This window comes from Octopus sinensis, linkage group LG8 (assembly GCF_006345805.1).
Source record: "Octopus sinensis linkage group LG8, ASM634580v1, whole genome shotgun sequence".
NCBI lineage: Eukaryota > Metazoa > Mollusca > Cephalopoda > Octopoda > Octopodidae > Octopus > Octopus sinensis.
The window spans coordinates 37,747,660-37,872,659 of record NC_043004.1 but is presented as its reverse complement, the minus strand read 5'-3'; the positions used below and the strand labels follow the sequence as shown (position 1 = coordinate 37,872,659).

Sequence of the window (125,000 nt, the reverse complement as noted above, 5' to 3'; positions counted from 1 at the left end):
CCGGACATTTAGTTTGTCTTTTTATTATTACATCTCAAACTACATAATATTTACGTGTGTTTCACTAGCAAATACAAATATGTTGTGTATAGTAGATAATTGCATAATCACATTGAACACGTGCACTTTAAAAGTTCTTAAATTCTTGCCTTCATGCTTCGAACTTTGAAGAGTGCTGAAAGACGTCTAGTATTCCATTGGTTTTTACCATCATTATTTTAAATCCAATTCCCATGTGGATATGGGTTAGACAAATTGCCATGGTCCAAGCCATTTTGTATTGTGAACTACTGCTTCTAAAGACTGATATGTTGCTAGTAGTCGTCATTTGGTTTGGTTTCTAAGCCTTAATGCCCTTCCTATTGAACACCACTTCACAAAGTGCACTAGATACATTTCTTGTGGCAACATCTCTAGAGAGGGTGAATAGACTTCAAAAGATGTTAAACGAGGATGTTGGTACTCTACCTTTTAAAAAAAAAAAAAGAAAGGTCATTGGGTAACGAAGTCCTTGCTATGCTCTTTGAAAAAGTACAAAAATCATTTAACCATGGATTTGTTTTTGATTAAGAGTTCACCTTGAGGTAAACAATAACTCTCAACCTAGTAAAATGTGTAGCTCTATACTAAGTATTCATTTTGATATGTGTGTTTATATATATTTATAGATGATGATGGTATAGACTCTATGCCATTATTAATCTTGTAGTTGCCATAAAGTGATTGCTAAACAAAACAGCATTTTACAGGCTTTCTTATAGCAGCATAGAGATCATATCATTGATTTAAAGTTTTCTGCTGCATATTAAAATCTGTTGATGTTGCAAAATTATGAAAGGTTTTGATTGAAAACCTAACACATTAAGTTTAGTACATGTGAATGTCATATACAGGTCTTGCTGTGTTAAATAGAAATGAAGTGGTGTTTTTTTTTCTGTTATAATTTACAGTTATAATTCTATTAGTTATGAATTTAAGACTGTTACTGAAATTTGCTTAACCCTTTGTTTAGCAAGTACTTTTCCACTTACCCTAGCAGCCGAAAAATAGTCCCCCATTTCCTTCTATAAGACCTTAGTTTATAAACATTTCAGGCTTTTTTATTGGCTACCTTACCCTGTTATTGTCAGTTTTGTATCATCAGTGTAGGGTGAACGTCAATGTGCTGAGTAAATTGTATGCATCTCACAAATACGTTTTTCCCATTTTGGTATCATCCCAGATTTAGAATTATACCTGATACTCTTGCTTGTAATTAACAATAGAAAAGTGTGTTGCTTCTTGTGACTCTAGTTCAGACACAAGCACAGGCTCATCATCAGGGAGGCTACACTACTAAAAAAAATGCAAGGTAATTTTTTTTTGTTAGGTATGTTATTCACCAAGTTTTTCATGCTACATTTGCATTCTGTTTACTTTGATTTCAACATTTTTTTCTCTTGTTTTTAAATGTATCATTTTATAACATTTTCTAATACCCCTTTTTTTTTTTTTTTAAATCTTGTTTTCAGGTGAGGCAGTTTGCAACATCTTCCTTGAGACTCAAACTTGTAAAGGTATTTATTTCATTATTACTATTTCTGGTTACAGTTTTTCTTCCTTCTAGACTCTGTGAAATAGTTATCGGTTCTTCTGGACTGGCTCCATGTCATCTCTTATCAACAAAACCTATGACCATCCTGCCTTTCTTTTTAATCCCTTGTAAAAAGCGTTCATGCCAGCACCACATAAAGGGAGCACTCATACCAACAGTATGTGAAAGAGCAGTGTCAGTATCATATAAAAAGCACCCATGCTGGCACTTTGTAAAAAACACCCAGTACTTTCTATAAAGTGATTGGCATTAGGAAGGGCATCCAACTATAGAAACTGTGCCAAACCAGATGACTGAAGCCTGGTGCAGCCCTCTGGCTTGTCAGCTCCTAGCAAACTGTCCAACCCATGCCAGCATGGAAAACAGATATTCAATGATGGTGATGTAGTATATCTAAACATACTTTATCTAATATAAATGTCATGACCTGCAATTTCTTTTCTGAGTAGAGTGATTGCATTTGAGGTAAATGGAGCACAAAAGCGAGGTAGACCGAGAAAAAGGTGGAGGGGGAGATTGGGAGGGTTGGTTTGAAAAAGGAGGACGCCCAAAACTGGGTGGGATGATGTGAGGGCAGTTGTTACGGCATTGAGGCAGATCTGGCCACCCTTGTTAACGGGGACAAAAATCCCGATTTAAAACACTGGATGATGATAATGATTTAAGTTACCAGTGGCAAAGCAGTGCACTTGACCTCTTCTGGCTATCCCCTATTGAAGAGATATGTTGACCAAAGCCCTGCCTAAATGTTTACAATGAAGACACATAGCTTAGTGATTAGAGTATTCAGCACACAATCACAAGGTCATGAGTTGAATTCCCAGCAGCACATTGTATCCTTGAGCAAGGCATTTTATTTCACATTGCTCCATCCACTCAGCTGGCTAAAATGAGTTGTGCCTGTATTTCAAAGGGCCACATACTGAATCTCCCTAAGAACTATGTTAAGTGTATGCTGTTAGGGATAAGATGACCAATAGTTTTTTAGCATATGGCATTCGATCTATCATATCCCTGAGTAGTTAGTCTCTTCCATGTGTGCATTTTTTGCTTGCCTTTGTTGTTTAACAGGTGATTTTCGTTTTGCAGATTGTTATAACTCTTATACAAGTAAAACCAGTTACAAGTTCTTTCTTTCTTTGCTGGAATTTAGTGGATTATAATTTATTAGTCTTGTACTCAAGGCCTAAATCACAATTATAGTTACAACGTACACCTGTCTGTGGTGTGCTCAGCCACTTGCATGTTAATTTCATGAGCAGGCTGTTGCATTGATCCGATCAACTGGAACCTTCACCATTGTAACCAACAAAGTGCCAGTTAGCCTAAATGCTTGCAGGAAAAGATGGTAAACTTTGCTAGTGGTTATAATATTGAACTGGACAGCCTTTTAGGCCTACAATCTTCCTTCAACTATTTCTGATTCTTAAGAACTGTGACTGAAGGGAATCAATCACTGGATAATATGTATTATTTCAATGAGCCCTTGCACAAATGATTATTAAAGTACTGGCACCATCTGAGCGTGATCGTTGCCAGAGCAGCCAACTGGCTTCTGTGCCAGTGGCACCTAAAAAGCACCATTCAAGCATGATCATTACCAGCGTCGCCTTACTGGCACTTGTCTCTGTGGCATGTGAAAAAACATTCGATCAAGGTTGTTGCCAGTGCAGGTGGCACGTAAAAAACACCATTTGAGCTTGGCCGTTGCCAGTACTGCCTGACTGGCCCTCATGCCGGTGGCACGTAAAAGCACCCACTACACTCTGGGAGTGGTTGATGAAGGGCATCCAGCTGTAGAAACTCTGCCACATCAGATTGGACCCTGGTGCAGCTATCTGGTTCGTCAGTCAAATCGTCCAACCCATGCTAGCATAGAAAGTGGACGTTAAATGATGATGATGATCTCTCAATGTGTTGTTACAATTTAATGATTTTGATTTTTCTGTTTTATGTTCTTTTTACTCCGAATTTGTAATCTTAATTTATACCGCTTTATGACTTTGCAGCCCCCTGTGCAAGTATTTGGCATTGCAGGCCGATATGCCACAGCTCTCTACTCTGCTGCAACAAAAGAGAACAAGCTTGATCTTGTACAGAAAGATCTTACTGCCCTCAAGGTGAGTTTTTAATAACATGAAATTTATATTAAAATAACATTTGTTAGATTTTCATAGTTAGATCCTTTTATTATATCTGTCTCTAAAGGCAACAAAGTGGCAGAATCTTTAAAGCATCAAACAAAATGCTTAGAAGCATTTCTTCACATTCTTAGTTGTCATTCCAATAAGATCACTGTTGCCTCTTATCATTTTGGGGTTGATAAAATAAGTATATGTTGGACACTATCTCTTCTCCCCTAAAACTGCTGGACTTGTGTCCAAACTTGAAACTTATATTAGTCGGTTTTTGCTAAACTGTTTGATTACAGAGGACATAAACAAAACGGTGCTGGTTGTCAAGCATTGAAACCAAACACAAAGACACTTATGTACGTAAAAGAGGGCCTGTGTAGTTCTGGCACATCCCCAACAGTGCAAACACTTGGTTGGTGTCTTCCCCTATGGATGCAGATTGACCAGTACCATGTGACTGGAATTTGGTTGATAGAAATTGAAAGAAATCTATTGTATACATATACATGTATTAATTACTTGTAGGGACACTGTATGTACCAGCTGCCAGGAATGCGTTAAATATGGAAAATTAGTATATCCAAGTGTTACACTGCTATATTTTGTAGCTATTTAAGCAATGAGTTCATGGACGGTCGATGGGTTGGATAGGGTACTGAATAAGGAGGAGCAACAACTCTTGAAATATGCATATACACTCATCATCTATTTTTCCAGCTTCAATCAAATTGTTTACATTAGATGTATTTGAAGCACTGTAACAAATTAGTGCCAGCTATAATTTCTATAGAAAATTTGTAGAGAAATCTTAAAATATATATGTGTGTATATCTGGCATTAGGAAGGGCATCTAGCCATAGAAACCTTGCCAAGCAGACAATAAAGACCAACATAGACCTCAGACCAGTAAAATCAGCTAACTCATGCTAGTGTAGGACACAAATATTGATTAATTGGTGATGTGTTCCTCTTGTCCTTACACAAGTGTACTATTTGTAATTAAAAACAAAAAAAAAAGGCCATCATACAAAGTGTGAAGAATTACTGGAAATATTACCTTACTTGGAAGCAAAGTGGGTTTGCATAAAAAAAAAACAAAGACATGGCATGTGGGAAGAAGCTTGGTTCCCAACGGCACAGTTCCAGGTTCAGTCCCACTGTGTGCTGCCTTGAGCCAACCAAAGCCTTGTGAGTGGATTTGGTAGACAGAAATTTTTGTCATTTATGTATTTCACCATTGAAATAATGTTTGTAATTTTTGCTATCGTTTAGTAATTTCTGTCCTTTTGAAGGGTTTGATGGCAAAGGATGTGTCCTTCGCTCAATTTATTGAAAACCCATCATTGAAGCGCAAGGATAAAGAGAGTAAGTAAACATAATCATTATTTCTGATGTTGTTCAGTTTAGTAGTTCTTTGATCTTAATCTTAAAACCATATTTGAAGGGTAGATTAATCCATCACCCAGTTATAACACTACCACTTTGCCTTTGATTGCCTTTAGTGGACTCCACTTTGATGCAAACATTTGAGCAAGATCTGAGGGTGACTTCCTTCCTACCAGCTCTGCAAGCCTTGCATTAAGATCATGTTGTTTTATTATTACTCTTAACCATAAATAAATATGCATAAAGAAAATTTGTGTGTGTGTGTATATATATGTATGAGGTAGCACTGTGCGGCCTAATTTTAAAGAGATATATTGTGTAAGGGTGGAACAATGCGAGAAGGTACAAAATAAACTGCAAGAGGAAAAGAAAGTTGCAGTCTTATTTTGCATTTCTATATTTTGAGGTTATGACCCATGTAGAAGAACATTTTCTTTTTGTAATTTATTTTGTACCTTCTTGCTTTGTTCCAGTCTTACACAAGTCTCTAAAATAAATTAGCGTCGTCATCATTTATTGTCCACTTTCTATGCTAACATGGGTTGGACGGTTTGACTGAGGACTGGCAAGCTGAGAAGCTGCACCAGGCACCAATCTGATTTGGCATGGTTTCTACAGCTGGATGCCCTTCCTAATACCAACCACTGCAAGTGTAGTGGATGCTTTTTGCATGCCACCAGCATGGGAGCCAGTCAGGCAGCACTGGCTTCAACCATGCTCGAATGGCGCTTTTTACGTGCCACCAGCACAGGTGCCTGTCAGGCAGCACTGGCATCAGTTTTGCTCGAATGCTGCTTTTTATGTGCTACCAGCACTGGTATTGGCCACACTCAAATGGTACTTTTTACATGCCACTCGTACGGTGCCAGTCAAGCAGCACTGGCATCATCCACACTCGAATGGTCCTATCAAAATCGTAATCGATCAACATCAATGGAATTTGCAGCTGTGATACCAGTGCCGGTGGCACGTAAGAGAACCATCCGAACGTGGCAGTAGCCAGCGCCGCCCTGACTGGCCTCTGTGCCGGTGGCACGTAAAAAGCACCATCCGATCGTGGCCGTTGCCAACCTCCTCTGGCATGTAAAAAGCACCCACCACACTCACAGAGTGGTTGGCATTAGGAAGGGCATCCAGCTGTAGAAACACTGCCAGATCAGACTGGAGCCTGGTGCAGCCTCCTGGCTTCTCAGACTCCAATCGAACCGTCCAACCCATGCTAGCATGGAAAAAGGACGTTAAACGATGATGATGATATATATATATATATATATATATATATATATATATGTCACCTAAAGTCAGTAAGTAATCTACTTTATAGGTGCTATTCATCGGAAACTTATTTTTTAAAATAGGTCAAGACAAACCTAGTTATTATTTTATATTAATCCCAACAATAATGTGTGTGTGTGTCTCCTCATCTCTTGGCATCACGTGATGGTTTTAAGCATGTGTTGCTGCAATACAGATGATGTCGTTTGTTTAGAATCTTCCCTGAAGAACGTGATGTTATGATACTGGACTTTTTACTACAGAATTACAAACTCAAACCATTCTATAGATATTGTGGGATTTCTCAATTGAACACATTTTAATTTATTTGCTTCAACTTACTGTATTTAAATATTTGTCATTATCATTTTAACCGCAAAAATTTTATTCGGATGTTGGTTCCAAATTTTGGCACAAGGTCAACAATTTTGTGGGAGGGGATAAGTCGAATACATTGATCCCGGTACTCGACTTCTTATTTTACTGACCCTGAAAGGTTGAAAGGCGAAGTTGACCCTGGTGGAATTTGAACTCAAAACGTAAAGATGGACAAAATACTACTGAGCTTGCTGCCTTAATAATGTGCTGGAGTCATTGTGACCTTCAAGATGGTGCCCCAACACAGGCTGAAATAAGTAAAAGATGTGATCAGATATAGAGAGGGAAGGCAAATCTATCCATACATTACCTCATGTTTGTGGACTAAGTAAATAATCCACCTTAAACGCATGACCATAAATAATGTTAACTTAATTGTGGGTGTTGTTTTCTATGTAGTCCACATATAGAGAACTTGCTTTATTGAACATGTATTTTAAATATTAAGTTTGCAAAGTGTGTTTCAAAGTGAAAAATATCATTTAACCGGCATGTAAGAAAAAAATAATAATTTACTTTCTACCCTGCCATTTTCCAGCTGCCTTGGTTGGTGTTGCTCAGAAGATGAAATACAACAATCTTGTAGTGAACCTCCTTGGTGAGTAAATCAATAATATTTGATATCTTTGGATTTCCAATTTCTGTAATACCTCAGATTTAACAGAGGCATAATTACTCTTCCCAATAACTACTCATTTGAACATTGTTGTCTATTTTACAAAAGATAAGTTTTGTCTAAAATTTGTAATAAAAAATTTAAAAAAAAACACTGTTGGTATTTGAATGTAAATGGTATTTTAGATTGTTTGATAATTAATAAAAGTAGACATTTTGAGGTAAAATGAACATTGTTCTTATTTGTGTATTCTTTATTAATAATACTATGAAGAATCAATTCTCTCTATCATTCACTTCGATATAACAAGAAAATCTGTATTTAGATCCTTGAAGGGATTTTAACTCATTATGTAGGTGAACTTTAGCAGGAAGGAGTGATGGTTAGCAGTGGTAAGCATGTGTGAGTGTTAGGGGAAAAAAAGTGATGAAAGTAAGTAACGAAGAATAATGGCATAGACAGAGCCAATGAAATGCCATCTCTTGTTAAACAGGTAATATCTTGGAGGAATGATAGTGATAATAGGGAGGCACATTGGTAGGTCATCAACGTCCGCTTTCCATGCTAGCATGGGTTGGACGGTTCGACTGGGGTCTGGGAAGCCAGGAGGCTGCACCAGGCCCAGTCTGATCTGGTAGTGTTTCTACAACTGGGTGCCCTTCCTAACGCCAACCACTCCGTGAGTGTAGTGGGTGCTTTTTACATGCCACCGGCACAGGTGCCAGACGAGGCTGGCAATGGCCACGATCAGATGGTGCTTTTTACATGCCACCGGCACGGAGGCCAGTCGGGGCGGCGCTGGCAACGGCCACATTCGGATGGTTCTTTTTATGAATGATATATGAGAGAGTAACAAAGAATGGAGGAGTACAGCACATGGGAACTTGATATGAGCTCTGTACATCATGTTCAGGAGAGTCCTATGTGGAGATATTATACATGCCAATCACTACCACCTTCATCATTATGTCTGTTTCATATTTGCATAAGTCTGGGTTTTAAGAATTAATGCATATATGTGTAGATCTGTTTATACACATCTGCATTTTAGTGTGTGTGTGCATATATACACTAAAATTAAGATGTATGCACACAAATATACACAGGTTTACATATCTACATGTATCTGTTTACCTCCTCTTATGTGTGAGTGTGTGCATGTGTTTATAACAAAGAGGAAGAAAGTTATACTCTTTTACTTGTTTCAGTCATTTGACTGCAGCCATGCTGGAGCATCGCCTTTCGTCAAGCAAATCAACCCCAAGACTTATTCTTCGTAAGCCTAGTACTTATTCTATCGGTCTCTTTTTGCCAAACCACTTGTTTACAGGGACATAAACACACCAGCATCGGTTGTCAAGCGATGGTGAGGAGACAAACATATACACACACACATATGTACGACAGGCTTCTTTCAGTTTCTGTCTGCCAAATCCACTCACAAGGCTTTGGTCGGCCAGAGGGTATAGTAGAAGACACTTGCCCAAGGTGCCATGCAGTGGGCCTGAACCCGGAACCATATGGTTGGTAAGCAAGCTACTTACCACAGAGCCACTCCTGCATTATACTAAATAAAAGATAAATTCTTGGTTTATTGAAATAATCTTTGTTTCAAAAGAAGGCAAAAGAAATGCCTGGGGGCAATTGTGACCAACTGTAAATGAAGAGCGATAATCTTGGGAATTCTCCAAAACAGAGACAATATTAAGGAAATGGCCATCTGTTTTCTTTTATTAGACATGAGATCTACTGGTGAATACATGCTTCTACCTCAGTTGGCATCGTTATCACAGTTGTTGTCCTACATTGACTTCAGCTGGACATATAAAATTTGAACACCTATAACACTTGCAGACAACCTTTTTGGCCAACGGCAATTTGAAATTGCCATTAGGTACTTGCTTACTTTCTCTCAAAGAAATGTTCATTAAATTAATTCATCTTGTATGGCTTTCATGGTGCTTATTGTCCCTATTCAAAACACTGGCTTCTCTGAATTATTTCTGTCTGTGTATATAAGGTGTAGACATGGCTATGTGATTTAGAAGCTTGCTTCCCTACCATGTTGTCTTGGGTTCAGTTCGACTGTGAAGCACCTTAATTTAGGCCTGTAAAACTAGGCCCTCAATTGACAAATCTAGCTATTGAATACTATTAGTACACAATATCCAACCCAACCAAATGAACTTGAATCCTTAAATAATCTGTGATCTGATACACTTCTTCCCTGACTAAGATCTTCTATGGCTGAATTTTTGAGTAAAAGAAAAAATAATTGTCAATTTTTTATCTTTAGATTTCATTATCATAGTTCATTTTATTCAATAGGGTGGACATCTGTCCGTAGAAAATTTGTCTCAATGAATTCTGTCTGACCCATGCCAGCATGAAGTAATGGAAGTTATAACACTGATGATGATTTCTATATTATAGTATGATATCATTATTATTATTATTAATTTTAATTTCAGGAGCTCTCTCTGAAAATGGACGTATCCAGAAGATCTCTGGTGTCATTGATGCATTTGAAACCATTATGAGTTCTCACAGAGGTGAAGTGCCCTGCACCGTTACCACAGCTAAGGTATGTAAATAGTTACAGAATTGATATATGCTGTGGTCACTTCAGAAATGCCACCTTAGTAACTACCTCAAAGTCAGTAGTGAGCACCTCACCTATTCCACAAGTTGCTCACATCTAAACAGTCATTCAAGAGATTGGCAATGATTCATTCACCAACATGTTGCAGTCACTGTGTCACAGATATGCTGTTTCCCATTTTCTATTTCAGTCACTACTGCAACAGCCCCTATGCTCTTTTAAACTAGCTAGCTGTGTCTTCCTTCTTGCACTAAACTTTCCTTCCATCTTCAACCCTCTTGAACTCTTCCCCTACTCCTGTCTACTTTTTCCTGTAAACATTAACATCAGTCTTACTATTCAAGAAGATCATGATCTCTCTTTACTCATAACTTTTAAAAAAATGTGTTTATGCTGACACTTAATATATATACAACCCTGCTGGCGGAGAGTGGTAAGGATCTGGAGGATCTTGTCCTGCTGGCCACGAAAGAGAGTGAGAAATTTGGGCTGTACCTCAATATTAAGCAAATGAAGATCATGTCAACAGCAGCCACAACAAACATCAGCATCAAGATCGATAATGAAGAGATTGAAGTGATTGATCATTTCGTCTTCCTTGGCTCTAAAATAAATCGAGATGGTGACTGCACTCCAGAAATAAGACGGCGGATAGTACTAGGCAGAGAGGCAATGGTCAGCATGAGCAGGGTCTGGAAGAGTAGAGACATCAGACTCGCTACCAAATGCAGATTGGTGAATGCAATTGTCTTCCCAATAGCAACATATGGATGCGAAACCTGGACACTAAAGAAAGCTGACCAGAACAGAATTAATGCATTCAAGCTTTGGTGTTGGAGAAGACTTTTGTGGATTCCATGGACAGCGAGACTCACCAATGGAGAAGTTCTTAAGCAGATCAGGCCGAAAATGTCGCTAGAAGCTAGGATCACCAAGCATAGATTGGCATATTTCGGTCATATTATGCGAAGAAAATCCCTGGAAAAGGACATCATGCTCGGAATGGTCAGTGGCAAGAGAGGAAGAGGCCGACCAAGAACCTGCTGGCTTGACACCATCAGGAGTGATACCGGAATGGACATGGCCAATCTGAAGGAAGCGGCCCAGGATAGAACTGACTGGAGGACACTGATCCAACGAGTGACCGAGAGTCGACTTCGACTGAGCGGATAGAGAGAGAGAATATATATTGACATTACTGAAGTATAAGTAAAGCTACATGTGATAGCATAACCATTCTGCCACAGTGACTTCTGTCTCTGATCTTATTCTAGAAGCAAGCGTTATTTTTCTGAATTCACAGGATTTTATGGAAGATGTTGCGGAAGAGAGACATAAAGATAGGCTGACATGAGCAGTGTTTGACCTCAAAGTTTACTTTGGCAAATAGATATGCAGCTTTCCAGCTAATGATTGAGCTTCTGTATCAGTAATTCATGACCCCCCCACCCCCACCCCCTGCAAAAAAAAATAACTATCAACTGGCCATGAACAGACAATGTTAGTATATTGCATTGGATTGGATGCCTACGTTCAATCCACTGGAGGACAAAGGCTTCAGCATGTTCTCTCCACCAACTATGGTCTGATGTAGGGGCCATGAATTTAACCATCAGATCATACTGGTTTGGTAAGCCTAGTCTGCCACTCGAGCTCAAAGTGGCATGGCAGAAGGGTGCAGTTTTTTTTAAAACTCATACCCAGGTGTAATTAAGTTGGTTACTTATTTATTCCCCATTTTGAGAAACACTGCTTTATGTGGTTGCTCGGCTTACTATAAGTTGTAGTTGTAGTACTTTTCTAATTGTCTAGGAAAAAAAAGACACTGGATAATATAGTGATACACAGTAATCCCTCGACTATTTTGGGTGTTACATTCCAAAAACCCCTGCGATAGGTGAAAATCCACAAAGTAGAAACAGTACTGTACTCTTTTACTCTTTTACTTGTTTCAGTCATTTGACTGCAGCCATGCTGGAGCACCACCTTTAGTCGAGCAACTCGACCCCGGACTTATTCTTTTTGTAAGCCCAGTACTTATTCTATTGGTCTCTTTTGCCGAACCGCTAAGTTACGGGGACATAAATACACCAGCATCGGTTGTCAAGCAATACTAGGGGGACAAACACAAACACAAACACACACGCACATATATATACGACGGGCTTCTTTCAGTTTCCGTCTACCAAATCCACTCACAAGGCTTTGGTCGGCCCGAGGCTATAGTAGAAGACACTTACCCAAGGTGCCACGCAGTGGGACTGAACCCGGAACCATGCGGTTGGTAAGCAAGCTACTTACCACACAGCCACTCCTACACCTGTATATTTTTTATATTTATAATTTATATATATTTATCTCTTATTATAAAAGGCAGATTTTATCTGCCTCCCTTTGTCAGTTATAGAAATCTACAATATAGGATTTCTTCAATTACAATTTACCTAGCATTTTTAAGAGTAGAATGCATCGGGTTTTGCCAGGTCCGGTTTTTAAAATTTCAACCCCAATTAAGCAAAATTTTGAGAAAACTCACATTCTGGTGTATATGTCAAATGCTTTTCTTAGTTTGGGTTACAGCACACGCAAATGCACACACACAGTGTGCAACGAATAAACTGAAACTAATTCACTGTGTGTTGACAGGTAGACAATAGAATGCGATGGCGATGTAATATTTGTTTCTGTCTATGACGCTGTTAGATACATGAGTAAAATGTATGGGAAGCTAACAGATAAGAGTGAGTGAAAATGTTCTTGGAAGAGAGTAAATAGCGAGAGCGTGATTTGAGGAAGACTTTACATTAAATAACCGTAGTAGCTTGTATATATATATATATATATATATATATATACATACATACATAAGACAGTAAGGTGTGATTTGAGGGAGATTTGGCTGTTATTTCTACCATGTCTAGCTGCCATGTAGGGGTCTCCCTCATAGGCTCATACATACATATATACATAGATAAGACAGTAAGGTGTGATTTGGGGGAAATTTGGCTGCTATTTCTACCAGGTCTAGCTACCATGTAGAGGTCCCCCTCATTGGCTCATATATATATACATACATAAGACAATGAGGTGTGATTTGAGGGAGATTTGGCTGCTGTTTCTACCAGGTCTGTTAAGCCTTCTCATGTAAACTCAAGCTTTCTCATGCCTTGAACATAAGACCAAAGCAGAGAATGTATTCTTTTATTCTTCTGCTTTTTCAAGCCATTGGTCTGTGGCCATGCTGGGGCAATGCCTTGAAGAATTGTAGTTTAATGAATCAACTCCAGTTTTATTTTTGTAAGCATTGTACTTATTCCATCTGTTTCCTTTGTCAAACCACTAGGTGACAGGGATGTAAACAAACCAACATTCGTTGTCAAGCAGTGGTGGAGGACAAGCACAGACACGCACACACACACATACATGCATACACATATACACACATACATACATACATACATACATATATATATTTGTGTGTATATATATATTGCAGCGTGGAAGGTGTTTGTAAGCCATTTAAGAAACACACAAAAACCGTTAGATTCACTTCAACATTTAAATTTAATTTGCCAAAATATTTTCCTCGCTTTGAGACCGCGACCTGTTCACTGACAAAAATATCGTGCTAACAGGTCGCGGTCTCAAAGCGACGAAAATATTTTGACAAATTAAATTTAAATGTTGAAGTGAATCTGATGGTTTTTGTGTGTTTCTTAAATGGCTTATAAACACCTTCAACGCTGCAACTGTTTTCGTTCCAGCACACGATCTCAGATCAAGTCACTTGCTATGCAAGTACATCTCTGTAACTATATATATATTTATATATATATATGTATATTGGTAAAAACAGTAAGATAACAAAAGAAAGAAAGAGACCTCAATATTATGTAAATAGAGGAAATCTTTATATATAAAAGTGAGGTTGTGTGTCTGTCTCCTACGATTTAGATTCCTAACTACTCCCACATTTTGCAGTGCAGTTTAACCAAAACCGGGTATCTTATAGTCGTGATTCATATCGAGCCCGTCTGGGTATTAGCGCGCGTCTACGATGAGTCTACGATTTAAAAAAAAATTTACCATCAATTTTTCCCATTTTTAATCCATTTTTGACATATATAAGGGAAGTAACTCTCTAAAATTTATTATTAAATCTCAGAACGTAAAAAGCTACAGTAACACCCCGCCCCCTTTGTGGTTAGCCATATTGAGATGGCTATTATACTTTACATCTCTAAAAATGCTTATATAATTATTTCCCTTACAAACCCGAGCAACGCCGGCCGATACTGCTAGTTTTATTATAAATGCAAAACACCACCACAGAAGAATCAGTGTAAGCTTAAATAATAAACCGTGATGTGACGAGGGATTACTATAATATCTTAATAAAAAGTGAGATGGTCATGGCTGGAATGCTTTTGGTCAGACTTCTCTTGACTCAAGACCAAAGTGGAATTGATAAAAAAAAAATAACAAAATAGTTTTTTTTAAATATCTTTAATTTTGTTTGAACACTTAATTTTTCTTCACCCAGTCAATTGATCTGAATCTAAATGTTTTGCATGCTTTGAATTGATAATCATTCAGTTTCTTTACCTCTGGTTTAACCTAATAAATTTTATTTCTATTGTTACCAGGCACTTGATGCTGCAACTCTGAAGGAACTTCAAGCAGCTCTACAGCTGTTTCTTAACAAAAAGGAGAAACTTATTCTGGAAACAAAGGTTTGTTCCATCTTGTTTCTTCAACCAGTTCTGTTTGTTCATATCACCTTCTTCTCTGTCCCCTTTACGCTCCCTTCCGATGTTAACAAGGGATTTCTAATAAATATTGGCATTAGGAAGGGCATCCAGTCATAGAAACCAAACCAAATCAGGTTGGAACCTAGTGCAGATTTCTGGCTTACCAGCTCTGGTCAAACCGTCCAAGCCATGCTAATGTGGAAAATGGACATTGAACAACAATGATGATGATGACGACCTCGTTTAGTAATAGGTTTAACCTATCACTTTGTTTAACACTACCATGTGACTCCTGGGTACTTTTAGCTATGTCCACTGTTGTGAGCATCCTGTCAAGATCCCCAGTCTGAGGACCACCTTTGCATTGTGGTTCTTTTGACCTTCTGCTAAGGTCCCAACCATCCATTTCCCACATAATTCTTTGCATATATTTTAAGATGTTTTTTTAACGATTTCTTTTCCTCTTTGCAGGTGGATCCAACAATCATTGGAGGAATGTTGGTAAACATCGGTGACAGATTTGTTGACATGTCTATGGCCACCAAAATTAGGACTTACACAAACTTAATCAAGCAAGCAGTATAATCTTGGGATACAAACTTTAGTCCTGTCAAAATATGTTGCTATGTCTCAGCAATTTGTCATTTCGTAGGGTTTTTATTCTTACGAACCTGTAAAACAACTCATTAGAATTAAAAGTTTTAACCTGGAAATCCTTTTTTTTTTTTTTTTTGTTATGAAAAAATTGTAATGAATATTGAAGTCTGTTTGCAAAAGTCAAAGGCCACAAACTGTAACAATAAATTGAATCTGTTACTTAGCTCTCAGCAAATGTTCTACAAGAATCATCAGGCATGGCTCTGTGGTTAAAAAACTTGCTTGGGAACGAAGTGGTTTCAGGTTCAATCCCACTGTGCAGTAGCTTGGGCAGTTGTCTTCTACTATACCCCAAGTCAACTAATTCCTTGTGAGTGAATTTGGAAGATGGAAACTGTGTAGAAGCCTATTGTGGATCTTTATCTTTTACTTCTTTCAGTCGTTAGACTGCAGCCATGCTGGGGCACTGCCTTGAAGAATTTTTAGTTGAATGAATCAGCCCCAGTAATTTTTTTTTAAGTCTGGTACTTATTCTATCGATCCCTTTTGCCAAACTGCTAAGTTACAAGGACATAAAGACACCAACACAGCAGTGGTTGGGTACAGACATAGACATGATGAGCCTTGTTCAGTTTCCATCTACCAGATCTGTTTCCAAGGCTTTGGTCAGCCTGACGCTATATTAGAAAGCACTAGCTTAAGGTCCCACGCAGAGCAACTGAACCTGAAACTATGTAGCTGGGAACCAAACTTCTTACCACACAGCCACGTGTGTGTGTTTATGCTTGTTCCTCATCACCATTTGATAACTGGTGTTGGTTTGCTTATGTCCCTGTAACTTAGCAGTTTTGCACAAGTGAGATGGAAAAAGTACCAGGGTCAATTTGTTCGACTATACTTTTTAAGGTAGTGCTTCAGCATGGCCACAGTCCAATGACTGATACAAGTAAAAGATATTTTTTATCTCAGCATTACTTACACATGTTATTCTACCATTTCAATTATTTGAACCCTTTTGATATCAGCCTATTTGAAACTGCTTCTTGTTTTGTTTTATGCAATAAAAAGCTAATTTTAAAATATTCGTCATTTTAATGTTGGCATGGTTCAGATAGAATTAGTCAAGGCAGATTTTCTACTAACCATATGTCCTTCCTGTCACCAATTCTCACCTGTTTCCAAACAAGGTAACCTTTCTGCATCAACTGACATAGCTTCAAAAACTTGAAAAAGGGAGACTACTTGTATAACAAAGGGATGGGTGCATTGTGTAATCCCATTCTAGAAACAGTGTTCTTGAGAGTCACAAGAAAAAACCTTGGATCATAGGTCTACTCAACCAGCTAATCTTGGGTTTGGCAGCAGAGTCTAGGTAACATTAACATGGTTTCAACATAAAATAGATATATAATTTTAAGTAAAACAGGTTAACCTATTAATGCTGTGTTTCGCATAGTTGTGTGACTTGAGGAGGCAGTCAAATTGCCATGTTTGATTAGAATTAAGATGATTTCAAAAAGTTTTTTATTTATCCTTTACTTGTTTCAGTCATTGGACTGTGGCTTGAAGGCTTTAGTCAAATCAACCCCAATATTTATTATTATTTTTCTTTTATATTTGGTCCTTATTCTGTCATCTTTTCTACAAAAGGCACAAGGCCTGAAATCTGAGGAGAGAGGACTAGTCGATGACATCGACCCCAGTGTTTCACTGGCACTTAATTTATCAACCCCAAAGGGATGAAAGGCAAAGTCAACCACACCAGAATTTGAACTCAGAACATGAAGACAGGTGAAATACCACTAAGCATTTTGCCTGGCATACTAATGATTCTGCCAGCTCCCACCTTAACAACAACAATTATAATCCTTTCTACTGTAGGCACAGAGCCTGAAAATTTGAGGGAGGGGTTAGTCAATTACATTAACCCCAAATGTGTAACTGGTACATATTTCATCGACCCTGAAAGGATGAAAGGCAAAGTCAACCTCAGCAGAATTTGAACTCAGAAAGTAGTAGCAGATGAAATGCCACTAAGCATTTCACCCAGGGTGCTAACAATTCTGCCAGCTTGCCACCTTAATTATAATAATAATTTTTTCTACTCTAGGTACAAGGCCTGAAATTATGGGGGAGGGTGCCAGTCGATTAGATCGACCTCAATATGCAACTGGTACTTAATTCATCAAATTGGTGAACTGACAAAAACGTTAGCACGCCGGGCGAAATGCTTCACGGTATTTCGTCTGTCGTTACGTTCGGAGTTCAAATTCTGCTGAGATCAACTTTGCCTTTCATCCTTTCGGGGTCGATAAATTAAGTACCAGTTATGCACTGGGGTCAATGTAATCAACTTAATCCCTTTGTCTGTCCTTGTTTGTCCCCTCTGTGTTTAGCCCCTTGTGGGTAGTAAAGAAATAGGTACTTAATTCATCGACCCTGAAAGGATAAAAGACGAAGTCGACCTTGGCAGAATTAGAACTCGGAATGTAATGACATGAAATACCACTAAGCATTTCACCTGGCATGCTAACGATTCTTATTTCTTTATTGCCTACAAGAGGCTAAACATAGAGGGGACAAACAAGGACAGACAAAGGGATTAAGTCAATTACATTGACACCAGTGCATAACTGGTACTTAATTTATTGACCCCGAAAGGATAAAAGGTAAAGTCGACCTAGTCAGAAGTAGAAGTCAGAACGTAAAGACAGACGGAATACCTATTTCTTTACTACCCATAAGGGGCTAAACACAGAAAGGACAGACAAACGGATTAAGTCGATTATATCAACCCCAATGCGTAATTGGTACTTATTTAATCGACCCCGAAAGGATGAAAGGCAAAGTCGACCTTGGTGGAATTTGAACTCTGAACATAGCGTCTGACGAAATACCGCTAGGCATTTTGCCCAGCGCGCTAACGTTTCTGCCAGCTCGCCACCTTCTTAATTATTCATGCATGCATACATACATACATACATACATACATACATACATATGAAGTAGAAGCAGCAGGAGAGTTGTAAACATTGAATATACATACTCAATGTATGTGCTTTGCTTGGTCACACATACAGCATTCAGTATGTGTGGTCAATAATATATATATATATATATATATATATATATATCTTCTGTAGAAGAGCGTAGGCTCGAAACGTAAAAGACTTTTTCTATTCCTGAGCGTTATACTAATACATCTGTTTGTTTTGTACACCACCTGTCTTCGTCGTTTGTTTTTTTCGTTATATATCATCATCATTATCATTTAGCGTCCGCTTTCCATGCTAGCATGGGTTGGACGGGTCAACTGGGGTCTGTGAAGCTGGAAGGCTTCGTCAGGCCCAGTCAGATCTGGCAGTGTTTCTATGGCTGGATGCCCTTCCTAACGCCAATTTATATATATATATATATATATATACATATATACATATATATAAATAAATAATATTCAAGGCAGTGAGCTGGCAGAAACATTAGCACACCAGGTGAAATGCTTAGCAGTATTTCATCTGTCTTTACGTTCTGAGTTCAAATTGCACCAAGGTCGACTTTGCCTTTCATCCTTTCAGGGTCGATCTAATCAACTGGCCTCGTCTCCAAATATTTCAGGCCTTGTGCCTAGAGTAGAAAAGAATATATGGCACACATCCTGCTTCTGCTTTCCATTGCATGTATCATTTGTAACACTGAGGTTTTTATATTAGTATATTAGTATTTCAATTTATAATACCTTCAAGGAATGTGTTCAACTATTATAACCTAAAAATTTTGTTTAATGAAATATAAATGATTGATTAAATAAGATAATAAAAAACATAATCATAAAATGAAACAGGTAATGTAAAAGCCTACTTCAAGTAATTTATCCCTAAGTGGAAAGTTGAGAAATTCAAGTGTTGAGCAGACAAGGTATTGTTGACATTGTTGCTTCATAAATGTGACCTTTGTATTATCACAGCACTGGAGAATACAAGCACACACACACATGCATAAATATATAGTAAGCTGTTGATAAGAGGATAAATCTTTGGCCTGGACTCTTGTGAGAAGTTGCATTATGTTATAGGAATACTGGTTTCATATTTTGGCACAATGCCAGCAATTTGGTGGAGGGGCTAAATCAATTACCTCGACTCCGGTGTCCAACTGGTACTTATTTTATCAACCCTGAAAGGATGAAAGGTAAAATCGACTTTGGTGGAATTTGAACTCAGACCATAAATACAGACAAAATACCACTATGCATTTTGCCCAGCATGCTTACAATTCTTATTTCTTTATTGCCCACAAGGAGCTAAACATAGAGGGGACAGACAAAGGGATTAAGTTGATTACATCGACCCCCAGTGCGTAACTGGAACTTAATTTATCGACCCCGAAAGGATGAAAGGCAAAGTCGACCTCGGGGGAATTTGAACTCAGAACGTAACAGCAAATGAAATACGGCTACGCATTTCGCTCGGCGTGCTAACGATTCTGCCACCTCGCCGCCTTTTTGTCATAGCGATATTACACTTGGGAAAGGCATCAGGGTCCAAATTTACATTTTTTTGTAAATTGCAACACTTGCTTTTCGCAAGCATAATATTCCGCTAACATAATGCAACTTCACACAGGAATCTAGGTCTAAGACTTATCCTTCCATCAACAGCTTGCTATATATTTAATTATTTGTTAAGTCTATTTCAGCTTCCATCTACCAATCTACTCACCAGGCTGTGATCAACCTAAGGCTATAGTCGAAGACATTTACCCAAGGTGCCATACAGTGAGACTGAACCCCAATCTATGAGGTAAACTTCTTAACCACATAACTTCACCTGCATTAGTATGTGTGTGTGTGTGTTGACTCACACACATGTATCTTCATCGTCATTTAACGTCCACTTTCCATGCTAGCATGGGTTGGACGATTTGACTGAGGTTTGGCAAACCAGATGGCTGCACCAGACACCAATCTGATCAGGCAGAGTTTCTACAGCTGGATGCCCTTCCTAACGCCAACCACTCTGAGAGTGTAGTGGGTGCTTTTACGTGCCACCTGCACGAGGACCAGTCAGGTGGTACTCGCAATGGCCATGCTCAAATATACATATATACGACGGGCTTCTTTCAGTTTCCGTCCACCAAATCCACCCACAAGGCTTTGGTTGGCCCGAGGCTATAGTAGAAGACACTTACCCAAGGTGTCACGCAGTGCGACTGAACCAGTAACCATGTGGTTCGTAAGCAAGCTACTTACCACACAGCTACTTCTACGCCTCTTACGTATTGTGTCTAACATGAGAAAATTTTTGTTGTATATATATTTTACGCACTGGGGTCAATGTAATCAACTTAATCCCTTTGTCTGTTCTTGTTTGTCCCCTCTATGTTTAGCCCCTTGTGGGCAATAAAGAAATAAGAATTGTAAGCATGCTGGGCAAAATGCATAGTGGTATTTTGTCTGTATTTATGGTCCGAGTTCAAATTCCACCAAAGTCGATTTTACCTTTCATCCTTTCAGGGTTGATAAAATAAGTACCAGTTGGACACCGGAGTCGAGGTAATTGATTTAGCCCCTCCACCAAATTGCTGGCATTGTGCCAAAATATGAAACCAGTATTCCTATAACATAATGCAACTTCTCACAAGAGTCCAGGCCAAAGATTTGTCGTCTTATCAACAGCTTACTATATATTTATGCATGTGTGTGTGTGCTTGTATTCTCCAGTGCTGTGATAATACAAAGGTCACATTTATGAAGCAACAATGTCAACAATACCTTGTCTGCTCAACACTTGAATTTCTCAACTTTCCACTTAGGGATAAATTGCTTGAAGTAGGCTTTTACATTACCTGTCTCATTTCATGATTATTTTTTTTATTATCTTATTATTTAATCAATCATTTATATTTCATTAAACAAAATTTTTAGGTTATAATAGTGTAACTGGTTATAATAGTGTAACTGGAACAGCATTTTATGACACAGCAATTTTATAATAGTGTAACTGGAACAGCATTTTATGACAGCAATTTTCAAATAGCTACTTAACACGGTTCATGTAATGGATCGTGCAACAAGGCTTTAAGTCTGTTGTTTTTTTATTCTAGAATAAACATTTGTCACGAATACATTTGGTGTACTTAATCAATATTTAAAATAATATTAAGAAAATTAACAAGAACATTTGCGTCCGTACTCTGGTGCCCTTGACCCATTCAAGACAAGACTGGCGAAACTTTGTTATCAGCAAAGCAAGCCATAAACGAGGCCACAACCGTAAACTGAGTAGTAACTAGGTTTATATTAATTCAGCATTAACTAAACTAGATCGACGCAAGATACAACATTGTTTAAAGCACTGAGAATGGTAAAAGTAGCGGTGGTAAGTCGACCAAACATCCTGACTTCTCATATACATATAAGTATATTTTAGTGCGTTTGACTACATACACATTTAGTCATAACTAGATTCCTGCCCCAACCCCACCGATAAAACACATATTCGTAGAAAATTTCTTTAAAAATATCCATTTTTCTGAAAGTTATGATCATCCAAAGTCGGTGGGGCAGGAATCTGTAGTTATGCCCAAATTTATTCGTTAAAATCCAGACACCTATTGAACAGCCTTAATTTATGTTTAATAATCATACAAGATATATGAGCGGTAATTTTTTTTTTTTAAGTGTACGGTAAATTAAGAGCTTGACTTTTGTGTATTTACACATAATTTGGAGTATACACTGGCTTAATGTTATAATTAAGGTTAATAATCAATACTTCTAAATATGTTATAGTTTTGTGCTGCGACAAATTTGTCACTGACTCTCTTCTAAATATTCTCAGTTGTTGTTTATATGCATTAACCGCTAAAGTCGAATTTCACGAAATTCTCCTGAGCGGCGATCATCGAGCTTCTGTTGTTTTAGGTTCGATGTGTATACGTGTGTGTGCATGTATGTGTATGTATTTATGTATGTATGGATGGATGGATGTTATTCTACCTCTGGTATTTGAGTACTCTTTTTTACCACCTTGTTTCACATTTATGTGCTTACTCCGGTATATATATATATATATATATATATAATATATATATATTTATATTATACACACACACAAATAATTTTTTATAATTTTCCTTATACCTTATAGATGAATATTTTATTCCTTTATTAACTATAAATTTACCTTATTTATATTTATCTTTCAGTCATCTCTATTTACTTTATTTATTGTTCCAGTTCTATTTGTTCACTTCACTTCATCCCTAGTCGTATTCTAATCAACCTGTAAACCCTTCACCAGAGCATATAATAATACTGTACGAATCATAAACCATAACATTTAGTCTGCTGAAATGGGATCTTTTCGGTTTGAACGGCAGTTTTTTAACATAATTTCTAGGTAACTAAAAGATTTTAAACTTCGTATACTGGTAGAATGTGTTTATAAAACATCTTTTTCTCTTGGCTTTATTGAGAAAATTCTATAGTTTGTAAGATATTTGTTGTTTTTTTTCTTCAATTTCTACAATTTCAACCAATCAGTGACGTGGGTTTATTTACATTTGTGAAGAAAAAAAAAGATACCCTTCCCCCCACCCCTAACCTAACTAACCCTAACCCTAATACAGATTGAAATGCAATAGATCGATTCTACGGTCATAATTATGGGTGACAATTTCATACGACACCACTAGAAAAAACTGCCGTTCAAACTGAAAATATCTCTGAAATGAATTGATAGGTCCACATCCTCTTCTCTCCAACAGGGACCAGTTCCAACAGGGAGTTGGATGAAGCTCTGCAACACTGGAGAGAATTGGGCTTGTCTGCTCCTGAGAAGGTGGAGGACTGTCGGAGCCAGAGAGCTTGGGACCACATAACATTTAAGGATACCTTTGATTCCCTCTTCATCCAGTCGGACCAGTTTTCAAGGTTCCACTTATGTCTGCTAGTGCCAAATACTCAGGTGACTGGATTGATGCCATTCCTGTGGCTAATGTTGGTGGCCTGCTCAGCTTGGACGAACTTCATGTCTCCATTGCCCTCAATGGGAGCTGACATATGCACAGGTTTGATCTGTTATTGTGGCAGGCTCCTTGACTCCACGGGCCTCCATGGCCTTTCTGGGCGCCTGAAAGCTGGTTGCTTCTCACATCATACGGAGTTGAACCTAATATTCAAGAAGAGCGTGGCTCAGGCAAACATCCCTTCCATCTTGGAACCATCTGGATTGTCCAGATGTGATAGGAAGAGACCTGACTGCCTCACCCTGTGCCCTTGGTCGCGAGGCAGATATCTTGCCTGGGATGTCACAGTTAGCGACTCCTTTGCTTCTTCTCACATCCTGGATGCTGCAGTCAGGGCGAGATCCACAGCTTCTGCGGCCAAGCAGAACAAAATCCTGAAATACCATGGTCTGTTAGCCAATGTCATTTTCCATCCTGTCGTGTTTGAGATATTTGGGGGTGTCGGACCACTAACTGCAAGATTCTTCTCTTCACTGGCAATTCACCTTGCAGAGGTAACTGGTGAGGCTCTTGAGGGTGCTTGGTTGTTGCAGTACATCAGCCTCGCCATCACCTGCGGCAATGCTGCAAGTGTGCTGGTGTGCCTCAATAGCCATTAGAGAGGTTTCCCAGTGCCCTCAACTTTTCAACCCAAGGTGGTGAATTGTTTTGTTTTTTGGGGGGTTTTTTTCTGTTTTCTTTCTTGTTTTTTTGCTTTTTCCTTTTTATTTTTTTCAATTACATTGATCCCCAGTATTTCACTGGTACTTAATTTGTTGACCCTGAAAGGATGAAAGGCAAAATCGACCCCGGTTTAATTTGAACTCAGCATGTACTGGCACTCTGTTGCTTACAATGACGAAGGTTCCATTTGATCCGATCAACAGAACAGCTTGCTCATGAGATTAACGTGCAAGTGGCTGAGCACTCTATAGACACACGTACCTCTTCACATACTTCTCAGAGAGATTCAATGTGACACAGTGTGTGACAAGGCTGGCTCCTTGAAATACAGGTATAACTCATTTTTGCCAGCTGAATGGACTGGAGCAACGTGAAATAAAGTGTCTTGCTCAAGGTCACAACCTGCTGCCGAGAATCAAACTTGTGACCCTACGATTGTGAGCCAAATGCCCTAACCCACTAAGCCATGTGCCTTCACTCTCAGAATGTAGTGATGGGCAAAATACTGCTAAGCATTTCGTCTAGTGTGCTAACAATTCTGTCAGTTCGCCACCTTAACAACAATGATAATAACCACAACAACAACAATGACAGCTAGAAAGGTTTTAAATCTTAAATTTGCCCAATTAGGACTGATTTGCATCTCAACAACATCACCGACAAAACCAGCAAAGGAGTGCAGACTTAAAAAGAATCTAAAAACAGAATTATCAGCAAACAGCCTGAATTGGAAACTCTGTTTCCAGATATAGAACTTGTTAAATACAATGACATGTCTAAATAGCACCAATTGATGTGTTAGCTTCTGCCCTGAATATAATAAAAGCAGTGTCACATGAATGGAAATCTCATTCAAATCAAGTAACTCTGGCCTGCTCATATTTCACTTAGTAACACCACCAGAAAGATATAAATAAAAATATGTGCATGGCTGTGTGGTAAGTAGCTTGCTAACCAACCACATGGTTCTGGGTTCAGTCCCACTGCGTGGCATCTTGGGCAAGTATCTTCTACTATAGCCCCGGGCCGACCAATGCCTTGTGAGTGGATTTGGTAGGCGAAAACTGAAAGAAGCCTGTCGTATATATGTATATATATACGTGTATGTTTGTGTGTCTGTGTTTGTCCTCCTTGCATTGCTTGACAACCGATGCTGGTGTGTTTATGTCCCCGTTACTTAGCGGTTCAGCAAAAGAGACCGATAGAATAAGTACTGGGCTTACAAAGAATAAGTCCCGGGATCGATTTGCTCGACTAAAGATGGTGCTCCAGCATGGCCACAGTCAAATGACTGAAACAAGTAAAAGAGTAATAATGTTAACCCTTTAGCATTCAGGTTACTCTGTCAAATGCAATGTTTTTAGTTAATATTGTTTTGAATTAATCATATATTATCTCTTAGCTTCAAGATTTCGGCGAGGTGTTTGTTTATTTTTAGAATGACTTCGTAGGATTGGTGTAAGAGGCCAGATCTAGCTTGTTGGAATATAAAGCAGGTAGAATATTTGGACCAGATATAGTCTGTTTAAAAGGTAAAGGGTTAAACATAAGTTGACATAAGCACATTGGACATCATTTAAATGACAAACTCTTTTTTTCTGTCTAAATAAACCCCAACAAATGCACCTAAAAATAAAAGGAAAAATAGTAAACTACCCAATAACTATATTGACGTATATATATATATATATATATATATATATATATATATATATATATATAGTGGTTTTATCTCTAATTTAATTTATTTATATATATCTCTCTCTCTTTTACTCTTTTACTTCTTTCAGTCATTTTGACTGTGGCCATGCTGGAGCACCGCCTTTAGTCGAGCAAATCGACCCAAGGACTTATTTTTTGTAAGCCTAGTACTTATTCTATCGGTCTCTTTGCCGAACCGCTAAGTTACGGGGGACATAAACACACCAGCATCGGTTGTCCAGCAATGTTGGGGGGACAAACACAGACACATAAACACACACACACACATATATATATATATATATACATATATACGATGGGCTTCTTTCAGTTTCCATCTACCAAATCCACTCACAAGGCTTTGGTCGGCCCGAGGCTATAGTAGAAGACACTTGCCCTAGGTGCCACGCAGTGGGATTGAATCCGGAACCATGTGGTTGGTAAGCAAGCTACTTACCACACAGCCACTCCTGCGCCTATTATATATATATATATATATATATATATATATATATATATATATATGGGGGGATGCTGAAAAGTTCTTGGCTTTAAGGGTATCATGAAAGGCCTGGTTGGAGGCCCAATCCTCCGAGTTCTTTTTACAGGGCTTACAAAGACTGAAGGATAGCTACAATAAGTGTGTGAATCTGAGAGGGGAATTTTTTTACTTGTTTCAGTCATTTGACTGTGACCACACTGGAGCACCGCCTTCAGTTGAACAAATCGACCCCAGAGCTTATTCTTTGTAAGCCTTGATCAGGACCAACTTGTGGCTAAAAAAGAATATCAACAATGAGACTGTAAAATGGAGGGACATCAATATTTGTAACAATTCCTGACAGAAATCGCAACTAAAGTTCCTTCAAACAATGCTTTGTTGTCTTATTTATGTTTATATTTCTGCATGAACTTACAAATGAGACTTCAACATATTAACTAGACATGCCATATATAGCAACCGATTCTCCCTCAAACCACATCCTTCAGTTCCTCTCCTACTTTGATACAATACTTAGGCATTACTGGGTGTATTACATGATATAACTAATTTTATTTGCAAGAATTCATCACTGAGATATGTGATGATATTTCAATTTGCCTCCTCACCAGGTAACAGGAAGTAACAAAGGGATTGGTTTTGCCATTGTCAGAGCTCTGTGTAAAAAGTTTGAAGGAGATGTGATAGCAACAGGTAAGTTTATTGTTATTATTATTGCAGTGGGGTATGTGTACACATAGGGGTATGCCAGGAGAATTGTGGTAGGTGTGTAAGTTTGTTAAAAAAGGTTTAGCCACTACAATCTTAATGCAACTCATATGTCTAGAAAATATGAGGAAAGGTATTTGCTCTTCCCATTCACTTATTGTCAACAAGTGTTTTCAGTAAAGTGCAGAACAAAAACACGAATTTTGTGTAAGACTGCCAATTGGGAATTTGAGAATAATATGCAAGTGCGTCTCTCTGAAATTGTCTACAATTGAGTTCCTTGTTGGAAAGAGCCAAGTTGATCCATCTTATTAAAAATGTATGGCTAAGTTTAATGAAAATGTTTTTTTATATAGGCACAAAATTTGGAAATTTGTGAGTAGTGGGAGGACAGTTGATTATGTCAAATCTTGTATTTGATTGGCATTTTATTTTATTGACCCCAGATGGTTGAAAGGCAAAGCTGAATGCAGCAGGATTTGAACTCTTCAAATTAATTATAAACAATACATGTCTGTTGACTATTCAATGGTCACCAACCATTTTGCAGTATGTTATTGATAATGGGTTACACTAATACTACTGGACATGATGAAGAGTTATGTTGGAAGGAAAACTTTGAGTACCCCTGAAAGACAAACCAAATATGAATGACAAACACAACAGAAACAGCAGCAAAAACCACAACATAAGTCATCACCAGGTTGGTCTCACTGTAAACTAGAAATCAGGGTGGCCAGTACAATAATGAAAGAGAATCAGGTGACAAGAACATACATTAACCAGGGTTCATAGTTGGTTTTGGTCTAGATCACCAGGTAAATAAAAACCGAGAAAAGGTTACTTGTTGTGACTTTAAAGCACTACTGGACACTTTTTATTGCCTAAACCTGTCAAGTTCAAAGATCACATTTAATATTGACATTTTGTTTTGTTTTGAAATTTTATGCAGCAATTATGAAAAATCTCTATAAATTCTTTTTATTTTTCTAATTCTAAAGAAGAACCAGTTTGTATGAGTGGATGATAGGTATTATATATAATTGCTTGAATCTCTTTAATAATCTCACAATAATGACTTTTATTACTTCTATTCCTACCTCAGTTCATCTAATTATATATATATCTTTCATTACTTTTCATAAACAGCCTTTACTTTTTTTATTTACAATGTGCATTTTCGTTGATTTTTCTTACTTTCCCCTTACATTACCATGTGTAGTTTCTATTTTCTTTTTGTAACATATTTCTATTATATATATATATATATATGAATTAACTATAGAATAAGTTAAGTTTTCTTCTATATTATGAAGTTTTCATCAATTCTCTGATATTACAACTGCTTTTTTTCATTTTTACAAGCTCGTGATGTTGGACGTGGGGAAGCAGCTATTGCAGAACTTGGCAAGGAAGGATGTCAGGCCAAATTCCATCAACTTGACATCACAGACACTAAAAGTATTTCTGCTTTTGCAAACTATTTGAAAGAAACCTATGGAGGCCTTGATATCCTTGTCAACAATGCTGGTATAGCTTATAAGGTACTTTCCACCCTTCTGTACAAGTTGTTATTTTTATTTCTTCTACATGTTGATATTAGTTATTCATAACACCACACAGCTTGTGATGTACAATACTGATATGTCTTGGAACAATTCTGGCTTAGTCAAAAAATGTTCTAAATAATAATGACAATGCTTAATATTATCAGAGGCCCACAATTTCTGGCGGACTTACACTTAATTTCTGTGGAAGAATTAAAGGCAAGAAACATCCTCATTAAGGTAGAGTGATTGCTTAGAATGTAGAGTGATTGTTAGAGGCTACACCTGTTTTTGTAATTTACTGCCATCTTAATTATAATAGTAATTGTTTCAAATTTTGGTGCAAGCCCAATAATTTTAGAGAGAAGATGTTAGTTATTTACATTGTCCCCAGTACTTGACTGGTGCTTTATTTTATCAAACCCAAAAGAATGAAAAGCAAAATAGGCCTCAGCAGTATTTGACACCAGAATGGAAAGAATAGGAACAAATACTGCAAAGAATTTTTTTACAACACTCTTACAATTCTGCGACTTCACTGCCTTCCTCTTAATTATAATAATCCTTTCTGTTGTATGCACAAGGCCTGAAATTTGTGGGGAGGGGCTAAGTCTATTACATTGATGCCAATGTTCGACTGGTTCTTAGTCTACCAATCCTGAAATGATGAAATGCAAAGTTGACCTTGATAGAATTTGAACTCAGAATGTGAAGATGGATGAAATGCTGCTAAGCATTTTACTTGGTGTGCTAATGGTTCTGCTCACTTACTGCTTTGTATCATCATCATCATCGTTTAGCGTCCGCTTTCCATGCTAGCATGGGTTGGACGGTTCAACTGGGGTCTGGGAAGCCAGAAGGCTACACCAGGCCCAGTCTGATCTGGCAATGTTTCTATGGCTGGATGTCCTTCCTAACGCCAACCACTCCATGAGTGTAGTGGGTGCTTTTTATGTACCACCGGCACAGGTGCCAGATGAGGCTGGCAAACGGCCACGATCGGATGGTGCTTTTTACTTGCCACCGACACGAGGCCAGTCGGGGTGGCACTGGCAATGGCCACATTCGGATGGTTCTCTTACATACCATCGGCACTGGTATCACAGCTACAATTTCCATTGATGTTGATCAGTTTCAATTTTGGTTTGTATAATAGTAATAATAATAAATTAACTTCAAATTAATTTCGTATTTTTTATATTTTAGCAAGCATCAACAGCTCCTTTCAGTGAACAAGCAGAAGTGACATTGAGATGTAACTTCACTGGAACTTTGGATGTTTGTCGACAAATTTTTCCACTCTTGCATCCTCATGCCAGGTATGTATATATGTGTGTGTGTGTGTGTGTGTTTGTGTGTGTTTGTGTCAATTGTATCTATATGGTGGGGAAGTGTCTTTATTCTAGTCTTTATATTGTTTTTCTTCTGGATCTCTTTGATTCATCTGTGTGTAGATGATTAATATTTTTGGCACTTCACAGCATGTGGCATAAAACTTAGACTTGTTGTGATGATTGTCTTAGGGTGGAAATCAAGTTAATGAGATCATATAATAAAGAACAATCACATGATCAAGAATCTATTTTGTTCCTCTTTAACCCCTTCAGTCATTTTGTCCAATGCATTGGACAATTTTTCAGCATAAATTACAAAAGAAATATAAATCATAATTAATTTGAGTCACAGTTACCAATTCATTGGACATCTCTAAAATGAATATATAACCAAGACCATATAATTCTGACTCAGTGTTTTCTCACGAGTCATAGAGAATGGCTGTGTCTCTTCTAGTAAATCTCACAGAGGTAAGTAAATTGGTGTTTCTTTTACCTAGCATTAGCAAAATTTTTATTTATCCATGCCAAATATTAAGAATATTGAATTCTTTAAAAATTTACTTAATGTGTGTTATTTACCTGTATTTTGGAATAAATAAAAAATAAAAATTAAAAAATAGTTTTACTTTTTCATCCATAACTGAAGAGGTTAAATAAAATCTCATTAGTAAAAGTAATTATATAAAAATACTACCTAGTCTTGCTGCAAAAGCTGTTTTGGGTTAACGACCTACATTAATAAAAGTATACAACCTGGAATTGGACTATTGTAAAATGTAATTTTCTGAAATACACATAAGCCCCCCACCTCCCTCCCACTGTCAATATCACATCTGTTTCATTTACATGTAGACACCTCATAAATATTTCTACATATAGGATGTGTGGTACATTTAATGAAAAGTGAATGATGTTAATAAAACATTGAGCAACTTATCAGCCTCATCATCATCATCATCATTACACCTTTAGTTTTCCAAATTGTCAGTGATTGGACAGATCCATATCAACATAGTATTTTATCCATTTATTACATTCCTTTGTAATTTCCTTTTGAGCAGTCCACTGTCTTACTTCTACCACCTTTTCTTTAGCTCAACCCTCCTGAAAACTACCTCTACTGACATATTTGACATTTTTACATTCAGTTGATGTTCTTCCTATATATTGATTGTCCATACCAGCACAATATTTTCTGTACACTGTGGTTGATATTCTAATGCCAAGTTTTCTTTTAACATACTTGTATTCTCTCATTCATAACATGCTGACGTTACTTATCTAACAGAATATGCTTACCTCGCCTCTTTACAAGTTTCATATTTATTTTGAGATTTAAGCCCATGTCTTACTACCATATACACAGGTCTTAACATACAATCTGTCCTCCATTCAAGGTGAGAAGCTTTTTGTTGCCAACAGCTGAACCTTTTCCACTCCACTCTACTCTGGCTGCTAAACTTTCACAATACTCATCTCTGTAGCTGAGTAGGTCTTTCAGGTAGCAGGAGCTCTCAACTATTTTTGCCTTGGCTTCTGAGCAATTGAAATATCTTGAAATAATTACTAATAACAACTCCTATACATCTATTATATATGCAGTCTTCCATTTTTTCCAGCCTGCCTTTGATCCCACTGTACACATAGCTTGAACTATGCAGACAGTATAGAATTCCTGTCAAGGCAGTGAGCTGGCAGAAGCATTAGTACGCTGGGCAAAATGCTTAGTGGTATTTCGTCTGCTGCTACATTCTGAGTTCAAATTCCGCCGAGGTCGACTTTGCCTTCCATCCTTTCGGGGTCGAATTAAATAAGTACCAGTTACGCAATGGGGGTCGATATAATCGATTTGATCCGTTTGTCTGTCCTTGTTTGTCCCCTTGTGGGCAGTAAACAAATAAGTATAGAATTCTTGTCTGTTCCCTTTCGCTATACTGAGTATATCTATATTTATTTCCATCTTCTCTGTTAGTAGTTGTGATCTATTTTATTTTCTTGTACCTTAGACCTATCTTTGATAAATTGACCTTAGACCTCTGCTTCCATGTTTGGAATTTTCCCCTTTAATTCTTTGACTAATTTGACTATGAAAGTTTGAGCAGGAGTTCTGACAAACATCTTGTCTTCATTTCTGAAAAATTTTTAATTCTTTTATGTGTGTATACTTGTGGTATTTAGTTGCAGTCCTTTATATTTTGAGTTAAAGCCCCACCCAGGTATATACATTTGCTCCAGTATGGAGCCAGTAAAGTAATAATATGAAATAGTTTAATTTTGGTGTGAAGATTGTTTTGTGTTAAAATCTAAGTAAATAGATTAGTAGTCAGAGACCTTTAAAACTCAATGTCAGCTAGCCAATAATTCCTTAACCTTGTTTTATCTCTACTTTTTATACAAAAGTCAAACTTATATGTTTATGTTTTATGTTCTAGAGTGGTTAATGTTTCCAGTATGTCCTCCGTAAGAGCACTTAATAAATGTTCAACAGATCTGAGAGAGAAATTCATTGATAAAAATTTAACTATACCTCAGCTGGAAAATTTGATGGCTCAGTTTGTAACGTATGTATTATTTCATCTTGGATATGTCATGTGATTTCATCATAAATTTTATAAGACAAAATTTAAGTTACATTATTGTTGTGTTTAGGCTGCATTGATTTACTACCACTAATGACTAATGACAAGAAAAGAGTGGAACTCTGTATGTGTGTGTGTTTGTATGTGGATTGACTGACTATGAAGGAATGATAATGGAACTGTGAAATCTTTCGTGCATTAATTCTAACTCTACTTATTAATAACTGCATTGTTTCCTTCCAGGTAAACTGACATCCGATTGTCCAAAGAAGATTTCAAAGATAATTTCAAAGTAGTGACTTCTCTTGAAAATGGACCAATTTGGCCACATGGTGTTTTCAAGTACCTGCAGAAAAACGGTTTAGCCCCCAAAAGACATTCATGTTAACATGCTTGCTACATTAGGGGATGATGGTCCAACTTTATTGACAGTAAGAAAGTGAGCAGGTGTATTTAGGAGGGTAGGGAGAGTCTTGAAGATGACTCAACTTCTGGACGTCCTGCAACTGCCACCACTGAGGAAAGCATTGATTCATTGATTGTGTTCACCATATGGTGATGGATGACAGGTGATGGATAACTATAAATCAAAAAACCACTGCTGTTAGTATACCCTGTGAGAAAGTTGAGAATATTCTGCACAATGATCTTGATATGATCAAAAGTGCACCAGCAGATTACATTACAGGAGAAATTGATATTGATTGAGGCAGATCTTCCTTGAACATTTCCTAACCCAAGATGAGCGTTAGCTTTATAACTTTGAACCAGAGACAAATAGACAATCCATGTGGTGGAAAAGCCCTTCCTCACCTGCTCAAAGAAGGTTAAAGTCGTTTCACCTGCAGGGAAGGTGATGACCTCAGTTTTTCGGGATGAAAAAGACATTGTGTTTATTTACAATCTTCAAAAGGGCCACATCATCAATGAAGAGTACTATGCCAACTTCCTGGGGCAGTTATGAAAGGTTGTCGAGACCAAATGCTCACAAAAACTGATGAAAAGGTTATGGCTGGAATGACTTGGATCATAGTTTTTATTCAATCAAATTGACCACAGTTATTAAATATTTAATTTATCTTTTATTTTTAACTTGTTTCAATCATTAGACTGCGGCCATGCTGGGGCACTACTTTGAAGAACACTTTGTTGAATGAATTGACCCCCAGCACTTATTTTCTTTTAAGCCTGGGACTTATACTAGAGATCATTTTTGCAAACTGCTTAGCAACAGGGATGTAAGCACACCAACATCAGTCGTCAAGTGGTGGTGTAAGACAAACACACATATGATGGGCTTCTTTCAGTTTCCGTCTGTCAAATCAACTCACAAGGCTTTGGTTGTTCCAAAGCTATAATGGGAAACACTTTACCAAAGTGTCACACCGTGGGACTAAATCTAGAACCATGTGGTTAGGAAGCAAGCTTCTGACTATATAGCCACTCTTGTGCCAGTGTTTAATTTGTAGGCTTAATTTTTTTATTTATCTCTATACATATATATATATTTATATATAATTTTTACAATTTTTACATCAGTGATGTGAAAAATGGTGACCATGAAGCAAAAGGTTGGCCTTCAACAGCATATGGTGTCTCTAAGTTGGGAAAAACTGCTATGACCATAATTCAACAGAAAGTTCTTGATAGTGAAGGAAAAGAAGATATTGTTGTTAATGCGGTAATTATCAATTTCATTTTTTATATTTCATTTAATGCATTTTCATTTATTATTCATGTGTGCTTAAGTGAAAGCAGGATATTGTAGTCACTCATATTGTCTGTGTTAGCACACCAAATTTAGCAGAAATACTCATTTGGTGAGTGGCTTAAACTGATGAAAATTTGGTTTGATTATTATCAAAACTGGCAGACAGGTGAATCAAAACGTTTTGACTGGGCAGATTTTTTGTGAAAGAATTTATGTACACAGGATATGCATCGTTTTGGCATGTTCTCGGCACAAGAATCTATTATTAGCACATAAAAACATATATTATGTCTATTAAATACTTTTTCTTTCTCCATAGGGAGTACTTTTTTGTTGATCTTCATCATGGAATAGTACGCAATATATATATATCATTTGATTTGACCCTCATCTGCATGTGTATAGATCAAAGCATACCTATGCATGTAGACACATGTTTATACATATATACAAAAATATATATATAGATATGCAACTCTTTATGTGTGTACAGTGATGGATTTGAGGGTTTCGTTTATTTATGAGTTGATTTTTTAATTTCACCAGAGTATAATACCTATTTAAAGAAAAAAAAATTTAAATTTAAAAAAATCAAACTTACAAATTTTCTGTTAAGTAGTCATATTATTTATATCCCACAACAAACTACAGTATGTTTGATTCGCCTGCCATCATTGAAAGACATTGAAAACACTTCTCAAATTCTATGCAATATTTTCTATAAGTATTTCATTTTCTTCACTTTCTATTTCATAATCATGATTATTATTTGAATAATCATTTATTTAGTCATATGCAAATTTTACTCATTTGTGTTTGGTGTAGACATCGATCAAGTCTATTTTCAGCTGTCATCTACTTAGGCTTCTAATCTGATTTAATTTAAACACTTACAAAATTTAATTCACTTCAATTAAAAAGCATGGATAAGCAATGCAGTGTAAGCCACACTGTAATTTGCAAAAAACTTTATCTGCGCACAGGATATGCATCGACCCTATGATGCCTATTATTTTTCATTCATTTTTCGGTTGTTGGTTCTAGTTGAAGGCTTATGATCTTCACAAGTTATCCAAGACCAAGGAAATCAATGTCATTAATCTTCTGCTTAAGCTGTTGAAAGCCAACACCTCCAGGAAAGACATTCCAGGGAAAGAAGAACTAGATGTAATGGTTTGTGTGGGGCCTTAGCATTGGATGAAAGAAAGCATGAGAGATGAGAGGAGGAGAGATAAGTCGGGTGGATTTGAGTGGTTTGTGTATGAGATCAGCTACTACTGAGGATGAGAGTCATTTTAGTAGCAATATAAAAAGGTAGAGATAGGAAAATGTACTCTTGTGGGTTAGGGGCTGGTGCATATCTGTCAGTGATATTTTATACCTGTCAACAGTGGCCCAGGAATAAAATTTTCTTAGGGAGTGCAAACTCAGTTCCAAAATTTGGCACTACTGTAGAAGTGTGGATCCAAGTTCTGGGAGTGTGCATGTCACAAATTTGCGCATGCGAGCGCGTTAGTCGTAAGTAGTCGATTTTAGCACACAGGTAAACAACGAGACGTACGCTACTTGCTGTAAATGGAGGGTGGGTTATCCATCTAATACAAGAAGAAAATTGCAGATAAATTGAATAAAAACATGAAAAATAACAAAATGATATTTCATTGAAAAGTAAACCATTCTGAAAAATAGTTCAGAATGTTTTCAAAACATTCATCTCCAGCTTTTCCCATATTTTATTATGGGTTAGGGGTTAGGGTTTAGGGTTAGGGGAGATGAATGTTTTTTTCAGTATTCAATGATTATTTTTCACTTTTATATTTATTCTATCTACAATTTTCTTTTTGTATTACATGGTTAACCCCGCTCCATTTACAGCAAGTAGCGCTCGTCCGTGTGTCTCATTGTTTATCTCTGTGTTAAAATCAACTAGTAGCGCGCATCCGCGTACCTCGTCGTTTGCCTGGTGAGCTAAAATTGACTACTTGTAGGATCGACTAGTTATGACTAGCTAGCACGAGTGCGCGTACCAGGACCACTCTTCTTAAATAGTACCTATATTTTGTAGGTTAAAATATACTTTATTTCAGAGATATACAAGTTAAGCAAACGTAAGCAGTAAAAATACAAATTGCAAATATAAGATATTCCATGACAAAAAAAAAAAAAAAGAAAAAGAAGGAAAAATCTTGGTGCATGTATTCCAGAGGTACTAGGATAGGAGGAAAAAAACAATCAAAAGTGAAATGATAAGGTAAACAGCTGATTGAAAAAAAAAAACGTCTTGGCTAACCAAATTTAAGGAGTGTTAAAAATATTGGATAGTCATGTGGCAGAGAAAATTGGTGAAGAAAGAACAATTATGAAGAAAGAGGGAGTGTGGAGACAAGGAAATAAAGGTAGACAGGATATAGTTGACAGTGATAATAAGAGGAAGAAATGAAGATGAGTAAAGAGAGAAAAGAAGCAGATATGTGAAGAGAAAGACAAGTAGAAATAGATAGGGAATGTTTTGCAAACAAGAGGGGAAAGAAACCGAGAGGAACAGGATAGAAAATTAAGACAATATCGGCCAAATGTTGACCGCTGAGTATATATAAAATAGTATCTGCATCATATTTGTTTCCGATACTGTCCTGCTTTTTCGTTTTATATAGAAAACACTGATTTAATTAGTTTGATAAGTGCCTCTGCATGAAACTCTCGAACCTTCAGTCACTGTGTAACTTTCGCCGATCAATAAATCTATACTTATTATTTGAGTCTGACTCAACATGAGTTCTATTTTTCATGTTTGAACCACTACACCTCTGATGAGAACCCAATAAAATTCGAAAATCGATTAAAGTTGTTCATCTTTTTTTCAATCTACGGAGAAATAGCTAAATTGGTGCTACTTTATGTTTGGAGTTCAAATTCCACAAAGGTTGACTTTGCCTTTCATCCTTTCAGGGTCAATAAAATGAATACTAGTTGAGCACTGGGGTCAATGTAATCGACTTACCCCAATCTTGCTGGCCTCGTGCCAAAAGTTGAAGTCGATATTGATTTTTTTAAAAAGCCCATGCCAAAACTGACTTCACCTGTGCTGGTGCCATGTAAAAAGCACTCAGCCTGCTCTGCGGGGTGGTTGGTGTTAGGAAGGGCATCCAACCGTAAAAACAATGCCAAAACAGACACAGAAGTGTGGTGCAGACTCCTGCCTGGCCAGCTCCTGTCAAACTGTCCAACCCATACCAGATTAGAAGGAAGACATTAAACGATGATGATGATCATTGGTATCATTGTCATCAGCATTAACTTGTATCCAAATATTTAATCTGTAGTGACGGATTGAGCCTCTTCATCCTGATGGGTGCCGGTGCCTGAGGCGGCTGTTCAGGCCAAGGGCTTTATAGAAGAGCTGGGGAGCATCTATCCTAGGAAAAGGTTGGCAGGGGAAAAGGAAGTGAGAGCCACTCTTGGTGTCTTTAATATCTGATCTCTGCCTTTTGATGTTTATTTTCCATCTAGTCCATTCCTTTGGCGATGACATGGGCAGTCGTTAGTGAATGTTTCTTAGGTAGTTGGGTCAATGGAACAGCAGAGGAGAGTGGCTTTGAGCACAAAGCCACACATATTGCAAGTTGAATGTACTTAACCCCTGTACTTAATGAATGTTTTATTAATCCCAGAGGGATGAAAGGCAAAGTGTCTTTCATTAAGGTGTAAACATGGGACATAACTAAACACTACTAAAGCTCTTGACCAGTGTTTTACAGAATCTGCCTTTCACCTTGATAAATAGAAACATAAATAATTTCTAAAAGATACAGTTGATATTATTGATCCAATACTTAATAGATGCTTTATTTTATTGACCTCAAAATGATGATGAACAAAGTCAAACTAGGCAAATTTGAACAGTAGATATACAGGAACATAACTAACTGCCAGAATATTTATTTCCTGCATTCTGTCATTTATGCCATCCCGAACAATAATGATATTAATATGTCTTCTCTCTTTCAGTGCTGTCCTGGTTATGTTGACACTGATATGTCAAGTCACAAAGGCCCTAAAACTATAGATGAAGGTAAGAGAACCTCCATCTAACTACTTGTTAATTTTGTTTGTTTTGAGAAAAATATAGGCATAGCTGTGTATGTAAGAAGTCTGCTTGAGAACCACATAATTCTGGAGACCCTTTCACTGTTTGTCTCAAGGGGCACATGCCTGGGGGTTATAGGCATGGTAGTAGAAATCATTTGCAACATCAACTTTAAGAAATCAGCTGGCTCCTGATCGTTTACCAATGTGGTTAACACAAAAGCTGGATAGACTTCATTCTTATCAAGAAAATGGGGAAGACAGATGACTGTGAAAGCTAAAACTTTTCCTGTTGAAGAATACACCACCCAACATGAAGTAAGGATCTAGAATAAGAAATAGATGGCACCTGAGTCTCAAGGCAACTCCGAGAAAGAAGATATAGAGGCTTAAAGAACTACTGAGCAGTCTCTAGAAGGAATGATAGGCAAAGTTGGTCTTTGTAGTGTTTAGATTCAGGATGCAAAGAACTGGAACAAATACCACTAGACATTTTTTTTCTGCCAGCTTGCTTCCTTTAATAATAAAATAAATAAATGCACCCTTTTAAAGCATAGCCAGGCTTATGGACCCAGTTTCCTGGTTTCAATGGTGTATGTGTTCCCCAGCTGAACGGAACACCAGTCCATCGCAGCGTTACTCATTTTTGCCAGCTGGAGCAATGTGAAATGAAGTCTTTTGCTCAAGAACACAACGCGTCGCTCGGTCCAGGAACTGAAACCACAATCTTACGATCATGATGCTGACACCCTAACCACTAAGCCACATGCCTCCGCCCTTTAATAATAAGTAATAATATAAATCTTTAAGCAATATGGAATGAGTTTTATGTTCAGTAGTACTTATGACTGAAACATGGAGAACAGCAGCAAAAGTAGTTTTGGTTTATGAAGGTAAGCAGTTAGTTTTAGATGATAACTTTGAGTAAAGTGTGCATTATAAACTGAGTAATACCGTATTCATTCAAAGCTGATGGTTTACTCTGTTGCAACTCCATTTTCTCATTATGTACATTTATTTAGGTTTAAATGACAAAATGTCGCCTCAGTCTATGCACAAAACAAGAAACTTGGAATGGTGATAGAGTGAATCATCCCTGTTGAATAGATTTATAAATTATATTACATATACAGAGTTCTCTTTCTCCAAAACGAATATAGATGTATATATTTTTTAACATGGATTTTTTCTAACCTGATTAAGCTAGCTTAATGTCTGCATTAATTTAAAGATTGTTTATATTAATCTAGACATATAAGTAATTTACTTATTATAAAATATGATAAAATAAATGATCTATACATGCTCTATGAAGTTGCAAAACAATTGTTATAAAAGAATTTTCCAATGGTTAAATAAATTTTATCATACTATATTTTCCTAATTATTTATAACTTTATACACTCCTTATAGTTTTCTATTGTATCATACTATATATTCTATAGGTTTTGTAGAATGATACATTAAGGAGCTTTTTTCAATAGTACTATTGAATTAGTTGAATCCACAGTGACTTAAATTTATATGTATAAGTAAATATTTTTTCTCTCCCTCTTTATTAGGTGCTGACACTCCAGTCTATCTTGCATTACTGCCTCCAAACGTTAAAGAACCACGTGGTAATTTTGTATCAGAACGTCAAATTCATAAATGGATATAAATATGACATACATAAATGGATGATAAATATTTTTTTTAATTGTAACTACAAAACTATTATTGTCTTTGAATGAGATAAACAAATGAAGGTTTAATTATCTGTTGTTACTAAATAAATAATTTCACTATAATTGAATCTGTATCAGCTTTTGAATAATTATTCCTGAATTGAATTTAACCCTTTCTTTACTGTATTTATTTGAGATGTTCTGTGTTTCTTTCAATTACTTTAAATATAACAAAAAATTTAGTAAAATAACTTGGTTATCATTAAGCTGGTGTTAGGAACATAAATTGTGACTAAGGTTTGGTGGAAGATTTTAATTCAAAACTTATGAAAACAAGACATTTGTACTCAGAGCCAAAGCCGGTTTCAGCCAGGTTGGTAACAAAAGGGTTAAAACATATTTTTGTATTTAAAACTTCTAGATGTGAAACTTGAAGTCTTCATCTTTAGATGATGGCTCAAGATGTTGAGCAGAATGTAGACCGATTGACTTTCACTGGATCTTCACTTTTAGACTCTCTTCTTAATACTGTTTAACACTTTGCATGTAATTCACATATTTCTTTCAATAGAACTTATGTAGTTAGTACAGATTTATGTGGTGTAAGAATGGAAGACAGAAATTTCAGACAATTCAACTTTTATTGGAATATATATTTTAGGCTCAGTTGATGATAAATTTCACACCATTAATAGAAACATTTATGGAGATGATGGTCTATTAATCTTCAGAAATGTAAAAAGACAGCAAGCAGATAAATTCAAGACTAAATTAACCAAAATTTTCCAAAATTTAAACGTAAAGATTATTCTCAATAGCAATCTAGACTTAGATAAGTTCTTAGATGAAACATTCAAGCAAATTTATAAAATATTTGTATAAATTCCACAATTATTTTCTGAGTTATATGAAGTTTAAAAATTATTGAGAATTATAAAATGCATAATCTCCTTTGAAATTTTATCTTTTTCTGGTTCATGGAATGATGCAGAATCCACATAGATATTAATAAAGGTGAAGACTACATAGAGAACTTCTTTGAAAACTACATTCTTCATTATACATTTGTCATCTCTTAAACCTTGAAAGATATTAAGCTATTTTTATCATTACATCAAAAAATATACAAACTTAACTGTGGAATGACATCAAAAACATAGCTTACCTAAAATATTATTCAGTTACTATACAACATCGAAATAAATATCAAATGGAAATAGTAGTTGTGATACCTGCGCCGGTGGCACATAAAAAGCACCATCTGAACGTGGCCGATGCCAGCGCTGCCTTGACTGGCTTCTGTGCTGGTGGCACATAAAAAGCACCCACTACATTCACAGAGTGGTTGGTGTTAGGAAGGGCATCCAGCTGTAGAAACACTGCCAGATCAGACTGGAGCCTGGTGCAGCCTCCTGGCTTCCCAGACCCCGGTCGAACCGTCCAACTTGTGCTAGCACGGAAAACAGACGTTAAATGATGATGATGATGATGATATTGGTAAAACTGCAACAAATTTCAACACCGTACAATATATTTTCGGTTATAACTAAAGGTACATGCAGTCAGACTTGAACCCATAGCCTTCAGTAAGTGAAGTACAGCACATGTCACGATATACTGTGATATGTATGTACCCATTATTCATCTGACAACACTTATTCATTTGGTAATCAAATTTAGAATAATGGCACACACTCAGCGATAGTGTTAAAATTTATGAAGAAATCAATTAATGTGTTGACATCACCGAACAATCAATCAGTTAGTCACAGGAGATTTCATTACTTTGCATGACTGTGAACTGAAATTCTCTTTTACTTGTTTCAGACATTTGACTGTGGCCATGCTGGAGCACCGCCTTTAATCGAGCAACTCGACCCTGGGACTTATTCTTTTGTAAGCCCAGTACTTATTCTATCGGTCTCTTTTGCGGAACCGCTAAGTAACGGGGACATAAACACACCAGCATCGGTTGTCAAGCAATGCTAGGGAGACAAACACAGACACACAAACACAGACACACAAACACGCATATATATATATACACATATATATATCAATAATAAAGGGTGAAATTAATTAATTTAGAAATAATCATTAATTTCACCAAGTAGGGTTCGGCATGTAAAAGAACCATTCAAGGAAGGTTTAAGTAGTACTAAGTAAATAAGGGTTCAGCAACGATTTGGCTATTCTTTCTACTTAAAAGTAGAAAGAATAGCCAAAACTTTTTGACTGCTATTTCTAAATTCGGTGTGCGGTGAGGCAAATCGTTGCTAAACCCTTAATTACTTATATATATATATATATATATATACATATATACGACAGGCTTCTTTTCAGTTTCCGTCTACCAAATCCACTTACAAGGCTTTGGTCGGCCTGAGGCTATAGTAGAAGACACTTGCCCAAGGTGCCATACAGTGGGACTGAACCCGGAACCATGTGGTTGGTAAACAAGATACTTACCACGCATATCTAGTATGTAAAAGTCATTGAAAAATTTACAGGCGGACCAGACTTTTCTGTCAATATATATATTTGTACATTCTTGTATTAATTACCTATATAAATACATAATTACAGATCTACAGAGGAGGGGAAATGATTTTTTTATTTTTTTATTCCTGTTCATCATATGAACTAAGATAACATGATCAGTGATCTCAGCGAAGGAATTACCTATCAAAAGTTTTCTATTTCTTCAACAACACCCAACAAATGGGAAAGGATACTGGAATCAACATTAATTTGACTGATAAAAGGCAGTGAGCTGGCGGAAACGTTAGCTGCCGTTACGTTCTGAGTTCAAATTCTGCAAAGGTCGACTTTGCTTTCATCCTTTCGGGGTCGATTGAATAAGTACCAGCTATACACTAGGGACAATGTAATCGACTTAATCCCTTTGTCTGTCCTTGTTTGCCCCTTCTATGTTTAGCCCCCTGTGGGCAATAAAGACATAATTTGACTGATAATGAATTAAACTTATAACTTGGAGAAAAAATATTTTTAATGATATGTCTGTAGAAAGTAATCTTATGGCGCATGAGAGAGAGAGAGAGGGAGAGAAGACAGATAGTGAACGTTATATTGCTGTGTTATAAAATGCTGTTTGGCAGTAAATTAAAATTAGCTTTCTGTAGTTGCATTTTTCAATAATAAAAGTTCTTTGAAAACCACATTCTGATATAAAAAACACACACACATTAGAATTTTCTTAACAGTGTACACTTTAACAACTGCTTTCTTTTAGTAAAAGTTACATACTCTTTACTCTTTTACTTGTTTCAGTCATTTGACTGCGGCCATGCTGGAGCACCACCTTTAATCGAGCAACTCGACCCCAGGACTTATTCTTTGTAAGCCCAGTACTTATTCTATCGGTCTCTTTTGCCGAACCACTTAGTGACGGGGACATAAACACACCAGCATTGGTTGTCAAGCAAAGCTAGGGGGACAAACACAGACACACAATCACACGCACATATATATATATACTAGCAGAATTGCCCGGCGTTGCTCGGGGCTGAATTGCTTGAAAGTACTGTTAATGATTGCACTGAATTATGATGATTATTCAGGCAAATATTGATATAAGCTTACGGTGGGAGATAAGGACTTAACGATCAAACGCGTGCCATTGCATTGTTTTGGGGGAACCAAATTTCTGATGAGCATTATAGGGGCACCAACTTTAAGTTTGAGAAAGTGTGGTGGTAGTCCGGGGTGCTCAAAGGAATTGAGTACCTCTATTGGATAGTTGATGACGTCCTCTGGGTCAGGAGTTGTATCGATAGACTGATATACATAGACTTCCCCAGGAATGAGTTTTAGCATTTCATCATTAATATGGTGAACAGTTTTATTCCTCGGGGCCAGTATAGCCTTTTTGCCAATCCAATCCATATTCTGATAATTAGCTTGTAGATCTGGGAACACTGCATCTCTGAGATCAGAAGGCGTCTTAACAATGGTACAAATGGAATCGATGGCAATATTACCATTTTCATCCCCTGGTATTTTGCCTTCGCCAAGTGCAAGGAGGGTGTGAGGAAATGCTGCTGATGTGATATTACGTCGCATATGAGCATGCATATTGGTGTGAAGTTTGAGAGTTACTTCCGTTTATTTTTAAAAATATGCATTAAAATGGAAAAAAATGATGGTAAATTATTTGTAAAATCATAGACTCATCGTAGACGCGCGCTAATACCCAGAAGAGCTCAATATGAATCACGACTATAAGATACCTGGTTTTGGTTAAACTGCATCGCAAAATGTGGGAGTAGTTAGGAATCTAAATCGGAGTAGACAGACACAAAACCTTTCTTTTATATATAAATATTTTCGTCCTAAAAAACTTTGTATGGATTGAATGGTTACCTCTATGGAAATATATACACGCACATTATACATACATGTGTGTATAGATGAATATATAAATACATTTAAATATCTATATACACTTTTGGGCGATCTTTCTGTTTCTTAGAGATAACTTTAGATCTTATTTTCATGCTAAAAAACTTTGTATGGAGTGAATGGTTACCTCTATGGAAATATATACACACACGTTATACATACATGTGTGCATAGATGAATATATAAATACATTTATATATCTATATACACTTTTGGGCGATCTCTGTGCTACTTAGAGATAACTTTATTTTTGTCCTAAAAAACTTTGTGCGGAGTGAATGGTTACGTGTATGGAAATATATACACACACATTATACATACATCTGTGTATAGATGAATATATAAATACATTTAAATATCTATCTACACTTTTGGGCGATCTTTCTGCTACTTGGATATAGGGGCGATGTTTCGCTTGTCGTAGCACACATTTCCGTCGATTTCCGTAAAAAATGTAAACACTGAATCGGCCATACATACATACATACATACATACACATACATGCATACATACATATACACATAAACCGAGTAAAAAATTTCAGTTATCTCTCTCTTTCACACATTACTCTCTCTGTCTCTTCACACACACTAACAGAAGCACTTCACTTACACAACATACTGTCTGTCTCCCACACTCCATCAAACACACACACACACACACATGTACATCAATGCGTCCCATGCACGGTAACTTCAAAAGAACTTCCCTCGTCATACAATCGCTTTCTCTTAGTCTCTTTCGCTCTCATTACTTATGTAATAAAATATAAGTTTTTTATGGAAATCGACGGAAACCTGTGCTACGACAAGCGAAACATCGCCGATATAGGTCTTATATTCGTCCTAAAATACTTTCCTGTCACACACTCACGCACGCACACACACACACACACACACTCACACACACGCACATTAGCTTACAATTTTATTTATATATTTGCGTGTCTATGTGTGTAAAGAGGAAGTGGCAGACTGAAAGAGTCACTCACTACAAAAGGTGAATTAGTTTCATTTTATTCGTTGCACACTGTGTGTGTGCGTGTGCGTGTGGTGTAAAACACATTAAGAAAAGCATTTGACATACACACCAGAATGTGAGTTTTCTGTAAATTTTGCTTAATTGGAGTTTAAATTTTAAAAAGTGGACCTGGCAAAACCCGATGCATTCTACTCTTAAAAATGCTAAGTAAATTGTAATTGAAGAAATCCTATATTGTAGATTTCTATAACTGACAAAGGGAGGCAGATAAAATCTGCCTTTTATAATAAGAGATATACGACGGGCTTCTTTCAGTTTCCATCTACTAAATCCACTCACAAGGCTTTGGTCAGCCCGAGGCTATGGTAGAAGACACTTGCCCAAGGTGCCACACAGTGGGACTGAACCCAGAACCATGTGGTTGGTAAGCAAGCTACTTACCACACAGCCACTCCTGCGCCTATAAATTAATAAATAAGCAGCTTTCTTTTATTGTTTCTGATATGTCAATTCACAAAGCCCATTTAACACCCTTAGTTTCCTCTTTGATCACTTTTGCACTATTTCTGTAATTAACATATTTAGTGTTAAGCCCCTACTTCCTCTCAATAAATTGTAACCACTGTTATTCATTCTACCATTACTTCTTCTAACCATTTGGTTCCTATTTTGAATAATGTCCCTCAACCTTAGGTAGCTTCAATGGTACTTGTGTGTCCAATTACCACCTTTCAATTTACAGTTTAAGTAAGTCACCACTACTGACCCTTTGAACTTCCTATCAACATTCTGATGATTTTTGACAGGTATGTTTTGAGTTCTTTGTTCAATCAATCTTGTTTTTGTATAATTAAAAGTAATTATTTTCAAATTATATATATACACAATTTCAAAATTGTTTCTTTCCTTGTGTATTTATGTATACATACATACATACATATATACAGTAATAAGATAATCTCACCCACTTCCTGTAACAGGGTAGCATTCACCCAGGAGCATAACTGCTGTAAGACCACTATCTGGTATGTAAAGGCTACCTTTCTGTATTACATGACTCTCAGGTTTTCTCAAATCCAAAACTGCATCTGATCCCCTGTTAAATCAACTTCTACCATTTTAAAGGATTTCTTTCTTCTTCTAAACAGTGATGGCTCTGTAAAAAAACGCTCCCATGGAGAAAATCTCTATCTTTGCTACCTGCTTTGTCTCCAACTCCACATCATGCACCCTCTGCCAGTCCCCTACAAATATCCCATTTTTCATAGTAATAGATTCCTCACATGCCAAGTGCAGAAATACATCCAGCTGCTTCAAACAAATAAATCAGCCATGATATCCCATCCATTCTACGCAAATGCAGTGCCACAGAACTTGCTCAAAAATCGTTAAACACTTAAATCTTTCACTCTCTGTGAAGATATACTCTGATATTTAGAAGCATGTGTGTCCCATTCTAAAGACAAGCAATCAAACTGACTCATCCATTCTTGAGTCTCTCATTTCCTCCTCAGTGACCACTAGTGTGGCTTCTGTAGAGTCAGAGATACTGGAGACCTATTTTCTAATATCACCAGTGGCTTTAGAGAAGTTTAAAAAAAGAAATATTGTTGCGCTAGGCATCACCAACGCTTTCAATTGTGTCTGGCATGCAATCCTCCAATCAAAACTTCCCACCTATGAGCCTCACCCATCTCTTGCTCCATTTTCTATTAAATCTGGTAGGGAGTCACGGATACTGAACGTAGATTTTTAGAGATTTGACAGAAATAAGGTATGATCCAGGGATATTTTATATAAATTTGCATGATGTTGCAGAATGCAGATGAGTTGAAAAAGTCACTGTTTTGTCATGGTATCAAGTGTAGGTTATGACACAAACATTCTCTTGTGAGCTCCAGGAAGATAACTTCCTAGGAGATCATTCAATTGTAGCATGTGTTGATGGTACTCTTTCTGCTCCATTCTTCATCAACGCTGGTGTTTCTCTGGGTTCTGTATTGCCCCATCACCACCATCACTCTTTCTTCTGAATATTAATGATGCTAGCATGGGTTGGATGGTTCAACTGGGGTCTGGGAAGCCAGAAGGCTGCGCCAGGCCCAGTCTGATCTGGCAGTGTTTCTACAGTTGGATGCCCTTCCTAATGCCAACCACCCACTACACTCTCGGAGTGGTTGGCGCTAGGAAGGGCATCCAGCTGTAGAAACACTGCCAGATCAGACTGGGCCTGGTGCAGCCTTCTGGCTTCCCAGACCCCATTTGAACCGTCCAACCCATGCTAGACTGGAAAACGGACGTTAAACGATGATGATGATGATGATGATGATGATGTACTTCATCTCATCCAACAATGCCAACTCTCATGCAGATGACACAACCCTTCTCTAACCTTGGGTAGGGTAGAGGAGACACAATTGCACTAACAGGGAGAATAAGGCAAATGGAGACAATACAGAGAGAAAATGTGACTGCTGCCAGATAGAATGGAAGACCTGGGAAGACATGAGAAGTGATAAAGTTATATTATTGAAACAGAAAAGAGACCTCTGTAGTCCTGTTGTAGACATTTTCTTTAATGCTGGTGGCATGATAAAATGCATCCAGTCAAGACTGTGAAGTGATTGGTGATAAGAACGGCATCCAGATGGAGAAACCTGTCAAAAACGGATCATATGAATAAGATATGAACTCTGCAAACTGCATTGCAAGCTATCCATTTTTGAAAGTAGTAACACCAATAACAAGTGGAACAAAATGGAGGTTATTTAATTTCACATCAGACAACTTCATCAGTATTGGTGACACAATAAAATCCACTCAATACATGCTTTAAAGTAGTTGGCAATAGGAAGAATATTCAGTCACAGAAATAAAAGGTAAGATGTTGTGAGACCCATCCAACGCATTCTAGCATTTAAAAAAATAAATATAGATTGACAATAATAACTATGAGGATTCAGATGCTAAGAGTACATTCAAAACAGGAAATCCAAAATTGAACATCCATTAGAAATCATAACCCTTTTCTCTGGTTAATGCCATGAAGCATTGGCTAAGAATCAACAGTTTGATTCTTATATCATCAATTATTTTAAAATATAGAAATGTATTCTTCATTTAATCTTAGAATAATCTTACAAAAATAAATAAATAAATAAACAAACAAACATTCAATTACAATTAAAATTGTTTATTTTGTAAATATAAATGATTAAATTTCTTTTTTCATGCAGGTATGATTATTTTTCTGTAGATTCAGAAGGAAAACATTTATCTTCTGTTTATTTCCATTCATGAATTTGACGTTCTGATACATAATTACCACGTGGTTCTTTAACATTCGGCGGCAGTAAGGCAAGATACACTGGAGTATCAGCACCTTTATTAAAGAGAAGTGAAAAGAGAGAGGGAGAGAAAAAAATATTTATGACAAAGTTGATATGTTTTAGGAAAAACATAATATATATAATAGAGTTTATATATCTGTTCAATGGGAATGATTCACTCTACTACCATTTTCCAAATTCCTTGCTTTCGGCATTAACTGAGGTGACATCTTGTCACCTAAACAAGTGTATAGAGTGAGAAATATGGAGTAGCAACAGACTAAACCATCAACTTTGTATGAACACTATTACTCAGTTTATAATGCACATTGTACTGAGGAGGAATTACAACTGTGTTTCGTGGTCTGCTACCACAACAGATCCTTTATAGGATCCAGTTAGCTCAAGACATCATCAGGAGGAACCACGTCCGGTTTCGGACCCTACTCTTCTACCGTTTTGACGTGGTGGGGCCCCGCCTCTCTCGGAGGTGTCTTCAGCTCTGGTGTTGGGTGCATGTCTTCTTTCTTCTTCGTTCTTCTGTTCCCTGGCCTCATTTAAATCTAATTGCTTACTCCCATCAACTAAGTCTATGTTTTGCTGCTATTTTCCATATTTCAGTCTTAAGTACCATCGAATTATTACTGATTCCTCATTCCTTAAAGACTTTTATTATTTCTTCACTCCTAAAGATGGTAAGATACCAGAATCATTAGAATAGCAGAAAAAATGTCTAATGGTATTTGTTCCAGTTCTTTGCATTCTAAGTCTAAATACTACAAAGATCAGCTTTGCTTTTCATCCTTCTAGAGAGTGCTTGATAACTCTGATTTATCACCTCTTCCTTTGAGTTGCCTTGAGATTCTAGTTCTATTTATCTCTTACTTTTAATCCCTAATCCATGTTGACTGATGCATTCAGCTAAAAATGAAGCTTTTGTGTAAGCCACATTAGTAGGTTATCTGGTGGTTGGCTGATTTTTTAAAGTTAATGTTGCAAATGATTAAGGTCATTTGCCTCACATTACCTCAGGCAGGATTCTTGACCCCTCTTTATTCTTAGTACCATATCCACAGCCTCCAGGCACATGTCCAATGTGACACACAGCAAAAGGGGTCTCCAGAATCATGTGGTTCTAAAGCAAACTTGTCAACAACACAGCTATGCCCTGTATTTTATACAAACACACTGATCCTCAAAACAAACAAAATTATCAAATAGTTAGATGGAGACTCTTACCTTCGTCTATAGTTTTATGGCCTTTGTGACTTGTCATATCAGTGTCAACATAACCAGGACAGCACTGAAAAAGAGAAGACATATTATTACCATTATTGTGACAGAGACAAAAATGGTAGAATGCAGGAAAATAAATATTGTGGAAGTCAGTTCTATTCCTTTATGTTCACTGTTCAAATACTGCCCATATCAACTTTATTTATTATCCTTCTGGGGTCAACAAAATAAGATATCTGCCTAGTACTGGATAGATAATATTAGCTACACCTCTCTTTTCGAAAACATGCTATCTTACGTCTAATTTAGAAATTATTAATGTTAGTGTTTATTATGGTGGAAGCAGATTCTGTAAAAACACTGGTTGAAATACTTTCTAGCTTTTAGTTAAAATAACCTTACTAAACTGGCCTCAGTCTTCAGAGATATCTTATCTCATACTCTAACCACTCAAACACACTTGACTTGTCTCTCCTCCTCTCATCCAATGCTTAGGCCCTGCCCAAGCCACTTTATCAAATTCTTCTTTTTCAGAATGTCTTTCCTGGAGATGTTAACTTGTAACAGTGTTAGTAAAGTATTAATGGCATCAATTTCATTGGTTTGGAGGCAAAAGCCTTAAGAACTGCCTCTTCAACCAAAACCAGCAAGTAACAAATAGATAAATAAAAATACTTTAAATGAATTATAAAAAATGAAATTGATAATTACCGCATTAACAACAATATCTTCCTTTCCTTCACTGTCAAGAACTTTCTGTTGGATTATAGACATAGCAGTTACTCCCATCTTGGAAACACCATATGCTGTTGAAGGCCAACCTTTTGCAGCATGATCACCATTTTTCACATCACTGATGTAAAAATTTAAAATAAATGAAGTTATGTTGACAAATTAAACATTTAATAATTAACTGTAGTATTGTTGTTTAAACCAAAGTCAATCTGATTGAGTATAACTATGATCAAAGGCATTCTAGCCAATGTGTATTTGTTAAGAAGGTTTGATATGAGAAAGACTCTTAGGTTATCTCTGTGGGGTCACACACAAAATCTAGACAGCATCTAGACAGGCTAAATGACTGGGGATCTCAGAATAGTAGGTTTCAGAGATGAGGTGCAAAGCTCCATCACTGTGTGGACATATCCTGGTGTCCATCAATCACTGACGTAGCTATGGGAAAATAACCCAGCCACTTTGTGATCAAGTCTATTGAGATAGAAGCTAAGGCAATTCACTTTGACAGAAAAGTAATGTGCTATAGGTGGGCTCAACAGTCAAAGGACCAGGTAGCTTTTTACAGCTAGGATATAGGACTTGTTGTCCAGGAACCATCCTTGCCATGCAGTGAGACCATGTGGTTGGGAAGCAAACCTCTTACCACACAGTCAGGTTTGTGCCAATAGTATATACAAAACAAGACAAAACATGAGATTTTTAAGGTTACACATCTCTACAGACTGTGGCACTTAAACCTCTTCATATAGATTTTCATTGCTGAAAATAGTGAACAATTCTTGTTTCTTACAGGTTGAAGACTGACGATGATAGGACATCATCTGATATGATAGCAAGTTTTAGTCAAATGAATCAACCCCAATAGTTGTTTCTTTAAAGCATAGTACTTATTCTATCAGTGCCTTTTGCAGAACTTAGTTACAAGAGTATAAACAAACCAACACCAGTTGTCAGTCGAGCTGAGGAACAAACAAAAAGACACACACACAAGCTTCCATCTGTCTACTAAATTCACTCACAAGGCTTTGATCAGCTTGGGCTACAGTACAAGACACTTGCTCAAGATGCCATGCAGTGAGACTGAACCCAAGACCCTGTGGTTGGGAAGCAAACTTCTTACCACACAGTCAGGTCTGTGCCAATAGTATATATAAAACAAGACAAAACACGAGAGATTGTTAAGGTTACACATCTCTATTGACATTACAATACATTTTGATTATATAATTTACATAGTGTAATTTATATTTTTTTTGTAAATGCAACATAATTAAGATGGTGTAATTAAATATCATAATCAATCCCAGTATATCTATCACAGAGTACATGTCGAAAATGTACTCAGTGGCATATTTAACCCTTTCGATACCAACCTGGCTGAAACTGGCTCTGTAGCACAAATGTTTTGTTTTCATAAGTTTTGCATTAAAATCTTCCACTAAACCTTAGTAACAATTTATGTTCCTAACTAGTTTAAGGATAACTAAGTTATTTTGTTGTATTTAAAATTAACTGAAAGAAACACAGAGCATCTCAAAATAAATACAGTAACGAAAGGGTTAAACTATGGACTCATACCAAATAATACGAGGACAACAACATGAAGAAGAATTCACATGGATAATACAGTTCTATATTTAAGGAATGAGGAATTATGAACATTATTTACATTCGACGTTGTGTTAACAACTATTGAGATGAGGACAAATATCCATCGAATGTAAATAAAGTAAATAAAATATACTTGGAGTTCTAAATACTGGTTAGCTGTTGTGCAATTTAAGTAATAATTTGCACTATATATTTATGTAGGTTTGTGTGTGTGTGTGTGTGTGTGTGTGTGTGTACACACACACACACACATCAACAGTATTGGAAACAATATCAAATGTACAATGAGAATAAACTATAGCTATATATCTCACAGATTTGTTGACAGAGACACATATAGAGACCCACTCTTTCCTTGTTAGCAGTTTTAGTAAAACAATTTAGATGCAGCACGGATTTTTGTCAGTGAACAGGTCGCGGTTTTAAAGCGATGAAAATATTTTGACAAATTAAACTTAAATGTTGAAGTGAATCGAACGGCTTTTGTGGGTTTCTTAAATGGCTTACAAACACCTTCCACGCTGCAATTTAGACTGAACACTACAATAATGTAACTTGAATGTTGTCTTATAAGATTTATGATGGAACTGCATAATATCTCCAAGATGAAATTAATACATACGTGACAAACTGAGCCAGCAAATTTTCTAATTGAGGAATAGTCAGGTCTGCAGAAGTCAATTTCTCTCTCAGTTCTTTTGAGCATTTCTGAAGTGCCATTATGGAGACCATACTGGAAACATTAACCACTCTAAAACATAAAACATAAACATATAAGTTTGACTTTTTTATAAAAGGTAGAGATAGAACAAGGTCAAGGTATTATTGGTTTGCTGACATTGAGTTTTATATGTCTGATTACTAATCTACTTAATTAGATTTTAACACAAAACAATCTTCACTTTAAGACTAAACTACTTCATTTTATTATTTTACTGGTTTCAGTTATTCACCTATGACCATACTGGACCAAAGCTCTCAACAATATAGTTGATTAACATCAACCCCAAAACTTATTGTATAATGCTTATTTTATCAAACCTAGAAGATATATGTATATGCCTGGGTATATATAAATATGAATATATTTGATTAATATCACCTGTAAAACTTATAGCTTGATACTTAGAAGATGTATGTATACAACAGAGTGGTGCTTGTACTCAGAATCTAAAGGAATGCAACTAAATACCACAAGAATACACACATGAAAGATTTTAGATTTTCCAGAAATGAAGACAAGATGTTTGTGGCAACTCCTGCATGGTGAAGCCCTAACTTTCGTAGTCAAAGCAATCAAAGAATTAGGAGAAAGGTCTAATGTGAAAGACAAGCTTAGTAAAGATAAGTTTAAGGCACCGGAAAATAAAATAGATCACAACTGCTGACAGAGATATTGGAAGTAGATACAAATATACTTAGTATACTGAAAGGGAATCAATAGGAACTCTACACAGTCTACGTAGTTCAGGCTATGGGTACAGTGGGATTAAAGGCAGTGGGATTGAAGGTGGCGAGCTGGCAGAAACGTTAGCACGCTGGGCAAAATGCTTAGCGGTATTTCGTCTGTCATTACGTTCTGAGTTCAAATTCCGCCGAGGTTAACTTTGCCTTTCATACTTTCGGGGTCGATAAATAAAGTACCAGTTACGCAATGGGGGTCAATGTAATCGACTTAATCCCTTTGTCTGTCCTTGTTTGTCCCCTCTATGTTCAGCCCCTTGTGGGCAGCAAAGAAATATATAAGGCAGACTGACAGAAAAGAAAGACTTCATATTTAATAGATGTATAGGAGTTGTTGTAAGTAAATACTTCAATTGCTCAGAAAGGAAGGTAGAAGTAGTTGAGAGCTCCAGCTACCTTTGAGATCCATTCAGCCACAGAAGTAAGTGTTGTGAAAGTTTAGCAGCAAGAGTAGAGTGGGAAAAGTTCAGCTGTTGGCAACAAAAAGCTTCTCTTCCTGAATAGAGCATGGATTGTATGTTAAGATTTATGTATATGGTAGTTAAACATGGGCATTAATCCCCTAATATATACTCTTTTACTTGTTTCAGTCATTTGACTGTGGCCATGCTGGAGCACTGCCTTTAGTCGAGCAAATCGACCACAGGACTTATTCTTTGTTAGCCTAGTACTTATTCTATCGGTCTCTTTTGCCGAACCGCTAAGTTACAGGGACGTAAACACACCAGCATCGGTTATCAAGAGATGTTGGAGGGGACAAACACAGGCACACAAACATACATACATATATATATATATATCTTGCCAGAAAAAGGGAAAGATGGCTGCTTATAAATGCCAAAACCTTCCCAAGTGAAGAATGCACCCCACAACATAGACTGGTAGTTAGTGACTTTAGGATCAGGACTAAGAGGGCGACTAGAAGACGACCAACATGGAGAAGAAGGGTCTGGAAGCTTAAAGACCCTGCGAATGGACAGAGATTTAGAGATATGTTATTTGAAGCTTTAGACGAAATGGAAGGGAGTATAGCTACGCATGGGGTAGAAGACAACTGGACGCTTCTGAGGGACAACCTGCTGAAAGCGCTGACCAGATCTGTGGCTGGTGCAAAGTCCCCTTAAGACCCAAAATAACGTGGTGGTGGAACAATATTGTTGACAGGGCTATTAGACAAAAGAAAAGGCTTGGAAGGCCTGGAAGAACGGTGGTGGGCTAGCAGGAAGTGTATCAGTCTGCCAGAAGGGAAGCCAGGAGACAGGTCTATCTAGCCAGAGGGGAGCAGAGAAGGAAAAATTTGCCAATGTCTGCGTCGTGAGGATGAAGACTTGAGGTATTCGTGTGTTGCAAGACAGTGTGTGAGAGAGAATCGTGACGTGGTAGGAGAGAAATGTGTTCGCAAGGAGGACGGTTCACTTGCACTTAATGAGGGTGCAAAGAGAGAGACTTGGAGACGCCACTATGATAGGTTGCTGAATGAAGAAAATGAATGGGATAAAGAGAGTCTGCCGAATGTCGACCCAACAGAGGGACCAGCAATCCGAGTTAACAGTCCTTAGTAGATAAGGCAATTAGAAGCATGAAAAAAGGGAAAAGCCCCAGGCCCATCAGGAATTACTGCAGAGATGCTCAAAATATCTGGTGGTGTCGGCTATAGCTTAGTCACCCGTATAGTTAACCAGGTGATACACGAGGGGGTCATACCCAATGACTGGTGTAGCAGCATAATAGTCAACTGCTACAAAGGTAAAGGCGACGCCCTAGAGACAAATAACTACAGGGGCATCAAGCTGCTGGATCAGGTAATGAAGGTTACGGAGAGGGTTGTAGCCCAACTAATTAGAGAGAGAGTTACCTTAGATGATATGCAGTTTGGGTTCGTGCCAGGGAAAAGTACTACTGATGCTATATCCTGGTAAGACAGCTGCAGGAGAAATACCTAGCCAAAGATAAGCCCTTGTACCTGGCTTTTGTGTTGACTTGGAGAAAGCCTTTGACAGGGTCCCCGGTCCCTTATCTGGTGGTCAATGAGGAAACTAGGGATAGAAGAATGGTTGGTGAGAGCTGTGCAAGCCATGTACAGAGACGCTGCTAGTAAGGTGAGGTGTGGGAACGAGTACAGTGAAGAATTCCAGGTAGAGGTTGGGGTCCACCAAGGTTCAGTCCTCAGTCCCCTCCTATTTATCATAGTCCTCCAGGCAATAACGGAGGAATTCAAGACAGGTTGCCCCTGGGAGCTCCTCTATGCTGATGACCTTGCTCTAATTGCTGAGTCATATCAGAACTGGAGGAGAAGTTCCAGGTGTGGAAACAAGGATTAGAATCGAAGGGCCTTAGAATCAACCTAGCCAAAACCAAAGTTCTAATAAGTAGGAAGGTAGATCAATCACAAACGCCTTCAGGTAGATGGCCCTGCTCGATCTGTAAAAAGGTTGTAGGTAGAAACTCTATAAGATGCACCAAGTGTAAGCTATGGACACATAAGAGGTGCAGCAATGTCAAAGGAAGGCTAACTAGGAAAATAGTTTTTGTCTGTGGCAAATGCTCAGGAGCAATAAACACTGGAAATATGCAGAGACCAACTTCTGCCACGTTCCAGGGAGACAAACTAGAAGTAGTTGATAGCTTCCGCTACCTAGGAGACCAAGTCAGTAGCGGGGGTGGGTGTGCTGAAAGTGTAACTGCTAGAGTAAGAATAGCCTGGGCAAAGTTTAGAGAGCTCTTACCCTGCTGGTGACAAAAGGCCTCTCGCTCAGAGTAAAAGGCAGACTGTATGATGCATGTGTAGTACAGCCATGCTACATGGTAGTGAAACATGGGCCGTGACTGCTGAGGATATGCGTAAGCTCGCAAGAAATGAAGCCAGTATGCTCCGATGGATGTTGTAATGTCAGTGTTCATAATCGTCAGAGTGTAAGTTCCTTGAGAGAAAAGCTGAACCTAAGAAGCGTCAGTTGTGGCGTGCAAGAGAGACGGCTGCGCTGGTATGGTCATGTGACAAGAAAGATGAAGATAGTTGTGTGCAAAAGTGCTACACCCTAGCAGTGGAGGGAACCTGTGGAAGAGGTAGACCCAGGAAAACCTGGGACGAGGTGGTGAAGCACGACCTTCGAACTTTAGGTCTCACTAAGGAAATGTCTAGAGACCGAGACCTATGGAAGTATGCTGTGAATGAGAAGACCGGCAAGACTAGTCAGGCCATAACCCGTGGCCCCGACCTGGGACGTAGTCAGTCCTGTGCATACCTTCCTTCTTGTGACACTTATGAAGACCGTTGAGGCAAGTGAAAATCAAAATCAAATCAAAACAAATCAAAATAGATGAACATCAGTGGAATTGTATTCTTTGTGGTACCAGTGCCGGTGGCACACAAGAAAACCACCCAAACGTGGCCGTAACCAGTACCGCATCGACTGGCCTCCGTGCTGTGGGCACAACAAACACCATCCGATCGTGGCCGTTCGCCAGCCTCATCTGGCACCTGTGCCGGTGGCACATAAAGACACCATCCGAAGACCCGGCGACGTAGTCAGTCCACCTGTGCATACCTTCCCTCTTATGACACTTGTGAAGACCTGTTGAGGCAAGTGTGTGACACTTGTGAAGACCTGTTGAGGCAAGTGAAAATCAAATCAAAATCAAATCAAACCAAATCAAAATAGATGAATATCAATGGAATTTGTATCTTTGTGGTTCCAGTACCGGTGGCACACAAGAAAACCATCCGAAGGGGCACAACAAACACCATCCGATCGTGGCCGTTCGCCAGCCTCATCTGGCACCTGTGCCGGTGGCACATAAAGACACCATCCGAAGACCCGGCGACGTAGTCAGTCCACCTGTGCATACCTTCCCTCTTATGACACTTGTGAAGACCTGTTGAGGCAAGTGTGTGACACTTGTGAAGACCTGTTGAGGCAAGTGAAAATCAAATCAAAATCAAATCAAACCAAATCAAAATAGATGAATATCAATGGAATTGGTATCTTTGTGGTTCCAGTACGGTGGCAAACAAGAAAACCATCCGAAGTGGCCGTAGCTGGTACCGCATCGACTGGCCTCCGTGCTGGGGCACAACAAACACCATCTGATCGTGGCCGTTCGCCAGCCTCACTGGCACCTGTGTCGGTGGCACATAAAAACACCATCCAAAGACCCGGCGACGTAGTCAGTCCACCTGTGCATACCTTCCCTCTTATGACACTTGTGAAGACCTGTTGAGGCAGAGAGGCAAGTGTGGACACTTGTGAAGACCTGTTGAGGCAGAGGCAAGTGTGTGACACTTGTGGAGACCTGTTGAGGCAAGTGTGTGACACGCGTGACACTTGTGAAGACCTGTTGAGGCAAGTGAAAATCAAACCAAATCAAAATAGATGAACATCAATGGAATTTGTATTTTGTGGTGAAGACCTGTTGAGGCAGAGGCAAGTGTGTGACACTTTGTGAAGACCTGTGAGGCAGAGGCAAGTGTGTGACACTTGTGGAGACCTGTTGAGGCAAGTGTGTGACACGCGTGACACTTGTGAAGACCTGTTGAGGCAAGTGAAAATCAAACCAAATCAATAGATGAACATCAATGGAATTTGTATCTTGTGGTTCCAGTACCGGTGGCACACAAGAAAACCATCCGATCGTGGCCGTTCGCCAGCCACATCTGGCACCTGTGTCGGTGGCACATAAAGACACCATCCGAAGACCCGGTGACGTAGACAGTCCACTGTGCATACCTTCCTTCTTGTGACACTTGTGAAGACCTGTTGAGGCAAGTGACACTTGTGAAGACCTGTTGAGGCAAGTGAAAATCAAATCAAAATCAAATCAAACCAAATCAAAATAGATGATATCAATGGAATTGTATCTTTGTGGTTCCAGTACCGGTGGCACACAAGAAAACCATCCGAAGGGGCAAACAAACACCACGATCGTGGCCGTTCGCCAGCCTCATCTGGCACCTGTGCCGGTGGCACACATAGACACCATCCGAAGACCGGCGACGTAGTCAGTCCACCTGTGCATACCTTCCCTCTTATGACACTTGTGAAGACCTGTTGAGGCAAGTGTGTGACACTTGTGAAGACCTGTTGAGGCAGTGAAAATCAAATCAAAATCAAATCAAACCAATCAAAATAGATGAATATCAATGGAATTTGTATCTTTGTGGTTCCAAGTACCGGTGGCACACAAGAAAACCATCGAAGTGGCCGTAGCTGGTACCGCATCGACTGGCCTCCGTGCTGTGGGCACAACAAACACCATCTGATCGTGGCCGTTCGCCAGCCTCACCTGGCACCTGTGTCGGTGGCACATAAAAACACCATCCAAAGACCGGCGACGTAGTCAGTCCACCTGTGCATACCTTCCTCTTATGACACTTGTGAAGACCTGTTGAGGCAGAGGCAAGTGTGTGACACTTTGTGAAGACCTGTTGAGGCAGAGGCAAGTGTGTGACACTTGTGGAGACCTGTTGAGGCAAGTGTGTGACACGCGTGACACTTGTGAAGACCTGTTGAGGCAAGTGAAAATCAAACCAAATCAAAATAGATGAACATCAATGGAATTTGTATCTTTGTGGTGAAGACCTGTTGAGGCAGAGGCAAGTGTGTGACACTTTGTGAAGACCTGTTGAGGCAGAGGCAAGTGTGTGACACTTGTGGAGACCTGTTGAGGCAAGTGTGTGACACGCGTGACACTTGTGAAGACCTGTTGAGGCAAGTGAAAATCAAACCAAATCAAAATAGATGAACATCAATGGAATTTGTATCTTTGTGGTTCCAGTACCGGTGGCACACAAGAAAACCATCCGATCGTGGCCGTTCGCCAGCCACATCTGGCACCTGTGTCGGTGGCACATAAAGACACCATCCGAAGACCCGGTGACGTAGACAGTCCACCGTGCATACCTTCCTTCTTGTGACACTTGTGAAGACCTGTTGAGGCAAGTGACACTTGTGAAGACCTGTTGAGGCAAGTGAAAATCAAAATCAAATCAAAACAAATCAAAATAGATGAACATAAATGGAATTTGTATCTTGTGGGTACCAGTGCCGGTGGACAGGCACACAGAAAATCATCCGAACGTGGCCGTAGCCAGTACCGCATAGACTGGCCTCCGTGCTTTGGGGACGTAACAAACACCATCCGATCGTGGCCGTCCGCCAGCCTCATCTGGCACCTGTGTCGGTGGCACATAAAAACACCATCCGAGCGTGGCCGTCTGCCAGCCTCGTCTGGCACCTGCCAGCCTCATCTGGCACCTGTGTCGGTGGCACATAAAAAAAACCATCCGAGCGTGGCCGTCTGCCAGCTCGTCTGGCACCTGTGTCGGTGGCAATAAAAAACACCATCCGAGCGTGGCCGTTCGCCAGCCTCGTCTGGCACCTGTGTCGGTGGCACATAAAATCACCCACTACACTCTCGGAGTGGTTGGCGTTAGGAAGGGCATCCAGCTGTAGAAACACTGCCAGATCTGACTGGCCTGGTGCAGCCTTCGGGCTCCCCAGACCCCAGTTGAACCGTCCAACCCATGCTAGCATGGAAAACGGACGCTAAATGATGATGATGATGATGATGATATATATATATATACGACAGGCTTCTTTCAGTTTCCATCTACCAAATCCATTCACAAGGCTATGGTCAGCCCAAGACTACAGTAGAAGACACTTGCCCAAGGTGCCATGCAGTGGGACTGAACCCGGAACCATGTGGTTGGTAAACAAGCTACTTACCACACAGCCACTCCTACGCCTATATATATGAAGTTTGAAAAGAAGTGAGGTAAGCATATTCTACTAGATGAGTAATATCAGCATATCATGAACGACTGTTTGTAGAGAGAAAACTTGGCATTAGAATATCAGCCATAATGTACAGAAAAGATAGTTCTGGTATGGGCATGCCATACACAAGGACACTAACTGGATGTAAAAATGCCAAATATGCCAGTGGAGGGAGTTTTCAGAAGACTAAAGAACAGGTGAGTAAAAGTAAGAAAGTGGACTGCACAAAAGGAAATTACAGAGGAATGTAATAAATGGATAAAACACTATGTTGATATGGATCTGTCCAATCACTGACAATTTGGAAAACTAAAGGTGTAATGATGATGATGATGATGAGGCTGATGAGTTGCTCAATGTTTTATTAACATCATTCACTTTTCATTAAATGAACCACACATCCTGTATGTAGAAATATTTATGAGGTGTCTATATGTAAGTGAAAGAGATGTGACATTGACAGTGGGATGGGGACTTTATTTCAGAAAATTAAATATTGCAACAGTCCAATTCCTGGTTATATATTCTTATTAATGTATGTTGTTAACCCAAAACAACCTTTGCTGCAAGACTAGGTACTATTTTTATATAATTACTTTTACTTGTTTCAGTCTTTTGACTGTGGCCATGCTGGAGCACCGCCTTTAGTCGAGCAAATCGACCCCAGGACTTATTCTTTGGAAGCCTAGTACTTATTCTGTCGGTCACTTTTGCTGAACCACTAAGTTAGGGGACGTAAACACACCAGCATCAATTGTCAAGCGATGTTGAGGGGGGTGGACAAACACAGACACAAAAACATATACACATACATACATATATATATATATATATATATATATATATATATATACGACGGGCTTCTTTCAGTTTTCATCTACCAAATCCACTCACAAGGCTTTGGTTGGCCCGAGTCTATAGTAGAAGACACTTGCCCAAGGTGCCACACAGTGGGACTGAACCCAGAACCATGTAGTTCGTAAGCAAGCAACTACTTACCACACAGCCACTCCTACACCTATGAGATTTTATTTAAAGAGTAACAAAATAGATTCTTGATCATGTGCTAGTTCTTTATTATATGATCTCATTAATTTGGTTTCCAACCTGAGATAATCCTCACAGAAAGTCTAAATTTTTTTTTAATATTATGTGTAAAAGGTTACACCACATGCTGTGAGGTGCCAAAAAATAATAATCTACACATAGATGAAACAGAAAGATTCACAGGGAAAGCAGTATAAAGACTAGAATAAAGACACCCCCACATACACACCTTCTGCGTATATACATGTGTAAACATACCTAGCATGAGGACGCAACAGGGGAAAGATTTGTTGACAAACATCCAAAGTTCCAGCGAAGTTACATTTCAATGACACCTCTGCTTGTTCAGTGAAAGGAGCAGTTGATGCTTGCTAGAATATAAAAAATACAAAATTTATTTGAAGTTAATTTATTATTACATGGAAAAATGCAAGCAAGAGAAATAATATTCTTAAAATTATAAACATAGAAAAGTACAGGACAAGTTATTACACCTGGAAAAGTTCAGGACAAGTTATTACATCTGGTAAAGTACAGAACAAGAACATTTTTACTTAAAATACTGTAGCTAAGGATAAAATTTCAAATAAAATACTAAGATTTAGAAAATATTAGCTTTTATTAAAACTAAAAAATTTATTACAAGTTATTACTTGTTACTTCTATTAAAAATAAAAAAATAACTAAGTTAAAATATATTTTGCACTTTTAAATTTTAAAAATTCATTTTTTAAAATTATTAATTGATAATTAGAAATTCGAAAATAAGTTATAAAAAATAATAGTGCTACATAATTAGTACAATAAATAGAATATATTACAGTAAAATCTACCTATAACAACAAATTCACAGTAAAATTTGCTTGAGTTATTGCCTAAATTACTGTCAAGTCTTCACATTTTTAGTCTTCACCCAATGCCTATTTTTTACATAATGAATTTGCCTACCATATATATTATTCTATTTTGCATAAAACTTTAGCTATATTGGTACATCTGGCTCTCAATTTTAAAGCTTGGAAGAGGATTGACCTAGAGCTAAAACACAAAAGCAACTAGTACAGAAAGGTGGATACTACCTTGTAAGCTATACCAGCATTGTTGACAAGGATATCAAGGCCTCCATAAGTTTCTTTCAAATAGTTTGCTAAAGCAGAAATACTTTTAGTGTCTGTGATGTCAAGTTGATGGAATTTGGCCTGACATCCTTCTTTGCCAAGTTCTGCAATAGCTGCTTCCCCACGTCCAACATCACGAGCTTGAGAAAATGAGAGAAAGACAGTGGAAAGTTTTGGAGAATTGACAAAATCTACATAATACACAGTCTGGAGGTAAAGATTAATTTATTCTATAGTTAATTCACATATAATATTCACTCATGTATAATTCTCACTACTAATTATAGACAATGAAACCTCAGTGAAAATATAAATTGTATATAATACAGATTGGTTCTTCTTTAGAAATAGAAAAATAAAAAGAATTTAGTCAGATTTAATATTATTGTTGTATAAAATCTGAAGACAAAGCAAAAAGTAATTTTGAAAGTGATATTTAAATTTGATTGGTTTAGGCAATAAAAGGTGTCCAGGAGTGCCTTAAATCACAACCAGTAACTTTTTTTTGCAATTTTTATCCACCTGAAGATCTAAATCAAAGTTGATGCGTCCCAGTTGATGTGTGCTCTTGTTAACTTTTGATTCTCCTTCAGTACAGTACTTGCCACTCTGACACAAGCCTGGTAACATCTTAGATTGTGGTTTTAGCTATTGTTTCTGTTCTTCATATTTAGCTTGTTTTTCATTGTCTTGTACAAGGGTATTCAAACTTTTCTGTTACCATACCCTGTCATCATGTCAAGAGATGTTAGTGTAACCCAATGGGAAGAATATAGTGTAAAATGGTTGGAGACCACTGAACAGGCAACAGAAATGTAATATTTATTACCAATTCAATTTAAACAGTTCAGATCCTGCTGCAATCAACTTTGTCTTTCAACCTTCTAGGGTCAGCAAAATAAAATGCCTGTCAAGTACTGGGTTTAATATAATCAATTGCCCCCATCTCTCCAAACACAAATTCTCAGCCTTGCACTTTTATTACTTTTAAAAGATATAAATTTCATTAAACTTAGTATTACATTTTTAATAAGACAGATTAACTAGTCAGTAATGGTTCCACTGTTTTTACAAACTTCACTCACCAGCCACAATTTTTGTGGCATACTCTTTGGAGTGCACGTACTCCAACTTGAGAACAATAATAATAATAAGCTTACCTGTTGCTATCACATCTCCTTTGAACTTTTTACACAGAGCTCTGACAATGGCATAGCCAATCCCTTTATTACTTCCTGTTACCTGGTGAGGAGGCAAATTAAAAAATCATTACATATCTTTGAGATGAGTTCTTGCAAATAAAATTACATCAAGTAATACTAAAGTACCTGAGCCATCAATAATGACAGAGTTATTGTTGAGAAACATTTCTTAAGTGAGCGTGAGGAGGTACTAACACACCTTGGCTTTCTGAATTTTCTGTGTTCCTAACTCTAATCCAGATTAGGTCATGTCAGTGTAGCATACACATGATAGAGCAACATCAAAACTTCTTTTGATAGTTGCGATGCCGGGTGAATCATCTGAACTTATAAACATTAAAACACTAAGACACATTGAAGATAAGAGAATGAACTTTTGAATACAAAAAAATAAACAAGACAACTCCAGCAAGTAAGTGGAGGCCTTGTTTGAAAATTTAGAGTGATATTGTTCTAAAGTAAGACAGCAACTTACCTCAAAAGAACTTTTCAGATTACAGTAATGATGAAGAAATCTCACAAATGTTGTGATGCATGACAAATTATGAAAATTTATGATTAAAACACAAGTTAAGCATTAAGAAAGCAGAATAAATTTTCAAATACAGACAACAAACAGAACTAAAAAGAGACACTATTGCAGTAAGAAAATAGAAATGCTGTTGGGTAATTTAGAAAAGTTCAGACTGTTTCATTAAGCATTATGAGATCCTTGAAGGGTTTTAAGTTCAACCCCAGGACTTATTAAACACATCAACACTGGTTGTCAAGCAGTGGTGGAGGATAAGGGCATTGGTGCAAACAGGAAAAAACAGAACTCTAGATATGAGTATAGGTATATATATCAATTATTGTGTGTTGTTAGCGATTGTGCTGGTATATATATTACTTTCATTATTCAAAAATTACATTTGCTCTTCTTTTAACATAATTGTATTTCACAAAAGTAATTTAATATCATCATCATCATCATCATTTAACGTCCGCTTTCCATGCTAGCATGGGTTGGACGGTTCAACTGGGGTCTGGGGAGCCCAAAGGCTGCACCAGGCCAGTCAGATCTGGCAGTGTTTCTACAGCTGGATGCCCTTCCTAACGCCAACCACTCCGAGAGTGTAGTGGGTGATTTTATGTGCCACCGACACAGGTGCCAGACGAGGCTGGCGAACGGCCACGCTCGGATGGTGTTTTTATGTGCCACCGACACAGGTGCCAGACGAGGCTGGCGAACGGCCACGCTCGGATGGTGTTTTTATGTGCCACCGACACAGGTGCCAGACGAGGCTGACGAACGGCCACGATCGGATGGTGTTTCTTACGTGCCCACAGCACGGAGGCCAGTCGATGCGGTACTGGCTACGGCCACGTTCGGATGGTTTTCTTGTGTGCCACCGGCACTGGTACCACAAAGATACAAATTCCATTGATGTTCATCTATTTTGATTTGATTTGATTTGATCACTTGTCTCAACAGGTCTTCACAAGTGTCACAAGAAGGAAGGCATGCACAGGTGAACTGACTACGTCCCAGGTAGAGGCCACGGGTTATGGCCTGACTAGTCTTGCCGGGTCTTCGGATGGTGTTTTTATGTGCCTCCGACACAGGTGCCAGATGGATGGTGTTTGTTACGTGCCCACAGCACAGAGGCCAGTCGATGCAGTACTGGCTACGGCCACGTTCGGATGGTTTTCTTGTGTGCCACCGGCACTGGTACCACAAAGATACAAATTCCATTGATGTTCATCTATTTTGATTTGATTTGATCTGATTTGATCACTTGTCTCAACAGGTCTTCACAAGTGTCACAAGAAGGAAGGCATGCACAGGTGAACTGACTACGTCCCAGGTAGAGGCCACGGGTTATGGCCTGACTAGTCTTGCCGGGTCTTCGGATGGTGTTTTTATGTGCCACCGACACAGGTGCCAGATGAGGCTGGCGAACGGCCACGATCGGATGGTGTTTGTTATGAGCCCACAGCACAGAGGCCAGTCGATGTTCGGATACAAATTCATAAAAACCATGTTCGGATGGTTATCTTGTGTGCCACCGGCCCTGGTACCACAAAGATACAAATTCCATTGATGTTCATCTATTTTGATTTGTTTTGATTTGATCACTTGCCTCAACAGGTCTTCACAAGTGTCACAAGAAGGTAGGTATGCACAGGCGGACTGACTACGTCCCAGGTAGGGGCCACGGGTTATGGCCTGACTAGTCTTGCCGGGTCTTCAGATGGTGTTTTTATGTGCCACCGACACAGGTGCCTGATGAGGCTGGCGAACGGACATGATCGGATGGTGTTTGTTACGTGCCCACAGCACGGAGGCCAGTCGATGCGGTACTGGCTACAGCCACGTTCGGATGGTTTTCTTGTGTGCCACCGGCACTGGTACCATAAAGATACAAATTCCATTGATGTTCATCTATTTTATTTTGATTTTCACTTTCACTTGCCTCAAAAGGTCTTCACAAGTGTCACAAGAAGGAAGGTATGCACAGGTGGACTGACTACGTCCCAGGTTGGGGCCACGGATTATGGCCTGACTAGTCTTGCCGGGTCTTCGGATGGTGTTTTTATGTGCCACCGACATAGGTGCCTAGTCTTGCCGGGTCTTCGGATGGTGTTTTTATGTGCCACCGACACAGGTGCCGGATGTTTATCAAGAGGAAATGGCCAAGTTTTAACAAAAAGAAAATCAGTACGGAAAAGATAAGCAACAGAAAGAGATAAGCAGGAAGAAATCAAAAAAACATGAGCTTAACATTGAGGAAGGAGCATTAAATAAACAGATCAATACAGAAAAGAAAGTGAAAATCCTCCATAGGATACACTATTTAAATAGGGTGATTAGTCAAAACAAGAAGAAAGTAGCTGGTCCACTGCTGTACCTTTGCTTTAAACACATAAACATCTCCTTTTAATAGGTGTGTATGTGTGAGGGAGAGAGGAGGGGAAGGAGAGTTTAAAAAGATAGAGAGAGGGTATCCAATACACATAGGAAAGTATATTAAAAAAAACAAGTCATCTTGTTCTTGCTAAAAGAATTACACAAGGTGAGAGACTTCGGAGTTTCCATATGAAATCACTGTGATACAGGTCTATATTTTTAAATGTCTTACTTTGAAAAATTGCATTCGGTGGGATTAGTAATATTTTTGGTAGAAATGACTGATTGTCCCTCTTAGCGTTTGGCATGTATGTATAATGCCTTCTGGCATGTATGTATAATGCCCTCTATATATAAATTAATATGTTCAATAAGAAATAATTATTTTCGAAATTTTTTTCTCTTATGAGGTTTTTACGCTATCTACCTGACAATTTCTTGTTAAGTTTTCCTTATTAAGTAGTTGTCCTTAATTGCTAAATTTTTATTCCGAAAAAACTTTTCCTCTCCCGAAATGTAATTCGTAAAAGTTTGCCATTTACCCGGATGTAATATATGTAAACTCACCCATGTGCTTCGTTGATGTTGATCAGTTAGCTGGTCGGCTTAAGCGGGGCAGGGTCGTTGTTTATTTATAATACATTCAGGCCTGCTGATGATTACGTAAGTATGAAATCACTGTGATACAGGTCTATATTTTTAAATGTCTTACTTTGAAAAATTGCATTCGGTGGGATTAGTAATATTTTTGGTAGAAATGACTGATTGTCCCTCTTAGCGTTTGGCATGTATGTATAATGCCTTCTGGCATGTATGTATAATGCCCTCTATATATAATTATATATATATATATATATATATTATATATATATATATATATATATAGTTAATCCAAACATGAAAACACAACAACACGAGACCGTGGAACAAGTATAGTGTTATTGGATGCTCAGGAAAGGAAAGAAAGAAGGATATATATATATATATATAATATATATATATATATATATATATATATATGTGTGTGTGTGTGTGTGTGTGACCGCGTGTGTACCGTTGGCGATTTTTTTCCCTCTGTCTTCCCTTCTCTGGATCTTTCCAACAAAGAACTCCGCTTGAAACGTTAAATCCTCCTTCTTCTTTTCCTTCCTGAGCAACCAATAATACTATATTTGTTCCACGTCCTCGCGTGGTTGTGTTTTCATGTTTGGATTAACTTTATATATATATAAGTATATAGTTTAACTTATAAAATAAAGTTCAACAAATTCAATCCTATTTTTTGTAAACAGAGGAGATTAGATATTAATATGGATTGAAATTATTTTTATTCATGTAGCTATATGATCGTTTCATACAGAAAGACAATGAATTCATTTTAAGAATCTGGGTTGTCAAAAAGTATTCATCAGTAGCAAAAATTAAGGAAACGGTAAAAAAAAGCTAAGACACTTGCCCAAAGTGCATGTAGTGGGACTGAACCCATAACCATGTGGTTGGAAAGCAAGTTTCTTACCACACAGCCACCTTCTGTGCCTACATCAACTTTTGCTTAATATAATGTGCATACTTTACTTATACATTAAGGGTGGTGTTGCTAAATAAAATGAGCAGGCTAGTGTTTATTAAAAAGAGATTTCCATTCATGTGACACTGTTCTGGATACATTCAGGACAAAAGCTAACACATCAATTGTTGCTATTTATACATGTCATTGTATTTAACAGGTTCTCTATTTGAAAACAGAATTCCCAATTCAGGTCACTGCTAATTCTGTATTTAGATTTTTTTAAAGTTTGTACGCTTTCACTGGTTTTGCTGTTGAGTCTCAACTCAGTCCTAATCAGGCAAACTTAGCGGTTAAAAGAAACTTGTTTACCCGTAAAATCCCCACAACATACACATTCTGTTTTGTCCTGTACTGTCCATACTGTTTTTCTTAATATAAACTCTTTGTGACCAATAAAAAAAAGAATCATTATGGTTATTATTATCATTATTATGGTTATTATTATCATTATTATTATTAATATTAGAAATTGTGTTGCATTACTCTCTCTTTTTACTCTTTTACTTGTTTCAGTCATGTGACTGTGGCCATGCTGGAGCACCGCCTTTAGTCGATCAAATCGACCCCAGGACTTATTCTTTGTAAGCCTAGTACTTATTTTATCGGTCTCTTTTTTGCCGAACCGCTAAGTTACGGGGACGTAAACACACCAGCATTGTCAAGGTTGTCAAGCGATGTTGGGGGGACAAACACAGACACACAAACACGCACATACATATATATATACATATATATGAAGGGCTTCTTTCAGTTTCCATCTACCAAATCCACTCACAAGGCTTTGGTCGGCCCGAGGCTATAGTAGAAGACACTTACCCAAGGTGCCCCGCAGTGGGACTGAACCCGGAACCATGTGGTTGGTAAGCAAGCTACTTACTACACAGCCACTCCTATGCCTATTTGTCTACTAATAACTAGTATCTTCAAATTGGTAGGGTTTGATTTGAGGATTCAATCAAGAAAGGACTTTCAAAGACCTGTTTGCCTGAATGGGTGTTTATTCAGTTTTTAAACTATCATCATCATTTTGATCAACATCATTATCACTTTCCTTCCTCTTTCATTCTGTATCCCTATTCAACTATGAAAGAGAGATGTATCTTTGAATAAAGACTTGATTTGTTATAACCCATCCCAGCTCGGTAAGCAGATGTCCAACAAAATTGATAATGCTGATAGTAACAGAGAAGTATCAAGCTAAAAGGATTTTCAAAACATGAATATCTTGCAGATAGAAATCAAAAGTGAAAGACCAAAGATGTTCAGCAGCACTTTTATCTGTATCTGGAGAATGAGGCACTAACCATGATATTTACAGGCTCCACAAGATAAGTGAGCTTGAAGCTCTTAATGTTATGTTTAACCCTTTCATTACTGTATTTATTTTGAGATGCTCTGTATTTCTTTCAATTACTTTAAATATAACAAAGAATTTAGTAAAATAACTTAGTTATCATTCAGCTAGTGTTAGGAATATAAATTGTGACTAAGGTTTGCTGGGAGATTTTAATTCAAAACTTATGAAAACAAGACATTTGTACTCAGACCCAGAGCCGGTTTCAGCCAGGTTGGTAACGAAAGGGTTAAATAGTTGCAGGTCCACACTTGTAAGAAAGACAATTGAGCAAGATTTCAGTGGGTTGATATTCTGGGTAGAAAAGACTGGACTTGTTGGTGCAAAGCTGAGGGTGTGGATACACCAAAAGTGATGAGAGGTGGAAAGACAAACGGATTAGGGGTAACTGAGTGGTAAAGTTACAAGCCCACCCGGCTCTGAAGAAAAGGGACCATTACAGAAGTGACAGGTAAAATAAAAATTAAAAAAAAACAAGACAGTACACCAGCAGGTCAAAGGCTGGAGTATCTCTGTTAATGAGTGAATGCCAATTAGCCAAGTGGTCCTTTTCTGAATGCAGTGGAAGTTGTTTGTGTTTAGCAGCACCATCTCTGGACTGAGGAATGCATTGTGTTCTTGAGCAAAACATTTCATTTCAAATTGCTCCAGTCTACTCAAACAGCAATACTGAGTAATTCTGTGAGAGACTGGCATCCCAACCATGGGGAAATATATACACCATGGAAACCAGTACTATGTCAGTCTGTATGATTCAGGAAGGAGCTTGTAGAATGGCAGTAGTTGCTGGGGGTTGAAATATTTTCAGACCCTAATTGGATATTATTTCATATTTTAGTAGTTACAGAAGCAGAAGTAAATTTTAAAGAAATATACATTTTTGTAGCTGCACCTGAGCACTGTATACAATAATTTCATTATTATTATTATTATAAACAGAAATTAAATTTTGTCATATCTGTTTTTGTTTCACAATCATTTTGATGTATCTATTAAATAAGAAACAATTGTCAAAATCATAAGAACCCGACAACTTTAATTTCTGTAAGTAAAATATTTTTAATCATTTCACGATTTTACTACCTTCATCTGGTGATGGTGTAATATTGCAAAGAACAATAGAATTGTTAAATCGTAATCTCCCATATTGAAAACATGAATCTGTAAAAAAATTTTTTTTTTAAATTACTGGTTCAAACGTTATAGAGCGGGAGTAATTCCGAAGAAGTTGTAGTGGATGCGTGGATGTATTAATAAATACATAAGTGCTTTGTAATAAATTAAAGATTTATTATCACTACATCAATTTGTAAGCAATGTTACACATCGCTTGTACAAAATGCATATTAAATAGTGGTTGCAAATAATACATATTAAAGGAATGCATAATACAGGATACACATTAAAGCAGAATATGTTTGATGGTGAGTGTGTGTGCGTGTGTGTAAATCATGCATGACAGAGTCACCTTTCTGATTATTCTTTCGTCGTCCTCATAAATGCGTGGCGTTCTCTTAAACGTTGGTTCGGGTTCCTTTTAGATACCTATTTCTCCGTTCTATTTATAACATCTCAAATAGCCAGAAAAATAGATATACCGCAAGAGTGTTATTGCGTACAGTAGGTCGCTGGTCGTCCTGTTAAACTTCGCCTGACCTGCTCGGGTCAGAGGTCGAAGGGAGACGATCCATCATTTTTTGTCAGAACAAAGAGATTCTGATTTCGCGCCTTTTTGTGCATTGGTATTTTACGACCAATGATTCTTGGGTCTGATTTCGAATCCAAGCTTTGAGAAGGAAGTGCTAATTCTTACACTACCCCCCTTCTAGTGAGAAAGCCACAGAGATCGAACGATATTGGAAATGTATTATTATTATTATTTTTATTATTTTTTTTTTTTTGATTGTGTGCATGTAGAAAAAAAATTTTTTTTACACATTGAACGATAAAAATATGGATGAAAGGTTTACAATTTGTATGTGCTATATGGTGGGCAATATGTATATGTGCCCAGGCAGAATTATGTTGGCGCGTTGAAAGAGATGTGCGTCTATTGATTACTCGACCTACTAGAGGTCTAATAGAGACAAGGTATCTTTCAGTGGCGAAAAAAAAAATCGAGTGATAGCACGCATGAGAACAAGATTTGTAAATGTGTGTGGATATACAGTTAGCAAAAAAATATATTTATGAGAAAGCAAACATTTTGAAGAGAAAACAAAAAATATGTACATGCAAAAATGAAAGAAATGTTCATCGGCAAAGTTCGATTTTGAAATGTTCCGTAAAAGTTCATACAGACAGTTTTTGTTTTCATTTTTTTTTTCTTTACGTACACAAATGTTCTTTGATTTCTCTGGGTGGGTGATGCAGTTATGTGTTCATTAGGAAGATGGATACGTTAGGAGTTCAGAACTTACCCGAAAAACTTGCACAAACCTTGCTGGCCATCGAACTGTTCTTCCTGATTTGGTGTGTCGGGGTTGTGCAGCTCTGTGGTGTTCGCTGGAGTTGCCGAGTCTGTTTGAGGAAAAAAGGGGACTGAATGTAAGTCCTCCTCGATGAAAGCTTTTTTTAAACGATCAATCGAGACCGTATTTCGTTTACCTCCAATATCGAGGACGAAATACTTGGGTTCTCTTTTGATGACCTTGTAGGGCCCGGAATATGGTGGTCGAAGTTGAGAGGGTATCCCATCATTCCTCACGAAGACATGAGTCCATGTGTTGATATCTTTTGGGACACGTGAAACGACGTTCTGTTGTCTGGGGCCTGAGGGTGATACTTGCGACATGGATGTTCGTAATCGGTGCACATATTGTTGTGGGTCAGGGAAGTTTTGTGAAACAGGTTCGATCATCTGCCCAGGTAAGGTGAGTGTTGTGCCATAAACGAGTTCGGCCGGAGTATATCCCAGTTCTCCTTAATCGTGGATCGAATTCCAAGGAGGATGAGAGGGAGATGTTCCAACCAGTGAGAACTGTCTGGAGCTGCTTTTATAGATGCCTTGAGTTGGCGGTGAAAGCGTTCCACCATGCCATTTGCTGCAGGGTGGTAAGCTGTAGTGCGGGTGTGTTTACACCCGAGGAGATGAGTCAGCTCGGTGAAAAGGTGGGAATTGAACTGACGTCCTCTGTCGGTGGTAATTGTTGCGGGTGTGCCAAAACGCGAAACCCATTGTGATATCAGCGTTTTAGCAACCGTTTCTGCTGATATATCAGATAGGGGCCAGGCTTCGGGCCATCGCGAGAACCTATCTACGCAAGTTAGCAAATATGAATAGTTCTGCGAAGGTGGCAGGGGTCCAACGATATCAATGTGAACGTGCTGAAATCGTGCATCGGGCTGCGAAAATGAACCGATTGGTGATTTTATGTGCCGGTGGATTTTCGCTTTTTGGCACGCAACACAGCACTTGGTCCATTCTCTGATATCCTTGTTGATACTGGTCCACACAAAACGGGTCGATATTAGCTTTTGAGTGGAGCGAATACCAGGATGTGACAGAGAATGTAGAGCGGAGAGAAAAACTTCTCGACGATATTTCTGTGGTACATAAGGGCGTTGGTAACCAGTGGAAATATCACACCAAATATGGGCTGTGGATGATGGTAGTGGAACATGCTGAAATTTCAGAGATGACGAATTCCGGAGCTTTAGAAGATCTTCGTCATTCTCCTGGTCAGCTGCTATACGTGCCAGATCAATTGTAGACGTGGTGTGGATAGCATTGATCTGCGCACGTGAAAGTGCATCGGCTGCCACGTTGGTCGTCCCTTTGATGTGGCGTATATCCGTCGTGTACTGCGATATGAAGTCAAGGTGACGAATTTCTCTCGGCGAATGGCGATCCGGTTTGGTGTTAAATGCGTATACTAATGGCTTGTGGTCGGTATATATGGCAAAATTGGTACCTTCTAGCATATGACGGAAATGCTTAACGGCCAGGTATGCCGCCAATAATTCCCGACTGAATGTGCTGTATTGGTTTCCGCGGGTTTTAACCGCTTAGAAAAGAAAGACAACGGTTGCCATATACCGTCAACAAGCTGTTGTAGCACACCTCCGATTCCGGAATCGGATGCATCAACGAGTAAACATCGTGGGGCGTCTGGTTTTGGATAAACCAACATGGTAGCGCTAGATAACGCTTTTTTCAGGGCAGTGAAAGAAACGAGTTGATCTTCGGTCAGAGCTATATCTGCGTTTTTGCAGGTTCGCTGACGTAGCAAATCCGTGAGCGGTTGCGCTATTTCAGCGAGGTGGGGCACGAACCGTCGATAGAAATTCGCTAGACGAGATATTCCCTTAATTTGCGGAGAGATGTGGGTGGTGGAAAATCCACGATGGCCTTGACTTTCTCGGGAAGGGGATGAATTCCATTTTTATCGACTATATGGCCGAGAAAATGAAGGGAAGCAACTCCGAACAAACATTTGGTAGGGTTGATAACAATTCCAAATTGACGTAGTCGTCCGAATAGCAGGTGAAGGTGTTGATTATGCTCTTCGTCCGAGTTACTGGCCACGAGTATGTCGTCTATGTAGGCATAGACGAAAGGCAAACCTCTAGTCACCATGTCGATAAACCTTTGGAATGTCTGTGCCGCGTTTCGTAAACCGAAAGGCATACGCAGGAATTCAAACATTCCGAAAGGTGTAGTCACTGCTGTCTTTGAGATGTCTGCAGGTTCGACTGGGATTTGGTTGTATGCTCGCACCAGGTCGATTTTTGAAAAGATGCGAGCTTCATGCAGCGAGCTCGAAAAGTCCTGAAGAAAAGGCACCGGATAGGCATCACTGATAGTGCTTTTATTCAGTGATCGATAATCGCCGCAAACCCGCCAATCGGTCGATGATTTTTTTGGGACGCAGTGTATCGGCGAGGACCAGTTGCTGCTGGAAACGCGGATGATTCCGAGGTCGAGCATGTGCTGGAATTCCCGCTTGACGGCCTGGAGACGATCAGGTGGTAACCTTCTGGGCCTTGCAGCAACAGGTGGACCGCTGGTTTTGATGTGGTGGGTAACGTCGTGCTTTATCGGCTGGTTTGAAAAAACTGGCCGGGCGACATCTGGATAATCATTCAGGATGGAACTGTGACGAGTCGTTGTCGTAAGCATTACAGTTGGGCTGACTGTGTCCATTCGAGCGGCTATACCGCGCACAGTAAGCTTGGTGGTGGTGTCGACAAGTCGTCTGTTCTTTATGTCTACCAGGAGACCGAAATGATGCAGGAAATCGGCTCCTAAGAGAGGGGTCGGCAGTTTAGCGACGACGAATACCCACTGAAATGTGCGGCGTAGTCCTATGTTTAATGTTAGGGACTGTTCACCGTAGGTTGGAATGGGTGAATGGTTGACTGCCTGAAGACAGACTGATGTCTCTTTTCTTTTTCCAGAAGTGTTGGAGACTGGGATGATGCTGACTTCCGCACCTGTGTCAACCAGGAAACGCGTGCCTGTTACACGATCGCAAACGAAAAACAGGCGACTGTGTGGTGCGAACCAGGAACTTCCGTCGCGTTCAATTCCTGGCTGTGCCGTTTCCCGAACTGGGTGAGGAATACGAGCACGGGGTACCGTACATTTTTGTGCCCGTGTTCCGAATGTTCGGTGGTACCAACACGTGTCATGTGAGTTCGGGTAGCCTGGGGCTTCGAGACCGTCTGCCATCTCGTCGAGATCGGCTGGTGCTTCGACGCTGGGGACTAAACTTTAGGGCTTGTATTTGGGCTGTGAGAATTTGTATTTGCGCAGCTTGCTGCGTCATTAATGCACGCAAATCCGAAATCTCTGAAGAACTGGTTTGTGCACGGAAAGGATTGGTACTGGGAGCGGCTGGCGTCACCGTCGATACCGTTGGATATCTGTGCGGTACTTCGGCTATTTTGTCAGCTAGCTCCGCCAGTTCTTCAAGGGATGTGTTTTCTCTGGTGGACGCGAGAACAACTGGGTATTGGAGGGCAGACGCTGGAGAAAAAGTTGCTTGAAGATTTTTTCTGGGAGCGTCTCATCTCCGAGAAGCTGTTTCATTCTCCGAAGAAGCTGGGACGGCGTTTTGTCACCCAATTCTTCCGATATCAGAAGCTGGTGAAGTCTTTTTTGTTGGGATTCTGAGGTTCTGTTTATTAACGTGGTTTTAAAAACTTCATATGAAACAGAACCGGGTGGTGCCATGATAAGGTCGCGTATCACGTTCGTTATTTCTGGTGACAGAGAACTGATAACGTGAGAAAGTCGAGCCGCATCGCTCGATATTCTGTGAGAGGCAAACTGTGCCTCTATATGGTGAAACCACAATGTCGGGTCGTGGGTCCAGAATGGTGGAATTTTTAACGAGATCGCCGCTTGGAATGCCATGTCGATGTGGCCGCTGGGTTTGTTCCGGGAGATTCATTGTTTTCGTCGGAATTTTCAGTTGCTTCGTTGCTGGTGATGTGCAAACTGTAATTCTTCGACGCGGTTGATGAAGCTGGTTCCAGGGAAGGCGCGATTCGTTTTACGGGGTCACCAAATGTAGTGGATGCGTGGATGTATTAATAAATACATAAGTGCTTTGTAATAAATTAAAGATTTATTATCACTACATCAATTTGTAAGCAATGTTACACATCGCTTGTACAAAATGCATATTAAATAGTGGTTGCAAATAATACATATTAAAGGAATGCATAATACAGGATACACATTAAAGCAGAATATGTTTGATGGTGTGTGTGTGTGCGGTGTGTAAATCATGCATGACAGAGTCACCTTTCTGATTATTCTTTCGTCGTCCTCATAAATGCGTGGCGTTCTCTTAAACGTTGGTCCGGGTTCCTTTTAGATACCTATTCTCCGTTCTATTATAACATCTCAAATAGCCAGAAAAATAGATATACCGCAAGAGTGTTATTGCGTACAGTAGGTCGCTGGTCGTCCTGTTAAACTTCGCCTGACCTGCTCGGGTCAGAGGTCGAAGGGAGACGATCCATCATTTTTTGTCAGAACAAAGAGATTCTGATTTCGCGCCTTTTTGTGCATTGGTATTTTACGACCAATGATTCTTGGGTCTGATTTCGAATCCAAGCTTTGAGAAGGAAGTGCTAATTCTTACAAAGTACCCATTTTGCCATCAATGGCATTACCACATGTAGTGAGGCCACATAGTGATTTACGATTTGCGAAATCATGATTAGTCGACGCCGTGCCAACCACTGAAAAATATTGTCTCGTGATTCAGCTAATAGAGTAAAATTCCAAAACTGACTCATCGTTGAGAACGTCAAGTTCAGGAACAATGAATATCGGTGCCGCTGGTCTCCCGCATGTCATTTCGACCAATTCGAAAATAAAATGGATTTTGGTGTAAATAAACAATGAGAATCTATTATGTCCCCTAGTTGTTAATTTCCCCCTCTCATTTTTATTTACTTTTTTTTATACACACTAAACTGAAAGATTACGAACTATTTTTAAAATACAATCTTTAAATAAATTCAATTCAAAGTGCACTAATTAGAAATATGGTAACAAACTTGGTCAAATGACTTGGTAAAATGATTGTCAGTATATCACACATTTATATTTCCTGGCTAATAAAGTTTATTATAGAGACAAAACAACTTGTTTTAAATCTCTGAGTGACTGTTACAGTTTATTATATTTAGTACATAAAGCCTCACTGAATATTGATTGTAAACTTGATTTTAAACAGATTCTAACAATTCAGTGATTACCCACCGATTCGTAGAGGAAACCTTTATGTTCAGTAAAGGAATACAAAATCAATGATGAGGATTTCTAACCAAATACACAAATTTGCGGATATGATTCGGTAGTTTAAATTGACCCCGGTAATGTTTCCTTGATAAATATTGTCGTTGTTGAAGGTAAAAATGGTAAAATTGTTTGTTTGTTTTTGTTGTGGGGTGGGGTTCTAGAAGATTCATTTAAATCATTGTGTTATCGAAACGCGAGACCTTCTGATCAACCGACTGACCTAGGACGAAAATGTGTCATTGTTAACGCCTAATCTTTCTGTTATAGCAGGTGAAAGGCCGTGAAGGTGCTTGGCTGTTCCACCGATACTGCCTCTGTTATGACCCACATCAACACCCCGAGTACTTGGGGTTACCCACACATTTTTTAACGGGTAAAACCAGTATTCTTTATTGTAGTCTGCAATTGTGTGTATACACCTTTTTGACCCACCCTTTTTTTTTCTAACGTTATTGCTAAACTACTTCCCTGAAATACAATTAAGTTAAAAGTAAATATAATTGGCATAGTTTCGGTTCGCCTATAGGCATACGAAACTTCGCCATATAGCCATATAATTTTTGAATAATTAAGGCAATGTGTAATACTAGCACAATCGCTAACAATACACAGTAACTGATATATATTCAAAACAACAACAATAATAATAATAATAAAGGATTATAAATCCTTAACAGGAAACAAAAACGAAAAAACGCGAATAGCAAATTTTGATAAAGTTTACGCCAACTATTACCACTTCAAGAAGTGAGGAAAAATTCCTTTTAGAATCGTAACTTCCCTTGTATGAAGCCACAACAAATATATTTATAATGATGCAATATTCTTATTTTTATATATAACATATAAACATATACATCTTTTAGAATATTGCATTTTATAAGATTTTGCTGGCAAATTTTTCAATTAACATAAACATTTATTTATTGGGTTGGTGCATAATTACTGCGGCATTTTTTCAACAAATTTTATTCAACAAAAACAATAACATGTAACAAAAACATCTTTAAATGAAGATTCCGGAGTATATTCACCATCTATTTCAATTACTGCTTCTCATTTGCTTGGCAGACGGTCAGACCATCATTTAAAGATGTTTTTGTTAAATATTGTCATTATTTTTGTTAAAAAAAAAGTGTGTTGAAAAAAGCCGCAATAATTATGCACCAAGAAAGAAAATTACCAGAGAACTTTCATCTAATTCTTCCAAATCTTTTTTTAAAATCTGTATTGAAACTATTTGTGGGGATTTTTTTTTTTTTATCACAGCAACTGGTCGCACACCACAAAGTTTAGTGGAACCGACTGAAGCAAGCTAGCACGTTCGCAGTATTACCACGGGCGATGGCGTTAAGAAAGCCAAGCACCCTCACGGGTACCTTGGTGAGGCGAGCTGCCAACATTAACAAGAACTTCGTGGCTAGTGGCCCAGTCCCTCCGAACGTCTCAAACCCTACACGTTGGAAGAGATAGTTTACTGTCAGGTCCCGATACTTCAGGGTTTTCTTCCGTTCGACTACAAAAGCAGTGACCCTCACATTAACTGCAGTATTCAGGATAGGGGCGGGAGCAAATGAATCGCAAACTGTGGCGTCCCAAATGAGACACCTACCTCTAACCCAGGGACAGAGGGTAAAACCATCTGGTCTCCTTCCATTACTTCTGGATAACCCCGACGGCTCCAGAACTGAGGGGATATTAATCCGAGCCAGGGTCCGCTTAATGATTAGTGACGAGTGAAGCGACCAGCATTTTGTGGGGCGTGCTGACGATTCTTCCAGCTTGCCGCTTTTATATTTAAAATACCATTTGTTAGAATGGGAATAATAATTCGGAAATACCCGAAGTCAAATGTTGTCAGATGTTTTGATTGTGTCGAATTATATTGAAAGAATGCCAACCCCACCTAAAAATTTCATTTTTTAGAAATTTGAGCTCTTTTCTTTCTCACGAGGCAGTGACAGCTATCGCTTCACCTTAATTAGGTGAAACTAGAGAGCCTGTATATAGTAACTCAATGTAGTAGAAATAACACATCATATACTGTGATACAACACTAACTTTCTGGGCATTAATTGTCTGGAACATCTTATAATCCGCACCAATTTACAAGCAGGGACTTCAAATTCCTGCGGTTACCCAATTAGTTTACTGTTACATTCCACAGTATCATATTAATAAGCTTGTATCATTTATATTAAAGTGGTGGTTCCTTTGTTTAATTTACAATGTGCTGACCAAGGTGACTACCCTTAGTTTGGAAAAAGCAGAAATCCGGAAAAGCCTTGTAGCCAAAGTTTCAAGAAAACCGATGTTGTATCTGTACTAAAATGCAAACCTGTATAGATAACACTACCGACATTACTTGGTTTTGTCTGGTTTTTAAAAAGTATTTTTTAAAAAGTCACGTAACGCGTGACCTTCTTCTCGACGGTTAAGGAATAGAGATTGTTTGAATAATAGACGGAATGGTCACGGTTGGCTGGATCAAGATTCATTTGGTACCTAATGGCAACGATAACAAATCGGTAGTACAGATTTAAAGCTCTTATAAAAGCACGAGTCCTTAACGAAAACATTAAGCCTGCATAAGCACATCAAAGGCAAGCGCATTTAACTGGTCGGTTATTACTTTTCTTTATGTTTTTCGAGTACAAAATTACTATTAAACAAATTTAATAACTATTTGGATTCGAATAAATGTATGCGTATGAAGTTAACAATTTTAAGAGACTTACCACAGCTACTTGAACCATTCTGCCTAGTGTGAACAACGTTGTATCAGTGTATGTCTGATTTTGTTTAGGTCATTGGTTTATTATATAAACCAATGACTGTGTAGGACAGTAGTGGCCTCTTTATACTCCTACTGGAGGGCGGCGAGAGGGCAGAAACATTAGCGCGCCGGGCGAAATGCATAGCCGTATTTCGTCTGCCGCTACGTTCTGGGTTCAAATTCCGCCGAGGTCGACTTTGCCTTTCATCCTTTCGGGGTCGATAAATTAAGTACCAGTTACGCAATGGAGTCGATATAATCGACTTAATCCGTTTGTCTGTCCTTGTTTGTCCCCTCTATGTTTAGCCCCTTGTGGGTAGTAAAGAGATATATAACATGGTCTACTGATTATGAAGTTTCACCGGTCTTAATTTGTTTACATTGTTGCGAGGGATCCTATGTATAGACTCTCTCTGCGTCCCTTTATAAACGTGAAACCCAAGGTAATCCCATAAACCGGCCTTACCTATCTTTAATATATACTGCTCTATATCTTACAATATGCTTCTTTTTTTTTTCGGACGGTATCTCTTACTTGTTTCAGTCATTTGACTATAGCCATGATGTAGCACTGCCTTGAAGGGTGTAAGTCGAACGAATCGACCTTAGTACTTATTTTTTAAAGCCTGGCACTGGGGGCTTCTTTTTTTTTTTTTTCCATCTAACTGTTTGGTTACAGGGATGCAAACAAACCAACTGCATATATATATATATATATATATATATATATGTATTTATATATGTGTATATATATATGTGTGTGTATATATATATATATATATATATATATATATATATATTATATATATATATACGACGGGTTTCTTTCAGTTTCTGTCTACCAAATCCACTCAAGGCTTTGGTCGGCCCCAGGCTATACTAGAAGACACTTGCCCAAAGTGCCACGCAGTGGGACTGAACCCGGAGCCATGTGGCTGGGAAGCAATATCCACACTAGTGTGCACCCACCCCGATTGTGTCCTCATAACTCGCAGAAAAATGCATATTTTTTAATGAAATCTTTTACGAATAGGCTTCAGATAATGTAGATTCCAGTTATATCAGAATGAGTTGTGAAAACATTTTTCTGTGGTTGGTGAGAGGAATTTCGGAAAATTCACATGAGTCGGTTTTGTTTCCTAAGAAGCTTAAGAAAAATGTTTTGGTGCATTGTGGTTTTTTACAAATTTTTACACTCTGATGAGTGTGTAGATTACAATTATATTGGAATTTGATATGAAAAATAAAAAATTTGAAAACATGGAAAGAGTCAACTACCATCCTGCTTCATAAGAAAGGTGATAAAGGAGATTTAAGAAACTATCACCCCATGTACCTCTTGTCTCACTTCTATCAGCTGTTTACGAAGCTGATAATCAGCAAACACTTCGACCACCAACAGCTGAGAGAGCAAGCTGGCTTCTGTAAGAACTGTAGAATGATAGATCAAGTGTTCACTCTAGCATAGTTCATAGAATGAGTGAACAAATATTTTTTGTTGTAAGAAACCCACAAATAATCTAATCTCAGTTATAGTCAATATCTAATTACATAAATATTTTACAAAACAAAAAACAAAAAATTAACTATTCATATTGATAATTAATTTGTAAGTTTAAATTAATAATTTAAATAATTTTTTTTTAAATTTCAACTTTAAATTTAAATAGTTTCAATTTTGAATTTTATATTTTACATATTTTATATATTATATTAATTAATTTTATTTCTATGTATTGGTTTATCTTTTTCACTGTTTGATTTGCCTAATAGTGGTTTTATCTCTAATTATATATATATGTATATATATAAACCGATAAGGGTGAGAAAATTGGGTACTAATTTAATAGCACATCCATTTACCACCAAGTGGCTTAGTGCATAAAAAACCCGGATTACAACACGTTTTATACATAAATATAAGAGAGTGACCACCATGTGGTCTACTCTAGCACTAAAAATAGATCCGCAAGGTTTCAGCCACAAAAGAAATTGTTTCCGTTGAAAGTTAGCACTACTACCAGCGCAAATAAACATAACAAAATGTAGATTAGTTCAAGACAATTGTTTCGCTATTAATAAATTATGTGGTTTTACTTACATAAATTTATCTGTAGCTTCTCAGCCGAACCCGTCCAGAATACAATTTACCCGATCGCACGCTAGACTTCACCATAACGATAAACGTACGTGTGGTCGAGTCGATTGTACTCGCTGTTATAATTCAAGTGCCCCTGTCATCGCCCGCCAAAATTCACGGAAACAAATACTACATCCAAAATTAAATGCAGTGTAATTACAATCAACAGATAAGGGTGAGAAAATTGGGTACTAATTTAATAGCACATCCATTTACCACCAAGTAGCTTAAGCATAAAAAACCCGGATTACGACACATTTTATACATAAATATAAGAGAGTGACCATATATAAATAGTGTGGAATTTATTGTTAACTGAGCTGAAAGTATATATTCCAAACAATGTTGAAAATCCTGTGAAATCTCTCATTCTTATTCTTAGATCAAAGAAATCTGTATTAACTACATAAGTCCTAAATTTTGTAAAATGCTGATTTACATCACACAAAGGAGTGTGTGAACAAAGCTCAAGCCACCATCATGCTGCCGACCTGAATCTTCACATTTACCACTGCGGTCGGTCTCTGTCCATCTGTTCGTACGAGGTCATCCTGTTTCTGCTGACATGGTGCTCACCTCTCTTCACTACTTCTCACCTGATCACAGGTGACAGGACCCTGTACAAGTGTGTGCGTGTGTAATTATATGCTGCACAACTTCAATGTCTGCCATTAGGCTTGCAGCACTCTTCAGGATGTCCACCACTTCGAGCTTGATTAGACCGACAAAAGCGCAGATCATTGTTTGTTTTAACCACTTGCCCAAAATGGAGGACAAGGCAAAGATGACAGCTTGGTTGCATGGGATACATTTTTAATGGCAAAGCCCCAACATGGTGACTGTCTCTGGCTGAAACTAATTGAAGAATAAAAGGATATAAAAAAAAAACTAAACATGAACATCCAGTGAAAGTGAACCTCCTATGTCATGTTTGACCCCTTGAGACATCATTTAACCCTTTTGTTACTGTATTTATTTTGAGATGCTCTGTTTCTCACAATTATTTCAGATATAACAAAGAATTTAGTAAAATAACTTAGTTATCATTAAGCTAGTGTTAGGAACATTAATTATGACTAAGGTTTGGTGGAAGATTTTAATTCAAAACTTATGAAAACAAGACATTTGTACTACAGAGCCAGAGCCACTTTCAGCCGGGTTGGTAACAAAAGGGTTAAGGATGAAGAGTTGAATTCCTATATCTGGTATTAGTTCGAAATGCAAAAAAAAAAAAAGAATCAATCCTCAAATATAGATTCAATTTTATTGAAATTATTTATTTAGTTACAGCAGTTTTCTCATTTAAAGATAATTGTTTTTCTTTAGTTTCAACAGAACAAAATATCTTTATTCATTTATGTATGTCGTGTTTATTTCCATTCACGGATTTGACGATCCACTACAAACTGACCACGAGGCTCTTTAACATTTGGAGGCAGTAAAGCAAGATAGACTGGTGTGTCAGAGCCTAACAGAAAGATGCGTAAAAAAGATAAAAATAATGACACAATAACACACAGAAAAAGATAAAATAACACAGGTAATAAGTATGTGATTAAGATATCAGCTTTGTGAGTTCAATTCCAGTGTATAGCAGTCAGTGCAAATGTATTCTGCTTTAGGCCGTCCGTCCATCCATCCGTCTGTCCGTCCGTCTGTCCGTCCATCCATCCATCCATCCAAGGACAAAAGACTTGAGGTATTTCGGTTGCAAGACAGTGTGTGAGAGAGAATCATGATGTGGTAGGAGAGAAATGTGTTCGCATGGATGATGGTTCACTTGTGCTAAATGAGGATGCAAAGAGAGAGGTCTGGCAATGCCACTATGAAAGGTTACTGAATAAAGAATGGAAGAAAGAGAGTCTGCCGAATGTCGACCCAACAGAGGGACCAGCTATCCGAGTTGACATACCTTGGTAGATAAGGCAATTAGAAGAATGAAATCAGGGAAAGCCTCAGGCCCATTAGGAACTACTGCAGAGATGCACAAAATATCTGGCAGTGTCGGTTATAGCCTAGTCATATAGTTAACCAGGTGATACACGAAGGAGTCATACCTAATGACTGGTGTAGCAGCATAATAGTCAACTGCTACAAAGGTAAAGGTGATGCTTTATATACAAATAATTACAGAGGTATTAAGCTGTTGGATCAGGTAACGATGGTTACGGAGAGGGTCATAACCCAACTGATTAGGGAGAGAGTCAGCTTGGATGAGATGCAATTTGGTTTCGTGCCAGGGAAAAGCACCACTCATGCCATATTTCTGGTAAGACAGCTGCAGGAGAAGTACATAGCCAAAGATAATCCCCTGTACCTGGCTTTTGTTGACATGGAGAAAGCCTTTGACAGGGTCCCCCGATCCCTTATCTGGTAGTCAATGAGGAAACTAGAGATAGATGAATGGCTAGTGAGAGTGGTGCAACCCATGTACAGAGACACTGTCTGTAAGTAAGGTGAGGGTTGGCAACGAGTACACTGAAGAATTCAGGGTAGAGGTAGGGGTCCACCAAAGGTCAGTTCTCTGCTCCCTCCTATTTATCATAGTCTTCCTGGCAATAACGGAGGAATTCAAGACAGGATGCCCTTGGGAGCTCCTCTATGCTGAGGACTTTGCTCTAATTGCTGAGTCACTATCAGAACTAGAGGAGAAGTTTCAAGTGTGGAAAGAAGGATTAGAATCGAAGGGCCTTAGAGTTAACCTAGCTAAAACCAAAGTCCTAATAAGTAGGCAGGCAGGCAAACCACAAATCCTTACAGGTAGATGGCCCTGCTCGATCTGTAGTAGAGACATAGGTAGAAACTCTATAAGATGTACCAAATGTAAGCTATGGACACATAAGCAGTGCAGTAATATCAAAGGAAGGCTAACTGGGAAGATAGTTTTTGTGCAGATGCTCGGGAGCAATAAACACTGAAAATGCGCAGAGAACAACTTCCACCACATTCCAGAGAGAAAAACTAGTAGTTGATAGCTTCCTTTACCTAGTTGACCAAGTCAGTAGCAGGGAAGCGTGCGCTGAAAGTGTAGCTGCTAGAATAAGAATAGCTTGGGCAAAGTTCAGAGAGCTCCTACCTCTGCTGGTGACAAAGGGCCTCTTGCTTAGAGTAAAAGGTAGACTGTATGACACGTGTACAAACAGCCATGCTACATGGCAGTGAAACATGGGCTGTGACTGTTGAAGACATGCGTAAGCTCACAAGGAATGAAGCCAGTATGCTCCGATGGATGTGTAATGTCAGTGTGCATACTCGACAGAGTGTAAGTACCTTGAGAGAAATGTTGGACCTACAAAGCATCAGATGTGGTGTGCAAGAGAGACGACTGCGCTGGTATGGTCATGTGGCGAGAATGGATGAGGACAGCTGTGTGAAAAAGTGCCACACACTAGCGGTTGAAGGAACCTGTGGAAGAGGTAGACCCAGGAAGACTTGGGATGAAGTGGTGAAACACGACCTTCGAACTTTGGGCCTCACCGAGGAAATGACTAGTGACCGAGACCTTTGGAAATATGCTGTGCTTGAGAAGACCCGGCAAGCCAAATGAGACCATAATCTCGTGGCCTATGCCAGGGGTGTTACCAGCCCACTTATGTGTACCTTTTCCTTCTTTGGACACTAACACTCTGCTTGCGAAGACCTGTTGAGGCAAGTGAAATCAAAAATCAAAATCAAAATCAAATTCGAAGACTGGCGTTCATGCTAGCAGGGTGCAAAGAGCACCATATGAGTGTGACCATTGACAGAGCGGCTAACCAGCTTCCATGCCAGTGGCACTTAAAAGGCTCCACTCAAGCGTGATCGTTACCAGCGTCGCCTTAAAGAGCACCATCCGAGCGTGATCGTTGCCGGAGCGGCTATCTGGTCTCCGTGCCGGTGGCACGTAAAAGACACCATTCGAACGTGATTGTTACCAGCATCGCCTTACTGGCACCTGTGCCAGTGGCATGTGTAAAAGATTCGAGCGAGGTCATTACCAGTACCGCCTGACTGGCCCCATGCCGGTGGCACGTAAAAGCACCCACTACATTCTCGGAGTGGTTGGCCTTAGGAAGGGCATCTAGCTGTAGAAACTCTGCCAGATCAAGATTGAAGCCTGGTGCAGCCATCTGGTTTGCCAGCTCTCAGTCAGACTGACCAACCCATGCTAGCATGGAAAGCAGATGTTAAACGACAATGATGATGATGATGAAGCCAAAATTGTGAGGATGATCCGGTTCTTGACTGAGGATAGAAAGCTTGAAATGACCTGTCCTTGTTTGTTTTTTTGTATCGTCTTTCTGGATGTTTTGTTGTCCCTTTTTGTATCACCTAGTTTTGCGGATGTTTTGCGTCCTTGTCCCATTTTGTATTTTATATATATATATATATATATATATATATATATATATATGTGTGTGTGTGTGTGTGTGTCTGTGTGTGTGTGCACATGCACGTGAGTATGTATGATGTATGAGTGTGCGTGTGTGTGTAGTAGTAGTAGTAGTAGAATTGATAGAAAAAAATATGGAGTGAACTAGCTGTGCAGAGTGGAAAATCAAACGTTTCTCAGACAGTCCTTCTTCAGAGGAAAAGTTGAAAAGAGAGAAATTAATGAGAGATGGCAGACTTTTAAATATACAATTGGAAAAAACTCTGCTGTCTTTCATTCATTTCTCTCCTTTCAGCTTTTCCTCTGAAGAAGAACTGTGTCCGAAACGTTAGATTTTCCTCTCCTCACGGCAAGTTCATTATACTCTTTTCATTGACTTTATTACATAATATAAGTCTTGCTAGCACAGAAAAACACCAGCCTCATTGGAGTCTGATTGAATATATGTATGAATACCATCGTATTTGATGGTGTGTAAGATATGAAGAAATGAAGTCCAGTGCAGGGCACTCTTGTCTAGGTAAGCTATATATACAATCACCATTGTATGTGCTCATGTATGTGTGTGTTTTAGTTTGATGTTTATGCAGACAGTTAATGTGTATGTAGGGAGGCTTGTGTGTATAGTGGTATATGTACGTATGAGCTTACTTGTATTGACAGCAAGTACATGTGTGTGTGTGAGCATATGTGTGTGTGTTGAATTATGGAGGCTTTCATATTTGGTTTGTGTGGCAGAGGTGTGGGGTTAGAAAATCTAAATTGTTTAATTTTAAATGATCAAAGACTTAGATGGAGATTTTTACCTTCCTCAATAGTTCTGGGTCCTAGGTAACAAGTCATATCAGTGGCAACATAACCAGGACAGCACTAAAAAAAGAGAAGATAAATTATTAATGACAAATCATTATCATCATCGTTATCATTATATTTCATGTGAGGGCGCATGGCTTAGTGGTTAGGGTGTTACACTCACAATTGCTAGGTTGTGATTTCAATTCCTAGACTGGGTTGTGCATTGTGTTCTTAAACAAAAACATTTCATCTCACTTTGCTCTGCAATCACTTCGACACCTGATGCATGGTACACTGTGCACTTGTTCAGATAATGTCGATTTGATGAAGAGTGTGAGCTTATGTATGGCACATACATTTTATCACTATAAACAAACTATTTGTGTAGGTTGTTCTGTAAAAGCTGAACACTTATACATCGTCTTCGGCAGGAAAGTCTGTTATTATTATCAACATCACTGAGGCGGCGTGCTGGAAGAATAGTTAGCATGCTACTCAGGTGCATGTCATGTTTTTACATAGAGTTCAAATCTGCCAAGGTCAACTTTGCCTTTCATCCTTTCAGGGTTGATAAGTACTGGTTGTGCACTACTGTTGACGTAACTGACTAACCCCAACCCTAAAAATTTCAAGCCTTATGTTTATGGTAGAAAAGATTATCATTATCATTAAAATTGAGAATTGAAAGGATCGTTAGCACACCTGACACAACTTCCACCAGAAGTAGTTTTGTTTTGCTGGGCCCAATAATGCAGGCACATTTGTCTGGAGTTGTGTTGTGCACTTACTAACATGCTCAGAATAAGTCATTAAAGTAATGCCATCTCATTCCTGTATTAAACATTACAAGATTGAGTCATGAGTATATTCATCTATAACATGTTCTAGCAGGTTTGAATGTGAATATGCAAATTACTGTTGTATTTTGCTTTCAGAGGACTTCATATTTGAAATAATGTGTTGACATCACACAATTCCATGACCTAGGGGGACTTTGAGATACCTGTATCTCAATCTGGTTGTATCTCTTCAGTCAAAGTTGACACAGCATCACTGAATCTAAATAAGAATTGTCATCTTTGTTCATACAGTTCAGCTAAGAAATAATTTGCTGATGTGTGTTGATGTCTGCCAAATCAACATGAAATTAACACAAATACATAAAACAGCAAAAATTAAAAGAAATATATATACATATATATATATATATATATATATAGTTAATCCAAACAAGAAGACACAAAAACAAAAAAAACGCGAGGACGTGGAACAAATAAAGTATTATTGGACGCTCAGGAAAGAAGGGAAGAAGGAGGGTTTAACGTTTCGAGTGGAGCTCTTCGCCAGAAACATAGGAGAAGGAAAGATCCCAAGAAGGGAAGACAGAGGAAAAAAATCGCCAGTGGTACTCACGAGGTCACATACATATATATGTATATATATATACATATATATACATACATACATATATATATATATATAATACAAAGTAAGATATGGGTTATGGGTGTAACCCGCTATGGGATAGTATTTATCCAATATACTGTTGGTAAAGTACCCAGATTCTTAATACATAATTGTTTTTATTGCAATGCAATTAACTCATTTATTGTATTAAATGGGTGAAGATAAATAAAGATTTTTACCATAAATTTATAATACAAATAAGAAAATGGAGAAACAAATTTAGTTTGTTCATCAACTTTCGGATATTAGAATGTTGGATCATTTATTCATTTAACAAAATGAATGAGCAAAAAAAAAAAATCATTTAAAACTGCCGTTCAAACCGAAAAGATACTAAAAAAATAATTTAGACTAATGAAAATAAAAACTTAGAACTCTTTGTATCGATTTGTGTTGTCTTTTATTTTTTGTTCTGTGTGCGCCTAAGAAATAGTTTAGTTCATATATGAGTAGTGGGCATAACTACAGATTTCTGCCCTCCCGAATTTGGATGATCATAACTTTTAGAAAAATGGATATTTTTTAACGAAATTTTCTATGAATATGTGTTACGTTACGTTGAGGGGAAAGTGTTTTAGGAGGGGGTAGGGTGAGAAATTTTGGAAAATTCACCGGAATCCACTTCAATTCGTTTTAACTTTCAAGAAAATGTATATTTTTTAATGAAATTCTATACAAATATACCCCGGACTATATAGATTCATAGGACATAACGAGTTTTCTGGTGAGGGCTTTATTTGCCTTCATTGCCTGTTTGTTGCTTCAGCAGAAATCTACGGATGCACAAAACGGAGAAATAGAAATAAATATGGACGACTCGTTCCGAAACACCCCCGAGTGGAGAACAATTCTCAAAAATAACCCCCAATTGTTTTCCTCCCAAATTCATATGTCTTCGGTATCTACATAATCCGAGGTATGTTTGGCGAGCTGGCAGAACCGTTAGCACGCCGGGCGAAATGCTTAGCGGTATTTTGTCTGCCGTTACGTTGTGAGATCAAATTCCGCCGCGGTCGACTTTACCTTTTGAGGTCGATAGATTAAGTACCAGTTACGCACTGGGGTCGATGTAATCGACTTAATACCTATGTCTGTCTTTGTTTGTCCCCTCTATGTTTAGCCCCTTCTTGGTAATTAAGAAAGAGGTATGTTTGTAGAGGATTTCATAAAAAAATAACTGTTTTCTTGAAAGTTAAGACGAATTGAAGTGGACTCCGGTGAATTTTCCAAAATTCTTCACCCACCCATCCTAAAATATTTTCCCCTCAACAATTTTGTATATTCGGAATCTACATGATGTAACACATATTCGTAGAAAATTTCATAAAAAAAAATATCCATTTTTCTGACAGTTATCAGAGACCAAATTCGGAGTTTTGATAAAAATTGATAAAAATTTGAGAATTAAAATTAAATATCTTTCTTTCTAATGGATAAAATTTTACGAAACCTTTACCAATATATTCGTTTAACATTTCTCTTTCATATATCAATATAATAATTCTTAATCAAAATTAAAAGAATGGTGTGGTTTCAGAGTGTCGATGTCGGATGTTACTACCCATCATCAGTCAACCAGTTTGGTCTATACATTCTTTCTCTTAACTTTTGTTCTACTTCACCAGATTTTAAATATTTTATGTCTAAATGTAACTTATCACTAGTCATACATAATTCAACAAACTAAATTTGATTTCGATTAAAACTGAATTAGTGAGACTGCTTGGAAGACGCCGACTGCGACAAAAAAGCTCCGTTAAGAATATACAATTACAAACGTAGCTGAATGACACACACACATATTTGGAGTGTTTTGGAAATTCCTTATTTCTTTACTACCCACAAGGGGCTAAACATAGAGGGAACAAACAAACGGATTAAGTCGATTACATCGACATCAGTGCGTAACTGGTACTTAATTTATTGACCCCGAAAGGATGAAAGGCAAAGTTGACATCGGCGGAATTTGAACTCAGAACGTAGCGGCAAACGAAATACCGCTAAGCATTTCGCCCGGCGTGCTAACGTTTCTGCCAGCTCGCCGCCTTAAAATTTTGGAAATCTATATATATAAAACTGTAGTTGTGTGAGTGTCTGTCCCCTTCGATTTAGATTCCTAACTACTCCCACATTTTGCGGTGCAGTTTAACCAAATTCGGGTATTTTATAGTCGTGATTCATATCGAGCCCGTCTGAGTATTAGCGCGCGTCTACGATGAGTCTACGATTTTAAAAATAATTTAACATCATTTTTTATTCCATTTTAATGCATAATTTTTCGTGTGTCGATGGCGGCGGAGTTGGCGTCCATGGTCACACCTGCACCTGTTTGCTTCTCCAAATTCTTCTCTCCCTCGTGAAGCTGTGGGGAAGGGAGTGTAAGGAAATCAACGTCGTAAAGCGTTGTCAAAGAGACCAGTGTTCTTTTAGAACAACGACTTCATGGCTTGAAGACACCAAAACAGAAATGGCTAAGAAAGCCCGAATTGGCATCTATAAGGGAAGTAACTCTCTAAAAATGCTTATATAGTTATTTCCCTTACAAACCCGAGCAACGCCGGGCGATACTGCTAGTTCCTTGATACAATTATAATAGGGGAGACCGGGGCAAGTTGACACATTTTCTCTAGAGAAAATGCGAAACTACTTTCGGACGATTTAATGACATCATAGTAGTGCTGTTAGTATAAGCTTTTCCCTCATTTGATTTCGTTGCCGTTGTGAGAGTTTGCCTGCTACTTGCGGACAACATTGGAATTTTCCACTTGGTAAGTTATTTTCGACATTTTTGATAATTAGTTACTTTGGATATTGTTTAAGACTGCATTATGTGTATTAAACCTTAAGGAGTTAGTAAAATATCTCTCACGACCCTATACAAATGGATTCTTGCGAAACCCTAGTGGTTTTCTCTCAGTGTTTACATTTACGAGGGAAATGGGGTCAGGGCAAGTTGACACACTGTGTCAACTTGTCCCAGCCTGTGATAAAGTTGTAGGTTGCTCACATTGATTCACAGACTGTATCTCATTTTAACTAAGAGTGTTTGCTATTTGATTCATATCTGGTACATTGGACCAATTCATTGAGTAATTTATGTATTGCTTGCTATAGTTTTAGATCAGCTATCTTTATCTATACCAACCTATTCTATCTTCATATCGCTACATACTTAGTCAACAGCTTGTATACTGCCTCAGCTTTGTAAGCTGTACCACTGATATATAAGCATGAAGTTATGCCGTGACCACGCATGCTTGAAACTAAAAAGTAGGTAAACACTCAGAGCTTCGTTTTGCTTTCACTGTTGGATTATGCAATGAGCTAAATTGCTTTTTTTTTCTCCCTCTCTCTCTCTAGATCTACAATTGTCATGGTGCGACACTACAAACGCAAAAGCGAGAGGGCAACCCTTCCACAGGATGTAATCCAACAGGCTATTCAACAGGTCTGAGCTCATGTCATCTCCTTGCGAGAAGCTTCGAGGACATTTGGCATCCCTTTAAAATCTCTGTCTCGCTACTGCACCAAGGCCGCTGAAGCAAACAACAACGATCACAGTCTTAGCGGATACAAAAAGCCACGGCAAGTTCTCACTGATGAGTTCGAGAATCAGTTAGAGGCTTATGTTTTGGCTGCCACAAAAATTTACGATGGGCTTGCTCCAAAGGATGTGCGGAAATTGGCTTTTCAGATGGCAAAGGCACATGAATGTAATATTCCTCCAGCCTGGCATGAGACAGAAATGGCAGGGGAAGACTGGTTCTCGGATATCTTCAACGACGCAAGAATTTATCCATAAGAAGTCCACAGGCAACAAGCTTGGCACGAGCAACAAGTTTCAACAAGACAAACATTCTTAGTAGCTTTTCTTCTACAGGAATATGCCCTTTTAATCGCAACATTTTCACAGACAGTGACTTTGTACTGAGCTATGTCACTGACCGACTGGATCCTGCACTTTCAGCACCTGGGCCTTCAGCACCAGCAACACATAGGCCTTCAAGTAACATAGACCCCAGGTCTTTTCTTTCACCATTTCAAATCCATCCACTACCCAAAGCAGGCCCTAGGAAAGAATCACCCAGAGGAAGAAAGAAACGTTGTTCTGAAATCCTCAATGACTCACCGGTTAAAAGAGCAATCATAGAAGAAAAGACAAAAAGTAAAAGTAAAAAGAAAACAAACATTGATAAAGGAACGATAGGAAAGGGACTCAGTAAGGGCAGGTCAACGAAAGGAAAAGGTCCAACTGTTAAGAAACATGTTCAAATTCAAGAAAGTGATACCTCTGATGAGGAATAGTGCTATTGTTTAGTGTGCTGTGAGCCTTTTTCCAACAGCAAAGGAAGGGAAATGTGGCTTCAATGCTCTGATTGTAAAGGTTGGGCTCACGAGGCATGCACACCAGGTCTAACAATATTCACATGCCCAAATTGGGACTCTGATGATGATATGTAATGAAACCGTAATAAAGGCCCTTGATCAAACCAACAAGCTTATATCATGTGTTTCTGTCCATCAATAAGTATGTTCCAAGAAAATGCATGCACAAAATATAAATCCAGACAATAAGCAGATGAGATCTCTAGCTTTGTAAGTCTTCTGCTATGGTTGATTTATGTGTGTAATACAAGATGCAGTAGAATACATTGAATAGTATTGCTCTGTCAGTGAAAATGTAAAAAATATAGTCAACTAACCCCGGTCTCCCCTATTTAGAGAGAAGTTTTTTTTTTCTCACAGAGTTGTGATTGAGAAAAGAACCTTTTTAGAAAGTCGAGAAAACTTTGAGAAAAAATCTTCTCTCCAAATAGATATATATATATACTAGCAGTATAACCCAGCGTTGCCCGAGATTAAGTAAGATTATTGAGCTAATCAAGTGCTTTGTTTCAAACCAAACTAAGTAACACTGGCGTCAAATTTGAGTGAAAACCATTGAAATTGGTAAATGTTTGGCTGAAAATGGGTTGCAGATAATTTGATTGGGAAATCCAATAAGGAATTGGTTTATCGATTTTTCCAGCCTCGGTCCGTTGCCAGCCTCGCCTGGCCCTTGTGCCGGTGGCACATAAAAAGCACCATCCGTTCGTGGCCGTTTGCCAGCTCTGTCTGGCACCTGTGCGGGTGGCACGTAAAAAGCACCCACTACACTCACGGAGTGGTTGGCGTTAGGAAGGGCATCCAGCCGTAGAAACACTGCCAGATTTGACTGGGCCTGATGAAGCCTTCTGGCTTCACAGACCCCAGTAGAACCGTCCAACCCATGCTAGCATGGAAAACGGACGCTAAACGATGATGATGATGATGATGATGATTGTTTTTTTTATTGTTGGAGAACTTAAACCATTCAAAGCTCCCATGAGTCCCAAGTAATGCCGGCATCAAGTTTGAACAAAATACATCAAAATTGGTAAAAGTTATGGTTGAAAATGGGGTGTAGCCAATTTTAGTAAGAAATCATATAAAGAATCGGTTTATCGATTTTTCAGCCTGATTGAATGGAAAACCCCATAAGGAATCAATTTATTGACTTTTCACCCCAAATGGGACTTAACCGAACACAAAATTGCTGATTCAAAAAATCTATATTTATACTTTAAAGTTGGTTTTCACTCCCAACCCAGTTCTGCAGAATCCGTGTCACGTCTGGAACGCGTGTGTTAGGAGGTTGACCGGCAGGGGTATTCAGGTTGCACATGCTGACCCTTTCGAAACCACCACACCCACCATCTAACCCCACTTGGCCCATGGGTTGGAAGCCCTTCAGGCAAGGAAAATAGAACGCCCAAAAGGGCTCCCAATCCTCTGTGTCAGAAGAGGTCATGTTCGGATCACAATTAAACCTAAGCCTAAGTTAACCTAGCGAAAGGGGGCTCAAAAGCCTCTGAAAGGCAGCGACTAACCCCAATCTAAACCTAACCCCTCCTAGGGGTACTATCGGTCAAGGCTGCATCAAAGATATGCATTGGAAAAGGTTGCATTGGAGGTCTGCATTGGAGAAGGTTGCATCAAAGGTTTGCATGCTATTATATATAGATGCAAGATATGTAGGGATATTGAAGTTGTCAATCCATTTTTTAGGTAGAATGGTATATACATAGGATTCTAATACCTTATAAGTAAAGTTCAACAGTGTTTAAAATGGGTCCTCCCAAATATAGAGTTTATGCACAATGTAAGTTTCCAATAGCTTATGAGTGAGATCCAGCAGTTTTTAAACTTGGTCATTCCAAGTACAGAATTTATACAGTGTTGTAGAGTCAAAGGTTTTTTCTGTAAAAGCCATTGAAGACCTGGAGTGCCAGCTTGGGGTGTAGCCAATTTTAGTAAGAAATCACCTGTTCTGGCTGGAGCAGTATAATAACAGCCAGGTTAGCTGAGTAACAAATATCATCAAAACCATCGTAGAGACAGCCCTAATGAAAACCAATGAGGAGGGCAGCAGCATCATCAGCATTGAGAAGGAGGAAGATGATTTCTTCAGCAATATCACTCAGTTTCAGGAGAGCAGGAGCCACAGGTCACTGAAGTCCTAAGTGCAGAACTTGAAGGAAGTATTGACTGAAGTTGCCTTTTTGGGTGAGCAGATCTTGATCGACCTGTTCACCAAATACAACACTGCCATCCCATCCAGTGCTGCAGTTTAGTGCCTATTTCTATAGGCAAAGATATTTTGTGGGCCAAGAGAGTCACCCTGTCAGATGGTAACTTTGTGAGGCTGTTGTTTATGAAGGGTAACCAGCATGACATCGAGGCGATGGAGAAGGCCTAGCCAGATTAGTACACCTTGATCATCATCTGATCTTGGCATGGTACCTATGCTTTGATTCATTTAATACTTTCCGTACTGTAAATAAAGTGCATGTGACTAGAAAACTAATGTTTAATTTCATTTGTTCATTTAATTATTTGCGTACACATTGATCATTTTCATTTTCTTGGCTTGCTATACCTTATGGTAAGCTCTTTGTCTAAGCTGCAACATGAAAATTTCAGCTCTTTAGGCCTGTTTTTAAGGGGTTTAGAGCCCCAAAAAACCAATCCAAGGCTAAATTCATATGATAAAAGTTAGTGGTTATCAGTTAACGTTAGCTTTTGCTAATTTTTTTACCCCTTTAGTGGTTTAGCATTTGTGAAGCTCACTTTTTTAATTAGTGGATTAGTGGTTAGTGAAGCTAACTTTTTTGGTTAGCTGTGTCTAATATTTTAAAATTGATAATAAATAAATGAAATAAAATAATTGATAATTACTGCATTGACAACAATGTCTTCTTTGCCTTCACTGTCAAGAACTTTCTGCTGAATTATGGACATAGTAGTTACACCAATCTTAGAAACACCATATATAGTATGAAAAAATGAGGGCCAACCCTTTGCTTCATAATCACCATTTTTCACATCACTGAAATAAAATTAAAAATATATGCATATATAAATAAATAAGTCAACAAATTAAGTGTATAATAAGATGCTCTGGTGATACAATTGTTTAGCCCCAACTCATCTTGATCGAACTAACCTATCTATAACCAAAGGAATTTAAGCTATGATCATTGAGGCTTTTTTTTTCCAAGGGATAGTACTTTCCAATGTATCCACTTTTTAAATCAACAAGTTTTGATGTGAAAGACATTTAGCTGTTATTTCCTGAACAGCAACAAACCACAGATGCTTTCCCATTAGCAGTAGTGTATTACAATACTCTTTACTCTCTTTTACTCTTTTACTTGTTTCAGTCATTTGACTGCGGCCATGCTGGAGCACTGCCTTTAGTCGAGCAAATCGACCCCAGGACTTATTCTTTGTAAGCCCAGTACTTATTCTATCAGTCTCTTTTGCCGAACCCCTAAGTAACGGGGACGTAAACACACCAGCATCGGTTGTCAAGCAATGCTAGGGGGACAAACACAGACACACAAACACACACACATACATATATATATATACATATATACGACAGGCTTCTATCAGTTTCTGTCTACCAAATCCACTCACAAGGCATTGGTCGACCCGGGGTATAGCAGAAGACACTTGCCCAAGATGCCACGCAGTGGGACTGAACCCGGAACCATGTGGTTGTTTAGCAAGCTACTAAATAGATGAAATAAAATAATTGATAATTACTGCATTGACAACAATGTCTACTTTGCCTTCACTGTCAAGAACATTCTGCTGAATTATGGACATAGTAGTTACTCCAGTCTTAGAAACACCATATATACTATGAACAATATTTATTATATAACATTCAGCAAATAGGATGTGTCGAACATTGTAATAGGTCAAATTTATAAAATGCTTTATTCACAATCTGTTTCCCCCTCCCCCTACTGCTCCTTCCTCTTCTCCCACAACAGCATTGTCATTGAGATGTTTATTCAAGACGTCCAGTACAAAACCAATAATATCACCAACACAATCATTTTTACATGTGCTTTTCATGCTGGCATGAGTGGAACAGGTTGTCACTGTTCGGGTTAATTCTATTTTAGAGGTATAGTCCTCCTAGATGTGGTCAGGAGTGGAATGCCCCACTTGTTTGTTTCACTTTGGTAGGATTGTTTTGATTGCATGTTATTCCTAATATCTACTATTTTACAGAATGAACTGGGTGCATTTTACTGCGGTACCAGCACTAGGGATATTATGTCATTAATGAGATAAGAAAAAGGGGGCCACTCGAACCTATCTTAGACCCCAATCATTTGTTAACCCTTTTAGTTGATGTTTTTTTTTTTTATTGTGGAACCAGTTGAAATGTGGTTAGCTTGTATTGGGATCTTCACTGTTCTATGTTGTCTATGTTCAATTAGGCCTGGATGACAAATAAATTAGATATAAAAGATGGCATTTGTGGAAAATAATTTAGGGTTAGAAGGACATAGAGAGCAAGAATTTGGAAAAGAAAAGCAGGATTAGAGAAAAACTGTTGAAGAGCAGGGAGACAGTTCCAGGAAAAATAATAAAGAGTGTCAATAATGACAGAAGGTAATGGAAAAGACACTTATAGCAGCTCCACATTTGCAAGTAATGGAGTGAGGGATAGTTGTAAGAATAGTATTAAAAGAGTATGAACATCAGTGAGACATGACACAGAGGAGAGGTAGTGGCATCCGGCAGCATATTCTGTCTGCTGAGTCTGGAGAGGTAGTGCCTTTGGGATTAACAGATTCTCCTATATTAGGGGGATAAATACCTATAAGTTCCTCTTAAACCTATAAACCAACAAATATAAGCAAAAAAGGTATTCCAGAAGGCCAACATTCCCTGAAGGATGAACTAGGCATAGTGATTAGTGCAGTCTTTGGAGATTTATAAACAAAAGAATGATGAGATCAGAAAAGACAAGTTGGGCAGAATGGATGAGTAAAGGGAGTATGAAGTTTGCAAACTCCAAGAAGTAGAGTCTATTAAAGTAGTGGTACAAGAGGCAAAGTGAGAAGACAGTGTAACTGGGGAGTATCTTTAAGCCATTCAGATGGGTGGAACTCTTCTGATGAGATCTAGGTTGCTTGCATGTACTGCAGCAATGCCATTCAAGATGTAAGAGAAATAACTATTGAGATGTAAGACAATTGCTTCTTGTGGGATTCCTGAGAGTTAGTTTCAGCAAAGACTGTTACAGAAGGTTTCCACTGTACATGCAAATAAACCAGTAGTTGCTAACATGGAATTGGCATGACACAAGACTGGTTTTATTGGGGCCACAATTGTTTTGTTGTGTCAACAAAACAATTGTTTCATTGACTTCAGTAAACCAAACAATAAAGCAGTTAGCTAACTCAGTTCTGTAAAGTTCTTTGTTTTTTTTTTTTAATACATATAATGGAAATAGTAGGTGTAGGATTGCACAAGTCCGGGCAAGGTTTTTATAGAAGACCAGCAGTCACTCATGTATACTGGCCTCCCCTCTCCATGCCAACGATGTTATCCAAGAGATACGACTTGGTACCAGTAACGTGGCAACTCATTTCTATAACTGAGTGAACTGAAGCAATGTAAAAGAAAATGTCTTGCACAAGAACACAACACACAGCCTGGTCTGGGAATCAAATTCACTACCTCTAACCACTGAGCCATGCACCTTCACTAATGAATGAGTAGTATTTTTAAAAATATAAATCACACACCTACACATAGAATCTATCTCTTCCTATCACTACTGGGACAGGAACAGCATGGGTTGGGCATTAAAATAATGTAAACTTGAACCTTGTATTATAACATTGTTTTAAAATTTTGGCACAAGGCCAGAAATTTTAGGAGAGCAGGTAAGTCGATTACATTGACAACAGTGCTCAAGTGGAACTTATTTTATCAATGCTGAAAGGATGAAAGGCAAAGTCAACCTTGGTGGCATTTAAACTCAGAACGTAAAAACAGATAAAATGCTGCTAAACATTTTGCTTGGGATGGTAACAATTCTGCCCGCTCACCCACCTTATTTTGTATTATAATACTGGTTTCAAATTTTAGCACAAGGCCAGCAATTTCGGGGAAGGAGTTAAATCGATTAAATCGACCTCAATAATCAACTGCTACTTATTTTATCAACCCCCAAAAGATGAAAGGAAAAGTCGGGCCCGGTAGCATTCAAACACAGAAACGTAACTTTGTATTATAATATTAACAACTTAAATGCATTCAAGAGATATAATCCATTATACTTACGTTACGAACTGTGCCATCAAATTTACCAGCTGAGGAATAGTCAAGGTGTTAGAAGTGAATTTTTCTCTCAGGTCTTTTGAACATCTCTCAAGTGCCATTTCACCGGAGTCACTGGAAACATTAACCACCCTAAAGCATAAAACACAAATATATTTGACTGTTTTGTAGCCTGTCAGATACAGAAAATGATTACGGTATTGGTGAACTCTCCTATCGCAAACAACAGATGAAGATTACGTAACATTTTGCTGAATAACTTGCACAGATGATATGTTTATAGTGATCAAATACTTGTACAGGTGCATGGTGTGCCACATGTGCGATGTCGAAGTGATCACAGACCAAATTGAGAATATTAGGCTTGGCCCTTATTACTGGAACTCATTTAAATCTTAATGAAGTGGAGCAGCATGAAATGAAGTGTTTCACCCAAGAATAAAACTTACTGCTCGGTCCAGAAACTGAAACGACGATCTTGTGATTGTTAAAGCAATACTTATACAACTAGGCCACATCACATATTCCTTCAATACATTTGTGAACGTGCGTATATGCATGTGTATATGTGTGTTGGTGCATACAATCACTCATAGTACCCCATGATAAAATTTCCACTGTATTAACATCATAGGTTTTATTAGTGTCTTTAACTGGTAATTAACATAATGATTTAGGGTCTCCCCTATCCAGCCTCCTTTTATAGACAGTATACCCAATTTACTATTTGTAATGTATTGACAATATTTATGACCTAGTAGTTGATAAAACAAAAACAAATTAGAAATGAACCACAATCCTTTACATGCTATGACCCCCGTGGGCTTCATGCTTTCTTGGAAGTATAGTCTATTCTTAGCTACAATAGTAACAACTTGGATTTCTTCCATCTTCTTTCTCTGTTAAAGTATTTGAGAAAATTTATATAAATGTGTCCAATTGATTAGAATTCTGTTTATTTGTGCAGCTGAACACAGCTCTGCATTTAAATTGATGTAAACATTGCATTGTTCAATTAAACTGAGTTGCTTGAAACTGTCATACTGCATTACTTCTATGTACCCTGTTGCTTATTTAGATTTTATTCATCTTACTTTGAGCTGTGCATATAATACCAGACTTACTTGGTGCTTCAAATTAAGTACCTGATTCAACTGAATCTCAATTATATATATGTATATATATATATAATATATATATATATATATATATATATATATATCTGTGTAGGTATATATGTGTGTATATATATGTATATATGTTTGTGTGTATATATACATGTGTGTGTGTGTGTGTATATATATATGTGTGTGTGTGTGTGTGTGCATACCAGCCTCCCCTCTCCATGCCACCAGTGTTATCCAAGGGAAAGGCAAAGGCCAATACAGCATGGCACCAGTGATGCCGCAACTTATTTTTACAGCTGAGTTAACTGGAGCAACGTGAAATAAAGTGTCTTGCTCAAGAACATAACACGCAACCTGGTCCAGGAATTGAAGTCACAACCTCTCGATCGTAAGCTCGACGCTCTAAGCACTGAACCATGTGCCTTCATGCACACACACACAAACACACACACACACATATATATATATATATATATATATATATATATGTATATACACACACACACGCACGCATAAATACCTGGCATGAGGACGCAACAGCGGAAAGATTTCTTGACAGACATTCAAAGTTGCAGTAAAGTTACATCTTAATGTCTCCTCTGCTTGCTCAGCAAGGGGGACTGTTGAATCTTCCTAAAAAAAAGAAATTATACACTGTTAGTTGATATCCTCCTCCTCCTCCTCCTACTCCTACTACTACTACTACCACCACCACTCCTGCTGCTGCAACTGCTATTACTGGTGATGAAGCTGATGATGCTTTCGCTGTTGCCATCGCCACCGCTACTACCATCGCCACAGCTGCTGCGGTTTACTATGAGCCGAAGGCTGTAACAGAGCTCTTAAAATAATTATAATATATCGAATTCTAATTCTAATTAATGCAAAATTTTATGGTGGAAAAAAAAAAAAAAAGAAACAAAAATTACCAAGCTATTGTTTTTGGTCAATTATTTATACATATTTTATTTCATAAGATTTCACTAATTTACATAATATGATATATTCATTATGATCAACTTGTAGACATGCTAATCACATAGCATACATATGTCCCTAAAACTTTCAGAGAAAATTTTGTTGAAAATTGTGTATTTTCCAAAATTCATAATTTTTATATTTTTCTGAGCTGATATGTATGTATGTATGTATGTGGAGGTGCAATGGCCCAGTGGTTGGGGCAGCGGACTCGCGGTCGTAGGATCGCGGTTTCGATTCCTAGACAGGGCATTGTGAGTGTTTATTGAGCGAAAACACCTAGAAAGCTCCACGAGGCTCCGGCAGGGGGTGCTGATCCCTGCTGTACTCTTTCACCACACTTTCTCTCACTCTTTCTTCTGTTGGCCAGCTCGCTTAGCCGGCGGAGTGGCGTCATTCGAAGGCTAAAACAATGTGAACGCATTGTGACCAGCGATGTGTAACAACATCTGATGGTCTGGTCGGTCACGTGATATATATATATATATATATATATATATATATATAATATATATATATATATATATATATAATATATATATATATATATATATATATATATATATATATATATATATATCTATATATATATATATATATATATATATATAATATATATATATATATATATATATATATATATATATATATATAAGAAGAAAAGAAAGTGGAGATTAGGAAGTTAATAATTGTTTATTATTAACAACAAATTGGTTATCTTGACTTTTTGCAGCCGTTTCAATTAATACTCAATAATTTAATTAGAAATCTATGCATTAAATTTACATTTATGTGACATGAGTATAATTTCATCAGAGGAAAAAGATGTACCTTTGGATGTCACATGTGGGCTTATCAATTCATATATATGTTACTTATATATGTAGAAGGATGAACACGTAGATAACAACACTGAACACCTTTTTGATCTCCATGTGTCTAACACACGTGGACATGCCTACAAAGTCAGAAAACAACACAGCTCCCATGACTTTCGGAAACATTTCTTCACGCTCAGAGTTGCTGAAACATGGAATAAACTGCCTGCGTCAGTTGTTGACTGCCATGACACTGCATCCTTTAAGGCCCTCATGCTTTCCGAAATCCGTCGAAACTACACCTGATTATATATGCACTTTAGATGAGTTGTAGTGCACCTGAGCACTGTACACAATGTTTATTATTATTATATTATTATAAGGTTAAGATTTCTGAAACATAACTACTTATTTAGTCCTCTGTCTCTGGTTGGTGGATTGTATATATGTTGGTTGTCACCATTTTCTGTTTTATGCAACAGGGTTTTTTTTTTAAATTATCGTATGATTTAATGAATAAAATGGTGTACAAGGATTTAAAGTTAAAATTCTATCTCTTTGGTCGATCCACTGATGGAACAAGCAATTCATTTGAATTGCATGTCTATATAAAGACACAAAAATATTTTAAATGTTTTCAGCTTCTCTGTCTGTCTGTCTGTCTCTCTCTCTCTCTCTCTCTATGTATATATATATATATATATATATATATATATATATATATCTGTGTGTGTATACACACACACATAATGCATCAACATTGACGAAGCCTCTGTATTTTCTCTCACCTTGTTAGAAAAGTCAGATATATTTTACTTAAACCACACACTAGTATCTTAGGGAAAAAGTGGGACACATTTTGGATGATGTAGCCCTAGACACCTCACGTCGAAATAAGAATATGATTCCCCAACGCGTGCTAGCGCGGAAAACGGACGTTAAACGATGATGATGATGAGGATGATATGCTTGGATTAAATTTGACCTTGGGCTAAACACTAAAAACAACTAGAACTAGAAGGTGTTTATTACCTGATAAAGAATAGCAGCATTGTTAACGAGAATATCCACACCTCCATAAGTTTCTTTCAAATATTTTGCTAAAGCAGAAATACTTTTAGAGTCTGTGATCTCGAGTTGATGGAATTTGGGGTGACATCCTTCTTCATTAAGTTTTGCAATAGCTGCTTCACCACGTCCAACATCACGAGCTTGCAAGAAAAAAAATGGAAGACAGTTGTATTAGACATTTGTATTGATGAAAACGTCACACACTGTAGAAGAAAAGTTTATTTATTCTATAGTTTAGATCACTGGTTCTCAACCAGGGTCCAGATAGCTTTTGGGAGGTGGGGTCTGTATAACCCTAACCCTAACATTTTGTTGTTAAAATTTGTCTGCAATAAATTGTATTTCTACAATGGTAAAATGTTTTAACAATTTATGCAATTCCTAAAAATATTTAGTTATGAAAATGAAATAGGATCTTTTTTTAAACATCAAATGGCTACAAGGGACCACCCGACTAAAACTGGAATCAAAGGGGTCCACATGTAAGAAATGGTTGAGAACCAATGGTTTAGATTCAAGGAGCTCTGATTACGATGAAGAAAATGATACAAGATATTAACAATATGAACAACACCAAAACTATTAAGGTATGTATATATATGGATTGTATTGTGAGGGTATGATCAGTTGGGGGTTAATACTTGATTGATACATGGTTTGTTCTTTTTGTTTTTGTTTTAGACAGGTTTCTATATAGAATGCCCTTAAACGGTTTGGCTCCCATATGTGTAGCAGCTCGGTCATCTGACAGGGATACTGAATGTTACGGAGTTCCTCTTTGCACCCTCTACAGGACTTTGGTATAGCCTTGTATTATTACAGAAGTCATGAGAACATGTATGTCCATGATGTAACACTAAATCATACATCACAAACTGTTACGTCTACACTGATCACATTCCCATGAAGGTGACAACTAGCGAGGTGCCCATCGTCACTGATGCCCCCTGTGCTTCTCCTTCACAAATACTGCTAGACCAGATTATGAGAAGGTGTGTAATGTATTATTAAATAATTATAATCTAATTTAGGCACAAGACCTATAAACCTGGAATGGAGAAGAGCCGATTATATCTATCCCAGTTGTTCTCTGGTGCCATTTTGCTGACCTGATCCTGGAGAGGTGGAAGACAAACTGAGGGATTTCAATTCAGAACAGAAAGATCCAGAACAGAAAGATCCAGAACAAATACTACAAGGCATTTTGACCAACAGTGTGATGATTCTGCCGTGGTGCTTCCAGCCTCAATAATAATAATGATTTCAAATATTTCCACATGGGCAGCAATTTTTTTGCGGGGGTGGGGGGGAGGGGAATTAGGCGATTACATCGACCCCAGTGTTCAACTGCTAGTTATTTTATTGGCCCTGAAAGAATGAAAGGTAAAGTTGACTTTGGTGGGATTTGAACTCAGATCGGAGCAACAGGCGAAATATTGCAAAGCATTTTGTCCAGCCTGCTAACAATTCTGCCAGTTCACCACCTTAATAATAATAATAATAATAATAATAATAATAATAATAATAATAATAATAATAATAATAAAGGAGCACTAGGAATGATCAAGAATGGAACCGAAAATTATATCAGAATGATCCCTGGCTTACCATCCCTGCAAGAAGTGCAAAAGATTGTCTTAACTGGTACATCACACATATTGAGAAGAGCATTGTTGATGTGAGAACTATTACTACCCATGTATTCTAATTTTACTTTATTTCTATCAAAACAAAAAAAACTAGTGAGTTTAGTTTAATGGCCTACCAATGTATACAATGAGTTTCTTTGCCCTAGGAGTCGGGAAGACACCCGGCAAGAAATGGAAGCAAATTTGAAAGAAGAAGAAAAACCCATAAACAATAATAATAATAATAACAACAATAATAGTTGTGGTGGTTGTAAAACAATAACAATAAGTTCGTCTAAGTAAAATAACAAACTTACCTGTTGCTATCACATCTCCTTTGAACTTCTTACACAGATTTCTGACAATGGCATAGCCAATCCCTTTGTTACTTCCTGTTACCTGATGAGGAGGCAAATTGAAAAATTATTAAATGTAAAAAATCATTGTGTTAAGTATAAATTTTATTACTATTAAACACATCTTCAGAGATGGAAGCATAGTTACAATGCTTCCGTTCCCTGTGTCATATCGACATGAGAAATTGTTGAAGAGGCGGAGGGGTAAATATAAATGATAGAGCTCCATATTATAAACATTATCATGTATTGTGCCCATTGTGGGCCAGAGAGAGAGAGAGAGTATTTCTTTATTCACCATAAGGTTGAGAAAAAGAGGGGACAATACGGGGACAGACAAAACAAACGTTGGGGTCAGGGTGTCGAATAAGACGAAACGTATGAATAAACAAACAATTAAAATATATATAATGAGTGATTAACAAAAAATGAAGCAGAGGACGCGGTTGACCCCACAAACCACATACTCACACTGAAGACTTTGCTTTCTCCTTTTTTTACATTCTCGTTTAAACAGGTTCTTTCACTTGCAACATACTTGCTATATACTTCCATCTTTTACGAAACACACTTTGCGACAGGCATTTCTTCTCCAGCCTTATTTTCTGTTTCATATGGAAAATGAAAAAGTCGATTAGCTCGAGACTGGAGATAAATATGCCTGTTGCAATTCCTTTCACTCTCGTCTTCCATACTACCTCTATCGCCCCAGCAACTACCGAGAGAAAACAGGCTCGCTCCTCCCTACTCAGGGAGGTCGGCGGAACGATCTTAATTACAGATTCGCTCGACAGTTGTACTCTTCTCGAATGCGACAGCAGGTGTTCGACATAAGCCCAGAGTTCAGTCACCTTGGGGCATTCACAATCGCGTGCAGGACAGTTTCACTGTCCCTCTCACATCTTGCACAAACCGACGAAGGTGCACACCTATGTCTAAAGAGCTTATCTCAAACCGGTAAAGCTCCTCTGTAACATTGCCAGGCCAGGGACTTTTAGTAATTATCCATAGACCCTGGACTGAATGTTCTTTGGAATAGTCTGGCCAGTTGATCTTCGTCGAAGCCCAGAGTTTCACCCAGGACGTCGTTACACTTAAATTCTACTAACCCTCTATAGAAGAACGAGGTAGTATCCCCGCCACCGGCGTTGCCCGACTGGGAGAGAGGCATGAGTGCCTGATGGCACTCTACATGCCACATGCCCAACCTCGGTCTACACTTGATCCATGGGTTCAGTTTGGTAAACGATGTGAACTGTGGAAATAATAGCTTGACGAACAGAGACCACACCTGCTCACCGTCCAAGTAAAGCCAGAGGTGCCTAAGCCTGAGCGCATGTCTGCACATTTTTAGCCACGGCATCCCTAACCCACCCTTCAGCGGCTTTTTGCAGCAAATAGAGTGCCTTACAAGAGGTCTGCTGCCCCTCCACAAAAAGCGAAAGAGCATGCGTTCCAGCTTGTTCAGCCACGAATCAGGGCAAGGCATGACGGTCAGGCGGTAAATGATTACAGAGGCGATAAACACCTCTGCAACCTCCGCCCCCCCCTTCAAGGACAGCTTCCGCTCAGACCAGGTCTGAGTTAGGAGAGCCACCTTTCTCGCCGCCTCGCTCCAATTCTTCTCTATCTGGAGATCCGGACCTAACCAGATTCCAAGCATTTTCACTGGCCCTTCCGTCCAACGTCCTACGACGTTGTCGGAAGACATCGACTTGCCCCTCCAGGTGCCGAGTTGCAAGCCGACCGATTTATCCCGGTTGACTTTCGCTCCTGCCACCGCTTCGTAATCCCTTAAGGCTTCACCCACCCACTGTAGGTGCTCGACTCGGGATACGATGACGGTGATGTCGTCCGCATACGCCGAAGCTGACTTTCCGCACCCTAGATCTTGCGGAGTGCCCCTCATAGTTTCCAACCTCCTCAGCAACGGCTCGAGGGCCAAAACGTAGAGAAACTGGGATCGTAAAGACTGCAATAAAGTTTAAAAACTATGCCCTCACTAACAAAAAGTGAAATAGAAATGCCTTATAGCGAGTCAAGCAGGCTGAAGCAAAAGCAGTTGATTGAGAAAATCGTTAGAGCATCAAAGAAATAAGCTGCAGTAATTGCTCTGGCTCTTTGATCCCAAGTTTTCTGTCCTTCCAGGATCAATAAATAAGCATTGATGGTGGATGCATGTAAACAAAAGAGTGAAGGACGAGAGAGGCTGAAAAAGTTAAAGGGTGCAAGACGTTCTTTATTATATAGATCCATTCACGAGCGTTTAAAAGTCGTATTCTAGATTATGCATGTACATAAACAACGTCAAGTTCATTTTAGCTATCCCTTAATCTTTTATTTGTTTTAATCATTATACAGTGAGGCATTTTCTTGAAGGTTTAGTCCAGTGGTTTTCAACTGGAGTCTATATGGCCCCTGAAGTTCCATATAAGATTTTTGAGGATTCACACAACAAAACAGTAAATTGGGATCCACGATAATATTTTAAGCTCACCAGAAAAATTTTACTTTCGATGTATGCATATGTATATATTGCAAGAAACGGCTAGGTTTCTTTCTCTAGCATTTTACATAGTTCAACCTAAACAAGTTAATGTGTGAAACAACAAAAGAAGAATTATTGAAAGAAGTCTCTATAAAACAAGTTTTAAACATCGAATGGCTAAAGTAATCACAGGGGTCTATAGATTTTTAAAAATGGTTGAGAACTCCTAGTTTAGTCGAACAGATCAACTCCTGTACATATTTTAAAGCCCGCCGCTTATTCTATCAGTCTCATTGACCAAACTGCTAAGTTTAAGAGAATTTTTTTTTGTTTCAGTCAATTAACAGCAGCCATGCTGGAGCACCGCCTTTAGTCTATCAAATCGACCCCGGGACTTATTCTTTGTAAGCCCAGTACTTATTCTATCGGTCTCTTTTGCCGAACCACTAAGTGACGGGGACATAAACACACCAGCATCAGTTATCAAGCAATGCTAGGGGGACAAACACAGACACACAAACATACGCACACACATATATACATATATACGACGGGCTTCTTTTCGGTTTCCATCTACCAAATCCACTGACAAGGCTTTGGTCGGCCCGAGGCTATAATAGAAAACACTTGCCCAAGGTTGCTCGCTGTGGGAATGAACCTGGAACCATGTGGTTGGTAAGCAAGTAACTTACCACACAGCCACTCCTGTCAAGTGGTAGTTAGGACAATCACAATACATATACATACAACGGCTTCCACATAATTTATTTCTACCCAATTCATTCACAAGACATGGGTCAGCACGGGGCAATAGTAGAAGAAACTTCTCAGGGTGCCTCACAGTGGGATTGAACCCAGAACAATGTGGCTACAAAGCAAGCTTCTTAACCACGCAATCATGCAGCCATAGCTGTGCCTTCTGAGAGTTCTTAGAATAAATTTGTATGCATGTTTCCTTGTTCATATTTTTTAAAAAATACATCAAATCTATTTAAATGAATAAATATGTGTATGAATTGAAGAAGCTTATTGTTGTGCTTATGAGAAATAACGTTATCAGGTCACTTACCACTGCTACTTGTACCATTCTTAACGCTTCGAGTAGTGTTCTATTTGTGAACTTTATTCTAATTTATTGAAGAGTTATATATATATGTACATGTCAAAATTTGTTGACTGTGGTATTTGTGTAGGTGGGTGAGAAGACCTAGATATAGTATTGCTGGGAAGTGACCTGCTTCTCGAGCAGTAATTCATTTCCCGCCATTATTATCTCATTCTCTCTTTCTCTCGTTCTTTCTTTCTTTCTCATCATACAACAGCAGTCAGTAACACTAAATACACTAATACCCGGATGAAATACACTGATAAGGTTGGGGTGTGGGTATACTTCTTGCGGAGAAATGGGTTAATAAGGTAATCTAGGTTGTCAGAGTCTGTGATAGAATACTTAAGCCTAGACTAGTACTGAAACATGAATTAGCAACCATTATCTTGGCTTATGCCCCTCAACCAGGGCTACTTGATGAACAGAAGACCGATTTTATGACACCATCTTGCAGACTACTCGTCGACGAATGACAGGGACCTTCTCTTTGTAGATAGCAACTTCAACGGGCATGTTGATGGCTACAAACTTGGCTCCCGCAATGAGGAGGGAACCAGGCTGCTGGAGTTCTGTGATGCAAATGATCTTATGATCTGTAATACTAACTTCAAGAAACCTGCCAGTCAACTACCAGTCTGATGGACACACTAGTCAGATTGACAACATTCTTGCTAGGAAATGGGAAAGATAGCTACTTATAAATGCCAAAACCTTCCCAGTCGAAGAATGCAGCCCACAACATAGGTTACTAGTTAGCGACTTTAGGATCAGCACTAAATGAATACCCAGAAGATGACCAGCATGGAAAAGAAGGTTCTGGAAGCATATGGATCCTCAGAATGGACAGAGATTTAGAGACGTATTACTTGAAGATTTTGATGAAAAAGAGGATAATGTGAAGGACAACTGAAGTTTCCTATGGGAAAACCAGTTCAGGGGTACTGACCAGATCTGTGGATGGTGCAAAGTCCCTTCTCGACCCAAGGTAATGTGGTGGTGGAACAATGTAGTTGACAGGGTCATTAGGGAAAAGAAACAGGCATGGAAGAACTGGAAGAATGGTAGTAGAAGGGAACCGTATCACATCGCCAAAAGGGAAGCTAGGAGGCAGGTTTACTTAGCCAGAGGGGAAGCAGATGAGAAAAAATATGCCAATGATCTGTGTCGTAAGGACCAAAGACTTGAAGTGTTTCATTTTGCAAGACAATGTGTGAGAGAGACTTGGAGACACCATTACGAAAGGTTGCTAAATGAAGAGAATGAACAGGAGAAAGAGAGCCTGCCAAATGTCGACCCAACAGAGGGACCAGCTATTCAAATCAGCAGTGTCTTGATAGATAAAGCAATTAAAGGTATGAAGGCAGGGAGAGCTCCCGGTCCATCAGGAATCACTGCAGAGATACTTAAAATATCTGGCGGTGTAGGCTCTAGTCTAATCACCCGTATAGTCAATCAGGTGATACACGAAAGTGTCATACCTAATGACTCATACAGCAGCACCATAGCCAACTGCTAGAAAGATAAAGATGAGGCATTAGATAGAAATAATTAGAGGTATCAAATTGATGGATCGGGTGATGAAAGTCACGGAGAGGGTCATAGCCCAACCAACTAGGGAGAAAGTTAGTTTAGGCGAGATGCAGTTTGGGGTTTGTGCCAGGCAGAAGCACCACTGATGTTATATTTCTGGTAAGACAGCTGCAGGAGAAATTCCTAGCCAAAGATAAACCTCTGTACTTGGCTTTCACTGACATGGAGTCCTTTCGACAGGGTCCCCCGATCCCTTATCTGGTGGTCAATGCGGAAACTAGAGAAATATGAGAGGTTAGTGAAAGCTGTACAAGCCATGTACAAAGGGTGTCGCGAAAGGCGTGACTGCAGGTCCAACCTTCCGGTTGGCAATGAGTATAGCGAAGAATTCCGGGTAGAAGTAGGGGTCCACAAAGGATAAGTCCTCAACCTCCTCTTATTCATCATAGTCCTCCAGGCAATAATAGAGAAATTTAAGACAGGCTGCCTCCGGGAGCTCCTCTATGTTGATGACCTTGCTCTAAGGAAGGCAAACAAATCACAAATCCTTTTAGGTAGATGGCCCTGCTCAATCTGCAGAAAAGGCATAGGTAGAAACTTCATAAGATGTATATTTTCCAATGAGTTCGTTTTTGTTTAACAGGTAAGGATTGTTTTAAAGAAATTTGACTGCTATTTCCTATTTCTAGGTCATGTGACCACTTAGATGTTCCATCGTTGATTCGATATTTATCGAATTAGATTTTAGAAGTTAATATTTACAAATAAATTAAGAAATATAAATAGTTTCTTTTTATTTTTTGTATTAAAATCTTCAGAACTATACAAACTGGGGCAGTCATGGTGAACCATTAAATCCGGCGTGTCGAATTTTCTGGTTTTTTTTTTATTTAGTTTTATTTGTACATAGGGTCAGTATACGACAAGGAGCTAAAAAGTTCCTGGCTTTAAAGGTGTCGCAGAAAACTCGCAGAAAAATGGATATTTTTTAATGAAATGTTTTACGAATAGGCTTCAGATGATGTAGATTCCAGTTATATCAGAATGAGTTGTGAAAACATTTTTCTGTGGTTAGTGAGAGGAATTTCGGAAAATTCACATGAGTCAGTTTTGTTTCCTAAGAAGCTTAAGAAAAATGTTTTGGTGAATTTTTTTTTTTACAAATTTCTACACTTTGATGAGTGAGTAGATTACAATTATATTGGAATTTGATATGAAAAATAAAAAGAATTGGTGGGCTCGCACACATACATCATCATCATCATCATCATCATCGTTTAACGTCCGTTCTCCATGCTAGCATGGGTTGGACGGTTCGACCGGGGATCTGGGAACCCAGAAGGCTGCACCAGGCTCCGGTCTTATTTGGCAATGTTTCTACAGCTGGATGCCCTTCCTAATGCCAACCACTCCGTGAGTGTAGTGGGTGCTTTTTACGTGCCACCTGCACTGGTGCCAGGCGAGGCTGGCATCGGCCACGGTCGGATTGGTGCATTTTACGTGCCACCTGCACGGAAGCCAGTCGAGGCGGCACTGGCTTCAGCCACATACATATTGACATATATCTCATATCTCGGCATTCTATAAGATGAAACTTGAAATTTTGAAAAAATTATGATGCATGCCAGTATGTATGTGTGCATGCTCCCCATTTTCCTTTTCACATCAAATTCTGATATAATCATAATTTAGACACTCTGTATAGTATTTATAGAAAATTTTGTTTAAAAGTATCCATTTTTTCTGAAAGTCATGAGAAAACAAATCTGACTCTTTTGAATTTTCTGAAGCTCCTCTCCCCACTCTCCCAGAAAAAATTTCCACAACAAATTATAATATAAACGGAATCTACACCGTCTGAAGCATATTTGTAGAATATTTCGTTGAAAAATATCCATTTTATCCATGCAGCTAAAACCTTGAACAAAGCTGCATAGAAATGTTTACCTTGGATGAATATGTACTGCAGCAGAACCAACTAAATGCACATAACTGCTACAACTAAGGACATTAGGACACTTATGCAGCAGAATCGTGTTGGATTGGAATCTAAATGTGAATTTAATGAGAATACTTTAATAAACAAATGAGAACCCAGGTTCGAAATTTCCCCAAAACACCTGATGAAAGCTGGAAGGTATATCAGGTGAAATGTGTTAACAACAAACTAGATGAGGACAAATATCAGTCAAATGTAAATAATATAAATGACGTACATAATTCCTCATCTCTTAAATATAGAACTGTATTTGATAAACAAATTTGAAAACATGGAAAAAGTCAACTACCATCCTGCTTCATAAGAAAGGTGATAAAGGAGATTTAAGAAACTATCACCCCATGTACCTCTTGTCTCACTTCCATCAGCTGTTTATGAAGCTGATAGTCAGCAAACACCTCGACCTCCAACAGCCGAGAGAGCAAGCTGGCTTCTGTAAGAACTGTAGAATGATAGATCAAGTATTCACTCTAGCATAGTTCATAGAATGAGAGAACAAATACAAGCTTCCTCTGTGTATCACTTTTGTGGATTACTGAATGGCCTTTGATAGCGTTAAGATGAACAAATTTTGAAATCTCTTGAACAATGCGACAGACAAATATGTCAGTGATTATCAAATGGGTTTTCCAAACGGGAGGCCTTGCATAGAATAAATACTCACTCTTCTACGGATTAGGGAATTTCTTATAGTCAAAATTATTGATTCCAAAAAAGCCTTCGATAGTGTGCCCTACAAGTTCTTTGGGTAGAATCATTGAATTCAGAGGGGTATCATCGAAGTCTATCAATATCATGCACTTGCTCTACTGGAAGTCTAGTTGCTGTTCAACACCAAAAATGGAAACACTGCTATGTTAGAAATTGTTAGAGAAAATGTTAAGAGTGTATTCTGTCACTTGTTAGTAGTCATGTTCTTGGAGTATGTAACTATTACTAAAAGAAAATTATTATCAAGGCCCACACTATCAAGAAAATTCTAAAATAAAAATTAAGTTTTGTATATTTTCTTTTATCAATATGTGGTTTTCAAGCCATTCTATTATCGAAGATTTCAACGATGGAAAAGTATTTTTAATACATTGTCGAATAGTAGTTTTTAAGACAGCAAGATGGCATTTTGCCTTTTTGTTTTTCCTCTCTTACTCTGCATGATGTTACTTTATACAGACACATCAGTAAAAACATTTATCCAAATTATAAGTTTAATCCAGCATCAACCAAATTATATTGATTCCAGTATCCTCTTGTATTTGTTTGAAGTTGTTGAAGAAATTGAAAGCTTGTGAAAGTTAATTTCTATGTTGGGGTCACTGTGTTATCACAATTCATATGATGACTTGAAAGAAAAGAAATTATCATTTCCCATCACTGTAGAGCAGTAATTACATGTATATATAAGTTATTAATACTAAAATGTATGAATATATATATATATATATATATATATATATATAGAGAGAGAGAGAGAGAGAGAGAGAGAGAGAGAGAGAAATAAATAATTCTGGGGAAGAAGCACAATCTAAGATATAGAGCAGTTAATATTATAAAGGGGGTTGGTTTACAGGGTTACCCTAGGTTTCTCACTCATAAGGGGTTTAGCCTTATGGCGTATCTTTAGATCCCAAACACTGCTGGCCTAAGACCAGCAGCATTTGGAGTCTGAAGATACGTCATAAGGCTAAACCTAGAAACCCAGGGTAACCCCACAAACCAGCCCCCTTTATAATATATATATATATATACATACATTATTAAGAGGAATGACCACCAAAGTGGATTCCTAATATACTAAAAATAGAAGTCCAATTGCCTTACCATGAAGAGTGTGTTCTCAAGAAAATTTCACCAAATGCCAGAATGTAAAAATGAGCAAGACCTATGAAAATATACAAAATAAAACAATTACCTATGTACCTAGGTTTTGTTGCTAATATTTATGAATGTAAATAACTGCAACTCATCAGTGTAGTCTGTTGCTTACAAAACATAATTCACAGAACATAACACAGAATGTTCACCCAAAAGGGAACATGTGTAAAGTTCTGCAATTTATATTTGTGGGTATCTTTCAATTTTCTTCATTTTGATGTGCTCATTTATACCCTCATTATTTAATTTAATTTATATATATATATATATATATATATATATATATATATAGGGAAAAGTAATGCAAGGTATACAGTCACGTGTTTGAACCTACAATAAGCTTTTCAATATGATTTTTTTCCAGTACATTTTAATAAGGTGTGCATTCCATTTGACAGCCATGCAAAGTTACAAAATCTGATATGCATATATAGGGTAAACTAGGGACTTTTATGTAGATAATGATAACTGATTTCTTTATAAATGCTAACACTGTCTTTGAGTGCTTACTATTATTCTAATTTATTTATTGAGTAAAATTAGTCAAACAGGGACACAAAAGGAAATTAGGCTTATTTCCATTAGTATAAGAAGTTACATTATATAAGTGACCCCAAATTTGAAATGTTAGATGGGATAGCAAGAGAAATAAGCTGTATACATGCCACATTGGTCTTAGATAATATTTAGAATTTAGAACTGTATTACAATGTTTGGAAGAATTGTTATGAATTAAATTGTGTGCAGTGTTAATAGATTTGAGAATCAAATATAAATCTAGTTGTTATGGAGGATTTGGAATTTATATCAACACTCTGTATATTGAATTCTTCAAAGAACCATAAGTGCTTCAGTTATGTTGTGCTCAAAACATGATTTGTGTTTTGTGCATTGAACATTTGGTTCAGTATGTTTGTTTAAGGATGAGTCATAGCTGAGTGGCTTTTGTTAGCATGTTTGGAATTTTGTTTTGGTCAATTTTATTATGGAATCAGGGTTTGTAGTCTGCCTCTCTCTTTCTTTGTGTGTGTGTATGTGTGAGTGTGTTTCATGTTTGCATTTGTTAGATATAATTAAGAAAGGTACATATGGCCAAACTTGAACCCATAGCCTCCAGTACACAAAGTACTGTGCATACTGCATTGTACCTTTCTGAGTTATCAAAATGAGAATATAGTATAGAATATTATGATCTATGACAATTTTACCAATGTAGTTGTACAGTACTTAAATAATATTGTTGATAGATTATGTTTTTGATTTCATTCCACTGTTAAGTTTGTACATTGTATGGTATAGTAATAAAAAAAAAACTGTTAACATCTTTCAGAGAAGAGATGACAGCTGTATAACAAAGAATGTAATTTTCAAAGAAGTTTTGTATGTAGTCTTCACCTTTATTATTGTCTATGTGGACCCTACGCCATTCCTTGAACCAGAAAGAACAAAATTTCAAAAGGGATTATACATTTCATGACTCTCAATGAATTTGAAACTCTATAGAGTTTATAATAAATCATAGAATTTACAGGAGTTTTTTCATAAATTTGCTTGATTTGACTATGTTGAGAAAAGGTTTAAATTTTGGAAAAATTTAGTTAGTTAATTATTGAACTTATTTGCTAGCTGTCCACTTACATTTTTAGAAAGTAACTGACCATCATCTCTATAAATTCCTATATTAATAGTGTGGAATTTATTGTTAACTGAGCTAAAAGTATATATTCCAAACAATGTTGAAAATCCTATGAAATCTCTTATTCTTATTCTTAGATCAAAGAAATCTAAAGACATCATTTAACCCTTTTGTTACTGTATTTATTTTGAGATGCTCTGTTTCTCACAATTATTTCAGATATAACAAAGAATTTAGTAAAATAACTTCGTTATCATTAAGCTAGTGTTAGGAACATTAATTATGACTAAGGTTTGGTGGAAGATTTTAATTCAAAACTTATGAAAACAAGACATTTGTACTACAGAGCCAGAGCCACTTTCAGCCGGGTTGGTAACAAAAGGGTTAAGGATGAAGAGTTGAATTCCCATATCTGGTATTAGTTCGAAATGCAAAAAAAAAAAAAGAATCAATCCTCAAATATAGATTCAATTTTATTGAAATTATTTATTTAGTTACAGCAGTTTTCTCATTTAAAGATAATTGTTTTTCTTTAGTTTCAACAGAACAAAATATCTTTATTCATTTATGTATGTCGTGTTTATTTCCATTCACGGATTTGACGATCCACTACAAACTGACCACGAGGCTCTTTAACATTTGGAGGCAGTAAAGCAAGATAGACTGGTGTGTCGGCGCCTAACAGAAAGATGCGAAAAAAAGATAAAAATAATGACACAATAACACACAGAAAAAGATAAAATAACACAGGTAATAAGTATGTGATTAAGATATCAGCTTTGTGAGTTCAATTCCAGTATATAGCAGTCTGTGCAAATGTATTCTGCTTTAGCTTTAGGTCACCATCCATCCATCTATCCATCCATACATCCATCCATACATACATACATCTGGAGACTTAAAGATCCCGCAAATGGACAGAGATTTAGAGACATATTACTCGAAGCCTTTGACGAAATAGAAGGGGATATAGCTTCCCATGGTATAGAAGACAACTGGAGGTTCCTACGGGACAACCTGCTAAGGGCCACCAACCAGATCTGTGGATGGTGCAAAGTCCCCTCTCGACCCAAAATAATGTGGTGGTGGAACAATGTTGTTGACAGGGCTATTAGACAAAAGAAACATGCTTGGAAGGACTGGAAGAACGGTGGTAGCAGGGAAGTGTATCAGACCGCCAGAAGGGAAGCTAGGAGGCAGGTTTATTTAGCCAGAGGGGAAGCGGATAAAAATAAATTTGCCAATGTTCCGCACCGCAAGGACAAAAGACTGGAGGTATTTCGGTTGCAAGACAGTGTGTGAGAGAGAATCATGATGTGGTAGGAGAGAAATGTGTTCGCATGGATGATGGTTCACTTGCGCTAAATGAGGATGCAAAGAGAGAGGTCTGGCAATGCCACTATGAAAGGTTGCTGAATAAAGAATGGGAGAAAGAGAGTCTGCCGAATGTCGACCCAACAGAGGGACCAGCTATCCAAGTTGACAGTACCTTGGTAGATAAGGCAATTAGAAGTATGAAATCAGGGAAAGCCCCAGGCCCATCAGGAATTACTGCAGAGATGCTCAAAATATCTGGCAGTGTCGGTTATAGCCTAGTCACCCATATAGTTAACCAGGTGATACACGAAGGAGTCATACCTAATGACTGGTGTAGCAGCATAATAGTCAACTGCTACAAAGGTAAAGGTGATGCTTTAGATACAAATAATTACAGAGGTACGAAGCTGTTGGATCAGGTAATGATGGTTACGGAGAGGGTCATAACCCAACTGATTAGGGAGAGAGTCAGCTTGGATGAGATGCAATTTGGTTTCATGCCAGAGAAAAGCACCACTGATGCCATATTTCTGGTAAGACAGCTGCAGGAGAAGTACATAGCCAAAGATAATCCCCTGTACCTGGCTTTTGTTGACATGGAGAAAGCCTTTGACAGGGTCCCCCGATCCCTTATCTGGTAGTCAATGAGGAAACTAGGGATAGATGAATGGTTAGTGAGAGTGGTGCAAGCCATGTACAGAGACACTGTAGGTAAGGTGAAGGTTGGCAACGAGTACACTGAAGAATTTAGGGTAGAGGTAGGGGTCCACCAAGGGTCAGTTCTCAGCCCCCTCCTATTTATCATAGTCCTCCAGGCAATAACGGAGGAATTCAAGACAGGATGCCCTTGGGAGCTCCTCTATTCTGATGACCTTGTTCTAATTGCTGAGTCACTATTAGAACTAGAGGAGAAGTTTCAGGTGTGGAAACAAGGATTAGAATCAAAGGCCTTAGAGTCAACCCAGCTAAAACCAAAGTCCTAATAAGTAGGAAGGCAGGCAAACCACAAATCCCTTCAGGTAGATGGCCCTGCTCGATCTGTAGTAAAGGCGTAGGTAGAAACTCTATAAGATGTACCCAGTGTAAGGTTTGGACACATAAGAGGTGCAGTAATATCAAAGAGAGGCTAACGGCGAAGTTAGTTTTGTATGTGGCAGATGCTCGGGAGCAATAAACATTGAAAATGCACAGAGAACAACTTCTGCCACATTCCAAGGAGGAAAACTAGAAGTAGTTGATAGCTTCTGTTTCCTAGGTGACCAAGTTAGTAGCAGGGAAGGGTGCACTGAAAGTGTAGCTGCTAGAATAAGAATAGCTTGGGCAAAGTTCAGAGAGCTCTTACCTCTGCTGGTGACAAAGGGCCTCTCACTTAGAGTAAAAGGTAGACTGTATGACACATGTGTACGAAGAGCCATGCTACATGGCAGTGAAACATGGACTGTGACAGCTGAGGACATGCGTAAGCTCACAAGGAATGAAGCCAGTATGATCCGATGGATGTGTAATGTCAGTGTGCATACTCGACAGAGTGTAAATATCTTGAGAGAAAGGTTGGACCTACAAAGCATCAGATGTGGTGTGCAAGAGAGACGACTGTGCTGGTATGGTCATGTGGTGAGAATGGATGAGGACAGCAGTGTGAAAAAGTGCCACACCCTAGCGGTTCAGGGAACTTGTGGAAGAGGTAGACCCAGGAAGACTTGGGATGAATTGGTGAAACACAACCTTCGAACTTTGGGCCTCACTGAGGAAATGACTAGTGATCGAGACCTTTGGAAATATGCTGTGCTTGAGAAGACCTGGCAAGTCAAATGAGACCATAATCTCGTGGCCTATGCCAGGGGCATTACCAGCCCACTTATGCGTACCTTTTCTTCTTTGGACACTAAAACTCAGCTTGCGAAGACCTGTTGAGGCAAGTGAAATCAAAAATCAAAATCAAAATCAAATTCGAAGACTGGCGTTCATGCTAGCAGGGTGCAAAGAGCACCATACGAGTGTGACCATTGACAGAGCGGCTAACCAGCTTCCATGCCAGTGGCACTTAAAAGGCTCCACTCAAGCGTGATCGTTACCAGCGTCACCTTAAAGAGCACCATCCGAGCGTGATCGTTGCCAGAGCGGCTATCTGGTCTCCGTGCCGGTGGCACGTAAAAGACACCATTCGAACGTGATTGTTACCAGCATCGCCTTACTGGCACCTGTGCCAGTGGCATGTGTAAAAGATTCGAGCGAGGTCGTTGCCAGTACCGCCTGACTGGCCCCATGCCGGTGGCACGTAAAAGCACCCACTACATTCTCGGAGTGGTTGGCCTTAGGAAGGGCATCTAGCTGTAGAAACTCTGCCAGATCAAGATTGAAGCCTGGTGCAGCCATCTGGTTTGCCAGCTCTCAGTCAGACTGACCAACCCATGCTAGCATGGAAAGCGGACGTTAAACGACAATGATGATGATGATGAAGCCAAAATTGTGAGGATGATCCGGTTCTTGACTGAGGATAGAAAGCTTGAAATGACCTGTCCTTGTTTGTTTTTTTGTATCGTCTTTCTGGATGTTTTGTTGTCCCTTTTTGTATCACCTAGTTGTCCGGATGTTTTGCGTCCTTGTCCCAATTTGTATTTTATACATATATATATATATATATATATATATGTGTGTGTGTGTGTGGTGTGTGTGTGTGTGCACATGCACGTGAGTATGTATGATGTGTGAGTGTGCGTTTGTGTGTGTGTAGTAGTAGTAGCAGAATTGATAGAAAAAAATATAGAGTCAACTAGCTGTGCAGAGTGGAAAATCAAACGTTTCTCAGACAGTCCTTCTTCAGAGGAAAAGTTGAAAAGAGAGAAATTAATGAGAGATGGCAGACTTTTAAATATACAATTGGAAAAAACTCTGCTGTCTTTCATTCATTTCTCTCCTTTCAGCTTTTCCTCTGAAGAAGAACTGTGTCTGAAACGTTAGATATTCCTTTCCTCACGGCAAGTTCATTATACTCTTTTCATTGACTTTACTACATAATATAAGTCTTGCTAGCACAGAAAAACACCAGCCTCATTGGAGTCTGATTGAATATATGTATGAATACCATCGTATTTGGTGGTGTATAAGATATGAAGAAATGAAGTCTGGTGCAGGGCACTCTTGTCTAGGTAAGCTGTATGCAATCACCATTGTATGTGCTCATGTATATGTGTGTTTTAGTTTGTGTTTATGTAGATCAGTGGTTTTCAACCTGGGTTCCGCCAGTACAGCCAGGGGTTCCGCAAGAAGTTACAAAAATGCTAAAATCGACAGTTATTTTTAATTCTCCTGTGCAGATATGTGTGCATAAGACAATTAAATTTTTGCACAGGGGTTCCTCGAGCCAGTGGAACGTTTCCTTGTGGTTCCGCTTCAGCAAAAAGTTTGAAAAGCACTGATGTAGACAGTTAATGTGTATGTAGAGAGGCTTGTGTGTATAGTGGTATATGTACGTATAAGCTTACTTGTATTGACAGCAAGTACATGTGTGTGTGTTGAATTATGGAGGCTTTCATATTTGGTTTGTGTGACAGAGAAGAGCAGAGGTGTGGTGTTAGAAAATCTAAAATGTTTAATTTTAGGTGATCAAAGACTTAGATGGAGATTTTTACCTTCCTCAATAGTTCTGGTTCCTAGGTAACGAGTCATATCAGTGGCAACATAACCAGGACAGCACTAAAAAAAGAAAAGGTAAATTATTAATGACAAATCATCATCATCATCATTATCATCATTATTATTATTATTATATTTCATGTGAGGGCGCATGGCTTAGTGGTTAGGATGTTACACTCACAATTGCTAGGTTGTGATTTCAATTCCTAGACTGGATTGAGCATTGTGTTCTTGAACAAAAACATTTCATCTCACTTTGCTCTGCAATCACTTCGACACCTGATGCATGGTACACTGTGCACCTGTTCAGATAATGTTGATTTGATGAAGAGTGTGAGCTAATGTATGGCACATACATTTTATCACTATAAACAAACTATTTGTGTAGGTTGTTCTGTAAAAGCTGAACACTCATACATCGTCTTCGGCAGGAAAGTCTGTTATTATTATCAACATCACTGAGGCGGCGTGCTGGAAGAATAGTTAGCATGCCACTCAGGTGCATGTCATCTGTCTTTACATAGAGTTCAAATCTGCCGAGGTCAACTTTGCCTTTCATCCTTTCAGGGTTGATAAGTACTGGTTGTGCACTACTGTTGACTAACCCCAACCCTAAAAATTTCAATCCTTATGTTTATGGTAGAAAAGATTATCATTATCATTAAAATTGAGAATTGAAAGGATCGTTAGCACACCTGACAAAGTCCTTAGCAGCATTTTGAGTTCAAATGGTTTCCTTTGCAGCAAACTTAGACTATGTTATTATCATCATTAGAATGATTGATAGTATCTGAAATTAGCAAATTTTGAAAAAAGTGTATTTTATGACTACTTGTGTACATTATCTTATATATAATTATTAATTATCATGACACAACTTCTACTAGAAGTAGTTTTGTTTTGCTGGACCCAATAATGCAGGCACATTTGTCTGGAGTTGTGTTGTGCACTTACTAACATGCTCAGAATAAGTCATTAAAGTAATGCCATCTCATTCCTGTATTAAACATTACAAGATTGAGTCATGAGTATATTCATCTATAACATGTTCTAGCAGGTTTGAATGTGAATATGCAAATTACTGTTGTATTTTGCTTTCAGAGGACTTCATATTTGAAATAATGTGTTGGCATCACACAATTCCGTGACCTAGGGGTACTTTGAGATACCTGTATCTCAATCTGGTTGTATCTCTTCAGTCAAAGTTGACACAGCATCACTGAATCTAAATAAGAATTGTCATCTTTGTTCATACAGTTCAGCTAAGAAATAATTTGCTGATGTGTGTTGATGTCTGCCAAATCAACATGAAATTAACACAAATACATAAAACAGCAAAAATTAAAAGAAATTTTATGAGTGTATTCATTCTTAACACATTTCTATCAAACACTTTTGAAATTGGTAACCAAGAATCAATATTTTGTTGTGAATTAGGTTAAAAGAAAGGTATATACAATTGAGTCAGTTAAACCAAAAATCTTGAACTTTTTTCTAAAGTACCAAGCATTACTAAAATCTGTGAAAAATAGAAAAAAAATGTGTCATCGTTTCAAACAAAGTGTAATGTGTTTAAAAACAATGCAACAAAAGATTTACTTGACATTTCCTGTTGCAATTGTGACTCCTTAAAAAGCTGCAGTTGTAGCAGAGACAAAAAGGTACCACAGAGAGAACAATATTTTCTACAGGAATAATGGATAAATCAGAAAATGATCATTGGCAGAATAGATCAAACAGTATCTAAACAGAACATTCAGTGGTTGATTAGAAAGAATTGGCCAGATCACAGTCACCCTTATACTTCAGCAAAGGAAAGTTTAAGATTTTTGGTTAAACCGATTCACTCGTAACACAAAGGATGGATGCTTTTTGCCAAAGAAGAATTATCTTTTCTACTACAATTTTGACAATTCGTTTAATTTATTTTAATGTGTGTAATTTAGACCTCATGTAACACATATAGTCAGTGACCTAGTATTAAAAATAATAAAGAAAACAAAGTTGAAAAGTCTATTTCACATAATTTCGAAATTCCAAATGCATTGTGGAACCTGAAGATATAAATTTTAAAGCTTGTTTTTAAAGGATTTTGCAAAAGAAAATCAATTCATAACAATGAATGTAAAAAATAAAATGAGGAATGGCAAATGTTTTATAAATTGATTTTTCATTCATTACTCAAAATTTCAACTGTGCTGCAGAGCATGAAGATATAAATTTAAGAACTTCAGATTTTAACACAGTTGTTTTTAAAGGATTTTGCAATAAAAAATATATTCTTGAAAACATATTTCGAAAATCTGTGTAAAAAGTACATTTTTTTGCTCCACCCTAGTGTGCACTTGACAAGACATGATCAGTTGATGCAGCATCTAGTTGAGCTGCATTGTGTAATTCTGCAGTTTTTAGTTCTGTTCACTTACGATGTTCTCACATTACAGACAGTCTTACAGTGTCAGCGACAGCAGTGTACATTATCAGTTTATCGTTATGGGAGGTGAAGACATTTTTGTTCAACCTGAGGATGAGGGGCCTGTTGAGGATGGCTGTGGGTCAGGCAGAGGTTTCTCAGGTTGAGAGCCAGGAGTCTCAAAACCTGTGGCCCCCTCCTGGAGGACTACTTTGTCTTTATGTCAAGGGATAAGAGGAATGCTAAAATCTTGTTCTTTCTGTGTGTCACATGCCAGCCCAAGGAGATCACTACCAAGGGACAAGCAGCAAGCCTCTATAACTTGAAAACCCAGCACATACTATCCAATTTGAGAAGATGAAGGCCAGCTCTTCCTGTGGGAAACATGGGCAATCTTCTGGTAGCAGTGCCAGTAACCAGTCATTGCAGCCATGTGCAAAGAAAGCAGGCCAGCTCAGCATTGGTGAAGCATTTTTACTCAAAGTGCTAGCACTGGGATTTGTCAGTCTATGGTGGACAGAAGGATTGGTGACAACATGTTACTGCTGCATGTAGTAGAGTCCTCCAATTTTGTTGGCCTGATGAAGATGCTGAACCCCAGCAAGACGTCAATGTCCTGCCACACCCTGCACAGGATGATCTGGCCAGCCATAAACGGCTGGAGGAGTCTCTTGCAAGGTATTTATAAATTAATATTATACAAGTTTATTAAATTATTATTGTGGCGTACTTTATATTTTCTTGATTTAATTTAATTATTTATTAAATAATTATTTTCTTAATTAATGTAATAAAATGTATAATAGGTAATTGAAATAGATGGCATAATATATATGGTGTGTATATATATATATATATATATATATATATATATATATATATATATATATATATATATATATATATATATATTAGGGTAGCAAAAAATTCAATAGAAATTATTTTGCCACCAGCGGTCTAGTGAGAAAGAGGAAATAGTCAGAGACTATTAATAAATTCAACAACAATTGAGGAACGGCTATAATAGGCCGTTTGGAGCCCTGGCTGCCATTTCTAGTGGGTCAAACGGCCTATTATAGCCATTCATCAATTGTTGTTGTATATATATATATATATATACAAAAGAAGGTTTGAAAATGCAATTTAAAAGATGTTTATTTACTTTACCGGTTTCACTCTTTGGAAAAAGATTGTCAAAAGTAACATGTGGAAGTTTGGTTGCGTTAATTATTGGTTGTTGCAAATTGCTACATTACATATATACAGTCTTTGGTAACAGGGACATGTTAAGGACATAAAAAAGTTCAACAAGTTCCTTAAAATATTGGGTACAAAAGATTACATAAATAATCGTTCTCAATGACATACTGAAGATAGTTTCCAGAAAGAATTGATATTGGTATTGTATCTGTATATTCAAACATGCACAGAA

The 125,000-nt window shown here is 38.1% G+C and overlaps 5 protein-coding genes across 5 annotated transcripts in view; 2 read left to right on the top strand and 3 right to left on the bottom strand.

Annotated features, from left to right (window-relative positions):
* Nucleotides 1–15,450, top strand: part of LOC115215001 (ATP synthase subunit O, mitochondrial) — a 16,517-nt gene extending 1,067 nt beyond the window's left edge. Inside the window, exons 2-8 of the mRNA XM_029784111.2 lie at nucleotides 1,512–1,556; nucleotides 3,604–3,714; nucleotides 5,022–5,094; nucleotides 7,307–7,366; nucleotides 9,856–9,968; nucleotides 14,633–14,719; nucleotides 15,209–15,450. Of these exons, the coding sequence (XP_029639971.1) occupies nucleotides 1,512–1,556; nucleotides 3,604–3,714; nucleotides 5,022–5,094; nucleotides 7,307–7,366; nucleotides 9,856–9,968; nucleotides 14,633–14,719; nucleotides 15,209–15,322 (603 nt within the window). The 3' untranslated portion in view covers nucleotides 15,323–15,450. The remainder of the gene's footprint in view (nucleotides 1–1,511; nucleotides 1,557–3,603; nucleotides 3,715–5,021; nucleotides 5,095–7,306; nucleotides 7,367–9,855; nucleotides 9,969–14,632; nucleotides 14,720–15,208) is intronic.
* A 5,998-nt stretch (nucleotides 15,451–21,448) lies between these two features.
* On the top strand, nucleotides 21,449–39,991 carry LOC115215214 (carbonyl reductase [NADPH] 1). The gene is made up of 8 exons (XM_029784423.2): nucleotides 21,449–21,711; nucleotides 26,840–26,921; nucleotides 28,302–28,480; nucleotides 29,690–29,802; nucleotides 32,253–32,381; nucleotides 33,939–34,080; nucleotides 38,119–38,182; nucleotides 39,759–39,991. The coding sequence occupies exons 1-8, from the start codon at nucleotides 21,694–21,696 to the stop codon at nucleotides 39,854–39,856; spliced, it is 825 nt and encodes a 274-aa protein (XP_029640283.1). The 5' UTR covers nucleotides 21,449–21,693; the 3' UTR covers nucleotides 39,857–39,991.
* Nucleotides 39,992–48,486: 8,495 nt separating this feature from the next.
* LOC115215080 (carbonyl reductase [NADPH] 1) lies at nucleotides 48,487–80,319 on the bottom strand. Its single transcript, XM_029784239.2, has 8 exons — nucleotides 80,106–80,319; nucleotides 63,750–63,831; nucleotides 62,551–62,729; nucleotides 61,730–61,842; nucleotides 52,804–52,932; nucleotides 50,544–50,685; nucleotides 49,836–49,899; nucleotides 48,487–48,649 (listed from the first exon to the last, which is right to left on the bottom strand). Exons 1-8 carry the CDS (start codon nucleotides 80,121–80,123, stop codon nucleotides 48,552–48,554), a joined length of 825 nt encoding a protein of 274 aa, XP_029640099.1. The 5' UTR covers nucleotides 80,124–80,319; the 3' UTR covers nucleotides 48,487–48,551.
* A 3,214-nt stretch (nucleotides 80,320–83,533) lies between these two features.
* On the bottom strand, nucleotides 83,534–109,309 carry LOC115215154 (carbonyl reductase [NADPH] 3). Its single transcript, XM_029784326.2, has 8 exons — nucleotides 109,127–109,309; nucleotides 105,531–105,612; nucleotides 103,547–103,725; nucleotides 101,239–101,351; nucleotides 99,595–99,723; nucleotides 96,175–96,325; nucleotides 87,462–87,525; nucleotides 83,534–83,751 (listed from the first exon to the last, which is right to left on the bottom strand). The coding sequence occupies exons 1-8, from the start codon at nucleotides 109,142–109,144 to the stop codon at nucleotides 83,654–83,656; spliced, it is 834 nt and encodes a 277-aa protein (XP_029640186.1). The 5' UTR covers nucleotides 109,145–109,309; the 3' UTR covers nucleotides 83,534–83,653.
* A 7,353-nt stretch (nucleotides 109,310–116,662) lies between these two features.
* LOC115214799 (carbonyl reductase [NADPH] 3-like) overlaps nucleotides 116,663–125,000 on the bottom strand; it is a 25,247-nt gene continuing 16,909 nt past the window's right edge. The window contains exons 7-8 of the mRNA XM_036505357.1: nucleotides 121,152–121,215; nucleotides 116,663–116,880 (exon numbers count right to left, since the gene is read on the bottom strand). Coding sequence (XP_036361250.1) covers nucleotides 116,783–116,880; nucleotides 121,152–121,215 — 162 coding nt within the window. The 3' untranslated portion in view covers nucleotides 116,663–116,782. The remainder of the gene's footprint in view (nucleotides 116,881–121,151; nucleotides 121,216–125,000) is intronic.

Coding starts and splice junctions, on each gene's coding strand:
- LOC115215214 (XM_029784423.2), top strand. Junction 29,803..32,252: donor CTCTTGCATCCTCATGCCAG/GTATGTATATAT, acceptor TTTATGTTCTAG/AGTGGTTAATGTTTCCAGTA. Junction 34,081..38,118: donor AAGATATTGTTGTTAATGCG/GTAATTATCAAT, acceptor TCTCTCTTTCAG/TGCTGTCCTGGTTATGTTGA.
- LOC115215080 (XM_029784239.2), bottom strand. Junction 52,933..61,729: donor CTGTTGCGTCCTCATGCTAG/GTATGTTTACAC, acceptor TTTATGTTTTAG/AGTGGTTAATGTTTCCAGTA. Junction 50,686..52,803: donor TTGCTGGCTCAGTTTGTCAC/GTATGTATTAAT, acceptor TTTTTACATCAG/TGATGTGAAAAATGGTGATC.
- LOC115215154 (XM_029784326.2), bottom strand. Junction 99,724..101,238: donor CTGTTGCGTCCTCATGCCAG/GTATTTATGCGT, acceptor TTTATGCTTTAG/GGTGGTTAATGTTTCCAGTG. Junction 87,526..96,174: donor AAGACATTGTTGTCAATGCA/GTAATTATCAAT, acceptor CTCTTTTTTTAG/TGCTGTCCTGGTTATGTTGC.